General features: G+C 46.9%; 6 protein-coding genes across 11 annotated transcripts; 3 read left to right on the top strand and 3 right to left on the bottom strand.

Moving 5' to 3' along the window:
* The first annotated feature begins 310 nt into the window (after positions 1-310).
* On the top strand, positions 311-20001 carry SDC4 (syndecan 4). The gene is made up of 5 exons (XM_036825866.1): positions 311-407; positions 13287-13425; positions 14554-14600; positions 15428-15626; positions 17933-20001. The coding sequence occupies exons 1-5, from the start codon at positions 339-341 to the stop codon at positions 18082-18084; spliced, it is 606 nt and encodes a 201-aa protein (XP_036681761.1). The 5' UTR covers positions 311-338; the 3' UTR covers positions 18085-20001.
* Positions 20002-24938: 4937 nt separating this feature from the next.
* RBPJL (recombination signal binding protein for immunoglobulin kappa J region like) lies at positions 24939-33030 on the bottom strand. 5 transcript variants are annotated; one of them, XR_005016661.1, is made up of 9 exons: positions 32878-33030; positions 32434-32608; positions 29967-30104; positions 29440-29549; positions 29007-29159; positions 28104-28259; positions 27858-27961; positions 25779-27746; positions 25446-25523 (listed from the first exon to the last, which is right to left on the bottom strand). XR_005016661.1 is itself a non-coding variant. In XM_036827662.1 (8 exons), exons 1-8 carry the CDS (start codon positions 32950-32952, stop codon positions 25382-25384), a joined length of 1053 nt encoding a protein of 350 aa, XP_036683557.1. In that variant the 5' UTR covers positions 32953-33030; the 3' UTR covers positions 24939-25381. The 5 variants fall into 5 exon arrangements, 4 of the variants coding, with proteins under 4 accessions (XP_036683557.1, XP_036683555.1, XP_036683556.1 ...); XM_036827662.1 differs by lacking the exon at positions 25779-27746 and having other exon boundaries at positions 24939-25523; XM_036827660.1 differs by having other exon boundaries at positions 25459-27746.
* Positions 33031-35580: 2550 nt separating this feature from the next.
* On the top strand, positions 35581-47700 carry MATN4 (matrilin 4). 2 transcript variants are annotated; one of them, XM_036827657.1, is made up of 11 exons: positions 35581-35913; positions 38343-38425; positions 39154-39723; positions 40456-40578; positions 42385-42507; positions 42597-42719; positions 42813-42935; positions 44565-44978; positions 45079-45231; positions 47186-47293; positions 47374-47700. In XM_036827657.1, the coding sequence occupies exons 1-11, from the start codon at positions 35765-35767 to the stop codon at positions 47430-47432; spliced, it is 2028 nt and encodes a 675-aa protein (XP_036683552.1). In that variant the 5' UTR covers positions 35581-35764; the 3' UTR covers positions 47433-47700. The 2 variants fall into 2 exon arrangements, with proteins under 2 accessions (XP_036683552.1, XP_036683553.1); XM_036827658.1 differs by having other exon boundaries at positions 35829-35913; positions 38312-38425.
* A 19132-nt stretch (positions 47701-66832) lies between these two features.
* On the top strand, positions 66833-68980 carry SLPI (secretory leukocyte peptidase inhibitor). The gene is made up of 4 exons (XM_036826522.1): positions 66833-66941; positions 67622-67780; positions 68031-68180; positions 68767-68980. Exons 1-4 carry the CDS (start codon positions 66860-66862, stop codon positions 68769-68771), a joined length of 396 nt encoding a protein of 131 aa, XP_036682417.1. The 5' UTR covers positions 66833-66859; the 3' UTR covers positions 68772-68980.
* A 21609-nt stretch (positions 68981-90589) lies between these two features.
* On the bottom strand, positions 90590-93408 carry LOC118882001 (antileukoproteinase-like). The gene is made up of 3 exons (XM_036827472.1): positions 93253-93408; positions 92158-92322; positions 90590-90840 (listed from the first exon to the last, which is right to left on the bottom strand). The coding sequence occupies exons 1-3, from the start codon at positions 93335-93337 to the stop codon at positions 90821-90823; spliced, it is 270 nt and encodes an 89-aa protein (XP_036683367.1). The 5' UTR covers positions 93338-93408; the 3' UTR covers positions 90590-90820.
* A 19912-nt stretch (positions 93409-113320) lies between these two features.
* LOC118881696 (WAP four-disulfide core domain protein 15A-like) lies at positions 113321-114658 on the bottom strand. Its single transcript, XM_036826835.1, is given in 4 exon segments — positions 113321-113705; positions 114279-114408; positions 114410-114438; positions 114577-114658. Coding segments are annotated over 3 exon segments (240 nt in total). The 3' UTR covers positions 113321-113705; position 114279.
* Positions 114659-118148: the final 3490 nt, after the last annotated feature.

The raw sequence follows: 118148 nt of genomic DNA on the forward strand, positions 1-118148 counted from the left end.
TGGGCCTCAGTTTCCCCAGCTGCCCAGCTGTAAAATGGGGTTAAGCACAGTGATCTCCGGTCACCTGCCTAGCAGGGGATCGGGGATCCGGGTTACTGGAGGCCAGGGATTCGGGTGGACTGCGCGGCCCGGTCCACGGGGCGGGTCCCTCGGGTTTCCAGCTGGGCCGGCGGGCGTAGCGCCCCGGAGGCCCAGCTTTCACTGGGGAATTCCGGGCGGGGTGCCGGCGACGGGGGCGGGCCGGGGCGGGGCCGGGGCGGGACCGATCACCGCCTATAAGAGGGAACGCGCGCCAGCCCTGGCCACCAGCCTTCGCGCTCTCTCCGGACAGTGGTACGATGGCCCCCGCCCGCCTGCTCGCGCTACTGTGGCCCCTCGTGGGCGCCGTTGCCGTCGCCGCCGAGTCGGTGGGTCCTGGGAGATCCCCGGGGGGGGCGGACTGGTGCCTCCTTTGTTCCTGGGATCCTGCGATGCGGGGGCAATGGGGAGGGGGATGCGCCGCCCCCAGCTAGACGCAGAGGCCAGGGACACTTTGTTGGAAACTTGGCTCCAGGGTCCCAGGGAGGCTCCGGGGAGAGGGGGATGGGTGGCCCCCACGCGCGCCGTGCGCCCCCAGCCTGTTGCGCTTCCCGCCTCCCTCTGGCCTCAGCCCCGCCGCGGGCTCAAGGCTCGGACGTGACTAAGCTGGTGTCACCTCGTTTCCCCTCACCCTCTCGCCCCTTCCCTGGTGATCCTGGGGCAGGCTGGGAGCCCTGACGCCCCTTCTCGCCCTCTAGAATCCGAGATGGCCTGGGAGTGAAGGGGGCTGCCTGTACTAGGAATGGGGAGGGGGTTAGGGTTCTGCAGGGCCTTGTTTCACACACCGGGGCAAGGAGTGAGCCCTGACCTCAGTTCTGGCCGCAGTCCTGCCGCTGGCCTGTGGCTCCGGGCAAGGCCCTGCCCCTTCTGAGTCTCGATTTTCCCATCGGCACAAAGCGTGTGGGAGACCGGGACAGGAGGTGACCAGTGCTTCTTTAGGGTCGCTACAAAGTTGGGACTCTGATTTTTCAAGGGCGGACTGGAGGGGACGGTTTAGGCTCAGCACTTCGCCAGGAGTCAAGCCTCTGCTCTCCGCCAGAAGAGCGTTTAGCGCTGGGGAAACCTAAAGCTCCCACTTTGGGGTGGGGTGAAGGGGGGCTGGGGGAAGAGAAGGTCTCAGTGAGCCCCCAGGAGCCTCCTTCTCACCGCTTACTGGTCCCTGCTGTAGTTTACAAAGCCTGGGGCCCACCAGAAGCTCCATTCGTCCCAGCAGCCAGCTGGGAAGGAGTGAGCCAATCACATCTGGGAAGTTGGGGTGCAGGAATTGCTGAGAGGCAATCTGACCCCCGCCCGCCAAAAAAGCCTGGGCTTTGTGCTTCCTTGGTGCGCTTAAACCTCGGTTTTGGGGAGAGCAAGTCCAGTGACGTTTAATCATTAATGTCAATCTTTATGGGGCTCCTATTCCTCTGGGATTACTTAGGGGAGCTCGTTTCTGCCTGGCAGGCTTCATCTGAGGTATGGGTGAGACCCTGAGCTATACCCACCCCCGACCCCAGCCCCGCTTCCTCCCCGCCCCCACGTACAACTGCAGCCCTGAGTGATGACAGCAAACATTTAGTGCTTATGGTACTGTTCTAATAGCTTTCTAATAGCTATTGTAATGGCTCTATCGACTAGTTTAATTTAGCCCTTCTGTTTACTGTTTTAAACTGGTCCTGAGGCTACAGAGGTCGACTAACCTGCCCAAGGTCAGACCGCTGATAAGAGGCTGAGTCAGATGCAAATGAAGCAGACAGGCTTCCAGGTCCCTTTTTTTTTTTTTAATTTTTTTTTTTTTAACTTTGGGTTTATTTATTTATTTATTTATTTATTTTTTATGGCTGTGTTGGGTCTTTGTTTCTGTCTGAGGGCTTTCTCTAGTTGTGGCAAGTGGGGGCCACTCTTCATCGCGGTGCGCGGGCCCCTCATTATCGCGGCCTCTCTTGTTGCGGAGCACAGGCTCCAGACGCGCAGGCTCAGTAATTGTGGCTCACGGGCCCAGTTGCTCCGCGGCATGTGGGATCTTCCCAGACCAGGGCTCGAACCCGTATTCTCTGCATTGGCAGGCAGATTCTCAACCACTGCGCCACCAGGGAAGCCCCCAGGTCCCTTTTTTTTCTCTTTCGCATGTATCTTGACGTGTAGTCTGATGCTACTCTGAGGGGCTGCTGTGATGTCTCATCCCTGGGTCACTCTTTAGAATCCATAAAAGATTTGGGGTGGGCCGGCCACAAGGAATTCTGGAGTAGAAGGAAACCGAGGCCCAGAGTGAGGTGATGGCTTCCCCAAGCTAAGAAGGGCAACCTTGCCAAAAGGTGAGTGGCTGAGTTAGGACTCGAACCCAAGCCTGCTGCTCCCCGCGCAGTGCTCTAAACTAGGTCCCTGAAGGATGTGTTGGCGTCACAGTTGTGGAGGCATCCGAAGGAATGGCATGGCATTGTCCCATCGGCCTGGGTGGTGTGGGGAAAAGGGGAAAGAGCCCGGTGGTTGAGAGGTAACATGCCAGTCTTGGTTCAGGGGCTGCCAAGACTGCAGGTGCTTGGGGGGGACGGGGGAGGAGCAGGCAGCTGTGCCTGGGGGCAGTCAGAAGGATGTGGTTTGGGGGAGGGTAGGTGGTGACCCATCAGCTGGAGAAGTGAGCCCTAGGCAGCTGCTTCCTGAGAGAGGTGTCCGTCTCTCTCATCCTGACCTCAGTGCTCCCTTCCTGGCTAATGTTACGAGATCTTCCACCTTGAACTGGGTCACAGGGCTTCCCCCCTTTCCCCCGCACCCTGCTCCCAGCACTTTCCCTCCCAAGGTTGTGGCCGGAAAAATCAGACCTAGTCACAGTTGGATTAGACCACAGAGATGATCTGGTCGACCCTTTTCTTTTTGCAGGTGGAGAAAATTGAGGCCCAGAGAGAAGGGTTTTGGTAATAACAGTTGTCGTTTATGGAGTGCTTTCCATATACCAGGTCTGGTGCATTTTATTCTCATAAAAACCCTAGCATGTGGGGATTATATTATGCCCACTTTACAGATGAGGTAAAATGGTACCATCTTGGGGTAGCAGAGAGCTCCCAGGCCATCAGAATCTCTGTCCTGTAGTCCCCCTCCAATAATGCTATTGGGGCCACTCCCCAGATTTTAGGTTTAAGCCAAAGGCCTGTCCTCCCCGTGGGTAGTGCCCTCCTTTCTGCCCCCTCAGTGCCACAGGTTTTGGGAAGGGAACCCAGGCTGAGCCAGACTCTTCTCTGTTCGGTGGGGCTTGCCGTCCCAAACCAGTTCTTCCTGCCCAGCTGGAAGCATTCCCCTGATCTGCCTTCCTGCCACTCCCTCCCTGGCCTATTAAAGGCAGCCTTGTTTTGGGAGCTGGACCCCCGCCCCGTGGTATTGCTGCCCAGGGGCACAGACGTGGCACCAGGCCCAGTCAGTTCTGGGGAAGTGTCCCCCACGCACCCCGTGTACTTTAGCTAAGAGATGTTTCTGGTCTTCTTGAGAATTCTCTCCTTGATTGCACAGAAGTAGCGGTGGGGACGGAAGCCCAGGGGGTCTAGGACCCTTGAGTGGCCAGAGAGAGCTCTTTGGAATTCCTAGAAGCCCAGAGAGCTACCAAAGGAAAATATTTGGGCCATGCTTTGGAGGGCTCTGTGAGGTTGGGTCCCTTTCTCTCTCTGGGTTGACATCCCCCATCTGTAAAATGGAGTTTGAACTCAATAGAGAGCCCCTTCCAGCTCGGATATTCTATTAATAATTAAGTAACTACTCTTTGAAAGGGTTGTGGAAACCATAAAGACATCTAAGGCATTCCCTCCCTTGAAGAAACTTATGGTTCATGAGGGCATTAACATACCCCATCAAATTCTGAGCCCTTCCTCCTCCACCCCTCTTCCACCCCGACACACCCAGGCCTGGAACTCTGCTCTATTCACTTTCAGTGAAATACCTGGCCGGTAGTTAGTACTCAGGAAATGTTTGTATGAATGAACAAATAAATGTATGCATGTAACTTCATTCTAAAAGGTGCAATGAGGTTATTTATTACTAACATGATTGCCTCCCGGTGATACTGTGAGGTAGGTATTATTATCTCCATTTTTACAGGAAAGTGACACTCAGAGGACTGTAAGGGCTTGCCAGGGTCAGAACCAGGTCTGTCAGGTAACACAAGGTGTCTGATTTGCAGGTCCTCGGAGAACATTCCAGATGAGGAAGTTGGCTGGGTTTGATAGTAGATGCCTTGGGTCCTCCTTCTGAATCGCTGGGTGACCTTGAGCAAACATGCCCTCTGGGTCTCAGTGTCCCCAACTCTGAAATGAGAAGGTTGGACCAAAGCCCTCTAAAGGGTCCTTTCTGGCGGGGGGAGAGGAGCTTTCTTGGCATCCTTGGTTAAGAGCCTACGCAAGAAGCAACACTGGGGAGGCGGGTGGTGGAGACATTCAGATCCTGCCATCCCCAGCTCCTGGAAACAGGGCTTTTCCAAGTACTTGGAGTGCTGAGCTGGCCTGAATGAGGGGGCGGGAAGCCTGGCCTGGCTCTCCCGCCCCAGGTCCCTCTTGGGAGGAATTGGCTCCTAGCTGTCCTCAGCCTCCTAGACTGGTGGGTGTGATTTCCAAGTGATGACCTAAAATTGGGGGAAGGGGCTGGACAGGGCTCTGTGAGTCACTGGAGGAGAGTGGTAGCTGGCCTGCCTGAGTCACCCATCTCCTTTCAACCTCTTGGCTAATAGGATGGCTCTGCAGTGGGCATGTTGGCATGGGCTCCAGAGTTTTATCTTGTCCTTTGGGGGCCTATTAGGGATAGTCAACTAGTGTCCAGGGCCTTGAAGGGACATACAGGAAATACTAGTACTAGGCCCCAGACCTTCCCAGTGCCTTGCCTGTGTGTGGCCTTTGACGGAATAGAGTTCAGCCAGTCCTCAAAACTGACCTCTGCAACTGACTTGTGGTTGCCAAGGGGGAAAGGGGGTTGGGAAGGGATGGAGTGGGAGTTTGGGGTTAGCAGAAGCAAACTATTACACATAGAATGGATAAACAACAAGGTCCTACTCTATAGCACAGGGAACTATAGTCAATATCCTCTGATAAACCATAATGGAAAAGAGTATAAAAAAGATTGTATATATATGTATAACTGAATCACTTTGCTGTACAGCAGAAATTAACACAACATTGTAAATCAACTGTACTTCAATTAAAAAAAAAGATTACTTAGAGCAAAAGAGAAAAAAATAATTGACCTCTGCAGTGCAGGTAGCGCTTTTTCCCCCCCTCCCTTAAAGCAAAACTGAGGCTGCAATTGGTCTGAGTTTACAGAGCAAAGCTGGTACAGTCCAGATTTGATCCCAGGATTCTGATTTTTCTGACGCTCTCTCTTGCTTCTTGGGATTGGAACATTGATTTGGATTTAGGCAGACCTGACTCCAGAGATGCGAAGCCCCCCTCTTACTAGCTCCATGGCTTGGGACAGGCCACTGGACCGCTCCAAGCCTCTGCTTTCTGGTCTATAAGAAGATGGGGATTGTGGGGAGGCTTGTAGGAGATGACAAGGCCTCAAGTGAAGCTCTTAAGATCCCGCCTGGTAGGCAGGAGGCCTTCTTAGTGAAGGTTCCCAGCTTCGCCCAGGCTGCCTTGATGCCAGGTGGTCCTTTCCTTTTGAGGATCCCACCCTCAGCGGCCCCAGGAGAGCTCTCTCCCCTCCCCCCAACAGCTGCAAGGTGGGAAGGGAGGAGTCTAGGGTAGGGCTGACAGAGCCCAAATCTCCTATTTGTTTGTCTTAGAAGTTTGTTAATTATCGGATGGGTTGATATTTAAACAAGAACCAGTTCCCGGCAGCCCCACCCCTCCTGCGGGGGATCGGTAGGAATCCCCCTGCTGAGCAATTTTCAGCCTGGAGAGAGACAGGGCAGGGGAATCGGACAGCCAGGACACTGCCCAGGCCTCAGGGGTTGGCCTCCCATGCTGGAGGAGCCTTGTGCAGTAGGGGGAGGGCCGGTGTTTCCAGTCCAGAGGCCGAGGGAATTGCAAAAAAAACGCCCTGGGCTCTGGGGGAGGGAGTGTGATGGTGGACAGAAAAGGTACAGTGTTCTGGAATGCCAGTTTTCAGATGTTTTCATCGTGTGATGCCTGGGGAGAGAGGAGAAGGCTTGTGTCAACAGTTGGGGCCTGATTTAACCCCAAGAGTTCAAGCAACCTGACTTGGGCGGGTTTGTTATTAACTCACTGGTGATCTCTGGGCATGGTCCCCTCTGGCCCTGTCCCCGGGAGGCTGGGTGACTGGAAAATGGGTACGTTTCACAGTCAGAAAAACCTGAGTTCCCGTCTCAGCTCTGCTGCTCAGCCAGGGACGCGCAGTTAGTTCATAAGTCATTTGGCCGGTGTGAGCCCCAGCGTCCTCTATAAAACACCTGTGTCACTCCGGGGTCGTCATCAGTGTTTGGCAAACTTGTGAAGTTCTGGTTTAAGTTTAGTTTATTATTAGTGGCTAGACAAGGGTTCTTAACCTGGCCAGAGGTTGGCGTGGGGAGGTTGCTGTCTGTGTGCGCGCTGAGAAACGTAAACCAGCAGTTATGATTCTTGGGGTTCAGAACTTTTTATCCCTCTCACAGGGCTCCAGGAGTCCCCAAAAAGCTCACTGTGATCTTAACAGCTCTTTCCAGCTTCAGCCTTCTGTGGTCCCCCCCTACCCACCCCTGTGACTCCCTAACTCCCACCCCACCCCCCAGGCCCTCCTACTCAGCCCCCTCCCCCCTGCTTTACTCTGCATCCCCCCTCCCCCTCCTTCAGGCTTGGAGCTCGGCTGCCCCAGTTTTCTCTGGCACAGTAGCAGAGGCTGCTAGTCAGGTGACACCTGGGGTAATGGAAAGGGGAGGCAGGGAGAGGCTGGTATGTGTGGAAACAGTGACTTGGTGGGGCCCGGCTGGTCGTGGCCAGGCCTGCGGGGACTGGCTGTACTGTCCAACCTCGGGGCATGGGGGCAGTGGTGACCAACGGCTGGGACACTCCTTGCCCTGGGGAAGCCCGGCCAAGAGACGTCTGTGGGACAGACTGACCCGATCTGGAGCTGTGGCTTCCCCGAGCGGCGGGGGAGGCTGGGAAGGGGCAGGAAGCCAGCACCCAGGGCTGATCTAATCGGCCGAGACAAGGCTATATCAACTCTGCTCTAGAGAACACGGGAGGCTTGTTTATACCCCGCCCTCAGATCCAGCAGGGACCTCGGATCCGCTGCCTAGATTACCAGCCCAGCTTCAATGCACCTCTGTCTCTGCGGCCCTGAGGGAACCAGCCCCCTCCCGGCTGTCTCCACCGGTAATCGGTAATCGGAGCAGTCCCCAGCTTTGTTACCAGGCCTCCAGACAGAGGAAGGCTTGTCTCTTTGAGAATCGCCTTTCAGAGGTGGGGAAACCGAGGCCCAGAGAGAGAATCTCCCACCATCATCCGGGGTGTTAGTGACAAGGATGCCGCATCAGCTTCGGCCAGGGGGATGTCCAGAGGCTCCAGAAGCTCCCCCCACCCTTCCCCTTCCAGCCTCTATTACTAGCTGGCACCCCTGGGTCCTGGAGCTGCCCTGGATGGGCAGGGGGGAATTGGTGAAAAGCTGCTGGCAATGCCAGGCCTGGCTTCTCTCCTGAGCGATTGTGTTCCTAGTAACCCGACCTTGGAGTGGGCAGGGCCGACATTCGAACCCCCATCTCCAGACCTGGCTTAACCCTTCCCATACCAGCACACCAGGTCCTGGATTGGTGTGGGGTTTCTTCTGGCCTTCTAGATATTTTTTTCATCCCCAAGGCAGGTCAGGAAATACTCTGGGGATACAGGTCCCCAAGTAGAGTTTCAAGTGTCTCCGGTCACTGCCGTTTGCTCTTTTTGGAAAAATGCAGTTGGTCTCTCCTCTGCCTCTATCTGCTTAGGACATGTGCTCCGAGCTGTGTGACCTTGCGCAGATCTCTGCCCATCTCTGGGCCTTTCTCTCTTCTATCAGGGGGCCTGATTGGTTGTTGAAGAGTCTCTGGTCTCGGAAGCAAAATAAATACAAGTTATAGGGTATGTCCCTGCGCAGTTTGCAAAGCACCTCCCCACCCACCAACCACTTTTCTAGCAATGCAACTGCTTCTACAACTTTTCTCAGGTCTCTCTGACCCTTTGAGCACTAAAATCCCCTTAGCCAGAAGGAAGGCAGATGGGGATTAATAATAGCTGCTACTCATTGAGCACCTGCTGTGTACCAGGCTACGTGCTGGGTCCCTTGCACACCCCAATGCGTTTCACTTAATTCTCATCCTTCAGCAAGGTGCTACTAGCCCTGGTTACAAAAAGAGGAAACTGAGGCTTTAAGATGTGAAATCAATGCCCAGGCTCGTATAGGTAGGGAGTGATAGGACTGTGGTTTGCTGGTGAAACTGCCTTTACAGGTCACCACTCTGGTGGTGGATCCTTCCATTTCTGCCAACATGTAGAGTCCTGATTGTGGTACCCAGGTTTTGCTCATTCTAGGGGGCATCTGACCCTTCAGAAGGAGGATGGGGGAGGACCATGCCTGTATCAATGGCTGCTTCTGGGGATCTCCTGCCAGGACCACTGTGCTGGGTTCAGCCGTTAGGGCCCAGGGCACTCAGCGTCCCCGCTTCCCCCAAAATTTGGCTTGCCTAATTGACCTTCTGGTCTCACCCCCGAAAGAAGGGTCGAGTGTGTCCCTGACCCCTGGGGGTGGCTTCCTCCCCTGTGGAAGGGCCAGGTGGGGGAAGACTCGCCTCTCTTTTCCTCCCACCAGTTCACAGTTAAGTAAGCTCTGACCCTGAACTTCTCCCCGGTGTCCCAGCCAAGTTTCTGTTCTTTTGTTTAAGCAATATCACTTTTACCTTTGTTTACTCCCTGACCAGGGGAAGGGGTGCCCTGGAGCCCTGGCCTGGAAGTTGTATGCTCTGCGCTGTGGCACTGGGGTGGAGAGGTAAATTGTGGGTGGCAGTGAGAAGTCTGGTTGTGGCTAAGATATGGTCTTGAGAAAGATCTAGGTTTGAATCCCAGCTCTGTCGCTTTCTAGCTCTGTGACTTTACATGAATGACTGAACTGAAGCTCTCTTTCCGACAACATGGGTAGAGCACCTTACAAGGCTGTTGTGCGAATAAAAAGAGCTCATACGGAGAAGAACCCAGCGTGGTGCCCAGCATGTCGTGGATACTAGTGCCTGGCCCCATGATTTTCCTGGGTGACTGAAGCTGTAGGACTTTGCAGTAGGGTTGGTGACTTTTCCTAGCTTCATGCCAATCGCCTAAGGACTGGATGTGGGTTATATCTGGAGTGACAGCTGCTGCCCGTGGATTTGCTGAGACCTTTAGGGGCAGCCCAGACCCTAGAAGTGGGAAAGGAAGACAAGTCCAGCCCAGGAGCCCAGAGACCTAGATTCTCTTTTTTTTTTTTGAATTTTTGAATTTTTATTTACTTTTTATACAGCAGGTTCTTACTAGTTATCCGTTTTATACATATTAGTGTATATATGTCAGTCCCAATCTCCCAATTCATCCCACCACCACCACCCCCCGCCACTTTCCCCCCTTGGTGTCCATACGTTTGTTCTCTACATCTGTGTCTCTATTTCTGCCCTAGGTTCTTTTTTTTCTTTTAGGGACCTAGGTTCTAAGTCCAGTTCTGCTTGGGCGACCTTGGCAAAGGCCCTTATCTTTTAATCTGGGTAATAAAATGAGATGGTTGGGCCTCAGACACCTTCTGTAGGTAGGCATTAGTCTTTACAGCACAAAATAGCACCTACCCCTCTTCTTTTCTATGGAGAGTCTGGGGAAGCATCCAGCATCTCTAAACCTCCAGGCAGCAACCCCAGGTGCCCACCAGGGTCTGCTTATTCAGCTGCTGATTTCTGTTGTGTGTCTATGAGTAGGACAAAGATATAGAGAGACCTGAGGGCCCAGAGAGGGTGCCTGTGCGTGCACACACGTGTGAACACACGCTCCCCGGGCAGGGATGGGGTGAGCCAGAAGCAGGGTGGAGCCCCTCTCTGGTCAGGGCTCGGCCTGGCTGCTGGGTGGCCTGGTTCTTCAAAGCCACCTCAGACTGAATGGGCCTTGTCTGAAAAGAGGGTGGGGGAAGGGAGGGCTGTTGGCATCCCCCCATCCACACACACACACACAAAGGGATACTTGCCCACAATCCCAGGGAGCCTGGTTGAGTCTTGCTGACCTAGTCTTAGGAATTCTGCCCACTTGGGAATTTCCCTCTTGTCAGGGGTCTTGGGCAGAGAAGGGACCACTTCTGGAGTTGGAGAGGATTTAATTTCCTGTGTCCTCCATCAGTACGCCTCACAGAGCTCCTCCTAAGCCCTTTAACTTGCTGTAGGAGGGCACCTGGGCTCATCTAATGCAGCCTTTAGGGATCCCTGCCCATTTATTTGTTTGTTTGTTTATGGCGCACCACACGCCATGCAGGTTCCTTTAGGGATCCCTGTCCGCTTATTTATTTATTTATTTATGGCGCACCATGCGGCATGCAGGTTCTTACTTCCGCTACCAGGGATCGAACCCGTGCCCCCTGCAGTGGAAGCTCGGAGTCCTAACCACTGGACTGCCAGGGAATTCCCAATCCCTGTCCTTTTAGAGCCGAGATAGGTATCTGATGGGATCTAATCCTGGCTAATTCTGGCCATTCCTGACCTTAAGAAAAGTCATTTATGCTCTCAAGGAACCTGGTATAAAAATGAAGGGTTAGGGATGACCCGGTGACCCCCAAGATGGCTGAACTGGGAATCAATCTGGTTTTCAGCCTGGGTTTTGCTGCAGACTTGGTCTTCGTTTCCTGATGTGAAACAGAGCCGCTACCAACCAATGAGTGTGCTGATCCCGTGCGTTGTTTTGAAACACTCCTCAGCACTTTCACCCACTAAAAGAAAGGCAGGATTCATAAATAACCAGTCGTGGCTCCTGGGAATGAGAAGGTAGGGGAAGGTCTCAGCCTGAAACAGCACAGTGTTGGGACCCCAGCCCCCATCTTGAGGACTTTGAGCTCTGACTGGTCTCCAAGCCAAATAAGCAAGTGGCCAAAGTACCTTCTTTCCCTCCTGGGCTGGGTTTGACCTCCGCTTGACAGGGCTCCCTCCTAACCGAGGTAGGTAGGCATTCTGTGTACACATGTGTTCATGCACGTGTTTGTCCGTATGTGGCTAAAGGCTCAGGTGACCCATGCCTGGGTTCTGGTCCAGTGTGGGCACTTTCTTGCCTGGGTGATCTTGGGCAAGTGACTAATTTTCTGAGCATCTCCCCGCCCCCTGCCTCTTAATACTTCTGTGAATAAGGGCTATGAGGAGGAGCTCATTCACGCTAAGTGCTTAGTCTGGTAAGCCGCCGGGGTCCTGCTGTTTCTGATTCTGGGCCCCAGGGGAATTTGCAGCAGGCGATGGGGGTAGAGCACAGGGACCCCACCCTAGGTACAGGCAGCTTGCGCAACCACGGAGGAGCCTTCCTCCAGTACTGCCAAACTGAAGCCACAGGCATGGGGCTGTGCGGGGGCTGGAATTCCAGCGCCGGCAACCCCACAGCTCCTGATTCCCGAGTCATGAAGTCATCCCTCACCAGGGCTTAACCCCTTCTGGCTCCCCACCCCCACGTGTACCAAGCGTTCAGCAGAGATTCTCGCCTTGGCGGTGGGAGGGGGTTGCCTGCCCACTGCCTTCCTCCTGACCTGACCCTGCTCCCTTCCGGGAATCCAGCTGCCCTTGACAGGGTGGAAGGGGACCTGATATGATAGTCCAGTTCCGCCCACCTCTCCCCGGAAGCCTGGGCCTCTCCCACAGATGGTAACCTTGTCTTAGGAACGGATGTTCCTTCTCAGGCACCCCCCTGTGTCACTGGCAAGTCTCCGCTGGGTGAAGGACAGCTTGGGGCAGTCAGAAGCAGAGCCCTGGCCTCTTTCCTCTCTGAGCTATGTAGCTAACTCACTGTGTGACCTTGGGCAAGTCACTGCTGTGTCGGGGCTCATCTTGCAAATTCTGTGAAATGGGAGGACAGGACCTCCCTGGTCTCCAGCTGGTGTTCCCCAGTTCTGAGGAGACCTTCCACCTCCTGCAGTTAGGGGGCTGGGGAAAGGAGAATGTCTTGGGCAGGGGTGTGTACTGAACGTATTCGAAACCCTGACTCTTCTGGGAAATAGTAGGCACTTTAATATTTGAATTCATTAGTGAAAGAATGAACTTTGCCCAGGGCTGCTGTTCTGTGGGCAGAGGAAGGCTTAGCCCAGAAGCTAGGGGGAAGGGTGGTGCACATCCCAAATATTTCCAGACTCTCTTGAAGGAGCTTTGTTTTCCACTCAGCTGAACTTGAGGGGATGGGAGCAGGGTAGCTGATATTCTGTAGGATCTGGGGAAAGTTCTTCGCCTTCCTGGATCTTTCATACTTTCCTTTTTGAAAGCTTCCCGGTGGGGATGGACCTAAGATTCTGCTGTGAACAGCTAGGGCCCCAATAGGTGGCAGCTGAGTGATACATATGGGTCCTGGAGTGGATGGTCCGTGAGCGCAGCGGCAGGGCTTACTTAGCACACCGCAGAATGACTCTGTGGGAGATGTTTGGAAGGCTGAACACACGACTGTGCTCATGTACTCTTGAGTCTCTAGCTCCAGGCAGAGCCCTGACCCGAAGCTGTCCGGGGGTGTGGGTGAGCCAGCCCTGCCTGTCCCAGCCCAGTCCGACTCAGCTGGGAAAGTTGTCCTGGACAGGGCGAGAGCAGCACCAGTGGCCCTCTCCCTGCCGTGGGTGAATCAGCTGTGATAGCCTCATAGCGCCCTGGAGTGCGGATGGGGAACACTGGCTCTGAAGGCAGGCAGCTCTATGTGGAGTCCTCACTTCTCCATCTGCTACTCCAGTCACCAAGAGAAAATGATCTAATGTCTTTGATACCCAGCTTCCTCAGTTATAAAATGGAGTTAAAGACTGGCCTTTAGAGTTATTAAGAACAGAGCCTGGCATATAGCAAGTGCTCAGTACAGGGCACCTCAGATATTTATATTCTGATTATGACCACCTTTATTATTTTTATTAGCCCAGAATGGGAATGGGATTTGTCTAAGGTCACACAGCAAGTTAGGGGCCAGGAGGGGGCCAGGACCCAGGTCTCCAGGCTCTGGCCTGATCTTCTTCCAGCACCCCACCTCACCTTCCTGAACGCCCACTTCACTGCCTCTCCGGGGTTCAGGGGCTGCTAGAGAGCACTGGGGGGCGACTGGCTGATGTGTCTCCTGTTTTCCCCCTAGATCCGAGAAACTGAGGTCATCGACCCTCGAGACCTCCTAGAAGGCCGACACTTTTCCGGAGACTTACCGGACGACGAGGATGTTGGGGTACCTGAGCAGGAGCCCCATGACTTTGAGCTGTCTGGCTCTGGAGATCTGGGTACGGAGGGTGTGGTGGGCAGGCCGGGGCCCAGGGCTGGAGGGACCCCATCCTCTTCCTCCCACAAGGGTGACCCCTCCTTGAAGCTTGGATTTTCCTATCGTGCCCCTCCCCCTAAAAAGGGGGGAAACAAAAGTTGCCGGATCAACCCATCCCTGAGACCCTCTCTGGGCAAATTGTTGCTTTGAGTTCAATTTTAGTTCTAAGTTTTCTTTGCGCCAGCCCGAAGCTGTCCACCTTCGGACAGGGTTGGGTGGGGTGGGCGTGGGGAGGAGGACTGTTGAGTGTTTTTCTTCCTTTGAAAAGGAAAGGGAGCAGCTCAGAAGCCTGGGGGCAAGGTGACGAGAGGTGTGGGTGGGAACCGAGAACAAACCCCCTGCTTCAGAGGGGGTGGGAGTAGTGAAGGGGCCCCGGCTGCTTGGGGCGGGACCCAGGGGCCGGTATCTCTCCTGGTCTTCTGTGACTTCCTGGCTCTGGCTGCCGGGCTAGACAGAACTGCAAGAAGCATCCCTCCTATGTGTGAGGTGCTGTAATAATTTGAAGTTTGAGCTTTGGAGACACGTAGTCCCGAGTTCAAACTGCCACTCGGTGACCTCTAAGCCTTGGTTTCCTCATCTGTAAGATGGGAGTAGAAATGACAGTGCATTGCTGTCTGCGTTGTGAAGTTGGGACTGAGTGAAAGCCCTCGGCATTTACCACACACTCAGGAAATACATGGATATTGCAATTTCTAATATTTACTATTGCAATCTAGATTCTTCTCAAATGAATCCCCTGGAGATCTTGTTAAAATACAGATTTTGATTTAGTGGACCCTGAAATTCTGCATTTCTAACCAGCTACCGGGTGATGCTGTTGGTCCTGGGATCTATATGGAGCAAGAGTCTGGAGCTGACAAAAAAATCTGCCCAGCTACCAGCTCAACATTCCTGTGAAAGAGCCAGGGAGGCAGGTCTCAGGAGCCCCATTTTACAGATGAGATGACTGCGGCTGGGGTGGGAATGATCACTTGCTGGACACTGAACATTTGGGGGGCTGATTGTGAATTCGAACTCCCACCAGCCCTGCCTGGGTCATTGACCTGGGGGTAACCAACCTCACACTCACACGGCCTTTCTGTCCTTACAGATGACTCGGAGGACACCCCGATCTTCCCGGAAGTGATCCATCCCTTGGTAAGCAGCTACACACTTTTGCTTTTCCTGCTCTTAGTACCTCTTGAGGGGAGCAGACAGAGTAAGTGGGGGTCTGACCTCACTCTGCAAGAAGGCTGCTATCTGTGGCCCTGGACTCTTGGGACAGGCACAACTGTGAGTCATGGGCAGGCCATCCTCTCCGCAGGGGTAATCACTAAGTGATAAACACTTAGATGTGTTTCCAGCCTCTTTTTTGGTGTGCGTTTCTAGGTATTTCCCAACATTAATATCGAATTATACATACAGTTCTACATACTTCGTTTTTCACTTAAAGTGATCACGAGTATTTCCCCACGTAATTAAATGTTTTTCCTATCCTATTCATTTTTATGGCCTGCGTAATCAGAGTTCACCCAGTTTCCCTTATTGATGGAAAAGAGGTTTATGATTTTTTGATATCCTTCGATGACAACACTACAGCAAGCCTCTTTTACACAAATCTCTGATTAGCCCCTTAGGACAGAGTCCCAGAGGCAAAATTGCTGCCTTAATGGAGAAGCTATTTCTGCAGTTTTGCCAAACCACCCTCCAGAATAGAATAGTAATAGTCTATTACTCTAGAATATTCTAGAACACCTGCTTCCCTGTGCCCTTGGTCACATTATTCATTACCCTTTTGGGATAGATTTACTAGAAAAGTTGATAGCATAATTGTTGAGAGGTTGTTGCTGATTTCTAGGACCACGTGGTTTGGCCAGCGAGATGCAGAAGCAGATTCCTCACCTGGCTGAATGTCCCTGTCCCCTGCCCTGGGTCCCTCCCCAAACCACGCTGAGTGTTGGTCTCTTTTCCTTCCCTCTATCCAGGTGCCTCTAGATAACCACATCCCTGAGAAGACAGGGCTTGGGAGCTGGGTCCCCACCGAACCCGAGGAACTGGAGGAGAATGAGGTCATCCCCAAGAGGATGTCACCCTTTGATGGGGACGAGGATGTATCCAACAAGGTGTCCATGTCCAGCACAGCCCAGGGCAGCAACATCTTTGAGAGGACAGAGGTTCTGGCAGGTAAGGTCCCATGTGTCCCACAAGATACCCCGAAGAGGGGGGAGGGCTTCAGGTGGGGGCAGAATAGAGCTGCAGGCAAGGATGCGTCTAGCCTATTAGGCAACTTGGTACCCCTTCCTCAGAACCCCTGGGTGCCCTGGGGCCTTGAAGGATGACGCTTCCCCTCTGACTCTGTGTGCAGCCTGTGGAGTGAGGGCTGCTGTCGAAACTAGAGGGGCCCTTAGAGACCTTTTAGTCTTTGTAAGTTTCAAACTATTTGGTGGAAGTTCAGAGGTAAAGCCTGCCCCATCTTTCTTCACCCACAGAGTTTCACTTTTAGCTGGTGGATGTGGGATAAGCATAAGGTTCTGGCTTTTACCAACTAAGCGTTCTACTGCTTTTAAAGAAAAACATAAAAACCACTGATCTAGTCCAAACAACTGTTTCTTATACATAGAGAGACTCAGACCCAGAGAAAGCAAACCGCTGGCTTTGGGTCACATAGCAAGAGAGAACCGGGTCATCTCTTAATACTTCCAGTGGAGAATTACACAAGTGTGAGATCTTCACTTGAAAAGTTATATTGTTGAGCTAGCTGAGGTGGGACCCTCCATTCCAGTAGCTTTTAAACAGCACCTGGGAGTTTATCAAGTGCTTGTCATGTGCCATGTGATTCATGCACCTGCCTCATTGAGTCCTCGTATCCGACGTATGGTTATCCAGATAACGGATATAACATATCCATATAATCCATATAACAACCATGTCCGACAGGTATGGTTTTCTATACTCTTACAGATAAGGAAACTGAAGCCTAGTCACTTGTCCAAAGGCACGAGACCAGACGGTGGTAGACCTGGCATTGGAACCTAGGACCACAGGCACTTCTGAGTCTGTCCTTGAGCCTTGACCTTGTGGGGAATCCCAGCACAGACCAAGGGTCTAACAGAGGAGTCATCAGAGGGAAAGACGATAGAAACGGGAAGGGGGTTGATACCTGATAGTCCACGTCCTTTTTCTGGTATTTCCTGGGGGTACTTTGCTGCTGCTTTTTCATGATTTTAGTCAAGAAAGAGCCTGATTTGGTTCTCTGCCACTCTGTCCCCATTCTGTGCATGGATTTGGAGTGTGTGCAGGGGCAGAAAACTAATCTTCTTAGGTTAAGACTGAATTAGGGGACTCAATCTGCTACAGAAAGGATTCTGGGAGATATCCCTGCCCGCTCAACAAACAGGAGTGAGCCCTCCGGGAAGCCTGGTGTCATACAGAGAACATAATGTTCCCCTGAAAAGCCCACATCTGCCTGACACTAACCAGGTGCCCTCGGCCAATGCTCCTCTCTGAGCCAAACTGTGTCATTTATTAAGCACCTACTGTTGTGCCAGAATGATTCGGGGTGCTAGGGACACAGATATAAACCATGAAGGTTCATCATTAATGAGTATTGAGCATATGCTATGCACTGTTCTGAGCTCTCTAAGTGGATTAATTTATTTAATCCTGGGGACAAACCTATGAGGAAGGTACTATTGTGTCCATTTTGCAATGAGAGAGATGAAGGAATTTTATTATTTAGATCCTGCAGCCAGTTAAGTGGCAGAGATGGGAATGGAACGTAGGCCTTAAGCACTGAGTTCGCACGTAGGGACATAAACCACATGTATAATTTTTTTTTTGGCCGCACTGCGCGGCATGTGGGATCATAGTTCCCGTACCAGGGATCAAACCCGTGCCCCCTGCAGTGGAAGCGCGAAGTCTTAACCATTGGACCGCCAGGGAAGTCCCAAACCACATATATAATTACCTATAACGTAGGAGTGTGGACACATTCGCATGTGGTAACTGTGTATGGTAGCGTATACCTGCGTGTGTACAGAATGTATATACCAGTCTATAGAAATGTAGACCTGCACAGGGATGCATGCACAGGGGGTCAGCTAGAGAGCTCGCTGTGCTAAGGACCGTGGGGTAAGTAGGTTTAAGGGGGATTTCCACAGCCTGCAGTTTCTCTTCTTCCTGGCTCAGGGCTGAGCTGGGAGTTGGCCTGGTGTTGAGAAAGAACCTGGCTTTGGACTCAAGCAGATGTGGGTTGGAATGGTGCCTTTGTCGCTCTGGTTCTGTGGTTTTTTCGGTGACTTACAGTGACCCCCTTCTCATTAATGAGGTTGTGAGAATCAAATTCAGTAAGGCATCAGCAGAGCACACCCAGGGGAGTGATGACGAGGATGTCTAGTGTAGGAGAACCGACCAGGCGGAAGTGGCCAGTGTACCCGAGGTCGCGACGGGCAACCAGCTCTCACCTCACCGCTCCCCTCTCTCCTCTCCAGCTCTGATTGTGGGCGGTGGCGTGGGCATCCTCTTTGCCATTTTCCTGGTCCTGCTGCTGGTGTACCGCATGAAGAAGAAGGATGAGGGCAGCTACGACCTGGGCAAGAAACCTATCTACAAAAAAGCCCCCACCAACGAGTTCTACGCCTGAAGCTTCCTCCCGAGCACCTGCTTGGACTTTACGGGGGAGGGCCGCTGAAGGATTTTGAAGGGTGGACATTAGGGGAGGGGGAGGGCAACCCAGTCCTGATCTATCAGCATCTCCAGCTCCGATTAGGGTTTCAGTGTCAGAAGAGACATCATCTGCTACTGTTCCTGCCTGCCTCTTCTTGATTCTCTGGGCCTCCATTGTCCCAGCAGAAAAACAGGGTTAAACTTGGCCTTTCTCAAGGCCAAGTCTGGGATTGGATCGTTTCTTCATCTTCCGGTTTAGAATCGAGGCCCAGCTGAGAGCCTGTACTGAACAGGCCTCATCCAGAGCCTTTCTAAGCTATTGTGTGAATCCTGCTGGAGGTCGGCCCCCACCCCCGGCCTTCTTCCCTCCCTCCCTTCCTTCCACAGCCTGACCCCTCTGCCAGGAGCTGGGAGAAGGAACCAGAACCATCTATCTGCACCTGGAGATGTGTCCCTCAAAGGGCACCTGCAACCACACTATGGGAGTCTGTGGTACACCCTGGGCCATTCTAGGCTCTTCCAAGCGACTTTTGGAAATCAACCTTTTTTATTTGGGGAGGGTGGGGAAAAGAGCTGAAAGTTCATTGTGAAATGGACTTGTAGAATATTCATAAGTCTATTTTTAGTGGGATTTTTTTTTAATGGTTCATTCCTTTGTACAGAGCCTCTCTCTACCTGGGCAAGAGTACACAGAAACCGAGGCATTCTCCTCCCTCTTGCACCTTTCCACAGTACCTGCTAAGTTTGTATTTAATGTTTTTTTGTTTTTGTTACTCGAAAATGAGAGAAGAGTCGGAGATATAATTTTTATTAATTTTTTTTTTTTTTTTTTACTATTTATAGCTTCAGACAGGGCCTCTCCTTTCCTCTTGCCTCTCTTTTTCTTTAAATCCCCTCCCCATGTTTTTGTTTTTTTAATTCTTCATACTTCCCTGCTCATGACCTTGGCCCTTTCTAAAGCTGCTTCCTCTAAGAAGCTTTTGCTGAAATATAGTTTTCTAGCAGATCCCAAAACATAACTTAGGGGATGGTGGGATATTTGTGTCTCTTTTTCATGTAATATATTATTCTTCTTCCTTGGTTCTAGCAAAATAGATAAATATATTTTTTCAGGAAATAGCGTGATATGATATTCCCATGTGAAGTTGGCTGGGTGGTTGAGTGCGTGAATTTTTGTGTGGCTGAGTGGATTTTTGCCTCTTTCTCTGGTCCCGTTCCTCGGTGCCTTCTCCTGATTGGGCTGGAAACCTTCTCTCTAGCTTTTGCTTTGAGCCTAGCTAGGGTTCCTTCATTTGCTGTCTCCTAATTTAAGAGAAAATTGGAGAGCAGTGCTATCCAATATGGCAGCCACTAACCACATAGAAATCAATTAAAAGTGCACCAAGTTAAACGTTCGTGCCTCAGTTATAGTAACCACATTTCAAGTGCTCAGCAGCCACATGTGGCTGGTGGCTGGTGTACCAAACATGTAGGCAGAGCCCACTGGCATCTGTTGGACAGCACAGCTTGAGAACTAAACTGGTTTAACAAGTCACAGCCCCAGTTTTGCTGGGATGACCTTTGTCTCCTAGGCAAAGGGGGATGGGGGAGGACTGATCAGGCTCTGGCTCTGGGCCCTGTTTTCTGTGACCCTTCCTCTCCAGAGAGGAGAGGCCTAGTGGCTTAGCCAGGGCAGGCCACATCTCCTGACCCCATTGGCTGGGGTTGGGGGGGGGCGGGAATTACCCTTGCTTCCCTCGCCTTTCATCACCATAACCCCAGGGTCCCAGCTGGCTGGGTCCTCTTCCTCCCCTGGTGTCCTTTTCCTCTGGCCATGTTGGGAGTGAGCACCTCACACTGTTGTCTGTTACTGAGTTTTTGATAAAAAGATAATAAAACCTCGTACTTTCTAGATCGCCTGCCTCTATCATTTTTAAGTTCATCAGTCGTCATCCTTTCCCTTGATCTCAGTGGAGCCTGAGATAATTGCTGCCAGACACCAGAGGCAGAGATGTAAGACGCCGGAAAGGAGGGAGGAAAGTCAGAACGTGCACACTGGCCTGTGGGCCATGTCTTGCCTACCTCGGACTTTTGTTTAGGAGGCACCGTGTTTAAAAAACAAACACAGAAATCCTTGAATTAGTTGCCAACTATGGAAGTGAGGATGTTTCCCATAAAAATCCAGACTGATTCCCTACTTCTCTTCGGGGGAAAAAAATCAAGATTTGGCAACTCTGAGGCTGCATGGCCACCACTGGGAGTTGCTGATGGGCAGGTGCCCCTTTAGATGCAGGTTCTCTGCTTTGCCACGGTCTGTCCACCTGCTTGGCCTCTGGGCATCGAAGCTGGTGGGCTCTGGTCAGATAGCGTTGATGCCTCTCGATCCTCATAGCAACCCTCTGAGGTGGGTAAGATCCTTTCTTTTTCAAAATTTAATTTAATTTATCTATTTATTTATTGTGGCTGTGCTGGGTCTTGGTTGTGTCACGCGGGATCTTCGTTGCGGCATGCGGACTTCTTAGCTGTGGCATGCAGACTCTTAGTTGCGGCACGCATGCAGGATCTAGTTCCCTGACTAGGGATGGAACCCGGGTCCCCTGCATTGAGAGCGCAGAGCCTTACCCGCTGGACCACCAGGGAAGTCCCAGTCCCTCCCATCTGTTCGATCTGCATTATCCAATCCAGTGGCCACTAGTTACATGTGAGTATTTAAATTAAAATTAATTAAAATTCAAAAAATTAAAATTCAGTTCCTTAGTGGCACTAGCCACATGTCAAGTACTCAATAGCCACATGTGGCTGATGGCTACTCTGTTGGATAGAACAGATATAGAACATATTGACTGTGGTAGGGCTAGGTTGAATGGTGTAAGATTAGGTCAGGATCCCAGGATTTGGATTTCAGCTTCATTAGCTGTTACTTTGGGCTCCAATGGGCTCCAGGGAGGTAGGTCAGAACTTGGTCCATAGGAAGTGTTCCATAAGTGGCACTTTATTCTCATCATAAACACATCTTTTGGGTGAGGTATTAGTTCCAGAAGGCCCTGTATCTTTTATTGCCGTGTAAAATTACCCCCAAACTTAGGGATTTATCACAATGTAAATATCTCACATAGTTTCCATGGGCAGGAGTTAGCTAGGTGGTTCTGGAGTCTCATGGGATTGTAGTCAAAATGTTGGCCAGAGCTGCAGTCATCTGAAAGCTTGACTGGGCTGGAGGATCCACTTCCAAGATGGCGCATGTACATGGCAAGTTGGTGCTGGCTGTTGGCAGGAGTCCTCAGTTCCTTGCCATGCGGACCCCCATGGGGCTGATTTGAGCGTCCTCATGACACAGCAGCTGGCTCTTCCCAAAGAGTGATCTAAGAGAGACAGGTGGAAGCTATAATACCTTTTATGGCCGAACCTCAGAAGTCACACACTGTCTTTTCTACTAAATCCCATTGATCAAAGGGGTCAGCCCTATTCATTGTGAGAGGGGACTACAGAAGGGCAGGAATACCAGGAGGCGAGACTCATCAGAAGCCATCTTAAAGGCTGGTTCTTATAGCACCACTGCTGGTCAACTCTGGACAGGGGTTAATTTATGTGGAATGCTAACTCTGAGTGGAGCTTGGTATAATATTATTTCTGAGAATTGGGCAGGGGATGCAAAGTGGTTTTGGACAATATTGGGCCAGTTTTATTCATGATCCTGCCAATCTTCTGAAGCAGCAGAAGCACTGACCCCTGTATGGGGCAGTTCCTTCCTGGGGTGGAGGGAGGCCTACAGGCCAAATAGATTTCCCCCTTGCCAATAATTTGCTATGTGGTTTTGGGGAGTGGGATGGTCAGAATTCCAAGATGGCGCCCAAGATTTCTGCCCCCTGGAGTACACAACCTGTCTATTCCCTCCCCTTGAGTATGGGCAGGACCTCTAATTATGATGGATGTCACCCCCATGGTAAGGGCACATTGGGTAGCACAGGTGAAAGGATTTTGCAGATGTCATTAAGGTCCTGAATTAGTTGGTTTTTGAGTTAGTAAAAGGGGAGATTATCCTGGGTGGGCCAGGCTTAATCAGTTGAAGATATGTATAAGAGGGTCTGGGACCTTCCTGATGAGAGTGATGCCCTCCTGTTGGCCCTGAAGAAGCAAGCTGCCGTTGAGTTCTGCACCTACAAGGACGTGGATTTTGCCAACAACCATGTGAGCTTGGAAGAGGGCCCTGTGCCTCGGAGAGACTGCAGCCCTGGCTGACACCTTGATGACAGCCTTGGGAGCCCCTCATCAGAAGACCCAGCCAAGCTGTGTGTGGACTCCTGACCCGTGGAAACTGTGGGACAGTAAGCCATGTTGTTTCAACCTGCAATGTTTGTGGTAATTAGTTACGGAACATGGAACATGAATGCAGGAAGGTCACTTGCCTCCTCTGGACCATCAAATTCCTCATCTGTACGTTGGAGGAAAATTGCAGTGTTTGGATCGTCTCTACAAGTGCCTCTGGAGTAACAATGGCAGCAACTAGCCTATATAAAGTGGTAAACTCTGGGCCACTGTTGAACGTACTTTCCATGTATTATCTTATTCTTCATGACATCTTACGAAACCAATCCTATTTTCCCCATTTACAGACGCGGAAGCTGAGGCACAGAGAGGTTAAGTGCCTTGAACTAGACAAACTCACCCACCTAGTACATACAGCTTGGCTGTCGTCTGAAATGTCACTGTTAGCTCTGCATTCCTTCATTTTAAGGTGACTTCTCTGAAAATACATACGAGTCACTAGTGTGAGGAGAAGGCAATGTATGTATATACATATAGTGTACATATATACAGATCTTTCTCGACTTACACAATGGGGCTATGTCCCGATAAACCCATCGTAAGTTGAAAATATTTTAAGTTGAAAATATCATAAGTTGAAAATGCATTTAATCCACCTAACCTACCAAACATCCTAGCTTAGCCTAGCCCAACTTAAATGCACTCAGAACACTTCTATTAGCCTACAGTTGGGCAAAATCATCTAACACAAAGTCTATTTTATAATAAAGTGTTGAATCTCTCATGTAATTTATTGATACTGTACTGAAAGTGAGAAACAGAATGGTTGTCAGTGTATCAGCTATTCACCCTCACGATCACGTGGCTGACTGGGAACGGAGGTTCATTGCCGCTGCCCAGCATCAGGAGAGAAAATCTGACTGCATCTCGCCAGCCCGGAAAAAGATCCAAATTCAAAGTACGGTTTCTACTGAATGCGTATTGCTTTTGCACCGTCGCAAAGTGAAAAGATCGTAATTTGAACCATGGTAAGTTGGGGACCATCTGTATACGTCTATACCAGGACACAACCAGCCGAGCCCAGGATACTCCCACCCTGGATGAGGGGCTCTTGGTGTACTTCCGGACCCCAGCCAGGGTCGGGAGGAGGGTGCTTAGAACCAGATGGGGGCTTGGGGATGAGCTTGGCAGAGTGGGGCCCACTTCAGTGCCCTATAACCAGAGTGAGTCCATAGAGAACTTGGTCACAAGGCTCTGCCTTACCCCCCCGCCCCCATCCCAGAACTTCACCTGCCCCTCCCGTCCCCCCAGGAGGCGAACAGCCAGCCGTAACAGGTGTTTACCACTTAAGCACGGAAATCATTATTGTAGCACCGCTGCCCGGCCTGCCTTTGTCCCTTGGAGTCTGGAACAGAGCCAGGTCTGCCTGGGGGGCCTTTTTGGGTGAATATGGTCAGGGCTGATGTTGCAAAACTTAGTATATATCATCTGACTGGTTTCGTTCCCCTTAAAGCTAATTCTTCTCTCCCTTGCCATCTTCACGGTCTGTGCCCACAGCTGTCAGAATCCTCCTCAGGGAGTAGGGGTCTGAGAATTGTACCCACACTGGTTATAATGACTTTCTACTTGAGGAAACAACTGAAAAGAAACAGAACAGAGAGAGAAACTCAAAGGTCAATGCTTAAACCGGAAGATTAGCTTTTTCCCAGTGGGGTCTCAGGCAGCATGAGAGCTGGTAAATTGGGAGATTTTTGGAATGGAGATTTTGACCTTATTCATAGTGAGAGTACACTATGTGCCCTACCCCATCCCCCCACCCCCCGCCCCTTGTAACATACACATTCTACCTACACGTAGCAGGGAATTAAGAGTATTAAAGAGTATTAAGTAGAAAGTTAAAAGAATCTCAGAGCCCCAGACTTAGCATTAAAAGTATAGGATTTGGCTTCCCTGGTGGCGCAGTGGTTGAGAACCCGCCTGCCAATGCAGGAGACACGGGTTCGAGCCCTGGTCTGGGAAGATCCCACATGCCGTGGAGCGACTGGGCCCGTGAGCCACAATTACTGAGCCTGCGCGTCTGGGGCCTGTGCTCCGCAACAAGAGAGGCCGCGATAGTGAGAGGCCCGCGCACCGCGATGAAGAGTGGCCCCCGCTTGCTGCAACTAGAGAAAGCCCTCGCACAGAAATGAAGACCCAACACAGCCAAAAATAAATAACAAAAATTAAAAAAAAAAAAAGTATAGGATTCAAATCAGGTGCTGCCATCAAGCTGCTCTCAGTTTCATGGACTTTCTCTCTCAGAGCCTCAGTTTCCCCATGTGTAAAATGAGGAGGAAATATGGACCACAGCAATGACTCTCAACCCTGTGGGGTTCTAATCCTGAGAGCATGGAAGAGTTAAGATTATCTTTAAGGACCCTAACAGTTCTTCAAACTATAAATGAAAACTCAATTCTTGAGGGGAGAACAGTGCCATCTGCTGGTTTCACTTTGCACGTGCAAAATCCAAATACCTGCCAATGCAATGCCATGCAATTTGGTATTTATTGAGTGCCGACTCAGTGTTCAAGGCGTTGTAGTGCACCTCCTAAGACACACCAGAATGAGCTCTTTTCCACATGAAGGTCACAGTCTAGAGGGGACAATTGACGCATATATAAAGCCCTTTGATCCAAGGTGGGCAGTACATGGTCCCAGTGGGATTCTATGGGAAAAAGGTGGAAAGCCTGGGGCCAGGGCCAGCTTCGTGGGCTTGTGACCTTGGCAGTCACACAAGGCCCTGTGCTTAGCAGGGCCATGCCTTGATTTCATGCTGTGCTATCGCTGTCTTGAAATTCTTAATAATTTTTGAACAAGGGGCCATATATTTTCATTTTGCCCTGGGCCCTACAAATTACGTAGTCAGTCTTGCCTTGCGGAAATCTTGAAGAAGTTACTCTGTAGGCTGAGTTTGGAGAACAGGGCAGCAGTGGAGTAGAGGAAGAAACCTATTCTAGCAAAGGGACGGGGAGAGGGAGGGGAGTTTGATGTTAGATGGATTCAGGCTCATGGCAGGGAAGACCTCCAAGGACAGTCCAGCAGCTGGAACTCAGAAGACAGGCCAGGGTTGGAGCTCTGAGGCCACAGACTTTCAGATGGGTGCGTAGGTGGAACCAAGGGTCCTGGGGTGCCCTAAGGGGAGTGCAAAAAAAGACAGAGCTGCATGGCTGGGCCTGGGCTTTCAGGCCAACTAGGTCCTTGGCTTCTGGGACTTCTGCCTTGTGGAGTGGTAGAGGAAGTTCTTGAGGGCAGGGCTGGAAAGGCCCTTGAGCCCTAACTCCCCGTGTGATGTGCTATGAAACTCCTCTTAGCCTCTTTACAAGTGGCTTCCTGCTTCAACATCATCACGGGGCAGTGAGCTCAAACTCTCCTAGGGCAGGCACTCACATCGAGGACATTTCCTATCAATTTGCTCTTTGCGTTCCTCAGCCAGGATCCACTCTCAGGGGCCATGACAGGCTTTGAACAAGCTTCTCTTTTCCCATCATCATGGGTTTCAGCTTGCTGATGACAGAGGACAGAACTTAGCCAAGACTTTGGGGAGCCTAAGAGCAAAAGCCCATTTCGCCCCCCTGGGAAATATCAGCTTCTCCTTTTTCACGGGGGTTTCCATGTTCTCGGGGAAGAGTGTCACAGGAAATGAACTTAGAGCTCAAAGGAAGACCCAGAAGGGTGAGAGCTCTCAACCCACATTTCAGACCAGTTCTCCCCATTCAGCACCCCCAGGGGCTGGTACAAGTAGCTGGCACCTCTGAGATCTGCCTCATTGTTCCAAAAGCCCGAGCCAGGACCCTCCCTGTAGAGAGTGGACTTGGCAGAGGGTGGGAAGGCTGGGCAGGGATGAATTTTGATTCAGTCCCTGGGCTCCAAGCAAAGAAGCTACTTTCTTGGCTGGCTTATCGCCCAGTCGATCCCGGGAGTTCTGCCTGGAGTGGTCCTCGGAAAGTTTTGTTCTGTGTCCTGTGGTTGCCCCTGGGCCTGGGGTGCAACTTTGCTTGAGGTGGAGGGATAGTTAGTAGGGTAACTTATCCCCAGAGGCAAAAGGTGGTCCCCAGGGCAGGGACAGGGACTCAGGGATGCTGGCTGCTTCTGAATCCCCATTCCTCCTCCAGAAAGCGTCACAAATCTATCTGCTCCATCGCACGTGTGGTCCTTTCCTCTGTGTGTATGGGGGGCGAAGTACACTGGGGCACCTCCCTCTGTGTGGAGGTGGGTCATACAGATCAGACTCTGCCTTGGATAGGAGTTGATGCTGGCACAGCAGAGCAATCTCTGACCCTCAGGACTGCATTTTACTGGGCCTGTGAGAGAAATGCCTGGGTAGACAGTTAAGATGGCAAGACCTGACCACCACACCAGGGACCTAACCAGCCACCAAAGTTGTGGACCAGAGACCAAACAGCCCGCATGGGTGCTGTGCCCGGCTCCAGCCATAGGAAGAATATGGAGGGTTAGGGCTTTGTATTGCAGGGTGAAACCCAGTACTCCAGGGCAGGGCCCTCGTGCTCCAGAAGGGACTCAGTGCTATGAGTGGGATCCAGGGTTCCACATTAAGACCTGGTGCATCAGGGCAAGCAGGCCATGCCTCAGGAGCCCATTGCCCCTTGCCCGGATGTGTGAAACTATGGATTTCCTCTTCTAGGGGAGACACAGCTGCCAGGAGGGGAAATGCTCTAGGCTTGGAATTTCACACACTCTTCAGAGTGTGTGAAACTGTATGCAAGACACATAGAGAGATGGAGAAGGACAAAGATGGAGGGCTAGGGATGCACAACTAAGAGAGATTTACAAAGTTACTGAGGGAGAGAGAGTGTGTGATTGATTTAGAGAGTGAACCAGAAACAAAGACAGGGAAAGCCACACTCCTGACTGGACACAAAGGGAGCGTCACTCAGGTCGTGTCTTCCTAGCTGGAAAAGGACGAGCGAGTGACCCGTGTTAGACCCACAGGGCCGGGTTTCTAGGCAAGAGGCTTCTGCTGCTCGGGCTGCAGCCTTCACTTCCGCAGCACAGGGCAGAGGGCAGGGCCCAGGACCCAGAAAACCGGCCGGGGGTCAGGCCCAGCGTCCAGGCCGCGCCTACTACGTCTGGATGAAGAGGTGGAAGTTGGTGCGTGTAAACTCGTGATGGATGCTCTCCAGGAGCGCATCGGCGTCAGCGGCGGGCGCGGAGGCGCCCGGGGGCCCGGACCGCACGCTGTACTCGGGGGTGTAGGTGAAGGAGAAGGCGCTGGGGTAGAAGAGGCCGTCGGCGCGCACGAGGCTCACGGGCACCGTGATGGGTGTGCGCAGCCAGCGCCAGTCGCTGCCGAAGGCGGCTACGTCTGGTACCACGCACACTAGGGACCGCGGGCTCCTGGGGGTGGGGCATCGAGGTCAGGGCTGCAGTGATACTGATGGCACGCATCCCTCCACCCCTAACCTGCTCCGTTCCCTGGGACCCATGGGATTCCCCCCCTCCTCATACCTGTACATGGTTTCGGCCTCCACTTCCCCGAACCAAACCTTGAGCCCCGCGTGGAGGTTTTCACCGTGGAGCTCCAGGGTTGCCACATCGCCCCCGCCACTCAGCTGGGGGAGGGTGAGACCAGGGGGTGTGGGAGAAGCGGTGGCCGAGAGCCCGCAGCCCTCCCTCCCCTGCACTCCCACCCTCCAGCGCAGGCGGTATCCACGCCCGGCAGCGCCCGCCAGCGCCCCCCAGCGGCCGATTCACCTCGAGGGTGCTGATGAGGGGCACCGGAGTGACAGGCTCCCGGGTACACGCCAGGCTGGTGCTGAAGGAGAATTCCACTGACTCGGTGCCGATGATGGTCCAGCAAGAGCTGTCGTTGAGCAGCGCCTTGTTCGCCTCCTTGGGGCAGGGGGAGGCCTGGGGGGAGATCCGAGGGGATGGGGCAGAAGCCGCGGCTGGCGGCTGGCAGCACGTCCATCCAGCTCAGTGCAGAGGCTTCCGCGCTCCTAGCGTTCCGGTCCTCGGCTCTGCGGTTTACCTGCCATGCGAGCTTGGACAAAACCCTTAAGTTCTCTCTTTGGAGTTAAATCAGCTCGCTGGACTAGCTGGTTTCTAAAGGTGTATTTGCTTAGAATTCTAGAATATTCCATTTTTTTAAACATTGTGCAATTCTGTGCCCTAACATTCCAAAATTTTAAGATTCTTTGGGAGGGATTATTGCTCAATAATAATGTTATTTTCTACATGTTATGGTTTTCTCTCTTATGATAATATAATAGTTTATTTATATTTATAGTAATATATTATTACTATAATAATAATAGTAATTTTCCACAATTCTGTCTTAACATTCTACGATTCTAATAGTCTTTGCTCAATAATACTCAATACTATTACTTATTATTATTTTAATTTACATTCTACAATTTTATATCACAACATTCTATGACTTTAATATCCTTTGGGAAGTATTGCTCAATACCATTATCACTATTTTTTCTACATTCTCTGATTCTGTCCTGATAGTCTACGATTCTAACATTCCACGGGAGGCAGTATTGCTCAGTAAGTAGCAGCCATGATGATGATGGTGACCTTACATTCTACGTTCTCCGCACTCTGACTTTCTGGGACGCCTTGGTGCTGATATTCTCTGCTTCTCACCTGAAACTGCACCACCTTCTCTGTGGCGAGACATAAGTAGGTGCCACCCCCTCCTGGAGGACCACCTGGAAACTGGAATGCACACTTGTGCAGCTGGGAGATGGGCTCATCCACGTCGAGGAGTGCACACTGTTTAGCTACTTTGCGGATGATCTACAGCAAAAGGGTGGGAGGAAGCGTGGCAGCAAGTTGCCTGGGTGCCCACAGGCTTCCCTTCCCTCTTTCTGCTACTTCGATAGCCAGGCAGGACACTGGCATATTCCCCCCACGCCAGCGCTTGACCTCCATCCAGCCCCACAAAGCACTGAGTATCCCAAGTGAGGATAGGTGTCATCATGCTTTGGGCTCTCACTCTCCAGCGCTGCACTTGTGGGTCACACCTTCTGTGTGGATCTGGGGGGAACCCCTGCAGCTGTGCCCTCCCTTCCCATACCATCGGAGGTAGTGTGATGCCCGTGATCGTGCAGATCAGCTGCACCAGGGAGCCGTAGTGGACGTAGCCCTCTCGAGGCGGGAAGTCTCCCTGGGAACAGTGTTCATCAGCTGGGAGTAAAAAGAAGGAGGGAAGGAAGGAGGGATTCAGGGGTCCCAAGCTTCTGCCCCAAATTCCACCCTTCTTGCCTCTGGCTCCACCTCACATTGCACATGGGTCTTATGGGCAAGGTTGGCACACAGGAAGGCAGCTAAGGCTGAAGATTCTCAGCCTGGAGATGTCATTTGTGGCCATCCTTGCGAATGTCTGCCCCCTGGGGTGGGGGCTGAGTTGAGGGAAGGGGCTGGACACTGGAGTCTGAATAGCTTGGATCAGTCACCAACTCACTGGGACCTTTGGCAAGTCTTTTTGTGTTTCTGAGCCTCGGTTCCATGGGGCAAATTTTACTTTCCTTGAGGAGTTGTGATGAAGATTTAAAAAGGGAATGCATGTGAAGTGCCCAGCCCCAGGCCTGCTGGTGGGATTACCCAGGTGGAGAGTGAAGGCAGCCCACTGGCGTGCACTGGCCACGAAGTCCCCATCCTCCACAGAGAGGTAGCGCGTGGAGACCGTCTGGGAGCGCAGGCGGTTGAAGAGGGAGACCTTTGAGCCCGAGGATATGCACACTGTGAGGGGAGGTGGAATCAGTGCCCCTGCCTGGCTTGGTCCCTTGGACTTGCCAGGTAAGTTCCCATCCTCTGTCCCCTGAGCCAGTCTGGCTCAAATTCTCAGACACACTGGGCATTCATATGTCACCGCTATTTGTCTAGCACCTGCTGTAATCCTACTTCTGTACCTTTGTCTGGTTCTTTTTGCTGCCTGGGCATCCTTCAGTTCAATAAACAGAATTTTATCAAGTAGTTACTAAGTGCCTACTTGGTGGCTGGCACTGTGCTGGGTACTGGGTGCCAAAGGGTGAATTAGACCCAGTTTTGCTCTAGAGGAGTTCACAGTCTCAGAGGGGAGACAGGGAATAAATATAAATTTTCAATATGATATAGTGAGGGCTGGCTGGGTTAAGGAGGGCTTCCTGGAGGAGGTTATACTCTCAGCTGGGAAGCATGAAGTAGGTAGGAGTTGCTCAGGGGGGCTGCATAAGCAAAGGCTGCGTGGTGTGAAACACCAGTATATTTCTAGGGCTTGACATTGATCTCTTCCAGCCTTTTAACACAGACTCAGAGCAGCCACTTTGTTTTCTAATTGGATTTTGACCACCTGGGGAGAAAGCACTGGGTCATCGCCCTCTCTCCCTTGACAGTACTAGGCATACTGTTGGTGCGCAATGTATACTTAACCCAAGTTCCTATCCATTGCATAATGATGATAGCTAAAGCTTACTGTGTTTCAGGTACTGTTTTAAATGCTTAAAATGTGTTAGCCCTTTGGCTTCTCTTAACAACCCTCTGAGGTAGAAAATATTATCTCTATTCAAGAGAACAACTCCCTCTAGATCACACAGCTAGCCAGTGGCAGAGCCAGGATTGAAACCCAGGCCACCTGGCTCCAGAATCTGCACTCAAAACCATCACACTGGGGCTTCCCTGATGGCGCAGTGGTTGCGAATCTGCCTGCTAATGCAGGGGACACGGGTTCGAGTCCTGGTCTGGGAAGATCCCACATGCCGCGGAGCAACTGGGCCCGTGAGCCACAACTACTGAGCCTGCGCGTCTGGAGCTTGTGCTCCGCAACAAGAGAGGCCGCGACAGTGAGAGGCCCGCGCACCGCGATGAAGAGTGGCCCCCGCTCGCCGCAACTAGAGAAAGCCTTCACACAGAAACGAAGACCCAGCACAGCCCTAAATAAATAAATAAATAAATAATGCATTCAAGCTTTAAAAAAAAAAAAAAAACCATCACACTATACCACTTTACCCCTCCCTGGCCCTTTCCTGACACCAAGGGCCAGCCAGAGCACTGCCTGGATCTGAGACATTCTTCAAGGTTTTTAACAGACAGTAAGTAAGGTGTAGGGGTGGGAGCTGGGCTTCACAGTCACATTGACTCAAGTTCAAACCCTGGGTAGGCCACTTTCTAGCTGGGCAAACTTAGGCAAGTCACCTGTAAGGTGACAGGCCCAAATATTTCTTTTCCTCCTTCCTTCCTTCCTTCCTTCCTCCCTCCCTCTCTCTCTTTCTTTCTTTCTTCCTTTCTTTTCTGGCCACGCTGCATGGCATGTGGGATCTTAGTTCCCTGATCAGAGATTGTACCCGCGTGCCCTGCAGTGGAAGTGCCGAGTTTTAACCACTGGACCGTCAGGGAAGTCCCAGGCCCAGATATTTCTTAAATGAATGGATGAATGTTTCAAACCTCATTTTCGTCATCTGCGACTCACCTAACAAGGTTGAGCGTCAAACAGGGTGTTGTATGTATATACCTGCCAAGAAAGTCCCCCATCCCCTACTTCTCCCTTCCATCTTCCAGCGAGGGTAGCAGTGATGTTGTCATTGTCATTCAGGCTTTGTTTCCTCATATTTTCAAAGCCATCAGCCCTGGGACTTGTCACTTGGCAGCCAGGGCAGTACTTATCTCAAACTGTCTCTTTGATCAGCTATGTGTGTCTCTCTCCTCTGCCAGGCTGTCCGTTCCTCCAGAACAGACACTTGCATATACATCAGGCACCGAATAAATATTTTTAACTGAATTTCCCCTGCCCTTTCATTATCACTTTTAATCTGTCTTTAGCTCAGCACCTGCTGGCCATTTTGGGGAACCCCAAGCTCAAGTCGGCCTCTGTCCCCTTTCCTCTGCTCTTGCCTCTCCAACTTTTCCCATTCCCCAACCTAAGCCACACCTACTCACCCAGACCCCGCCCCCTTCCGACTCAGACTCCACCTCTCCCACCCTGACCCCACCCCTACAATCCAGGCATCTCCCCCTCCCCCCTCCCAAACCTAGCAGCTTCCAGACCTGGGGCACCTCCCCGTCCCGCCCAGCGGCCAGGCTCCACCCCGCTCACGGTCGGTGTTTTTCAGCGACTGCTTCTTCTGCGAGGGCTTGGAGATGACCTTGATAAGGCGGCTGTGGAAAGTGCCCAGCTCCCGCCCCCCTCGGAGCACTAGCCGCAGCACCAGCCGGAAGTGCTTCCTCTTGTCTGCGTCCGAGATGTACAGGGTCTTGGCGCAACCGAATTCCTACAGGGTTGGCGGAGATGGGATCGTCTCACCCCAGCCCTAAGTCCCTGGATGAACTGACTTTCCCCCGTTATCTGACGTCCGCCCCGTCGGACGTGACATGAAGCTGCACGTCCAAGCTCTTGGGCTCACCCTCAAGGCAGAATCCCGTTCTCTCAGCATCCCCACCTATCTTTTGGCTTCTGCAGGGGAGTAAAGGAGCCCCCCTGCACCAAAGAGAGAGGCAAGGATGGGAGCAAGAATCGAACCCCCTTCCCATGCGCTCTCACCCTGGAGTCCGGCTGCTCTTCGAAATTCAGCTTCTGCGTCTCGGCGGCGCTGCCGGACGCGCCGTCCAGTCCCATGTAACCGCAGACGACGGGCCCGGTCTCCCCTGCCTGGTGGGCTGGAAAGGGACGCGAGCGGGCTCTGGGACTCAAGTGTCAGGCAAGCTTAGTTCTCGCCGCCAGAGGGCGCGTTGAGACTGCGACTGAGAACCGCCCCGCTCCCGAGCCCTACTGAGGGTCGCCTTACAGAGGGAGGCGCCCGGCATCCCTGGAGTCCGCCCTCACCTTGGCCCTGCACTGGCTTCACCCTCCATCCGGGACCTGCGAGGTAGACACAGGGCGGGGGGCAGAAGAACCTGCGGAGACATGTAAACGCTGGACTCGTGTATCCATCTCCACTTGACTGTCCTGTAGGCGTCTCAAAGGTAGCAAAGACCCGACAGAATCCTTGATTCCCGCCCCCCCCCCCACACACACCTTTCTCACCGCTCTCCCCAGGCTTCTCCATGACTGTGAACCCCATTAAAACCCGAATCTTTCTTTCTTTCACATTCCTCATTCAATCCATCGGTAAGTCCTATCCACTACCTTTAAAACATATCCAGAATCCACTGACTTCTCACCACCTCCACCTTAGTCCCTACTGCCATCACTTTTTGCCTGGACCTCTGCATCAGCCTTCCAACTGGTCTCTCTGCTTCCACTCCTACCCCCTTCAACCTGTTTTTCACACAGCAGCCAGAATGTGTTTGTTTTAAAATTTTTTTAGAGTATGTTACTCATCTTCTTAAAATCCTCCAGTGGTTTAAATTCAAAGTCCTCACATGCTCTGGCCCCTGCTTACCTCTCCAGCTTTACTTCCTGCAATGCCCACCTCCTTCTCTAATCCCAGCCACTCTGACTTCTTTTGTCCTGGAACAGGCCAAGCTAGTACTGTGTCAAGGTCTTTGTGTTTTCTGTTCCTTCTAATTGGAACACGCTTCCCCGCGATCTTCTCATGTCTGGCTCCATTTTCACATTCAAGTCTTAGTTCAGATGTCACCTTCTTAAAAGGCCTTTCTACCACCTTGACCTTGCTAGCTAAAGTACATCCCCGCTCCTCAGTTTCTATCGTCTTACCTTGCTCTATTTCCCTTCTAGCTCTCATCACAATCTGGAAGCCTCTTGTTTACTGATTTGTGAGGAGTTTATTGTCTGTCTCTCCCACACTAGAGTGAAGATGCCAGGAGGGCAGGGACCATAGCTGTCTTGTTCAACTGTATGCCCGGTGCCCAGCAGTACCAGAGAGCCTGACACATGATAAGCACTCAGTAGGTCGTTGTGGAATGAAAGAATGAACGAATGGGTGAATGAGTGAGTGAATGGGGACTAGAGATTCACAGGGAGGTTCTGCTATAAACCAAAGTCAGGGCTGATGGTGGCTGAAGGAAAAGGCCCCTGATTGGCCAATAGCTGAGCCCTGAGTCCTCTCCAGGTTCTAAAAGACACTAAAAAGGGAGGGGCACATAGGGCAGAATGTCGGGTCGCAGGGACCTTGGAGGGCCACTGAAGGACCTACCGCTTCTCATTTCCGTATGATTTCTGGGCCACCTTGGCGTGCAGGATCCACACGGTCTGCTCGCACTGTTGCTGTAGGCACTGGCGCACACCTTCCCTCAGGACCGCAGCGGGCTCTGGGGATGACCTGGGAGTGGGGACAGGCCGGCTGCCCGCAGCAGGGAGCGTCAAGGGGCGAGGTGGCATAGCGCCCGAAGGGGGCAGGTGGAATGCAATGAATGGGAGGAAGGGACCGTTCTAGGTCTGCCCACTCGGGGTCAAAGAGAAGAAGCCTTAGGCAAGGGAGGGGACTTGGGTGCAAGCTGTGGGCTAAATATTTGGGTTGCGTGGTGCTCACTGAGGTCTGCCTGGAGCCCACCCGGGACCACCCAGGTGCCATTCCGCAGGTCTGGCTCCACGCCCATTGCAGCCTGGAGCATTGGGGAGAGGCCTCAGAGGCACAAAGGCCCTGCTTGTGCCCGTCTTGTGACGGAGGCAGAGTTTGTGAGGGCGCCTGGCTTCCCTGCACACTGGGGGGACCCACCCCGGTGCAGTCTTGATGGGGGGGAGCTTTTGCTGGACCCCTGGACCAGAGTGCTCTCTTGCCTACCTGCAGATGCCTGGAAAAATAGACGGCCCCCCAAACTGTGTGCCCAGGATCCTGGGGGAATATTTTCGTCTTTTCCGGATTAAAGCAACACTCTCAACCACCTTTCTCCCAAGAGAAGGCGCCTGTTGCTGTCTTAGCTTTCCTTCTCATGATTTCAGGGCCTCCATCGGCCCTGTGGAGTGGGCCAGTAAGAGCCTAGGGGTCTGGTGGCGTCTCCGCCTGGGAGTTTTGATGAGGGTGATGGGCCCAAGACCTAAGTAATTGCAGAGACCGTGGAAAGGCGTCGGTGATGGCAGAATTTGAGGGACCACCAGGTGGGGCCTGGGAAGAGCAATGAACCCTGAGGCTGCCCTTCTGAACCCTTTACCCTCTTCGCAGGATCAGAGTGCGGGGCCTCTCCCCACCTCTGGAGGGGGCGGCGGGGGACAAGAGCCTGGCCGCGCCCTCGGTAGCGGAGCCAAGCAGCCGGCGGCCGAGCCAGGCCCCGCTCCGCCCCTTGGGGCTCTCCCCGGGGAAGGGCCTCGGCGGCTTCCAAAGCATTCCAGCTGCGGAGAGCGTAGCCGCCCAGCCTCCAACTGTAGCCCGATTCCGGCCCCGCAGCAGGCGTCTGCAGCTCAGGGGTGGCGGAGCAGGGGGCGCCGCGCTGGCCCCGCCCCAGCCCTCGGAGGAAGGGGGGTCGCTCCCCACCAGTGGGAGGGGTCGCGGCCCGCGTTCCCCCTCCCCACCTGCCAGCCCCCGGGTTAAATGCGGCCGCCGCCTCCGCTCGCTCCAGCTGCCTGGCCATCCGCATCTTGGGCACGCTGCCCGCGCCGTTACCTGGTCCAACTGCCCGGGAGGCTCCGCCCGTCGGCTCCGCTCTGCGGCCGCGCCTCCGAGCTGTCCGGCAGGCTCAGGTGAGTCAGAGGGCCTGGGTGCGCTGAGGGGTCTGCGGGGAGCAGGCATCCAGCCAGACCTGGCGACCGTATTTAAGCGCGGCTGCACCGCCTACGATGCCCCCGTCCGACCTGCCGTGCCCTTTCCCACCTATGTAGGGTCCTTTCCAAATTGAGACCCCACCAGCACGGCCGCCAAAATGCAGAGGGGGGACTTTTTCCCTGACCTCCTCCCTCCAGGAACCTCCCCCGCCCCGGGTCCCCCCCCCCCCCACCGCCGCTCCCCGGAACGTCCTCAAAGTGTTTATTCTTCAGCCAACTCTTGAGGAATTATTCGCAGACCTCTCCTCCCTCAAGAGTCCACTTTTCCCACCCTAAGGGCATTTCTTCTTAAAGCAATGATTAACCGCCTCAGAGGCGCTCCGGGTTCTAGTGTCAGCCTTATCACCTTGCCACGTTGCTGTGTGACCGGGGCAAGACATTACCCTCTCTGGTCCTGGTTCCTTCCTCTGTAGAATGAGGGGTTGGAAAGGTGATGAACTTTGAGGCAAGCGCTATTTCGACTTTCTAGGGTTGGGTGGAGGTGGGGTGCAAGGCGAGATGTTGGCTCAGGCCAAGAGCAGGATAAGGGGAAACTTAATCAAGGTTTTGGGGCTCAGAGGCTTCTGCAGGTAGGAACGGATGGGAGGCAGCGAAGGCCCCTTGTGCCTTTACCCTCATACTCCCCAGGGGTGCTCGCCTGCCTAGACTGTGGCCCAAGCTGGAGAAGGCATTCCACACCCTCCCACCTCCAGCTGGCACATCTGGTTTAGTCACCCTCCCACGACGGGTCCTGTCAGAGGGATTTTTGTTCCTCTACCAGGCCTGAAAGGCGAAGACGGTGAGGATCCAGGACGGGAAGGGCGCCTGTCGCTCTCTCCAGGCACCCGACCTTGCTCAGAATAGGACCATTCACGGAATTGGGGAGGGGGGCGGGGCTGCGGTTGGATTAGGGGCAGCTGGCCACCTCTGCCAAGAAACAGAAACAGAAAAATGGCTAACACAGCTTCAGCAGGGGGTGCGGGGGTGGGGGGGGATAGGGACCCCAGGGAGCGAATGGAAGGAAAAGAGGTGACGCCTAGGGGCCAGGTTGCCAGACAGCTCAGAAGGGAGGAGGGGAGCCAGGAGTCCTAGGTTCCTTTGCAGCTCGGCGGGCCACCTTCTTGGGCCTCACTTTTCCCATCTGTACAATGGGAGTCCTTCATGATTCTCAAGGGGCGTCGCCAAGGGCCGCGGGAGAGTGAGCGCTCACCTGCCCCCACAGGGTCCATGGCTGCGCTCCGAGGCCCGGGCCGGCTCGCGTCCGGGGCGCATCCAATGCCACTGTCCCCGGAACCCTGCGCACTTCTGCTCTTTGGCCCTAGCGCCGGATATATTTTGCCCGGGCCTTATCTCCAAGGCCCTGGGGCTCCCAGCCCCCTATTTGCTTTGGGCAGGGGCACCTGCTGGGCAGATGTGGGCTTCCCACGGCCACCTAGCCAACACAGACAGACGCGCGAAGGCGCCCCCTGGCGGTCTCTCCTGAGAGCTGGCGGGAAGGGGCGGCGCCAAGTCGCGACTTCATCTGCGTGGAGGGTTTAGGCCAACGCGATGCAGGCCTGCATTGGGGCGGTGCCTGTTTGGCTGTGGGGTGGGTGGGGGGGTGGGCGGGAGGACAGTCACACAGAGGCGCCTTGTGTGCAGAGAGGAGGGGGCGCGGTGGGGAATGGTTTCCCTCTGCAAAGGTTCACGCGGGCTGGTTCTCGGAACCCCCCAGGCGTAGGATTACATCCTGGTACAGCCACTTTCTTGCCGCGCGACTTTGGGTACTAGCGCTGAAGTTTTCTGAGCCTGTTTCCTCATCTTTGCAATGGGAACAACAACAGCCTTAGACCCATAGAATTGTCGAGAGGGTTCAAAGAATGCCACGATGCGTGAAAAACGTTTAACATCGTGGCTGGCATTAAGGAAAGGCTTTTCCTTTTTATTTTATTTTATTTTTAATATTTATTTATATATTTAGCTGTACCGGGTCTTAGTTGTGGCATTCAGGATCTAGTTCCCTGACCAGGGATCAGACCCGGGCTCCCTGAATTGGGAGCGCGGAGTCTTACCCAGTGGACCACCAGGGAAGTCCCAAGGCTTTTCCTTTTTAAATTCTGTATCTTTTAAATCTACTTTCTATTTATTTACTATTCTGCAGTTCTGCAAAGCGGAATTCCTTGTGTTTCCAGCAATCTCACCGTGATGAAATTTTCTTATTACGAAAAATTTCAACATACGCAAAACTAGAGAGATTAGTAAAATAAACCCATGACCCTCCTCCCCCTCAAAATGCCCATCACCTAGAATAAGAGCTCTGTAAATTCTATTGCTTTGCTATTTTCCTTCCTCCCTTCAGGCTCTGATACCTCTGTTCTCTGTTCCCCGAGGGCAATGAGGGGGCTTCTATGTTCGCTGCTGCCCATGTTGCTACTCCTTCTCCAGCCCTGGGAAACCCAGCTCCAGTTCGCAGGTGAGCCAGAGCCCAGCCCTCAGAAGCAGGGGGAGGGGAGCAAAAGCAGGTTCTCCATCTGCAGCCAACTGCCTGCTGGGGAGAGAAAAACAAGAGCTTTGGAACCATAGGGGTTGGGTTCGAGTTCACAGCTTCAACTCTCTGGGCCTCAGTTTTCCCATCTGTAGGATGTGGCTTGGAGGTACCCAAGCTGGGCTCATGCAGAACTGTCCAGTTGGCGTTTAATTTTTAAAAGTTAATTGAAAAAAACCAGGAGATTTCACATAAAAACCCCAATTTCGGACTTCTCTTGAAAAGACCAAAGATCTGACAACATGGGGTCCTCACGGCTGCAAGGCAACGTTTGTCTGGAGCTGCCCACTTTATGAGCTATACGGGCTCTCTGGGTCCTCCGTCCTAACCCAACACATTCACTCATTTATTTATGTTGCCTGCCTAGCTCCTGTAGGCATTTGAATTTGCGACGTCCCCTCGCCCTCCTCCCAAATGGATAACACCTCCTCAGTATAGCCCTCAGAGCTGTAGGATAGAGATTTGGTGCAGTCTCCCAGCCCAGGACCTCCTCAAATGCTGGGTGAGTGGATGGAGCTAACCTGCATTTGCTAGGTTAAGACTGTGCTGGGCGCTGTTACACCGGGAGAGCACCATTCCGCCCTGGGTTTCTGTGGGGTTCTCCCAGGAGGTGAGGCTTGGCTAACCTAGGAAAGTCCTCCCTGATCTCCTCGCAGGTCCCAGGTGCCGTACTGGGCCCCTGGATTTGGTGTTCGTGATTGACAGCTCGCGCAGTGTGCGCCCCTTCGAGTTCCAGACGATGCGGCAGTTCCTGGTGGGCCTCCTCCGCAGCTTGGACGTGGGGCCCAACGCCACGCGCGTCGGCGTGATCCAGTATTCGAGTCAAGTGCAGAGCGTCTTCCCACTCGGAACCTTCTCACGCCGCGAGGATATGGAGCGCGCCATCCGCGCTCTAGTGCCACTGGCGCAGGGCACCATGACCGGGCTGGCAATCCAGTACACCATGAACGTGGCCTTCAGTGTGGCCGAGGGCGCGCGCCCGCCGGAGGCGCGCGTGCCTCGCGTCGCTGTCATCGTGACCGACGGGCGGCCCCAGGATCGCGTGGCCGAAGTGGCGGCGCAGGCGCGCGCCCGCGGCATCGAGATCTACGCCGTGGGGGTTCAGCGCGCAGACGTGGCCTCCCTGCGCGCCATGGCGTCTCCCCCGCTGGACGAGCACGTCTTCCTCGTCGAGTCCTTCGACCGTATCCAGGAGTTTGGCCTTCAGTTCCAGCGCCGGCTGTGTCGTGAGTGAGGGGAACGCTGGAGCGAGACTCGAACTCTCCAACCGCTCCGATTCCCATTCCCACCACAGTGAATCCCATCCCCCTCCCGGCTGGCCCCGCCCACGCCGTCTTTAGCCCCGCCCAACAGGCCGTGGAGTTGCCCTGGCCTACCGCGGGTTGTGTGGAATTCCAGCTCTGCCCATTTTTGCTCAAGGCTTCGCCCACAAGGAGCAACGTTTCGCGTGCCCGCGTACCTTGATGGGCTGCTGTGGTTTACCACAGGCTTAACGTCTAACTCCAAAACCGCCTCTCTACACAAGAAGCACCACCCCTCAAGGCTGAGAGCCGTAGCCCACTCCGGAGTCAAGCCCCGCCCACTTGGGGATGACCCCTCCCATTCTCGTTTTAGCTCCTCCCATAATGCTGCAAGATCTGTTCTCTTCACACCTTGAGTTATGCCGCTTACCTTGATTTAGCATCTCTCTTCTTCCTCTACTTTACACTTTGTAGTCCTCCCTTATCCCACTGACACCTCTGGCCCGGTGCTCCGGTCTTCCGAGCCTATTCGCAGGGGCCACTGAGGCCCTATACTTTCCCTAAGCCCTTCCACCTGGATTGGCCCCTCTCAAACGAGCCATATTCCATCTAAAGACATCCTTGAGCATGGGGTCTGCTCTGACCGCACTCAGCTCTCTCCTGTTGGAGGGTTCTCCCCATCTGTCCCCTGCTGATTCTACTCTTGTATGTCCTCAGGAAAGGACCTGTGTGCTGAGGGGGGACACGGCTGCCAGCACCAATGTGTCAGCTCCCCCGGCACGTTCCACTGTGCCTGCAACCCCGGCTACCGGCTAGCAGCAGATGACAAGAGCTGTTTGGGTGAGAGCTACCCCCACCCTTCAGTCTCACGGCTCCTGAGCCTTCTGTGGCTCCCCATTGGCCTAGCATCAGTACAATGAGTCTGGAAGGGCCTTTGGAGGTCAAAGTCCAGCTCCCTCACTTTACAGGTCTAGGAAAGGGAAGGTGTCGCTTGGGGTCACACAAGTCCTTGGTGGGACCAGGGCTAGAAATCTTGACCTCACAGAGGTCATACAGTTAATACAGTTAAGTGTATTTTCTGTAGCCTTCTCTCCCCCCTCTTTCAGGCTCATCTCCCACCTGGCTCCAAAACAGCTCCCAAACTTGTGTAATTTCACAGGCATATCCTTACTGTTTCTGTTACTTGACAGAGTTGGGGTCTCCATACATCCCCTTCATTCCCCACCCCCATATACGCTGCTCATTCCTGCTTCTGCATCTCAGTTCTTTCCGGGCTGCTCACCTGGGCTGCTCTTGCCACTCCTCTTTGCACCTGCAGATCTCTCAAGGCCTGGTTCTTCATTTTTGCTTTCTGAAAAGCTATGACACACACTGCCTTGCTTATACAGTTGGGGTTTTCCCCCCTGTGTATATATGTCCAATCCTTTGATCATAACGGCAGCTGCCATTTACTGTATGCCAGGTTAGCATCAGACATTAAGCTAGGAGTGTTACATGCATCATCTCTCAACCTCACAACATTCTGGAAAAAGAGGTCCTGTGTTTCCAATAACCCAGGTGTCAGCTGGGGTCTTCTTGTTTCTGGGGCTTAGAAAAGGCTGGCGTGAAGCCCCATTTGATGACCTGTGAACATTCAAAACCCTTCCCAAGATCTCTGGGAATTCCCCAAGTGCTTACATTCTGTGGTCACCTCTAGCTCTGAGCTTCTGCTGAATTCAATTTATGGGTCCTCGTGCAGTTTCTCAATCCACGCATGCTGTTCTTGTCCTGTGCATGTAAATCAGCCTCTTCCTTGGTTGACACACTTGTGCACACAAGGGCATGTGTGTGTATATGTTAAGTCGTGCATACATCTATTTTACTAAAGATGGGGGGTGGACAGAGGTGTGACTTACATCTAAGTGAAGTCAAACATACACACAGAAAAAGAAACACCCATTATGTATAATTGAACATTAGGCACCCTTGATCCTGAAAATCCTCAGTCACCCCACTATAGGGGATTTTCCATTGGCAAACTCAACCCACAGTAACTCATCTCCACACCATCTCTCTTGTTCTTTTTTTCCTCTCTCCACTCCCCATCTCTTTTCTAGGAACCCCACATTCTCACACTTTTATGCAGGGCATCTCATCTCTCTCCAGCCCCTATTCCCCAGCTCAGCTCTAGGCCATATTTGCACATCGAAACCATGAAGATACTCAGCGGGGCAATAGTTCACCCTCCTCAGAAGGCAGTTGTAAATAGCAATTGTTCTCTTCCATTATATCCCCATTTTGCAGATGGGGAAATAGAGGCTCAGACAGGTAAAGTGGCAGAGCCTCACTAACTCTGGTCCTCCTCTGTGAGTTAGTGAACATCTTGAGGGCAGGGGTCCTGTCTTCTACAACTGTGGATTCCCATTCTTATGCGTGGCTCAGTCATGGGCCCACTGGGATACATCTGGGGCTTGAATTGGGAGGGCCGCTTGGCTCAGTAGGAAGGGGGCCTTTGCTTGGAGAAATTGCAGATGCCTGGGTACCAGTCAGGATTTTGGGGGGTTGGGGTCCAGGCATAGGTATTTTTAGAAAGCTCCCCGGGTGGTTGTGCTGTCAGGGCTGAGAAGGGCAGCCCCAGGGCATAGCCTGACCTCACCTCTTCCTCAGCCCTCGACCTGTGCACTGAAGGGACCCATGGCTGTGAGCATCACTGCGTCAGCTCCCCGGGCTTCTATTTCTGCCGCTGCCGAGCTGGCTTTGTACTCCAGCAGGACCAGAGGAGCTGCAGGGGTGAGCGAACCCCCCGATTAGCACCTGGACCAAGGTCTCTGATGGCTCCAGTCAGAAGTGACATCTTGCTGTCTCTTCCTTCCCACCAGCCATTGACCACTGCAGCTTTGGGAACCACAGCTGCCAGCATGAGTGTGTTAGCACCTTTGGTGGGCCACGGTGCCGCTGCAGAGGGGGCTACAACTTGCTGCCCGACGGCAGGAGCTGTCAGGGTGAGGAGGGGTCTCCTGCATTTGTGCAGAGGGACGAGGGATCTTAGCTGGTGGAGTCCACCCTAACTCGTTCTGTCTTGTCTCTCCTTTAAGCCCAGGACCTTTGCAATGGCGTAGACCATGGGTGCGAGTTCCAGTGCGTGAGTGAGGGCTTCTCCTACCGCTGCCTGTGCCCTGAGCGGTGGCAGCTCCAGGCAGATGGCAAGAGCTGCAGCCGTGAGTTATGGGTGGGAGGGGGTTCTGTCTGCCTCTGACCCACTGCCCACATTCTGAGTATCCTTGACTCTGTCCTGTCCTTGCTGTGGCCCAAGAATGTGGTATGAGTGTGTGTGTGTGTGCTGGTGATCGTGGAGTTGGAGGGTGTGCCATGCCCTGCCTCCATGTCTTTCTCCTCAATCTTCTACCCTGCTGCCAAGGTTAATTTCAAAAATACATATTTGATCACATTTCTCCCTTGCTCGAAAGCCTTCTGTGGCTCACCAGTGCTTACAAACTAAAGATCAAATGCCTTACCCCTGAGTTTTTCAAATGGCGGGTGTAACCACAGTGGATACACAAATAGTGGGTGTAACCACAGTGGATACACAAATGCTGGGTGTAACCACAGTAGATAACAAAATCAAATTAGTGGGTTAAAAACTAGAATTTGTTTTAAAAAAGAGAGAAAATAGAGTTTACTGCATGGATGTAGAAAGAGTAAGTATTGTTTCACGAAACTTAATTTTAATTATATGTGAGTATAAGTGAATCATGATGTATTGTTACATTATTATTATTAATTATTATTATTATTTTTTTACTGTGGGTTGTGGTCAAATTTTGGAAACCACCGCCTTAGGTCATTATAATCTAGCTTGAGCCAACCCCATCAGCCTGTCTCCTGCCAAACTTGAACATTTGAGCCATACTGGCCTGCCCATTCCCAAACGTGTCCAGGGCTCCCGGCTTCCATGCCTCTACACACATTGCCCCCAACATCTAGAATGTCCCTTCCTGCCTTGGAGAACTCCTACTCATCCCTGAAGATCAAATCACATGTCACCACCTCCATGCAGCCTTCCTCGCTAACTCCAGGAAGAATGAGTTACTCCTGCCTTGCTCCCTGCAAGCCCCTCTATTCAAGCACTTTCCTTGATGGTAGCAAATGGCATGTCTCACTGCTCTGCTCTATCCTGATATCCTATGGATCAGGATAATGTTTCATTTATTGGCGAACCTCCTTCAGGGCCTAGCAAGGTCCCTGTCTCAGAACAGGGGAGGCGATCTTGTAGAGTGATTAGGAGCTTGGGTTTTGGGGTCAGACAGACCTGGCTTCAAATCCTGGCTCAGCCACTACTAGTGGTGGAATCCAGAGCAAATAAATGACTTTATCCTTCAGAATCTCAGATTCTTAGAAAATGGGGATAATACCCAAGGTTATTGGGAGAATTGAGAAAAAATATATAAAGCACCTAGCCCAGTGCCTGGTACATGGTAAGCTGTCAAGTAGTAATGTTTTTGTTTTTATTTATTATTGTTAGTAGTGGTAAAGTGTTTAGAATTCTGTCCGATACATAGTAGATGATCAATAAATGGTAGCTATTGTGGTGATGATGATGATTAAAAAGATGCTTTTAGCAGATTGCCTGGCTTGTGCTAAGCACTTGATAAATGGCAAAGATTATAATGATGCCGCTGATGATAATAATAATAATTATTATTTAGCACAGTGCCTGGCATGGGAAGGACTTCACACATAGTATCTGTTATATAATAAATGTTTGCGAGGGAATGAATGAGCAGGTGGCCGCTGTCAGCCAAGGATCTGATCTCTTAACCCCAGCTCTTCTCCTCGGGTGGGTGTAGGGTGCCGGGAAGGCCACGTGGACCTGGTTCTGCTCGTCGATGGCTCCAAGAGCGTGCGTCCGCAGAACTTCGAGCTGGTGAAGCGCTTCGTGAACCAGATCGTGGACTTCCTGGACGTGTCCCCAGAAGGCACGCGCGTGGGGCTGGTGCAGTTCTCCAGCCGCGTGCGCACCGAGTTCCCACTGGGCCGCTACGGCACGGCGGCCGAGGTGAAGCAGGCGGTCCTGGCTGTGGAGTATATGGAGCGCGGCACCATGACCGGGCTTGCGCTGCGCCACATGGTGGAGCACAGCTTTTCAGAGGCGCAGGGCGCGCGGCCCCGGGCGCTCAACGTGCCCCGCGTGGGCCTGGTCTTCACCGACGGCCGCTCCCAGGATGATGTCTCAGTGTGGGCGGCGCGCGCCAAGGAGGAAGGTGGGCTTGGCGCGGGCCGCGCTGGATTGAGGTTGGGTTGGATGCGGGGAGGCGGCTTTCCTGAGGCCTAGAGTGCCCCGTGAGTCCCTCGACCCTGCAGGCATCGTCATGTACGCCGTGGGCGTAGGCAAAGCGGTGGAGGAGGAGCTGCGAGAGATCGCCTCGGAGCCAGCCGAGCTGCACGTGTCCTACTCCCCCGACTTCAGTACCATGACGCACCTGTTGGAGAACCTCAAAGGCAGCATCTGCCCGGGTGAGCACATCGGTCTCCGGACCCCTCCCTTTCCCTCACTGCCCACCCTCCGAGATCTCCCGGTCCTATTCGTTCCCTCCCCCCTTCGTTGAGTGACAGCCAGGGGATGGGCTCGCTGCACAGAGCCTCGTTACTCAAAGTGTTGTCCGTGGACGGGCGGCAGGGCTGTCACCTAGTGGTTTGTTAAAACTACAGCATTTCCAGCGCTCTCCATACCTACCGAATACAGTTTTGCACTTTGACGAGACCCTCAGGGAATTAGTATTATGTTAAAGTGCAAGAAGCACTGGACTAAACTACCTGTTCCCCAAATTAGTGGGCGTTCAGAATAATTTGGGGGGAATTTTTTCAAAGGCACACCCAACTCAGCACTTGTAAGGGGAGCCACATCATAAGCCCTTTACCTGGTTGGAATTCAACTTTACAGACCTGGCAAAGTGGCAGGACTGGGTGTGTTTCAGGTACACAAAGATGTGTATTAAGTATATATATTTAATATATATTTATTTCCTTGATTTCCCCATCTGCAAAGTTAGGAGCCTTTCTGGAACTGTTGTCAATATCATTGATAAACATGACATACAGACTAAGATATAACTTTTAAATCATAACAGCAACTCTGTACTGAAGGCCAAGTGCCAGGCATTGTACTGTAATATTAAAAATGGCACACATTTACAGAATTCAGTGAATCTAAGATACCACCCGTTGTAAGATTCATTATTTTCTATACTGCTAAGAAAAAAAGGATGCCAAATTTAATTGTAAGGCAACTATTTTGATTTCAGAGATGTTGAAATGTATGAGGAAATAGACTTGGATCAGTGGGTCTTTTTAAAAAATATTTATTTATTTTATTTTTGATTTTTGGCTGCGTGGGGCTCATGGGATCTTTTGTTGCAGCACACAAGCTCTGTAGTTGTGGCACACGGGCTTAGTCTCCCCGCTGCCCTGCGACATGTGGGATCTTAGTTCCCCCACCAGGGTTCTAACCCCATGTCCCCTGCATTGGGAGGGGGATTCTTAACCACTGGACCACCAGGGAAGTCCCCTGGATCAGTGGTTCTTAAACATTAGTGTGCATCAGACTCACCTGGAGGGTTTGTTAAAACACAAATTGTTGGCTCCAACCCCAGCGTTTCTGATTCAGTAGGTCTGGGGTGGAATCTGATCATTTGCATTTCTAATAACTTCCTAGGCGATGCTGCTGGTCCAGGGACCACACTTGGAGAACCATTGGCCTAGTTGAAATACCCTATAAAGTGTTTCCTTGCGTCAGGAAATGCTCTAGATCTGCACCCTCCAATGAGGTAGCCACTAGCTACATACGCCCATTTAAATTAAGTTACATTAAATTAAATAATTTAGTTCCTCAGGTGCACTAGCCACATTTCAAGTGTTAAATAACCACCTGTGTCTTGTGCCTACCACACTGGACAAGGCAGATGCAGAACATTTCCATCACTACATAAAGTTTCATTTGGACAGTGCTGCTGTGGACTCTTGCTACTCAAAGTGTGGTCCACAGACCAGCAGCATCAACATCACTTGGGAGTTTATTAGAAATGCAGTGTCTCAGCCCCTTCCCTGTTAAGAACAAGAATCTATATTTTAACAAGATCTGGTGATTCCAATGAGCATCAAGGTTTGAGAAACCTTCTAAGATGTGTACACACATACACACACGAAAATCACTGAATTCTGAGCACCGCCGGACGAATAGGTGTTCTCATTGTATCCATTTTTACAGATAAGGAAACTAAGGCTTAGAAAGGTTGAGGGGGTTTTCCAATATCTCACAGCTACCTAGCTGGTACTCATCCCAGGTCTGTCTGAATCCCAAACCCGAACACTCAGCCGTAGGCCGGGTGGAGGGATATCGGAGAGCCTCAGCCAGGGCTGGTTGGTCCTCCTCCAGCTTCTCACTCCCCCACTCTCTGTGCCCGGCTGCCAGAGGAGGGCATGAGCGCGGGGACAGAGCTTCGGAGCCCCTGCGAGTGCGAAAGTCTTGTGGAGTTCCAGGGCCGCACGCTGGAGGCGCTCGAGAGTCTGTCGCAGAATCATATCCTTTGGGTCCCGGGGCACGGGCTGGAGGGGAGAAGGGACCCCCCGCGACCCCCGGCGGCTTCCTTAACCGCTCACTGGCCCAGCTGACGGCGCGCCTGGAGGATCTGGAGAACCAACTGGCCACCCAGAAGTGAGGGCCGCGGGTGGCCCGGACCCGGGCAAAAGGGGCGGCCCCGCGGACTGGGCCCCCCTCGTGCGCCGTCCGGGCGCTGGGGCCGGGCAGAACCTGGGTGTCCCAGGCTTGGGCTGTTGGGGAGGAGGCGCTGGCGGGCTCCCAGCGCTGCGCTCGAGCTGGCCTCGCCTGGACCAGAAGCCGGACTGCGGGGGATCGTGGGAGGGGATGTGGGGGACACGTGCTGCGCTCAGTTCTTTGTAGGATTTCTTTTTTTGTTTTCTTTTTCTTACAAAAAAAAAGAAAAGAAAAAATCTGGTTTCCACGGGGTCGGTGTGCGTGTCTTGCTGTGCCGCCAGGCGGAGGGGAGGCCAGACGGAGCGCGCTCCGGCGGCGCCCGGGCGGCGTCTCCTCGGAGAAAGGCGCATTGTGCGGGGGTCGGGCCGGGGGGCAGGGGATCTGGAGCTGCTTCCCCCCGCTTGTTTATTCAGCTGAGAACAGATGGCTCCTTATGCAGGCTGCGGGAAGGGAGGGGGCTCCACGGGTACCCTTGGGGTCTGGGCAATTCTGCGCCCCTCCATCCCCCAGCGGATCGGACACCTCGCTTTCTGGCCGTGCCCATCTCCTGGTGTCCCCGAGTCTGGCTCAAAAACTGTTCGAACTGGGCGGGGCGGGGGCGGGGGTGTTGGTGAGGAGCGGGAGGCAGTAATCGAATCCCCTAAAGGGACGGGAGCGGGGAGGATAGGTGAGTTTCGCCTGGATTTTATCTCCCTGCACTAGATAGGAAAAGGAGGGGGTGTCAGCCAGGACCTCTGGCCCAGAGTAGCCTTCCCAGTCTGTGCTTTACCTCCAAAAAAACAAAATAAAAACGAACCCTCTTTAGGTAAAGAGCACAAACCGGTACAATTTCCCAAGTGCAAAGATGAAAATGCTTCCAGTCCTAGAGTGATTATGGGCAAATTACTCTGGGTTTGTTTCCTTATGTGTAAAATGGGGATTGAAATCGTTATGCCCAAGGGTGATGGTGAGAATGGAGGAAATTATTCTAAGGCATCTGACCTTGTGCCTGGTACTACGTATTAGGCTCTCAGTTAATGGCAGCTTTTAACTATTAATAGCTAACATGTTTAGTCTTGGGCATTATTCAAAGTGATTTGCAGGTATTTTCATTTTATCCTCACAACCTTGTGAGGTAGGAATTATTGCCTTTATCATTCCCTTTTACAGACAAGGAAACTGAGTCAAAGAGAGGTTAAGTTTCCCAGAGTCACATGACAAGTAAGAAGCTGAACCAGGGCTTCCCTGGTGGCGCAGTGGTTAGGAATCCGCCTGCCAATGCAGGGGACACGGGTTCGAGCCCTGGTCCGGGAAGATTCCACGTGCCGCGGAGCAACTAAGCCCGTGCGCCACAACTACTGAGCCTGTGCTCTAGAGCCATGAGCCACAACTGATGAGCCTGTGTGCCACAACTACTGAAGCCCGTGCACCTAGAGCCTGTGCTCCACAACAAGAGAAGCCACCACAATGAGAAGCCTGCACACCACAATGAAGAGTAGCCCCCGCTCGCCGCAGCTAGAGAAAGCCCGCGTGCAGCAACAAAGACCCAATGCAGCCATAAATAAATAAAACAAATAAAAATGATTAAGAAAAAAGAAGCTGAACCAGTGTGTTTTCATTTCCTGTGGCTGCTGTAACATCACCACAAATTTAGTGGCTTAAAAAACACACAAATAGTTTTTGAGGTTAGCAGTCTAAAGGGGGTTGGCAAGGCTGCATTCCTTCTGGAGACAATTGTTTCCTTGCCCTTTCCAGCTTCTAGAGACTACCCGAATTCCTCTCATCACCTCAACCTCTGCTTCTGGCATCATACCGCCTTCTCTGACTCTGACCTTCCTGTCTCTGTAAGGACCCTTGTGATTATACTGGGCTGACCCAGATAATCCATGATAATCTCCCCATCTCAAGCTCTTCATCACATCTGCAAACGCTCTTTGCCATGTAAAGTAACATATTCACAGGTTCCAGAGGTTAGGATGTGGACATCTTTGGCGGGGGGGTTGTGCATTATTCTGCTTACCACACAGGGCTTGAAGCCAGGAGGACAGAGCTCAGAGCAGGCACTGTTAAGCATGCATATCCCTGGCTCACTGGAGGAGGGAGAAAGATGATTGAGAAAAGCCCCCGAGCTGGGGGAGCCCAGGGCTGGAGGGGGTGAAGTCCACCTGACTATAACGGTAGGGGAAAGAGGACCCTTCAGGTGAAGGGATGGAGCAAAGGGTGGGTAAGGAGGGAGAAATCACAGAGGAGGTGACTTCCAGCCAAGCCTTAACCTACAGGGTGACAGGATGATTGAGGTCTCACCTGGACCTGAGGGTCAGATGAGCAAAAGTGCCCGTCCAACCCCTTTGTTTTACGGCCGGGAAACCAGGCCTAGAGGGCAGAGTTGTCTGCCCAAGATCACAGTGAGAGAACCGTAGCTGGATCAGGCAGTAGCCTGAGGGGAGGAGGTCTGATTGTAACAGGGACCTCAACGATGAGGGTGGCACAGGGGAGGCCTCCTGCTTCCCTCCTCCCTGGCGCTGGCCAGGACTGTCTTTTGTGGGGTTTCTTTTCTCGCCTGCTCTTCTCCTGCAATCTCCACAGTAGCCACTGGATGGCGCCTGGAGCTCTGATTTGGAGTTGGGTCCCAGAGCCCTTACAGGCCTTGGCGGCTGGCACTTGTGCTGAGCCAGGCCTGCCCTTCTCCGAAAGACCTTCCTCCCCCTTCACACCCCTCTCCCCACTCTGGCGGACCCTACCACCCAAGCCTAGAAGCTGCTTCATTTCCTAGGCAATAACCACACACTCCTGGATTTGAAGACCAGCCTGCTATTTACTAACTGTGTGTAGGTGTTGATAAGGGCTGGTTCCCTTGTCCATTTCCTGATTCTCTTTTGGGGAGGTTGCAGGAGCCAGAGCTCCTTTATCCACTCTTTGGAAGCTAGAATGTGGGCATGATGGCACAGTGCAGCTGTTAAGAGCACAGACATGGGAGCCAGACTGCTTATCCGAATCCCAGCTCTACCATGAGCTGTGTGACCTTAGGCAAGTTTCTGAATTTCTCTGTGCTTCTGTCAAAGGAGACCCAGTTTTCTCATCTGTATATAATGGAGATGACAATATTCCCTATGCCACTCGGTTTTTGTGAGGATTGAATGAGATAATCCATTTTATATGCTTAGAACTCTGCTTGGTACATAGTATGTACGAAATGTAAAAAACAAAAAAGCACAGCTGAGGTTTAATAAATTCTATGCTTTCTCCTTGGGCTATGAATCTTGAGGCAACAAGGCAAAAGTTCAGGGACAGTTGGGAAGTCATTCAAGACAGTGCAGTGATAGTACAGTAAGTCCGCTACATATAAACCTTCAAGTTGTGAACTTTCAAAGAGGCAAACGTGTGTTCGCATGTCCAATCACGTAAGTTAGTTCACATGTCTGGCGTACATTGTCACATGCATGCATCCCGTACAAGTGGTTGTGCTTTTGTGTACTTTATTGTACAGTACTGTACAGTAGCCCAGGATGTCCGGAAGCAAGTGTAAAAGCAGCAGTGTTGTAGCTGGTACTGCTAAGAAGTGCCAAGTGATAATGATGGAAACAAAAGTGAAAATAATTGAGAGAGTGGAGCGACAAGAGGAAGAAGAAGTAACTGAAGAATTCCAGAAATTCACAACACAGGAAGCGGAAAGGGAATTTTCTTTATTTGAGGAGGCACTGTTAGTTTTTGAGTCACAGGACCCAAACGTAGAATGGTACACGAAGTTTACAGCAGCCATTCAGAATGCCATCCAGTACTACCGTGTCATCTATGAAGAGAAAGAAAGAGCTACCACCCAGATATCACTGGATCATTTTTTCAAGACGGTAGATAGAATTGAATCCAGCAAGGAAGCAGAACCTCTGCCATCAGCGTCAGGTGAGAGTGAAATTGCAGCTTGCCCTCCATCTCCTATTGCTGACGATTCTTCACCTCTACCATCTCCCACCTCTTCTCCCTCCTCCAGTCAGTAACTTTTCTTGCCTGTTCACTCGATGCCAGCCCCTGTATGCCAGCTGTTGTACTGTACTACTGTACTTTTCAAGGTACTGTACTGTAAGATTAAAAATGTTTTCTTTATTTTTGTGTTTGTTTTTTATGTATTATTTGTGTGAAAAGTATTATAAACCTATTACAGTACAGTACTATACAACCGATCGTGTTAGTTGGGTACCTAGGCTAACTTTGTCGGACTTACGAACAAATTGGACTTAGGAACGCACTCTCAGAACGGAACTTGTTCGTATGTATGGACTTACTGTATTGAGAGTCCGTTGATGGAACCCTAACCAGATGATTCTCGCTGGTGACCTTGGCTGATTTTCTTGGTTTCTGACTTTTATTTCCACGAACTACCTGATATCCTGGCAAGGCTTCCAAGTTGCGCAATTTCAAAAGTCTTGGTGGGAGAGAGGCATATACTCAGAACACAATGTGAATGGTGCCCCCTAGCGTGGTGAAATGGTCCTCTTGTTAGCCTTCCAATAGAGCCCTTTCTGCTTAGTGAGCCAGGCTTGGTGTGTCTGTTGCTTGCACCCAAGACCTCTGGCCATGCCCTGCTTCATTCTTTGTAAGGGCTGCATAGTATTCCATTCTATGTATGTGTCATATTTCATTTCAGCACCCCTTATTGGAGGATATCTGGGTAATTTACAGCTCTTTGACATTCCACAGACAGACACAATGACATGCTTCTTAGAGCCTATTTTCCAGCCCTTATAACCTCATCTCTGACTCTCCCTACCCCCACAGGCACACAGTTGGGTGGGGAGTGGCCTCATCCACAGGCTCACATGGTGGCTGTGATCCTCTGCCTGTTTGATCAAGGCAGGATTGGCCAAACGTTTAGAACAGCAGGGAGCTCAGTGGGCCAGGAAGTGAGTGGCAGATGATTCTGGGAAGGCAGGTGTGTTTGGGCAGCCAGCCTGGGCCCCTCATGCCCAGACCCCTCCCCTCCCCGTGTTGGTCTTCATCATCTCAGTTCAGCATGGGAGGAAACATCTGCACAGTCTCTGATGCCTTGAGGGACCAGTGACTTCTGTGTGCCCCTCCCAGGGGCATCTGCACTTTAAAAGAAGCCTGGAAAGAAGGGAGTAAAGCTCACCCAAAGGGCACACTGTTCACGGTGGGATTTCAGGCAGCCAGGGTCACATACCTGAACAGAGACCATCCTATGTTCCAGGGATGGTGATGGGCTCTTTATCCTATACGATCCCATGTAATTCTTATGGCAACACTGTGAGGTTGGTATCACCAGTTCCATTTCACTGAAAAGGCAACTGAGGCCAGAGAGGGGAAGAGATGTTCCCAAAGCCATTCTGGGAGCAGACCTATGTCCAGGGCTCTTTCCACTTTATCAGTAATGGGGAGAATGTTTGGAGTGAAATTGGGAAGCTTTCCCTTGACTTAGTACCATCAGCCAAAAGGCAGAGGTCTGGGAGGAGAGAGGAGACTGGGGGAAGGGCTGGGGTGAGTGCTTTCAATCAAGTCAGCTGCTTTCCAGAAGCTTGCAAGTTCATGGCATTGATTGGAAGCCAACAGGCCAGAAGCTGACTAAGTTACAGGTTGTACTGGCAGGGCAAGTCCAACGTTGGCCAACAGTTGGGTTTCCCATGCCTGAAAGTAATCCTCAGGCTCTACTGTACCTACAGGAGTAGCTGGTTAGAAGCATAGTGATGGAGATAACCTGTGGCCTTGTGCTCCCCTGTTGTGATGCAAGCCTAGATGTATCCAGAGGCCAGTATGTGATGCTCAAACCCCCACACAACTGCAAGGGTGTGTATTTCCCATGTATCCCCATTGTGAAAGATCAAAGGAGGCTGACCTCACACAAAACCCATTTGTGAGCACAGCCTCTGTTGCCCTGGGCCATGGATAAGAGATCACCTGCCCGTTCACCCTTAGGGAGAGCATCTACCTGGCATTTCTAACTTCAACACCTTCTTGCATCCTTTAACAATTTTGTGCGAGGGAGCTGTGGTGCAAGACTTCAAATTAGGATTCAATATGATGTGTTGCCTTGACATATGGTAAAAATAGGAGGAGACCTAGAATGTCCTAACCTCAGGGTCCCCTCTCCACTCTGCTCCCATTGATAAGATCTTCTAGCTAAACAACCCCCTTATCAAGGGCCAGGCGCAGTTCCTGCTTACCCCTGAGTAACGCCTTTCAGTTCCCTGCTAGCTCGTGGAATTATTTCAACAAGCCAATCACATCCTCATATGGGAACCAGGGAACACCCCGCCCTCTTGATACTACTAACCCTGCCTCCCACGACCCTTGGTTGCTCACTCTGTTCCCAAGTGCAACCTCACGTGGTCCTGTGTGGTGTGTGGTGTTCTCCCTCGAGCTGAGAACCGATAAACTGCTGTTGATCTCATCCAGTCAGTGCTGGGGATCATGTGTTTGGCTGTCCTTATACCCTAGGGTAGGAATCACTCCCTCACCAATGGGGTCTCCCTGAGAAGTGCTTTTACCCCAGTTACTTTTGATCAGGGTCCTGGAAGTGAGGGCTGCTTGAGGATGGAGAGCAGGAGGTCACATCCTAAAGAGTCTTGGGTTTGAACTTCAGCTCTGCCATCGACTGGCTGATTGACTACAGGCAAGCCCTGTATCTCTCTCATCCTCGATATTGGTTAATGGTCAGTTGCAAAACCAGGAGTCACTCTAGCTAGCCTAAGCAGAAAACTATTTATTATCATGAATTTGTATCCTATAAAATCGCTTGAAGGGCTGGAGAAGGAGGCTGTAAATTGAGGTTCTGGGATAAATTCCTCCCCACCCCCCAACACATCCTGAGTCATGTTGCCTTGGCCACAGTTCAGGAATGCTGTTCTGCCATGGTCTGTGCCCTGCGTTTTCCTTCCTTCCAGACTAAGTTCTGGTTGGACACTTTAGAGAGTGAACCTGATTGGTGAAACTCAAATCACATCCAGAACCACAGTTCTGGGAGTGGGGCGGAGTGTTGGTCTCAGAATTGTAGCTTTTAACTTTCCAGCCTCTGGTCTATATAGAGATACAGGAAAGAGGTTGAAATAGATGTTAGTAAGTCAATCCATAGATTCTGCTACAGCCTCTGCTCTCCATCTCTGAAATGGTTTGGTGGGATCCTCCCTGTTTGCTGGGATCTCTGGGTGGGTTGGAAACGGATGAGGGGTTGCTGCCTAGAGTCAAACCCAAACTTGTACCATAGTCAGAGGCTCTCATATAAGTGATTTCAACCCTATAGACCCTGATGCCTTTTTTTTAAGTCATATCCCCTTTACTAACCCGAAATGAAATTAATATCTAATATAACTTTGCTACACATGCAATATCAAAAACAAGTTAATATGGTGTCCTAACTGTAATTATAGGAATGAAGTAAAAGCAAAGGAAAAGTTATAGTAAAGTGATATGTACCCCAATATTTAAATGTTCCATCAGGGCTACTGTAATGATGTAATCAAGCTATTCATAAGGAATATACACTGAAGTCTTCATGTATAAAGGAGTGTGATGTATACAACTTACTCTCAATGGTCAGAATAAACCATTATTTTCACACACACATGGAAGAAAGAGAAGGATAAACGTGGCAAAATATTAACATTTAGTGTATCTGGGTGAAAGGAATATGATGATAATTCTTTGTACTATTCTTCCAATTTTTTCTATACGCTTGACATTATTTCAAAGTGACAAGTATAATAACATGTTAGGATGTTGAATTTCTCAGTGTGCTAAAAAACCTTGTAAATAGATAGGGTACATCCCAGGAGTTTAAGGGTAGTTCAAGAACCAGAAATTATCAATGTGATTAAGTAAATTAAAAGTTTAAAGAAAAAAATTCAAATGAATCTTTAAATTGATTCATAAAAATCATTCCATATTGTTCTATGTTCATTCATGATAAAAATACACACTATACTAGGAACAAAAGAGAATATTCTTCACCTGATGAAGGGTATTTACAAATACCTACAGGAAGTATTATACTCAGTGGTGAAACTCTAGAAGCAGCGTCCTTAAAGTCGGTACAAGGCCAGACTGCCCTCTATCACCACTCTGATTCAATACCAAATTAGTGATCGTAGGCCAATGCAATAAAACTGGACATAAAAATAAAGAGGAATAGGGGTGGGAAAAGAAGAGATAGAATGGTTAATGCTTACAGATAATATGAATGTCTTCAGATGAAATTCAAGAGAGTCATGGGTAAACTATTAAAATTTATGAGAAAATATATTGAGTTTGCAATAACAAAAGTCAATATACAGGGCTTTCCTGGTGGTGCAGTGGTTAAGAATCCACCTGCCAATGCAGGGGACACGGGTTCGAGCCCTGGTCCGGGAAGATCCCACATGCCGCAGAGCAACTAAGCCCGTGCGCCGCAACTACTGAGCCTGCGCTCTAGAGTCGGGAGCCACAACTACTGAGCCCACGTGCCACAACTACTGAAGCCCGCACGCCTAGAGCCCATGCTCCGCAACAAGAGAAGCCACAGCAATGAGAAGCCCGCTCACCGCAACGACGAGTAACCCCTGCTCGCTGCAACTAGAGAAAGCCCACGCGCAGCAACAAAGACCCAAAGCAGGCAAAAATAAAATAAATAAAGTTATTTTAAAAAGTCAATATGCAAAAAACCAATTGCATGCTTACACACCAAAAACTATCAAATAAAGAGAGAAAAAGCTCCTATTCACAATAGTCATGAATTTTATTACTACCTAAAAATAAACCAAGGAAAAGTTTGCAAGAATTACATGAAAAAATTAAAATTTATTATATGACTTGAAGAGGACTTGAATAGAGTGATGCTCATTTTTTATATTTGTGAAGACTTAATATGGTAAATAATTTGGTTCCACTCAGTAATTTATAGCTTTGATGTAATTGTAATAAAAATCTCAACAGATTTTTTTGAGGACCTTGAGAAATTGATCCTAAAATTTATGTAGTAGAGGAAAAGTGCAAGAATAGCCAAAACAATTCTGAATAAGTAAAACAGAAAAGACTTGTGCTGCAAAGCACCAAGGTATGTAAAACGTAGATGTTAATGAAAAGAGTACCAAGGAAGACTGGTTTGAGAATAAACAAATTGAGTAATAATAGAACACAGAAACACATCCATCTATATACAAAAACTTGGTACAAAATAGGTGTGGTTTTATAAATTAATAAGGGATCAATGATACGGGGGAACAATTGGCATTCCATATTAGGAAAAAATGGAAACAAGATCCCTAATTCAAACCATTCACAATAAATAAATTCCAGATGGATTAATGACTTGAATGTGGAAGACAAAACTTGTAAAAATATTTAAACAAAATGGAAGGGATTGTGTAAGGATAGTTTGACGCAAAAAGTACAATCCATAGAGGGACAGATGGGTAAAACTGACTCTCTCAAAATAAAAATATACATCCTTTTTTTTTTTTTTTGGCCACGCCACACGGCTTTCGGGATCTTAGTTCCCCCATCAAGGATTGAACCCAGGCCACGGCAGTGAAAGTGCCGAGTCCTAACCACTGGACCACCAGGGATTTCCCTATCCTTTTTAAAAGATGACACCAAAAACAAAGTTTATGCTAACTGATATTTCTCTCTGGAGCTCATTTATCATCTGCACATCTGGCACATGAATTGCACAAACTATAGATGTGACCCTCACAGGGGTTCTCACCTCTGACCCCAGCTTTGGACTCATGGTACCTCTTGGCTGCTTTCCATGTCTGGGCAAGTAACGTCAGTTCTTAGGCAGTCCCTGATCAACCTCAGCCAAAGTATTCCCTCTTCCTCTCACCTTGTATGGCAGGCCAAATTGGATGACTATAGTACCTACTTAATATATTGCTATGAGGTTTAAGGGTGAGAAATCACGCAAAGTATTCAGCACTGTGCCTGGAACATAACAAATGCTCAGTAATTATTAGCTGTAATTATGTAAAGGAACACTTATTAAGTGGGAGAGTCAGGATTTGAAACCAGGTCAGTGTAATTCCAAAGTCTGTGATCTTTTAATGACATGTTTTCTCACTCAAAGAAATCATAGTCTTGTGTGGAAACAAATCAATAGGCAAAGAAGTAGGTAAAGCGAGTCCCAGAGAAGAGCATCTAACATAAAGGATGTCAGAGACCCCCTACTCTCCCTTCCCCCAGCACCAGTGGATGGCAAGGCAGATGGTATTTGTGAGTGAAAGAGAGAGAGCCAATCAGAGGCATGACCGTGAGTCTTACAGCCAAGAACCAGAGATGAGGTATGGTGGCCTTCCTTAAGAAGGAAGAGCCACCAGTCTTTCTCCTGGTGCCTCTTCCTACCCTCGATCTTAAGAGGCCATCTTGTGAGCGTAGCCAAGACGGGCCTTGAGAGTAGGAGAGGCTACCAGCAGTGCCCTCAGTCTGTGTTGGGCTGTTCAGTCATGGCAATACCAGTTCTAGATGAGAACTTCACCTCCTAGTTTAACCCTCTCATTGTACAGATGGGGAAATTGAGGTTCAGAGAGCTGCAGTGTTCTGACAAAGGTCACACAGCGAGTCAGTGACAGAGGCTCTAGAATACAGAAGTAGATTACATAGACAGTCAATTGGACTAAGAGCTTTCGAGATATAATAAATAATCTGAGTTAGCAGAAGACTTGATAACTTTCTGTGAGCTCCGAGGTATGTGTGTGTGCGTACATGCGTGCTCACACGCATGTGTGTGTGTATGAGAGAGAGACTATTTTGAAATAATAATAATAATAATAATAATACTTATAATGGCTACCATTTTTAAGTGTCTACTATATCCCAGGCCTTGGGCCAGATGCGCATTTACTCCCCATGACAATTATAAGAAGAAAACTGTTAATGGTGCCTGCTTTACAGAAACTGACACTAGAAGGTCTTCTGACTTGCCCAAGGCAACAGATAGTAAATTGTGGTACCAAGATTTGAATCCAGATTAGGTTAACACTAACATTCATACATTTATCTACCACACTGTGCTGCATCTATGTGTTCCATTAACTTTTGTATCCCCAGGGCCTGGCATAGTGCCTGGTTCGTAGTAGACACTCAATACATTTTTTTTTGAGCAAGTGAATGAATAAGTGTCCCTAAGACTATTGGATATAGGGCGAGATGATAGAGGCTGGATGGAGAAGATGCAGTCAGAATCCAGGATCCAGATCAAATCAAGAGGGGGATGGGGCTTCCCTGGTGGCGCAGTGGTTAAGAATCTGCCTGCCAATGCAGGGGACACAGGTTCGAGCCCTAGTCTGGGAAGATCCCACATGCCGCAGAGCAACTAAGCCCGTGTGCCACAACTGCTGAAGCCTGCGCGCCTAGAGCCTGTGCTCCGTAACAAGAGAAGCCACCGCAGTGAGAAGCCCGTGCACCACATCGAAGAGTAGTCCCCCACTCGCGACAACTTGAGAAAGCCTGCGCAGAGCAACGAAGACTCAATGCGGCCAAAAAATAAGTAAATAAATAAATAAAATAAATTTATTAAAAAACAAAAAAAGAGAGTGATGGCCAAATAGAACAGGCTCCTGGGATAAGTTGGGAGTGACTAGATTCAGAGAAGTCACATCTCACATGTGGTAACTAATTTATTGTGTGACTTTGGATGGGTTCCCTCCCTTTGGGACTCTGTTTTCTCCTCTGTGAAACAGATTGGCCTAAATCTATTCTGAAGTACCTTTCAGTGCAAACGTTATATGATTTTAAGATGAGGACCAATGGTAATCAGGTTACAGATGATAGATATCTGGTACTGTCCCATCCTCTATGCTCGCTGATCACTGCTCAAGTACAGTGCTTTCCTGTGAGTTCTTCTCAAAGTCAGGATTCATTACCAATTTCTCAGTGACAGAGAACTCAACTCTTTTAAGATTGTATCCATCGACAGAGCTATTATTCAGAAGCAGATACTTAGGTAATTCCAAACTCCAAACCTCATGGAGGTGTATGCATGAGTGTATCAGAGAAGGACCGGGGAAGGGTAGCTCAGCAGGAAAGGAATGAGAGTGCCTCTCACCCCACACTCCCAGGTGGTTATAGTGAGAAGAAGGAATTGAAGTCAAGTTCATAGACACTCCAGTCACCTCCAAAAAATGGCAGAAACCAGAATAGAGATATCAGTTTCCATTTCCTATGTGAAAATTATAAGGCACACACTAGGTTAGTTAATCATGCTAATTTCCTTCCTTTCCTTCCTCCGCCAATATATAACTTGTGTGTCTTCTTTTTGTAGGGATTGGCCCTTAGTGAGCTGTCTGATTGGAGAGTATCTTAAAAATAAATTAACATGAAAGCACCATGATTGATAATTTGATTCTCATTCACAGAAGGAAAAACAACACCAAACAAGACAGCTATTGTTAGGTGCTTGTTGTTGGCTCAGACTAGCTCTCTTTTGATATCTTTAAAAATAAACAATGAGGCCAAATGCTCAGGACATGAAGATACCTAACAATCAATCAAAGGGTTGTTCTGCTTAATTTACTAAAAGGGTAGCAGAAAATACACATCATTTAGCTTTACCAGATATATATATATTTATATATATATATATATATATATAAAATAGAAATATATACATATATATACACATATGTGTGTGTGTGTATATATATATATATATATATATATATATATATAATAGAAATCCTGGAAATAAAAACTGATTGTTGAAATTAAAAAACTCGTTAAACAAAATGGAGTCCAGACTGGGTGCAGTTGAAAGAAAAATTAGTGAATTGGAAGATAGTACTGAGGGATTCACCCAGAACACAGCACAGAGAGATGTAGAGAAAAATACAGGAGAAAGGGAAGACAAGGGGACTATAAATAGAGGATCTAATAAGTAGCCAATGAAAGTTCTAGAAGGGGAATGGAGAGAATGGTAGAGAAGCAATATTCAAAGAGATAAAAAGAAGAAAGTGTTCAAAACTAAGACATACATATTCAGATTAAAGGTGTACATTTAAGGTTGAGCAGAGTAAATAAAAGACAAACATGACAAGATTTCCAACTATGGTTATTAGCTTATGCTTTTATTTGAAGCAAATGGATAAGGATTTAACTAAACAAGAAACCTAAGTCTCTCCAACAGTGGTCACTGATTGCTCACATCAATATGGATGTCCTGCTGCATTCTCATGAAGTGAATTCCTGAAAAGGGGTATATCCCCCTCCCCGCAAAGGGCATCCTCTGCAATATTTCTCTGAGATATGGCCACGGGAAACAATGGGCAAGGGTGAGGCTCCCAGGGAGCAGAATGGATCAGCCAGGTTCACTGAACAAGGAAGCCACTCCATCACCAGGTAGGAAGTCCCCACCTCCTTGTCTTATAGGATATACAAAATGTTCTGTAGACCAGTGACCGCCTGTATGTTGCTTTACATGTTTCTCTTTTGAAAATAGGAGGGTTTTTTTTTTTTTTTTTTTTTTTTTCATTTTTTTTTTTTTTTCTTTAAACATCTTTATTGAAGTATAATTGCCTTACAATAGTGTGTTAGCTTCTGCTTTATAACAAAGTGAATCAGTTATACATATACAATAGGTTCCTATTTCTCTTCCCTCTTGCATCTAGGAGGGTTTTTTTAAATTGCAGTTATTCTGTTCTCATTCTACTATTTTATGTTGGGTGCATGAGCGGTTGTTAAACTTACTAAACTTACTTAATCCGTAGTATATAAAGAGCCTTATCTGGACTTAACTGAGAGAACTGCTTTCATTTAGATTCCAGAACTAGATGAATGTAGTACCGGAAGCAACATTTTGTTATCTTCCTTCATGAGAGAGGTGGAGTGCACTTTATCTAAGTGTTGGTGGTTTGGAAAGAGTTTGAATAAGTTTAAAAATTCAGCTTTTCTTTTTCCTGTTTTCTTCCACGGGGAGTATGACTCACAATTTCTCAATGTCCAACACTCAATTTTCTTTTTGTTTTACCAGACGGTGAAGCATTTCCTCATGACCAACCACAGTCTCTGTTTCATTAACCTCATGGTAAATGGATGTCTTCTTTTAGGGGGACACTCAGCCTTTGAAGGAATAAATTGCATAAACCTGATCTATCCATGAACCACCTCTTAGATAAGTATCGATAGGAAGATATGAGATCTACCATGTTGGTTATTTCCTCCAGCTACTTCCTCAGTGGATGGATATTTTTCACGTTTGCCTAGATTCTGCTTTACCTGGTAGCTTCCCACTGGTTCACATTTGAGCCAAAAGAATAGTACACCTTTCCCCGTTTCATAGGAATATGATCAGTGGCTGGGGGAGAAATTCAAACTTTGAATTGTAAATTCAAACTTTCTTGGGTGGGGAAACACTAAGTAGGAAGTGGGTAGGCCATCTGTTTCTCTCTAAGGTGTGGGGACACCTGGCTGCCACACCTGTCACCCATGGGTCTCCAGACGTGAGTGAAATGCCCTGACCCTCCCTGGTTTCCTTCTCTTTCTGTCTACTCTTCCTGTCCCAGATCAGTGGCATTCTTCCCTGCTACCCTCACCACCACGTCTGGCTACTTCTCCAGGCCTCCTGGCTTCTGCATCTCCAATCCCCTTCTGTCATTATTGAATATTTTGTATGTTTCATGGGAGAGAATACTTCAAGTTAAGTTATAAAGACAACTGCACCAATCAGAACATGGGCTGAGCTCCTGGGCTGTGTTTATGGCCTAAGAGGAAGCTGGGCGACATGGTACCTTAGAGTCACAATTATCATCATGGGACAGATGGAGGAACTGAGGCACAGAGAAGGGCAGTGGCTGCCTCATACATATAGAGATGAGCCATGAGAACCTGGTCTCCTGACTTATAGATTCTGAAAGGGTTTTTTTTTTGTTTGGTTTTGGTTTTGATTTGTTTTTGTTTTTGTTTTTTTGTATTGTTTTGTTTTGTTTTGTTTGAGACAGAGAAACAGTGAATTTTAGCTAAGGGCAAAGATGCCATCTACTATCAGTGTGGGGAGATGGAAACATATCTCCCTTAGATCTGGGCAACTGGGGCTCCTGCCCTGGGCCTTACACCTCAGGGCTCTGTGCTTTGGAGTCCCTTCCTCAAAATCATCTGTTTTCCCTCTGCTGCCTGGGGCCGGTCAGAGGCAGCCGTGCCATCGGGGTGGAGCACCTCCAGCCTGGACTAGGACATGCCTGGGTCCTGGTCCTCCTTTCTCCCTTTTGGGGCTCTTTCCCACCCTCTACTTATCCCCTCATTTCTGGCATCCATGGCAGTCACCGTACTGGGCTGTAGCTCTGCAACACCAAGGGGCTCTTCCAATGGATTTTTTGGGGGGCGTGCCGTGCCACATGGCATGCGATCTTAGTTCCCATTTAATCACATCTAATAAATACCTTCACAGCAACATCTAGACTGGTGTTTGGCCAAACAACAGGGTACTAGAGCCTAGCCAGGTTGACACATAAAATTAATTATCACAAAGGTCTATATTACTTTAATACAAACAAAATAGAGCCACGACACTCAGAGTAGTAACAGAGCTGCCACCATTTCTTGGGCTGGGAGATGTGAAAAACTTATCACATCTCACAATAAAGAACATGAAGGGACTTCCCTGGCAGTCCAGTGGTTAAGACTCTGCACTTCCACTGCAGGGGGCACGGGTTCGATCCCTGGTCAGGGAACTAAGATCCCGCATGCTGTACAGTGCAGCCAAACCACCACCACCCCCCTGCAAAACAAAAAACAAAAAACAAAAAATACAAAACATGAAGACTGGTTTCTGGACCAACAGAGGAAGACATGATGCCTGGATATTAAGAATCTTCACATGTTCTGTTTGGATGGTAAGTAAATATGATGGCACCTCTTCTCTGCAATTATTTCAAATCTTCATAGATAAATCATGATAACTCACACGGGCCTGTGAATTTTGTAATATATTTTAAAATCAAATTGTTTATATAGACAGAGGCCCCCCACACCCTAAGAGCAATTCTGTCCTGAAGGCTCAGTCAGACATTTAATGGGGCTGGGCAAGAAGGGTCCAGACCCAAGGACCCAAGGACCTGACAGTCCCCTGTGTGCCTAATGTCCAGTGTACCCAACTGTCATAAGAAAATGTCCACCATGCTGAGTGGACTGGACACCGTGCTGAGTGCTTGCCAATTACTCTTTACAACAACCATGTGACATAGGAGAAACCAATAGTCCCATCTTACAGCTGAGGAGACTGAGGCTCAGAGAAGGTCAGTGATTTTCTTCCAAGCCAGGTATCTCACACCTTAAATTTAGGTTCTTTTTTTTTTTAATTTATTTTATTGAAGTGTAGGTTTTTTACAATGTTTTTTAAAAATTTATTTTATTGAAGTATAGTTGATTTACAGCGTTGTGAAGTTTAGGTTCTTACGACCACACGGTATTGACTTTGTGTATCTTCTTGATTGTAGCCTGAGGGCCTAGCACAATATCTGGCATGCAATAATAATTCATTAAATAATTTTTGTGTGAATGAACTGAATGAATGAATGAGCCTATAGTATTTGCAGAAGGCAACGGATGGTGTGTGAGGTGGGCTTAGTGAATCAATCTTGGGTTAAGATTGGGCTAGGAGAGGGGAGTATCCACCCATTACCATTATCAAGTGGGTTCTGGGGAGCAGCACAGGAGTAACTAGTTTTAGAGAAGCTTGATCTGGTGTTGTGTAATTCACTCATTATGCAGCTTTGGGCTTGTACCTTCTTCTGAGGGCCTCACTCTCCTGCTTCCAGAGGGAGGTTGGGTCTGGATCAGGAGTCAGCAAACATATTCTGCAAAGGACCAGAGAATAAATATTTTAGGCTTTGTCTAAAGCCTTGGGTCTCTGCCCCAACTATGCAGCTCTCCCACTGTAGTGAGAAAGTAGCCTCAGACAATACGTAAATAAATGAGCGGCTATGTTCCAGTAAACTGTCATTTAGAAAAATAGGCAGCTGTCTGGATTTGGTCGCCAGGCTGTAGTTTGCTGACCCCTGGTCTAGATGACCTCTCAGATCCCTTTTAATCTTAACAGTCTATGATTTTTTTTTTTTTTTTTTCCGCATCATGCAGCTTGTGGGTTCTTAGTTCCCTGAGCAGGGATTGAACCCAGGGCCCCGGTAGTGAGAGTGCTGGGTCCTAACCACTGTACCGCCAGGGAAGTCCCAACATTTAAATATTTAAATATTTAGAACCAAACATATAAAGGACAGAAATGATCATACAATGTCATTACCCCCTATGGTGTCCATGGCAGACATTGCTAATTGATCACAGGACTCTTCCGATGAGAAAGGAGTTGGCTTTTATAATCAATCACGTGTGGAGAACTCTAGCTGGAGCATTCTCTCTCTCAATCTTTATGAAGCAAATATTTAGAAAACTGCAGATACTCTCTTGAATGTGGCATTGAGGAAAATAGGAAGAAACAGAGAGTGGGAAGTCTGGCCGATTCTTCCACTCTCATTCCTGAGTGAGAGGAATCAAATTGTCCCCAGCGTGGTGTAAGTGAGAACCAAAATCCTGAACCTAAGCCAAGCTGCTTGACCCAACAGTGATATTACCCAGTGGTGGAATTCAGACTTGCCGTCTCACTCTTACTTGCCCTACTGAGTGTGCCAGCCAGGAGTGAAAGCCCCTGGCATATAGTAGTTCTCCAGTGCATGCCGATTTTCTTCTTTTACTTTTCCCACCAAAATTTAAATCGTTGAATGACTTCTGCATAGAGGGATCAGCTGCCTGTCTAGTTGGAGGATACTTTACAAATTAGTTCATTTGGATCTTGACAATGCATGACTCTTTTGTGTCTATTTGAATTTCCACAACCCCCCCCCCCCCCCCCCCCCCCCCCCCCCCCCGCTTTGAAGAGTGAATGGGGAACTTCTAAGCATCAGGAAGTTACATGATATTGAGGCAAGAGTTTGGGCTTTGCGGTTAGACAAATTAGACTCGGCTTTTAGAGATAATGATCACTCTCTTGATAATTAGAAGCAATCTATATAGACTGGGTAGCACACAGAATAGGTTTACCAAATGGCAGCCATCATTTTTTATCACGTGAAATCTGTAGGGGATTTGGGGGTAGGAAACGTTCCTCTAACATCTCATATTACACACTATAACTAAATATTGATTACAGTGACTGGTGAGCTGCTTTGCTCCTTTATCTCAGATTCACTTCTCTTTAGTCGTAAGGGAAACAATTCACTTATTCTTTTCAGAGTCCTTTCACACTGATAACCTCACAGCCCTCTGAGAAGGCTGATCTGTTAGGATCATCCCATTTCACAGTTGGGAAAACTGAGCTCCAAAGAGATTTGTTGAGGGCAGAGCTCTTTCTTCTGCACCTTTTATGTGACAAGTCTTTATGAGCACCTTCCATGTAGCAGGCATGGAATATGCACTGGAGATACAACAGTGTAAATACTGGAGGGAGATCAATATCTGTTGGTTGAGGGATATGCTCTTGGACTCTTTAACCAACAGAAATTGATAAGAGGCCAGACGAGAAATTCAAGCAAGGCTTTATTGGGATAGGGAGCTGCAGCACCAGGGAGAGAAAACAAGTAACAGTTTCCCTTGCTCACTTGCTGGGGAGGTGGCGAGGTGGTCCCTTAAATTGGGTGAAGGTAGGGGCGGGTCCAGGGGGCTGGACTGGAGGTGTGGCTTGGGTGGTCTGCCCACCCCCTCGGTGGTGCTGTGTGCAGGGGTCATGCACAGTACCCTGCTTTTGCTCCTACACCTCAGAAGTGGCAGTTGGGTTTTTGGACCTTTTGTATCTTGTTGTTCATAATTTGCCCCAAGTGCTCATGCAAGCAGTTATTTTTAGTCCCTTATAGATTCTTTGTATTCTGTTGCTTGAGGAGAGGAGGAGACTTTTCTCCAGGTGCAAGCACTGCAGCAAACGGTCCCAGTCTGTCTCAATGTCATCTGAAATTTGAGAAGGAAATTGCACTGAGCAATCAGTAGAGAGTTTCACAGTTCCCTGGGAGTCCAGGAGTGGGAGAACTAGGGGTGCATTGCCCAACGTCTCAGCTCAGAATCCAGGTCTAAATAGCATTTTTGCCTTTGACCTTTTACCCCCCATCTCCACTAACAAGGCTAAGGAGCCTGGGGCCCCTACGATGCTCAGGGTTCAGACGGACACCTGAAATGGTTTCCTTATCAGCCTGGCGACATCTCCCAGGCCAGCCTCTCCTATTTCTTCCCTGGCCCTTACTCTGTTGGCCTAACAGTCTTGCTCGGGACAGGAATGAGCCACTGTCTCTCTGGTGTCAAGCTTCCTGGTCTCTGGCCGAGCTTCCTGCTTATGCCATTGAAGCTGGGAGGGGCCGAGGAAATGCTTGTGAGACCACACCCACTAGGGAAGGTATAAACGGGGAGGCTGGCTGGGCCAGCAGAGCTGCTCCTGCCCTCACCATGACCTTCAGTGGCCTCTTCCCCTTCGTGCTTCTTGCCCTGGGAACGCTGGCACCTTGGTCTGTGGAAGGTGCTGGAAATGGTGAGTTGGTGTCACCCGGGTATGATCTCGGCTGCAGGGTCAGAGATGGGGGCTCATAGTGGTGTGGGGATGGCCCCTTCTCTAGACTGTAATCTCTCAGCTTAGTTTCAGGAGACGTCCCTGGGGGTGTGTTCATGTCCATCTGGGCTCCAAGGTCTCTGTGCAAGCTTCTGAGCATCTGGAAATTCTTCGTTTACTCAGCCATCTGTCAGCCCAGGTCTCACTCCCTTTCTGTCCTATTCCCCTCTCTCTCTTTCTCTCTGCCTCATTTCCCGGTCAGTGGCTCTCCAATCATCAGTCTGACTCTTGCTGGTTCTTTCCATTAATCTCTGTTTTCCTGTCTTTGGCTCTAGCTCTTCACCTGCTCTGTCGGTTCTATTTATCTCTGTTTATTTCCCTCCATCCCCATCATGCTCAGCCTGCCTCTCTGCCTGTGTGTAGCCTTGCTTCTCCCTGGGGAAAGAAACCGTGGCTGGGAACCCTATGCATTTCTCCTGACCATGTGTGTGATTTTATCAAGCCTGTCACTCTTCATGGAGGTCAGACAGGGACTTCACTTTGGACTTTGTGGATGGTCACCTGAGTGAGGGTCACTACTAGAAAGCGGCGCTTTGTCCAGGAGCCGTGATGGCTACTTAACACCCAGCCTCCTCCCAAACTCTTGAACTTCTCCTCCAAAGCTTTGAAAGCTGGAGCCTGCCCTCCTAGAAAACCTGCCCAGTGCCTTAGATATGAGAAACCCAAGTGCAACAGTGACTGGCAGTGTCTAGAGAAGAAGAAATGTTGCCCTGATACCTGCGGAATCAAATGCCTGGATCCTGTCAACATCTTGAACACAGGTGAGGAGGTGGGAGAGCCACCCAGCCACGCAGCACTGCACAACTGGCCACCTGCATTGACTGGGGGCCCAATGTCAGAAGAGAGCCAGATCCTACCTTCAGGGGGTATCCCGGCCTCAGGAAGGATGTGGTGGTCATGGGGATGGGAGGCTCAGGCTGGGGCAGGGCCTGGGGCAGGGGCTGGGGTCCAGAAGCAGGGGGGTGGTGTGGAAGGTACAAGGTTTCTAACCCATGACTCTACTCTCACCAGTTGAGGAGAAGCCTGGGAAGTGTCCAGTGGTCTACGGCCAATGTCTGATGCTTAACCCCCCCAGTTACTGTGAGACAGACGGCCAGTGCGTGGGTAAATTAAAGTGCTGCAGGGGCATGTGTGGGAAAGTCTGCATTTCCCCTGTGAAAGGTAAGGAGGGGCTGGGGCAGGCTGACCTCCTTCCCTCCAGCTCTCTCAGTCTCAACCCTCTGGAGTTCCAGGCATATAAACAGGGAGACTCCTGATCCCAACCCCAAGCAAAGCCTCTGCCTGACTCCCTTGTCTTTCAAGAGCCCTGTTCCCCAGGCCTCAGGGCAAGGATTTCCATAGGATGACTCATGGCTCTGATTCTATCCCAGCCCTTCTGAATAAGGGCCCCACGGCAAGTGACTCAGAGTCTCAGTTTCCTTATCTGTAAAATGGACATAATGAACTTGACAGTGCATTGTCAAAAGCCCTGTGCACTAAGTATGTATTACTAAGGTTATTTCCAAGATGTTGTCTAGGGTCAAAGTCCAAAAGATCAGTGGATTTTGAGGATAATCTTGCTCAGTGCTCCGACTTTAGAGTTTTCTAGTAAAATAGAGACTTGAAATCAGCCTCCTGATACCAAGACTCATACAACTATATCAGCACCTTGCTATTTTCTCTATCTCAAGGGGTTTCTTGGGGAGAGAATGTGGAGATGACTTGGTTGGTTCCTATATTGAAGCCCTGATCTCATTTTCTCTCACAGCCTGATTCCTGCCACTTGGAAGTGGCTCTGGATTCCTACTCTGTGTGGTCTGAGAATTCCCTTCTACTCCAACGCTTGGATCTCTGGGGCACTCCGTGGTGAAGCCTTGGTCCTATCACCAATATCTTCTTTGCAGAAAGGCTTGGCACCCAGTAGGCTGCCAGCAAATGCCTGTTGATTGGTCAATAAATAAATGAGCATATTTCTCCCTGTACATCCTGCTTCTGTGGTTCACTGGGGAATATCTGTTGGGTGGGAGATGAGGAGGGAATGTCTGAATAAGAGGCCTCCCTCTTACAGATATGGAGTGGAAGGAAGAAGCTTAGGGGCTGGACAGACCAGAATTTACATCATGAGTCTGAAAAGCCTTGGCTCTGTGGTTTGGGACAAATGACTTTATCTCCTACATCTTAATCTCTTGACCTGCAAAGTGATGATAAAAATCAACTTCTCACAGTGTTTGGTGTTTGGAGCATTGGGGTATCCAATGCAAAATGAAGAGCAATGTTACGGGGCCATAGCAGCTTCTCAGAAAATGGTGGATACTTTCCTTCTGTGGTGATCTTGAGCCTCTTTCATTTCTCCTCTCTCCCAAGACACTATTTCTTCTATCTTAAAATAAGTGTTGAACAGAACAACGTGTACCCGATTGTCAGTCCCAAGGGAGGACTCCAAACACATCTGTCTGTCCATTGTATATTGGTATCAGAGTCTCCAAGGAAAGCACAGCATAGTCGAGCACTGGATGAAACAATGCTTCACTTACACAAGACGCTTCCACAGCGGGCTTCGATTTCCCATGGCTAGGGAGTCTCTCCTGGCAGCTGATGCCGGGCAACTTACGTGTAGGCACTCCTCTCATGACACGGTAGAAGGACCCCATCCCTTCCCCGCTGAGGACAGATACAGCAGTGGGGTTAACCAGATGCCAGAGGGCACACACACAAAACAAAGGAGCATGCGTTGAGCTTAAAACAGGGAAAGATATTTCCACTCATGACAATAAGCCCGGCACAGGTTGTATGGGCTCCTTATGTCTTGGTAAATAAGTATTCCAGGTCCAAGGTCCATTCTTTTGCAGTGGGGGATACATGCATGAGACTGCCTTTCCCAACACTAGGAGTATTGCCATGGTAGGTCATGTTGATGACATGTTCTTGGCCAGAACCACAGGAGAGTGATATTGTTCTTGACTCAGTGGAGTGGAAAGAGTAGCAAGAACCGGAATTCTGAGAGCTAGAGCCAAGTAGGGAACTTTGCTCCACGTTTTTCTGTGCTCTATGGATTCTAAAGGAAACAGAGAACTTAATTAATGATTAAAAAAAATTAGATTAATGATTAACTTAATTAGATTAATGATTTAAAAAAAGACAAAATAAAATTCAATCCTGGACTTCCCTGGTGGCGCAGTGGTTAAGAATCCGCCTGCCAATGCAGGGGATACGGGTTCGTGCCCCGGTCCGGGAAGATCCCACATGCCGCGGAGCGGCTAGGCCCGTGAGCCACAACTACTGAGCCTGCGCGTCTGGAGCCTGTGCTCCGCAACGGGAGAGGCCGCGACAGTGAGAGGCCCGCGCCCCGCGATGAAGAGTGGCCCCCGCTCGCCGCAACTGGAGAGAGCCCTCGCACAGAAACGAAGACCCAACACAGCCATAAATAAATAAATAAATAAAATAAAAAATTCAATCCTTTCCTGGAAAATGTCACTGGTCTAAGAAAATATTCCATACTATTTCAACCTAATCTTTAAAAAAAGGATTAGATTAATTAGATTAATGATTAACTTCATTAGATTAATGATTAAAAAAAAGACAAAATAAAATTCAATCCTTTCTTGGAAAATGTCACTGGTCTAAGAAAATATTCCAAACTATTTCAACCAATATTCCAAGAGTAACAACTGGATGTATTAAGTTAACCATTTCAGAGGTGAGGGAAAAGGGGAAGAGCCATTTAATTCATTTTATGAGCCATTCAATTCATTTTAATTTCATTCATTTTAGCCACCCTCCAAGTTGACTCCCAATGATCCTCATCGCTTGGTGTTCACACCCTTGCACGGTCCCCTCCCACCTTTTTGCAAAGTTGATCTGTGTGACCAATAAAATATTTCAGAGTGACAGATCTTTATGTCCTTATGAAATTAGATCATTAAAAGAGATTAGCTTCCATTTGGGGAGGTTGTGCTCTCCCCGATCATTCGCTCAAGCAGAACTCAGCTGCCACGTTGTGAGGACACTCAGCCTTTTGGGGAGCGGCCCCCAGGGTGAGGAGCTAATGCCTCTGGCCAATGGCCTGTGTTGAGCTGAGGCCCTCCAACGATCACGTGAGAGACCTGGAAGTAGATTTTTCAGTCTCAGTCTAGTCTTGTCCTGGCAAACAGCTTGATTATAACCTGTGAGAGACCCCAGGCCAGAACCACCAGGCCAAGCTGTTCCTGGATTTTTTTTTTTTTTCTGTTACCAAATACTTCATTGTTATCATCGTTTATCTACAATCTTAAATAAGGTGGGAGATGACAATGCTCGTTAATGTTAATGTTGGTGGTGGAATAACACTTCATCAATTACACATCAAGTTTTACACACTAAAAACTACCCAGTTTGGGGGAACTTTCCTGGCGGTCCAGTGGTTAAGACTCCGCGCTCCCACTGCAGGGGGGCACAGGTTCGACCCCTGGTCAGGGAATTAAGATCTTGCATGCCAAAAAATAGAAAAAATAAAAACCACTCAGTTTTATTAATTAACATATCGTAAGTTCACACAGAATCTAAATGAAGCCTTCCCAAATCCACTCTATAATCCTCAATCAAAATACAAGTTACAAGCATTCAGACTTTTTTGTTCTTCTGATATAATGATCTGAGAAATGTGATTTCTATGGTTTACAAAATGGAAGGTAATTATTTATTGTTTACAAAATGCACGGATGTACATTAATTATATGACCTTTCAGGGAAGAGTTTCACATAGTTTTCTTGGGTATTTATGAAGATTTCTATATTTCAACCATGTCAACATATATTCATGACTTCTATCTATTTCTATTATGAAGACACATCAGAATCTCAATGAACGGTAACCCTCAGACTGTGAGATGATGTTTACGGTTTTAAGATGCTAAGTTTTGGTACAATTTGTTACATAGCCATAAATAACAAATTTGCTGAGGTTAGTAAAAATTTGATACTACAGCCAAATATTCTGGCCTGTAGAAGAAAAAATAATTATGTACCAATTTTGTCTTCTCTGAGCAAAGTTGGGAACATCTTAAATAGAATGTTAAACATTAGAATTCATGAGGGTTTAAAAAGCTCTCCTAAAAGTGAAATGTGAATTCTTTATTAAAATTAAGAATGGAAATGAAAGGATAGAAATTAATCCATAAGAAAAGAAAAGAAAAAACACCTATCTGAAACTTTGTAGCAAAACCTACATTAAGTTGAATTTTCAGAGGTATTGTCATTAAAGTCATAAACAGAATAAGAGTCACCACTATTTTTCAGCAGTGTATGAGATATACAAAACTATGCAATGAGATAAAGGAATAAAATATGTAAGAATGAAAAGAAAGATTATTGTCATTATTTGCAGACAGTATCATTTCTTACATAACAATTTAAGACATTCAATACAGTGAATGAAATAAGTTTCATCAGAGTTGCTGGGTATAAGGTCTATACAAAATTCTATAGCATTTCTCCACATTACCCATAATCAGTCAGAAATAATAAAAGTAGACATAAATAATCAAAGAAACAAACCCTACAATATATCTAGGAACAAACCTAAAAATTATGCCAGAGGGACTTCCCTGGTGGTCTAGTGGGTAAGACTCTGCGCTCCCAATGCAGGGAGCACGGGTTCGATCCCTGGTCGGGGGACTAGATCCCGCATGCATGCCGCAACCTAGAGGCCGATATGCCACAACTAAAAGATCCCACATGCTGAAACTAAGACCTGGCGCAGCATAAATAAATAAATATTAAAAAAAATTTTTTTTAATTTAAAAATATAAAAATTGTGCCAGAACTTTCTGGATTTATAAAAAAAAAGAATTTTATTGAAGGTCTGAAAGAAGAACTGAATAAATGGAGAAATAATGTTTATGTTTGGAAAGACTCAGTAAGGTAAAGATTGCAACTCTTTAAAGAATCATTTATAAATTCAATATAACTGCAATAAAATCCCCAACGTTATTTTTTAAAACAACTTGGCAAAGTGATCCTACAGTTCATATATTAGTATAAAGGTTGCAGAAGAATCAAGAACATTTTTTAAAAGTACAAGAATGGAGACTAGCCAGACCACATATCAAAATATTATTAATTATATTATTTTTACATTATAATAATAAATGTAGTATGATGTTGGTACAGGAATAAACAAATAGTCTAATGGAATAGAATAGAATGTCTAAACGGAAATCTGTGTATTTGTGGAAATTTGTTATATAATTTTCTTTTTTTTTTTTTTTTGTAGTATCTTTGTCTGGTTTTGGTATCAGGGTGATGGTGGCCTCATAGAATGAGTTTGGGAGTGTTCCTTCCTCTGCAATTTTTTGGAAGAGTTTGAGAAGGATGGGTGTTAGCTCTTCTCTAAATGTTTGATAGAATTCACCTGTGAAGCCATCTGGTCCTGGACTTTTGTTTGTTGGAAGATTTTTAATCACAGTTTCAATTTCATTACTTGTGATTGGTCTGTTCATATTTTCTGCTTCTTCCTGGGTCAGTCTTGGAAGGTTATACCTTTCTAATAATTTGTCCATTTCTTCCAGGTTGTCCATTTTATTGGCATAGAGTTGCTTGTAGTAGTCTCTTAGGATGCTTTGTATTTCTGTGGTGTCTGTTGTAACTTCTCCTTTTTCATTTCTAATTTTATTGATTTGAGTCCTCTCCCTCTTTTTCTTGATGAGTCTGGCTAATGGCTTATCAATTTTGTTTATCTTCTCAAAGAACCAGCTTTTAGTTTTATTGATCTTTGCTATTGTTTTCTTTGTTTCTATTTCATTTATTTCCGCTCTGATCTTTATGATTTCTTTCCTTCTGCTAACTTTGGGTTTTGTTTGTTCTTCTTTCTCTAGTTCCTTTAGGTGTCAGGTTAGATTGTTTACTTGAGATTTTTCTTGTTTCTTTAGGTAGGCTTGTATAGCTATAAACTTCCCTCTTAGAACTGCTTTTGCTGCATCCCATAGGTTTTGGATCGTCGTGTTTTCATTGTCATTTGTCTCTAGGTATTTTTTGATTTCCTCTTTGATTTCTTCAGTGATCTCTTGGTTATTTAGTAACGTACTGTTTAGCCTCCATGTGTTTGTGTTTTTTATGTTTTTTTCCCTGGAATTCATTTCTAATCTCATAGCGTTGTGGTCAGAAAAGATGCTTGATATGATTTCAATTTTCTTAAATTTACTGAGGCTTGATTTGTGACCCAAGATATGATCTATCCTGGAGAATGTTCCGTGAGCACTTGAGAAGAAAGTGTAATCTGCTGTTTTTGGATGGAATGTCCTATAAATATCAATTAAATCTATCTGGTCTATTGGGTCGTTTAAAGCTTCTGTTTCCTTATTTATTTTCATTTTGGATGATCTGTCCATTGGTATAAGTGAGCTGTTGAAGTCCCCCACTATTATTGTGTTACTGTTGATTTCCTCTTTTATAGCTGTTAGCAGTTGCCTTATGTATTGAGGTGCTCCTGTGCTGGGTGCATATATATTTATAATTGTTATATCTTCTTCTTGGATTGATCCCTTGATCATTATGTAGTGTCCTTCCTTGTCTCTTGTAACATTCTTTATTTTAAAGTCTATTTTATCTGATATGAGTATAGCTACTCCAGCTTTCTTTTGATTTCCATTTGCATGGAATATCTTTTTCCATCTCCTCACTTTCAGTCTGTATGTGTCCCTAGGTCTGAAGTGGGTCTCTTGTAGACAGCATATTTGTGTGTCTTGTTTTTGTATCCATTCAGCAAGCCTGTGTCTTTCGGTTGGAGCATTTAACCCATTCACGTTTAAGGTAATTATCGATATGTATGTTCCTATGTCCATTTTCTTAATTGTTTTGGGTTTGTTTTTGTAGGTCCTTTTCTTCTCTTGTGTTTCCCACTTAGAGAAGTTCCTTTAGCATTTGTTGTAGAGCTGGTTTGGTGGTGCTGAATTCTCTTAGCTTTTGCTTGTCTGTAAAGCTTTTGATTTCTCCATCGAATCTAAATGAGATCCTTGCTGGGTAGAGAGTAATCTTGGTTGTAGGTTCTTCCCTTTCATCACTTTAAGTATATCATGCCACTCCCTTCTGGCTTGTAGAGTTTCTGCTGAGAAATCAGCTGTTAACCTTATGGGAGTTCCCTTGTATGTTATTTGTCGTTTTTCCCTTGCTGCTTTCAATAATTTTTCTTTGTCTTTAATTTTTGCCAATCTGATTACTATGTGTCTCAGCGTGTTTCTCCTTGGGTTTATCCTGTATGGGACTCGCTGCGCTTCCTGGACTTGGGTGGCTATTTCCTTTCCCATGTTAGGGAAGTTTTCGACTATAATCTCTTCAAATATTTTCTCTGGTCCTTTCTCTCTCTCTTCTCCTTCTGGGACCCCTATAATGCGAATGTTGTTGCGTTTAATGTTGTCCCAGAGGTCTCTTAGGCTGTCTCCATTTCTTTTCATTCTTTTTTCTTTAGTCTGTTCCGCAGCAGTGAATTCCACCATTCTGTCTTCCAGGTCACTTATCCGTTCTTCTGCCTCAGTTATTCTGCTATTGATTCCTTCTAGTGTAGTTTTCATTTCAGTTATTGTATTTTTCATCTCTGTTTGTTTGTTCTTTAATTCTTCTAGGTCTTTGTTAAACATTTCTTGCATCTTCTCGATCTTTGCCTCCATTCTTATTCCGAGGTCCTGTATCATCTTCACCATCATTATTCTGAATTCTTTTTCTGGAAGGTTGCCTATCTCCACTTCATTTAGTTGTTTTTCTGGGGTTTTATCTTGTTCCTTCATCTGGTACATAGCCCTCTGCCTTTTCATCTTGTCTGTCTTTCTGTGAATGTGGTTTTTGTTCCACAGGCTGCAGGATTATAGTTTTTCTTGCTTCTGCCATCTGCCCTCTGGTGGATGAGGCTATCTAAGAGGCTTGTGCAAGTTTCCTGATGGGAGGGACTGGTGGTGGGTAGAGCTGGCTGTTGCTCTGGTTGGCAGAGCTCAATAAAACTTTAATCCACTTGACTGTTGATGGATGGGGCTGGGTTCCCTCCCTGTTGGTTGGTTTGCCTGAGGCAACCCAACACTGGAGCCTACCTGGGCTCTTTGGTGGGGCTAATAACAGACTCTGGGAGGGCTCATGCCAAGGAGTACTTCCCAGAACTTCCGCTGCCAGCGTCCCCGTCCCCACAGTGAAACAGAGCCACCCCCTGCCTCTGCAGGAGACCCTCCAACACTAGCAGGTAGGTCTGGTCCAGTCTCCCCTGGGGTCACTGCTCCTTCCCCTGGGTCCCGATGCGCACACTATTTTGTGTGCACCCTCCAAGAGTGGGGTCTCTGTTTCCCCCAGTCCCGTCGAAGTCCCGCAATCAATTCCCACTAGGCTTCAAAGTCTGATTCTCTATGAATTCCTCCTCCTGTTGCCGGACCCCCAGGTTGAGAAGCCCAAGGTGGGACTCAGAACCTTCACTCCAGTGGGTGGACTTCTGTGGCATAAGTGTTCGCCAGTCTGTGAGTCACCCACCCACCAGTTATGGGATTTGATTTTACTCTGATTGCGCCCCTCCTACTGTCTCATTGTGGCTTCCTTTGTCTTTGGATGCAGGGTATCCTTTTTGGTGAGTTCCAGTGTCTTCCTGTCAATGACCGTCCAGCAGCTAGTTGTGATTCTGGTGTTCTCACAAGAGGGAGTGAGAGCACGTCCTTCTACTCCGCCATCTTGGTTCCTCCCCAAATTTGTTATATAAAAAGGAGGAATTTTTACAACTGGATAGGGCAAAGCTCAAACTAGTAATGAAAGCAATTGGTTTTTTTTTTAAAGTTCACACTGACAACTTTTATTGAGTTTAATAGTAATTTTTAACATAGAGTGTCAGGGTTCTACCCTAAGAGAAACAGAACTGGTAGGACCAGTAAGATATATATATATCACAAATGTATTCATAGCAATGTATATATGTGTGTATTTATTTATTTATGTTTATCATGAGGAATTAGCTCACACAGTTATGGAGGCTGAGAAATCCCATAATCTGCCGTATGTAAACTGAAGACCCAAGAAAGTCAGTGGTATAATGCAGTTCAAGTCCAAAGACCTAAGAACCTAAGAGCTGGGACTTCCCTGGTGGTCCAGTGGTAAAGACTCTGCACTTCCACTGCAGGGGGCACAGGTTTGATCCCTGGTTGGGGAACTAAGATCCTACATGCCTCATGGCACAGCCAGAAAAAAAACCCTAAGAGCTGATGGTGTAAATTTTAGTCCAAAGGCAGGAGATAATGAGGTGAGATGTCCCAGCTCATGCAGAGAAGCAGGAGAAAAGGTGCAAATTCCTCCTCCCTTCACCTTTTGTTCTACTGGGCCCTCAACAGATTGGATGAGGCCCACCACACTGGGGAGAGAAATTCACTTTACTGAGTCCACAGATTCAAATGCTAATTTCATCTGGACACATCCTCACAGGCAACCTAGAAATAATGTTTAACTTGAGCATTTCATGGCCAGTCAAGTTGACACATAAAATAAACCATTACAAGTCAACTCGGCACCTATGTGGATCTCTTTAAACCATACTTAATCTTCAAGTAAAGACAATGACAGGGTCATAATTCTGCCAGACAGGGTACAATTATCCTGTATACAAACCAAAACACGTTAATTCCTTCCTCAGAAGAGGAAGTAAAGCTCTAGAGTGATGTTTACTCTCCTCCTTCGTATCCGGTAACAAATTCTATGACGTAAAATTAACGATACATAAATACTATGATATAAAGTCAATACATCTTATGTTACATGATAAGGTAATGAGAGAGGAAAGAAAATAAACATGCATACACATGTATTCATAGCAAAATAAGGAGGCAATGTCATGACTATTACAGCCCTCATTTCTGTAACTGGTCACATGGTTGTAGCTGATATTTATAACTACCTTCTTCCACTGCCCATTCTATATTCCTTTGTCTTCAGCAAGCACTTCAGCTGGTCATGGTTCTTTACCTGATGGGGTGACCCAAACTTTCATTCCTGAAGGCTCTGGGCCATTAGCGGCCTTGCCTGGATTGGGTCATTGTTTTCTGATGACTTAATTACAGAGTATGATAATATTACCAGGTCCCTACGGGATCTCCTGTGTTCCAGACATACTCTTCCTTATCTCCGGTGTGGAGTAGTAGTCCAATTTCCCCTTGGTAGTCATGATCAGTCACCCCAGCCAACACTATCACTCTCTTCTTTGACTGTTGATTCAGAGGCATGAGGTATCCAAAGTGGTAGGATGGTAGTTTTAACTTCCAGTTCAATGGAATCATTGTTGTGTCTCCTGGTGGAAACATTTCTCCCTCCAGAACTAACCCCTCTAGGCCAAGAGTGCACAAAGTCAAGGGGACAAGTAGCCAAAAATTTGCTAGTGGCTCCCTAGGGATCATAGTGGGTGGTGCCCCTCCTATCTCTACCTCTTGATTTCGGAACCCATGAATCCTGGTTATGGGAGAAACAGCGTCATATATTGGACACTGATTGAAAGCACAGACAGCCTTCTGAAAAACCTTGTCCCAGCCCTGCAAAGTATTGTCACACAGCTGGCACTCTGCCTGAGTCTTTGAAAGGCCATTCCACTGTTCTATCAAGCCAGCTGCTTCGGGATGGTGAGGAACAGTGTAAGAGCAGTGAATTCCATGAGCATGGACCCATTGCCACACTTCTTTTGCTGCGAAGTGAGTTCCTTGATCAGAGCAGTGTTGTAAGGAATACCATGACAGGTGGATAAGGCATCCTATAAGTACATGTTTGGTAGTTTTGGCAGAAACATTGCATACAGGGAAGGCAAATTCATATCCAGAGTGTCTATTCCCCTTCCATGAGGCAAGTGGTCCAATGTAACCAACCTGCCACCAGGTAGCTGGCTGATTCCCCAGGGAATGGCTCTATATTGGGCATGAATGTTGGTCTCTGATGCTGGTAGATCAGGCACTCAGCAGTAAACAGTGAATTATATTTCTATATCCCAGAAAGAAACAATTAAAGATGAAACTTGTTATAGTAGCATAAAAAATCAAATAGCTATAAATAAAATTCAGAAAAGATGTGTAGAATCTTTATGTAGTAAATGGTAAAACTTTTTGAGAGAAATTAAAGACTATCTAAATAGAAAGAGAGATATAGCATATTCATAGATTGCAAACCCTAATATTGTAAAGATGTATTTTCTCCCTAGATTTATTTATAGATTCAATGCCACCCTGGATGAAAATCCCAATAGGTTGTTGTTGCTTTGTTTATTTGCATGTGTAGGTATCTTGCAGAAGCTATATAAAAATTTATTTGGAAAAAAAATTTATTTGGTAAAGCAAAGAGACAAGAATAGCACGGACATAAATGAAGAAGAATATAAGAATAAGACAGAAAGGGGCTTCCCTGGTGGCACAGTGGTTAAGAATATGCTGACAATGTAGGGGACACGGGTTCGAGCCCTGGTCTCGGAAGATCCCACATGCCGCAGAGCAACTAAGCCCGTGCACCACAACTACTGAGCCTGAGCTCTAGAGCCCACGAGCCACAACTACTGAGCCTGCGCACCACAACTACTGAAGCCCGTGCGCTTAGAGCCCGTGCTCCGCAGCAAGAGAAGCCACCGCAATGAGAAGCCCGCGCACCGCAACGAAGAGCAGCCCCCACTCGCCGCAACTAGAGAAAGCTCGTGCGCAGCCAAAAATAAATAAATTAAATAAATTTTAAAAAAACATTAAAAAAAAGAATAAGGCAGAAAAACTTATGCTACAAATTATAAAGTTTTATTATAAAGTTAGAGTAAATAAAGTGTTGCGATATTGGCCAAGGATAGATTCATAGACCTTTAGCGTATGAGCATTGAATGAGAAGACAGAAAGAGCTCAGTAACGTGAACAGGGCAGGTTTAATATGAAAATGATTAGTGGTTACAAGGGATTAACTAAAAAGGAAAGAAAGAAAACCCTAGGGCTGAGGGAGAGTAGTCAGGGAAAGAACAAAATGCAGGAGAGTGAATCCTCTCCAAGGTTAGGATTTAGACTCATTGGAGAGGATGTGGTGGCAGCCCCCTGGTTGGCAGAGAAGTTGGCTGGGTCATCCCAAGCCAGAGCTGGTCCACAGTCCGAGGGGTGCTGGAGGAAAGCTCTGGGAAGCTGCCTGCTTGGGGTGCTGTTGGACTAACTGGGAAACCGTGACCAGGAAGCAAGCTGGGGGCACCTGCAGGGCTCACACTTAGGAAGCCTGCCGGGTGGTCCTGGGAACCCTTCTTGGAGCTGGCTGTGCGTTCCACTGAATGCGCCTGCTGGGTGAGCTCCAATGGTGGGTACCACACACCAGCGCAGCAGCACCAGAGCAAGAAAAAGGAAAGCACATCAGAATCAGGAAGAGGAGCCCCTTCCTCCTCCAGTGTCCGTCCTGCACCCACTACTGATAAAGATTAACATCACGTTGGCCAGCAAGGGAGAATGTTCCCATATTACGAGCCAGCAATGGAAGATGGATTTGGAGCTGAGAGGCAATAAATTGAAAACTCACTCAAGTAGACTAGAAAAAAGAGCCCCCAGACAGTCCCCTACACATGCAGGAATTTGATTTATGTCACAGGTTGTCTGGCAAACCAGTAGGGGAAGAGAGTGTTTTCAATAAATGGCACTGGGACAAATAGCCACATCCCTATCCCTATTTTTAGAAAAGAAGAAGAAAGAAGAGAAACTTGATCACTATATCTCATCACATGCAAAACCGGTTCCAAATGGGTTGTAGACAGTACAACAGGCAAAACCATAAAGATTTTAGAATGTAATACAGGATAGTATTTTCATGACCTCAGTGCAGAGAAAGATTTTTTAAAGAGGACACAAAAATACTAACTATAAAGAAGATTGATGAGTTTGACTACAATAAAATTTAAAATTCTGTGCTCAACATCATTAATCATTGGAGAAATGCAAATGAAAACTACAATGAGATATCATCTCACACCGGTCAGAATGGCCATCATCAAAAAATCTACAAACAATAAATGTTGGAGAAGGTGTGGAGAAAAGGGAACCCTCTTGCGCTGTTGGTGGGAATGTAAACTGATACAGCCACTATGGAGAACAGTATGGAGATTCCTTAAAAAACTAAAAATAGAACTACCATACGACCCAGCAATCCCACTACTGGGCATATACCCTGAGAAAACCATAATTCAAAAAGAGTCATGTACCACAATATTCATTGCAGCTCTATTTACAATAGCCAGGACATGGAAACCACCTAAGTGTCCATTGACAGATGAATGGATAAAGAAGATGTGGCACATATATACAATGGAATATTACTCAGCCATAAAAAGAAACGAAATTGAGTTATTTGTAATGAGGTGGATGAACCTAGAGTCTGTCATACAGAGTGAAGTAAGTCAGAAAGAGAAAAACAAATACCGTATGCTAACACATATACATGGAATCTAAAAAACAACAACAAAAAAATGGTCATGAAGAACCTAGGGGCAAGATGGGAATAAAGACGCAGACCTACTAGAGAATGGACTTGAGGATACGGGGAGGGGGAAGGGTAAGCTGGGACGAAGTGAGAGAGTGGCATGGACATATATACACTACCAAACGTAAAATAGATAGCTAGTGGGAAGCAGCCGCATAGCACAGGGAGATCAGCTCGGTGCTTTGTGACCACCTAGGGGGTGGGATAGGGAGGGTGGGATAGGGAGGGAGACGCAAGAGGGAAGAGATATGGGGATATATGTATATGTATAACTGATTCACTTTGTTATAAAGCAGAAACTAACACACCATTGTAAAGCAATTATACTCCAATAAAGATGTTAAAAAAAAACCCAAGCAGCCAAAATAAATTAAATAAATAAATAAATTTATTAAAAAAAAAGCACATGCACATACATGTTCTTATCGGCACTATTTATAGTAGCCAGTGCAAATGTCCATCGGTGGGTGAATAGACAAAATGTTGTGTATCCTTATGATGGAATATTGTTCAGCCATAAAAAGGAGTAAAATACTGATACATGCTCTGACATGGATAAAGAAGCCAGACACAAAAGGTCATGTATGGTATGACTGCATTTATATGAAATATCCAGAATAGCTAAATCCAGAGATGGAACACAGACTGGAGGTGGCCAGGGGCTGGGGGTGGGGGAATTACTGCTTAATGGTAAGGGGGTTTCCTTTGGAGTGATGGAAATGTTTGGGAACTAGATAGAGGTGGCAGTTACATAACACTGTGAATGTAGTAAATGATACTGAATTGTTCACTTTAAATGATTGGCTGAAAAAAATAAATAAGGCTCTTTCTTGTCACTCCCTCCCCCCCCAAAAAAAATTAAAATTCTGTTTAACAAAAGATACTGTTAGGAAAAGGAAAAGGTGAACTACTAGTTCACCGGATACTCCCTGCTTTTCTGACCCTGGGGAAGCTGGGGCAGATGAAGGAGATTGCTGCTACCTAAGGGGAAGTGAAGGCTTCCAGGTATCAAAGAGGTCTAGATTGGACAGTTTAGGAGGACTCCAAGCCCCCATTTCATGGGAGCAGCACTTACTTCAGGGACAGAATGTCCAGACTGTCCTGTCCTGTCCTTTTCTGTCCCACCCCACCCTAGCACTGCCCTAGCACTCCCAGAGCCTAACTTTTCTTAGGTTGTGGACAGATGCCAATAGATCAAATTTTTCCCATGAAATGTGGGTCCATGCCCTTGGAGATCCGACTCCTATTACCTAGTGTATTTCTGGGAAATTGCAAATTCATGTGCATATGTGGGTTTTCACTTATGCCTGCATGTGTGTTTCTATGTGCCTGTTGTGTCTTTGTGGCACACCTGCTTGCTACTCAGGGCATGGTCCACAGACCAGCAGTGGTGGCGTACCAGAGAGCTGGAGAAATACAGCATCTCTGGCCCCACCTAAGACCTACTGAATCAGAATATGCATTTTATGATTCTCGTGCACAGTCAAGTTTGACAGGTCTGGCAAACCTGTTTGTAGCTGCCCAGGAGAGCTTATACTTTGTTTAGGAGAGAGGGTCAGTACTCATAGGATGGGTGCATTGGATTGCAGATCTGTATGTTTACAAGCACACCTGTGCGTGTCTTTACATGTGTGATGAGGGGAGTATTTCCTGAGGGCCGACTATATTCCAGGCACCCTGTAAATTCTTAACACAATCATTTGTATCCTCTGTCTCGTTTGGTTTTGTTGAAGGCCTTGGGAGAAGCAGAGAGTAGGGATGATTTGTGCTGAAAGCCTTAAAAATATCCAAATGCTTTGACTCAATACATTCCACCTCTAGGCATCTGACCCAGCAGAGAAATCTGAATTAAAGAAAAAATGATTCATGCACAAGGACTTACATATACACATAATCTCTAAAAGAAACCAAGAACTGGAAATGACTGGTTTGTCCAGTGGAGTTACAGAAATGATGACAAAGCCTTGAAGTGGATAACAATGTAGTCATTAGCTGAGTTCAGCAAAACACTTGTTTCCTGAGTGGCCTTTCCCAGCCAAGTGCATGTTGTACCTGAGGTTGATAGAGCTGACGCCCCTGCTCTCACGAAGGTCAAGATATTGATGCAGTTTGTATGACATCGGGAAATTGTGTTATAACGCAAACCAGAAAAGAGGATATGAAATTACATATACAGTGTAATTACAGTCAAGGGAAAAACGCACTTGAATCAGAAAGAACAAGCCACACCTTCCCTCTAGGCAAAGCGTGGGGAGGAGGCAAGAGGCCCGCCTGAGACCTCGGGCGCGCCTGGACACGTGGTCCTGTGAAAACCTTGGCTTGTCTTCTGTATAAAGTGTTTCTTATTCCCCATAGATTGCAAGAGCCACAGTTCAAAAGGAACAAAAGGGCTGCTTTGTGAAATAACGTCAATACTTGGCTGGGAGGATGGCTTTGCAAATTACGGGCAGTTTCGGAAAATGTTTCTCTTTGTGTAGATTTAGACTGTACATGATCTGAGAATTGTTTATCCTTCAGTCTGTCTCTCATCTTATCCACCCAATATTCACCTGACCTGCGGACAAATAAAGAAAATTATCTGCAATTCACAGCAGGTGTACTAACCATGTTGTGTCAATGCCCCCTCTGGATTATTTTGGGAAACATGGAATGCCAAAGACCTCACCAGACCATCCTGCTGTATTCTTCCCTTACCTCCAGCAAGGGTTATTCCAGACTAAGGACCCCAGGCTCAGGGAAATACAGTCCAGCCCATGCATCACCTTGCATCAGGGGGAGGAGGCCAAGCCCCGAAAGGAGATAAACTCCTAGGTTACACACATGCTGAAGAAGCAGTGATAGGGGTTTTTTTTCTACTTCTCCAATTTTTTGACAATGATCACTTTTAAAAAATGAAACTCTTATCAATGAGTTTAAAAATATTTGAGTCCAGAAATTCCTTGTTTCTCCAGTTCTTCTTTTAAAGACTTAACGTTTTTAGACCAGTTTCAGGTTCACAGCAAAATTAACAAGGTAGAGAGATTTCCCATACACCCCCTGCCACGACATATGCATAGTCTCCCCTATTACCAACATCCCTCACCAGAGTGGTGCACCTGTTACAGTCAATGAACCTACACTGACACATCATAATCACCCAAAGTCCATCATTTACAGTAGGGTTCCCTCCTGGTGTCGTACATTCTATGGGTTTGGACAAATGTATAAAGACATATATCCATCATTATAATATCATACAGAGTATTCACTGCCCTAAAAATCCTCTGTGCTCTGCCTATTCATCTCCCCCTTCCCAATCTCTGGCAACCACTGATCTTTTTACTGTCTCTGTAGTTTTGCCTTTTCCAGAATGTCATATAGCTGGAATGACACAGCATTTAGCCTTTTCAGATTGGCTTCTTTCATTTAGTAATTCATATGTGTTTAAGTTTCCTCCATGTCTTTCCATGGCTTGATACCTTATTTCTTTTTAGAGCCAAATAATATTCCATTGTCTGGATGCACCACAATTTATTTATCCATTCGCTTACTGAAGAACATTTTGGTTGCGTGCAAGTTTTGGCAATTATGAATAAAGCTGTTATACACATCTGTGTGCAGTTTTTTGTGTAGACATATGTTTCCTACTCCTTTGGGTAAATGCCAAGGAGCATGATTGCTGGATTGTGTGGTAAGTGTATGTTTAGTTTTGTGAGAAACTACCAAATTGTCTTCCAAAGTGGCTGTACAATTTTGCATTCCCACCAGTGATGTATGGGAGTTCCTGTTGCTCCACATCCTTGTCAGCATTTGGTGTTGTCAGTTTTCCAGATTTTGTTCATTCTAGTAGGTGTGTAGTGGTATCTCACTGTTTTTCCTAGTTGCATTTCCCTGATGACCTGCGAGGTGGAGCATCTTTTTATGTGCTTATTTGCCATCTGTCTTCTTTGGTGAGGTGTCTGTTAAGGTCTTTGGCCCATTTTTATTTTATTTTTTTTTGAATTTAAATTTATGTATTTATTTTTGGCTGCTTTGGGTCTTTGTTGCTGCGTGCGGGCTTTCTCTAGTTACTGCGAGCAGGGGCTACTCTTCCTTGCGGTACACAGGCTTCTCATTGTGGTGGCTTCTCTTGTTGCGGAGCACAGGCTCTAGGCTCGCGGGCTTCAGTAGTTGTGGTGCACGGGCTTAGTTGCCCTGAGGCATGTGAGATCGTCCCAGACCAGGGCTCGAACTCATGTCCCCTGCACTGGCAGGCGAATTCTTAACCACTGTGCCACCAGGGAAGTCCGGCACATTTTTTTTTTAATTTATTTATTTATTTATTTATTTATTTTTGGCTGTGTTGGGTCTTCGTTTCTGTGCAAGGGCTTTCTCCAGTTGCGGCGAGCGGGGGCCACTCTTCATCGCGGTGCTCAGGCCTCTCACTGTCGCGGCCTCTCTTGTTGCGGAGCACAGGCTCCAGACGCGCAGGCTCAGTAGTTGTGGCTCACGGGCGTCGCTGCTCCGCGGCATGTGGGATCTTCCCAGACCAGGGCTCGAACCCGTGTCCCCTGCATTGGCAGGCGGATTCCCAACCACTGCGCCACCAGGGAAGCCCCGGCACATTTTTAAAGTGAGTTGCGTGTTTATTTTCTTATTGTTGAGTTTTAAGAGTCTTTTGTTTATTTTGGATAACAGTCCTTTATCATGAGTGTCTTTTTGCAAACATTTGTTCCCAGCCTGTGGCTTGTCTTCTCATTCTCATAACATTGTCTTTTGCAGAGCAGTTTTTCATATTAATAATTTTTTTTGGCAATGATTATCTTGTATAATCTTCCTTAGGTCACATTTCCTGGGAAACGGCCTTAGGGGCAGATGTTTATGTGTAGGAGGTTTTCTGGGGAGTATTCTGAGAAGCAACACCTGCGAGAAGTAAGAGGAACACAGCTGGGGAGAAGAAGAAGTGGAATTGTGATTCATTGCAGCAAAGGCTCAGCCAGTCCCCTGGGGAGCTCTGGAGCTGGGAGGGTCCTTCAGAGGTGCCCCTAATCAAACTATGGAGCCGAGCCTTTGTACCCCAACATCAGCCAGTCTGTGGATACAGGTTGCCCCTGGGAATGGGGTGTAACCTTGGTTGAAACAGCTCACTATGGCCCAGGGAAATTCCCAGGGAGGGACTCAGCTCTCAGTGTCAGCACCCCAGCAACTGATGGCATGAGTGCCTTCATCCTAAAGGGATCTGACAGCCCACTACAGTATCCACTGTGTAATCTGAAAAAAAGTAAACTCGAAATAAAGAAAAAGAATATGGGGCTTGGAGATAAAGATATTGAGATCTACCAGTGACTTACTCTATGATCTTGGGCACATCTTTTCTTTGGGCCCATCTTTTCTTTGGGCCTAAGTTTTCCCATCTGTACACTGAGACGGTGTTATTAGACTCATTGGGACCCTCATAAGTCACAATCACCAGGTAAGGAGGTGCCCTGGAAGCTGACCACAACAGCTGGAGGAGATGAGGCTGAAAGATAAAGAGGGGAACCTGTAGACACAGAGAGTTCATCAAACTCAACGACGTGGCCCATCCCACTGGGGCTTTCCCTCAAAGGTGCTTCTATGAATCATTAATTTGTAAAACAGCAGAACAAAGTGGAATCTTAAAGATCAACTGGATCATCCGTTTATTATACAAAGGAGTCAAGGAACATGGCCAATGTCACAGAATGAGTCAGCAGCAAAATTGGGAATCAACCTCTATTCCCGAAACCTGCTCAAGTGGTTTCTCAACACCCACGTTGCCTGTTCTTTGAGAGACTGAGTCAAGGCTTGTTTTGGTTCGAAGTAAGAGATACCCCCTCAAGCTAACTTCCCTGAAAGAAGAGCTATTTGAAGAGTCAGGATGAAAGAAAATCCCCCCATCCCCCAATCTTCTTAAAAAGGAAGAAACCAAGGGACTAGGAAGAAGCGATTTGAGCACAGAACTCCGTCAGTCAGTGAAGGATGGGTTCAAAACTTACCAAGAGGATTGGAAGGGCAGACGCTCTTTTAAAACAATAAGGCAGAATTCGCTCAGCCGCGGGCTCCGGAGCTGAGCCGAGCGCCTGGCGGCCGCCCAGGCCCCACGACCCTCGGCAGCCGCCCATGCCCGCCGCGCCCTGGGCCCGCGGCCCTCTACAGCGCTGCGCTGCGCCGCCGGGCCCGGCGGGGGCGGGGCCGGGGCCGGGGCCGGGGCTGGGCTGGCGAGGCCGGGCCGGGCCGCAGGGCGGCCGCGGGGATGCGGGGCTGGCGGAGGAACCTCGCGCTCTGCCTGCAGCGGCTGCCGGTCGAAGAATATCAGCACTGTGAAGGCTTGGTTCTGTTTGTGGCTGTACCTCCCAGCCTGACATACAGAAGGCACTTAATGAAACATTTGTTGAGGGACTTCCCTGGTGATGCAGTGGTTAGGAATCCGCCTACCAATGATAGGGGACATGGGTTCGAGCCCTGGTCCAGGAGGATCCCACATGCCGCAGAGCAACTAAGCCCATGCGCCACAACTACTGAAGCCCGTGCGCCTAGAGCCCGTGCAACAAGAGAAGCCCCCGCAGTGAGGAGCCTGCACACCACAACGAAGAGTAGCCCCCGCTCGACACAACTAGAGAAACCTGCGCGCAGCAACGAAGACCCAACGCAGCCAAAAATAAATAAATAAATAAAATAATTTTTTCAAAAACCAAAAAAAAAAACAAAAAACAATAAGGCAGAATTAATGGACCACGTGCGATAAGATTGGATTCCTCCATATAGACCTTGGGAGGGTCTCAGAGAAAAATTAACTTTGTCGTCCAAATATTTGATTTTAGATAAGCTAGTTGACAATAAGTTCTAGCCAGAGTGGAAGACTGCTGGGAGACCTTACTATTCACAAGAGCTTTTTGATTCTTCTCATTCTCAGCACCATGTCTCAGTTCCTTCCCCGTACCAGGGATGGCTGAGCCCGGGGTTCCTCCCTTTCAATTTCTACAGAGACCAAAGCCTCTAACTTCTTTAGGAGATGCCCAAGATATGGGCATAGACCTGGGAGTCTAATTGTTCTTTGTACAGATATTAAAACAGCACACCCCCGTTGAAACAATCTCCCTCTCTTTCCCACTCTTAATTTCAGAGCCTTTTAAACATTCTGCAGGGCTTCCCATAAATATCTCCTGCTGCAAACCATTAGCTTTCACCTTTCTCCAATTTAAGAATTTGATTTCCAGTTCTATATTGTAGCCAGTGGGTACAAATGATTTCTAGTTTCACCCGAGATGGTTTTTGAGTTTTCGTTTTCTGCTCTCCATGTTGTTGGGTGTGGCTTTTGGAAGAAAAAAAAGAGAAAGGTTTTTTTGTTTGTTTGTTTTGGTTTTTTTGAGAAAGATTTGTTTTATCCTAGAAGTACCTAGAGTGGGGACATTATATATTCATTTTGTTTTCAAGTATTGAATCCATTTTTTATTAATTAATTTTTTATTAGAGAATAGTTGATTTACAATGTTGTGTTAGTTTCTGCTGTACAGCAGTCAGTTATATCAATACATACACATATATTCACTCTTTTTTAGATTCTATTCCCATATAGGTCTTTACAGAGTATTGAATAGAGTTCCCTGTGCTATACAGTAGGTCCTTATTAGTTATCTATTTTATATACAGTAGTGTGTATATGTCAGTCCCAACCTCCCAACTTATCCCTCCCCCGCCCTTTCCCCCTTGGTAACCGTAAGTTTGTTTCCTACATCTGTGACTCAATTTCTGTTTTGTAAATAAGTTTGTTTGCACCCTTTTCTTAGATTCCACATATAAGCGATATCATATGATATTTGTCTTTGTCTGACTTACTTCACTCAGTATGACAATCTCTAGGTCCATCCATGTTGCTGCAAATGGCATTATTTCGTTCAAGCATTAAATCTTGAAGATAAATCATCACTTTCCATAGTCAGCACTACCAGTCCCATTTTTAATTCCTCTTCTATGAAGGAAGGCATCATCCTGCATTTGGTGCGTATTCTTTGGTATATACCCATAACCAGCTTGATATTTTATGTGTAATTTTAAAATGTATATGAATACTTCATACTACACATTTACAATAAGTTTTCTGTGATATGTCTCCATGGTGATTCATATAAATTTATTTTCATTTTTCTATAGCATAGCAAGCATATCAAAGTACGAAAATTTAACCATTTCACAAATGAGAGCCATCTTGACTGGTCTCGATTTCTGACTCTTTGGAACAATCTTATACTAAACATCCTAATACATGTATTAGGTTCCCATTGGCAGGTATTTTGTCTTTCCTATGTCTCTGGAAGGAAAATTGCTAAATGATAGCTTATGTGAATTTTCAGTTTTATTAGGCATAACCAAATCACTCTTCTAAGTGGTTGTACCAATTTACACTTCCATCAGCAAACTATTAAGAGTCTCTGAGTGTTTATATTGTAGACTTTTAATTCTTGCCATTCTGACCAATGAAAAATGGTGTTTGGTTGTTTTAATTGGCTTTTTCCTTGTAACTAGTGAGGATGAACCTCTTTATATGTCTATATACCATCCGTTATAATAATAATCTCTTATTTGATTGTCCATTCTATTCATAGTTCATTTATTCTAAGAGGTAGGTTGTTTTTCTTACTTATTTGTAAAAATTCTTCACGTATTTTTCATTCTATTTATTTGTCTGTGATAATCATTCCAAATATTTACTTCTAAGCTATCATTTATCTTTCAACTCTTGTGTTTGTCAGTTTTGATACTGATGTCATCAAATTTAACCAGTCATTTTCTTAACTCCTTGTGCCTTGCTTACCCTGAGGTAAGTCTAGCATTTATTGAACCCCTAGTATGTGACAATCACTGAGCTATTCCTTTCACATGTTATCACCTCTAATCCTCATAATTTTATGAAATTGGCATTGTAGTCATCATTTCCATGTTATAGATGACAAAACTAAGGCTCAGTGGAACAGTCATTGCCCAAAATTACAGAGCCAGTAACCTATGGATGCAGGATTTAAACCCATATCTGCTTAGATCCAAAACACTTTCTTTTTTCTACTTTATAGGTTTTGGGAGAAATCCCGCACATGCAGATATTTTATTCTTCATCTCACACCTCATATCCTAGACCAGACTCAATGAGTCAAGGAAGATAGAAATGCAGAGAAAACCTGGGACATTTATTTATTTACTAATCAGCAGACATTTCCTGTCGTGTGCCAAGCTTCACGTTGGATGCTGGGGATACATAGATAAAACAGGCGAAATCTTGGCCCCCAAGGAGGTATTGGTCACAAAACCACATCTTCACCAAGGTGCTCTCATTTTTTTCCAGGCTTGGGGGGAAAAGGAAATCCCCAGACCACACAGACCAGGAAGTGGTAATCTTTTCAAACTGCCCCGGATGAATCTGTGGAAAGAAAATAAAGCAGAGCCTCAGCGCAGGAACAATTTAAGTGACCCTTATATCCTTCCTACCAAGAGGGTCCTTCTGCCACCAGGCCCTAAGTCCTTTGGGATACGTAAAGAGAGAGCATGGTGCTGGGATAGTCGAAACAGTGCCAGTCTTTGATCTAGGAATCAAGAAAAGAATCCAGGCTTTTCACTGGCTCTCTGCTGCAGTCTTCCCTCTGGTAAAATCAGGGCATTGGGCCAGATCTACATCTATGCATCTTACTAGACTTTCCTTTGGTTCCAGATAACCCAGCCAATCGAAGCCATAACCATAGCAACACTCTCTCAATGCACACAGCACTTTAAGTCTTAAAAAGCACTTTTACATTTAGTATCTCAGTAGATATAATTGTGTCCATTTTACAGATGGGGAAACTGAGGCTAAGAAAGATACAGTCAGTTGCTCATAGTCACACAGTCAGTCAGAGGCAGAGATGATATTAAAAGATAGAACCTTTGCCCCTTGTAACATGCTCCTTCCTCCTGGCTTATTCCAAGAAGCCTTCCTTCCCAAGACCCAGCATTACCTGTCACAGGCGGCCCCTGCCACTTCTTGTCTAAGGAACTCTAAGGGGTGAAGGATGTTGAAGGGCAGAGGATCTGCTTGGGGGAGGGGGCAGTATTGGGAGACCTCAAACATCCTCCTTCACAAGCAAGGGCACCAGGAGGTTGAGACCATATTAGGATACAGGGGGGTGTGGATCTTGCGAGGTCTTCTCCTTATCTTTAACTGGCTGTACACATGAATTCCTACACAGCCCCCTGCAACACTGGAGACCCTTCGGGCAGTGGCTGTCATTCAGGCAGTCGTTTATGGGGTCTCTTACACTGGCCAGTAACCACTGGACACTTCCCAGGAGTGAACTTAACTGGTAAAAACAAAGTCACAACTCAGAGGCTTCACTCCTTAGCACATCACCCAAACTCCCAACCCCATCTCCACCCTGTGCGTGGAAATCAGTTCTTCCCCAACCTCAGGACCAAAACTGAGGCTGGTGTATATCCTAAAGGAGACTCCTTCCCACCAAGGGGACCCTAACCAGTGTTGTATGTGTCTGACAGACAGACTGATTCATTATATGATTGGCCAGCTAGCTGACTGGCTCACGAACTGACCCACTGTCTCCCTGAGAATACAGAGCTGGGGGTGGAGGATCCCTGGCTCGGTCCCAGCCTCCATCCCAGTTCAGAGGAGCGCTCTCTACTTCCTCAGGATGCGTATCCTCAAGTTCAAATCTCCTTGGTCCCGGTTTCCAGGACTCTACTTCCTCACCTGGATTTGACATGTATATAGGATCCATGCATTTGCGGCCACAATAGTCGTAGCAACATTTTTGCCTTCTCGGACACTGCCAGTCATTCTGGCATTCAGAGGGTGCACATCTAAGGGACTTCACAGAACGGTCGAAGAAGGGGCAGGTTCCAGGTTTATATGAGCCTGAAAGGTAAGAACAAAGGAGGAAGAAGAAGCTGATGCTGAGTCATGACCACAATCCTGGAGAAGGAATCAGCTTCCCAGGAGAGGAGAGAAAACCTAACCTAGGTGGCTGACCCCAAAGGAATAAAGGGAACTGTTAGGATTCCAGTTTCAAGGCAGGTGTGGGGCAGTGCCTAGCTCAGCCAACCACTCAGCCAAGAGGGAGTCAATGGCACAAGAAAGAAGGTATAGATGGTGGTGTGTTACTAGATGCTTTAAGAGGGAGACTTTGTAGAGTTTGCCAATTTCCATGGTGTAAATATTCCCATCATGGCTAATTTCAAGCTACCAATGTGACATCAACTAGCTCGCAAAAGTCTTGAAGATTTCACAATCAGCCATTGCAGGTCAGTATAGGCCAGCTCCAGTAAATGCTGACTAGAGCTTATGGTCAGGTATCCCTTGCCCAGGTTTGCCTGGGAGGGAGGCAGCACGGGACAGTGATAACAGGAGAGGCCACTCATCAGAGATTAAATAAAAGAGAACAGATCTACTGAGAAGAAGATAGAGAAAGAGAGAGTGACTGTTAAAATAAGAAACATTAAGAGAAAAAGAGACCAATTTGGAAAATTAAAAATGATAGTGACCAAAATCATGTGACAGAGAAAAAAAACCCAAACAAAACAGTAAAGAAGGAGCTATAGAGAAAGAAAAATAAGAAATACAGGGGCTGGGGTAAACAAGTCCATCTGGTGGAAGGTAAATTTCTGGATGTGCAGTAACTCCCTTAGTTGAAGTCCTCAGAGAGATGCTTGAAATTAGGGGCAATAGGCCCGACCATTGGAACAGTGGCTTCAAGGTCAGCCCGCAGGCTAAAAGGAAGAGGCTATTCCCACTCTGAGCTCTCACTGACTCAGGCACCTGGGTATGGCCTGAGAGAGTCCAACTCACCTCTGAAACCACCTTCCACAGCCCAGGGCATCAGGAATCCAAAGGCAAATATCACCAGGAAGACGGTAAGGCTGCTGGGCTTCATCCTGAGGGCAGGTGGAGCTGTGGTGGCCCGTGCTGGCTTCACCCTTTATACCCGCTCCTATGCGTGTGGTCCCGCCAGAATTGCCCCGAGCCTTCCCAGCTGCTATTTCATAAGCCCGACATTCAGGTGAGGACAGTGACCACGTCATCCCCAGTGTTGCTGGCTCTTTTCTGCCCTTAGGCAAGAGCGTGAGGCCTCGGAAGGGAAATGTAGGACTTGGAGGGGGAGGTGTCACCAGGCTGCTCAGGAAGCCATTCAGGAACAAGCTAGAGGACCTGAACCACCCACCTTTAGGGTGGAGTAGGGGAGGGGGCAAAGAGGGCAGAACAGAGCATTACAAAGGAGATTCGTAGGGTCTTCCCTGGTGGTGCAGTTGTTAAGAATCCACCTGCCAATGCAGGGGACACGGGTTCGAGCCCTGGTCCGGGAAGATCCCACATGCTGCAGAGCAACTAAGCCTGTGCGCCACAGCTACTGAAGCCCACGTGCCTAGAGCCCGTGCTCTGCAACAAGAGAAGCCACCGCAATGAGAAGCCCAAGCACTGCAATGAAGAGTAACCCCCGCTCGCCACAACTAGAGAAAGCCCACGCAGCAACAAAGACCCAACGCAGCCAAAGATAAAATAAATAAATTAAAAAAAAAAAAAAGGAGTTTCTTAAAAACCTGAAGCAATCAGCTAGCTGGGGCCTGTCTAAGTGCCCTGACTTTCCCACGCTCTGGGACTCTTAGGCGTTGCCACATTTGTTGCCAGATTACCCAGCGTCACTCTCTTCCCTGAATGGCAGGTGACACTTTCTCTTGCTTTCTCCTGACGCTTTCTCTTGCTTTCTCCTGTTTTGATGTAATACCTGCAGTGCCAGTCACACACAGAATCCTTGCTGAATGACAGGTGAAGAGGGGACAGCAAGCAAAACCTCTGGGCCTCAGCCTTCCCAGCTGTGAAGGGGGAATAATAGTAAGTGACTAGATCACAGAGGGGGACTTGAGTTGAAAAGGGTGGAAGGACATTGAAGGGTGAACACACTACCCCTTAGCACTGTGGTTGGAAGTGAAATTGATGTGAAGCCAATCACATTTAAGCCACATTTCCTGAGATAAACCAACAGGGCTCTTCTCAGCAGTCAGCTGAATAGTAAGTTAAAAAAGGAGTGTCAGTTAACATGCTCAAAAAATTTTCCCACACCCTAGAATTACCCCCACTGCTTTTTCATGATTATAATGGACATTTATTGGACATTGGCTACATGGCGAGAAATTCATATGGGACAATTCTAAACAGCAAAAGAAAGCCTATTAAGATGAAACCAAGGAAAAAATGCATGAAATACAGAAAATAGAATGTAGGAGAGGAAAAGAAGAGAGCCCCCATGATGATGGTGACAGAAGATGCCAGCATGACAGCTGAGTGCCAGAAATACAAACAGAACAAACTAGAGGTTACCAGTGGGGAGAAGGGAGGGGGGAGGGGCAATATAAGGGTAGGGGACTAAGAGGTACAAACTATTGTGCATAAAATAAGCTACAGGGATATACTGTACAACCTGGGGAATATAGCCAATATTTTACAATAACTATAAATGAAGTATAACCTTAAAAATTGTGAATCACTATATTATACACCTGTAAATTATATAATATTGTACATCAACGCTACTTCAACAACAAAAAAATATTTTTAAGAAATTTAAGGAGAAAAAATAAAAGCATTACAAATTTGCTATTTAAAAAAGAAAAAAAAGGGACTTCCCTGGTGGCGCAGTGGTTGAGAGTCCGCCTGCCAATGCAGGGGACACAGGTTCGAGCCCTGGTCTGGGAGGATCCCACATGCCGCGGAGTGGTTGGGCCTGTGCGCCACAATTACTGGAGCCCGCGTGCCACATCTACTGGGGCCCGCGAGCCTGGAGCCCATGCTCCGCAGCGGGAGGGGCCCACGTGCTGCGGTGAGGGTTGGTCCCTGCTTGCTGCAACTGGAGGGGGCCCGCGCACAGCAACGAAGACCCAGTGCAGCCAAAAATAAATAAATAAATAAGAAAAAAAATACAGAGCTACCAGCCCAGATTGGAGGGGGTTAGAGGGCTCCAGTAAATTCATCTTCTGGAAGGTGAAATTAATAGAACATCTATGAATATGATATAAATACACACACATATGAATACATGGAGGGGCGATTTGGGCGATTTGTGGTTGAATAGGCAATACGTACATAGAAAACCAAGCAAACGCAAAACCAGACAATTTTTTCACATCAGAGAAAATTCAAAAGCTGTGCCAGAAGGGAAAAGTAGTTTGGTTTACTACATAGTTCAACTGTAACAAGTGTTTACATAGTCGTAATACTGTAAACAGTAGTGCTGATCAAATCACAATTATCATATAACATTGATGGGAGGGAGGGGAGTGGAAGTGCTGGAGGTGTAGGGAGCAAAGAGGTGGACAAAAATCTTGTTTTCAGTCATGGGAAGTCAATGGATTATATCTAAAACTGAAAAGTCGAGACGTAACATTATTATTACAACGATGAATATTACTTAGAGACAGGGAGACAAGTGTCAAGATGATAAACTAAAAGCGGTCTCCTCTAGGGGGAGGGTGGTGGTAAGCAGCCTCTATGCTTCACAACATGCTTTGTAAACTACGTGACTCTTTAGTCTATCTGCATGTATAACTTTGACAAAAATGAAAAGTATTTAAAAAGAGAGCCTGTTAACTCACATAGCTCCCCATGAAGATGTACAATCACCCAGGTAAAGCACTAAGCATTATTCTTCTCACAATAGGGTTCTTTTATATGAAAGACTCTCTGAATTGGGAGCCCTTGGTGGCCTGTCTTTTCACTTACTTAACAGTGTTTTCTCAAAGAGCAGAAGTTTTTAATTTTGATGACAGCCCACTCAATATTTTCTTCATCATGCTTTTGGTGTTATATCTGAGAAATTATTGCATAACCCAAGGTCGCAAAGATTTTCTCCTTATGTTTTCTTCTGCAGGGTTTATAGTTTTACTTTTTGCATTTATGTCTATGATCCATTTTGAGTTAGTTTTTGCAAATGATGTGGAAGTATGGATCAAGATTCATATTTTTGTATAGGGAAGTCCAATTGTTCTGGCATCATTTGTTAAAAAGACTATTATTTCTCCAATGAATTCCCTTTGCACTTCTGTCAACAGTCAATTGGCTACGTATGCGTGAATCTATTTCTGCACTGTCTATTGATCTCTGTGTGTATCCTTTTGTCAATACCACAATGTCTTCATTACTGTAGTGCTGTGGACTGAATGTTTGTGTTCCCTCAAAATTCCTGTGTTGAAGCCCTAACCCCCAATGTTGTGGTATCAGGAATTGGGGCCTTTGGGAGGTGATGAGGTCATGAGGGTAGAGCCCTTATGGTGCATTTATAAGAAGAGATATGAGAGAGATGATCCTTCTCCCTCTGGCAGGATACAGCAAGAAGGTGGCCATCTACAAACCAGGAAGAGGAATCTCACCAGACACCAAATCTGCTGGTGCCTTGAGTTTGGACTTCCCAGACTCCAGAACAGTGAGAGATAAGTTTCTGTTCTTTAATCCAGCCAGTTTATGTAGTTTTTTTATAGCAGTCTGAGTGGATTAAGACATGTAGCTTTACAGTAAATTTTTCTTTTCTTTTTTTTTTTAACATTTTTTAGCAATAAAGTATTCTTTAATTAAGGTCTTGATTTCAGCCAAAAATTTTGGCTATTGTTGATGATTAGATTTTATAGCTAACCCTTCTGTGCCCTGTCCATAGTCCCAGGGCACTCTCCACTCCAGTACATGCCAGTGGCATCTACTATAATCCTGCGATACTCTGCCTGAGGGGTTTCAGGGAGCAGCAGTCAGCAAATGACAGATTGGAGTTGGAGGATAAATACCTCCTCTTTCTCACCCAGGGTGGGAAATTCTAAGGCAGGTTCTATAAAATCTTCCAGAGTTTTCCAACAGGATGAGCCCCAGTTGCCCACAGCAGTAAACTTCTCAGCACTGCACACTTTTTGGCTTCCATCCATTCCCCATCTCACAAACCCATTCTCTGAAAAATGCTTCTGGATCACTTCCCAAGTAAATTATTTGTCCTCAAATTATTGCCTCAGGGTCTGCTTCCAGGAGAACTCAACCAAAGATATATCCCAGCATCTAGCTCAGTAACAGGCATGTGTAGACTGCAATTGTCGTCAGAAGGAGGATGATTTCTATACAGTTCGGGAACCTGACATATGGTATGTGTTGAATGAATGAAACAATAAATGATCCATTGAGTGAACCCATGAAGGAAGCGCTATTAGCTACGCTCCAATCCCTCCCTCCCAGTTCATGCTAGTCCTTGGGGACAGTCATCTGTGTCCAGATTTTTACAGTGTTCCTTGCACACATTTGGAAAAGGTTCTCTGAAATATTCCAACAATCTCTAAGGGGAATGGAGGACCACTTCGCCATGAGGCTGGCTACTTGAGATAGTGGTCTCATGCCAACAAGTTGGTGGTGGGCAGCAGGGCTGAAACCTGCCAAATTGGGCCAAAAGATAGAGATTGGGAAACATGGTGAAAACAAGGGAGGATCACATCAACCACACCCTCTCTCTACCCGTCATCTAATGGATGACAACTGTGGCCATCAGATCTCCTCCCATCAGAAATGAGCTTCACAGGTGAATTTCTTCCTGCAGGGGTTTTTCCCTCTCCAGCTCTTCCCAGATGTATCTTTTGAAATTTACATAAGGTTGGAATGCCCTCTCAAACATCCCCACAATTCTGTTGAGTCTGTGGATATAAACTTGTACAATGTTATGCCATTGAGACTTCACAATTGTTTGTTAATGCAGCACGAAGTACATGATTTTGTGTGTGCTTGGATATGTATTTGGTCTCATATAATCATGTATGCAAACTGAAATAAGATATCCATTTTCAGATATCAGATTGACAAGAGTTTTAAAGTCTGACAATATATTATTAAGCTGTGGGGAAACAGAGACATATATTGCTGGCAGAAGGGAAAATCGGTTCATCCACTTGGCAGAATTGCTTGTTTTTTTCTACAAGAACAACCTAGCCTTGCCAAAAGGAAAAACCTAAAAAAGCAATTTGAATTCTAAGTATTGTCAGGGAGGAAGAAATTTTTCTCTACCCTTTCTAGGTTCTTCCGTCTAGTCTATGAATTAAATTGACATGAGGCAGATTAACAGGTGAAAATCAAACAAAAGCTTAATAACACATATACATGGGAAAGACCCAGGAAAACTGAGTAACTCGCCAGAATGACTGAAGCCCTCACCTTAAATACCATCTTCAGCTAAAGACAAAGGAGGAAGGATGTTGGGGACAGTAGTTTGGAACTTCAAAGAGGAGGAAGGCAATTCATATGGAGATGGAAAAGCAAATGTTTGGTAAACAAATGTTTGCTGGGCCATACAGAAATAATGGACACATAGAGGAATTTTAAAAAACAGACTTTACTAGGTTCCTTCCTGTCTACACACCTAGTTCATACTACAGTTTTCTCTGGTGATAGCTCCCTTCCTGGAACAGGTCCTCTATCTACATTTCTTTTATTTCTTTTTAAATTTTTATTTATTTACTTATTTAATTGAAGTATAGTTGATTTACAATGTTGTGTCAGTTTTGAGTGTGCATCAAAGTAATGATTTAGTTATGCATGTATCTATGTCTATTCTTTTTCAGATTCTTTTCCCTTATAGGCTATTACAAAATATTGAGTATAGTTCCCTGTGCTATACAGTAGGTCCTTGTTGGTTATCTATTTTATATATAGTAGTGTGCAAATGTTAATTCCAAACTCCTAATTTATCCCTCCCCCTCTTTTCCCTTTGGTAACCATAAGTTTGTTTTCTATGTCTGTGGATCTATTCCTGTTTTGTATATACGTTCATTTGTATCATTTTTTTAAAGATGTGGTATATATATATATATATATATATATATATATATATATATATATATATATATATATATATATATATAATGGAATACTACTCAGCTATTAAAAATAATGAAATAATGCCATTTGCAGCAACATGGATGGACCTAGAGATTATCATACTAAGTGAAGTAAAGCCAGACAAAGACAAATATCATATGATATTGCTTATATGTGGAATCTAAAAAAAAAATGATATCTACATGTCTTTTAGGCAATTAGAGGGAAGGTCAAAGGTTCTTCCTGAGTCTTTTGGGTCTTAAAAATAATCAGCCTAAATTAATCCTCATGCCAAAGAGGCACAATTTGTGGTGGCAAATTTTGCTTGCCTACAGTACATATAGCTTAGGGGAAGAGCATGCCCACTGGTACTAGGATTCATGCTATAGGAGAGAGGCTCTATGTTAACACCCACTCCCAGCTACCAGGGCAGACTCTATGAATCACAGATGCTGGGTATGTAGAGAGAACCATGTGCTTTTATCCATTCTCTGATCAAAACACATTTTCTGTGCTCAGCTCTTTTTTGGGTGCCAGGGATACACAAAAGACCGGCACAAAGGAAGTATTCATGGTAGAACAAAGGCTTCAGTTTGGAACGCCCGGTATTACAGGTTTCGTAGGGGTGGACTCCCTGGATCACTCATACCAGGAATCCTCAGCTTTACCACATGGGCAATAATCCGTCTGCAGAAAGAACATTCGATCAGAGCTTCCACCGTGGGACAGCCACCTTACCTCCAGATCCTCCACCTTAAGGGGGACCTCTGGCCGTCAAGTTCCAAGACCACTTGGGGCAGGAAAGAAGAGGCACGAGGTGGCAAAATGAAAGGATCCCTGGTCTTGGGGTCAATCCTAGCTATTCACTGACTCAGGATTCTCATGAGGAAAGTCAGGACACTGGCTGGAGGAGTCTTGAGGGGCCCCCAACTCTGGTGGTGCTGCTGGGCTTTAATCACCCAGAACCCAGAGGAGGAAATCAGCACCCACAGCGCTTTATGGATGACAAAGCCTTGTGTAGGATATCATACTGATGAATGTGATCATGTCCATTTTGCAGAGGGAAAAACTGAGGTTCAAAGAGATCCAGTCATCCTCCATAATCATACTGTAAACAAAAAGCAGTTTTTATTCCAATTCAAGGTTCCTGTGCCCTGGACCACAGCTGCCTGCTTCTTTTCCAGTCCAAGATGACCTTCCTTCCAGGGCCTTCGGAGGGGTCTGGGAGAAAGCACCGTGCCAGGTAACCCTGTGGGAAACCTTGCCTGGGGCAAGGGTGGTGTTAATTGCAGGTAGGCCTTCCAAAGGCTCTGCCAGAAATAACTAGGCAGGCAGCCCCTCCCCATAGGTCTTTGTTACCGGAATGCTGAGGCCAGCTGGATCGAAGGACTTTGATCTGAGCTTGGACTTCCTCCTTACCCTCTATTGGGTAAACACATTGCTTGCCTACACACGACCTTGCAACATTTAGAAACACTTCTGCACTGGCTGTTGTTGACATTCATCTCAGCAGGAGGACCTACCGCAGTTGCTTTGCACCACAAGACACCTTCCAACCTTCTCCTTAACTGACAGAGCAGGGCTGCAGGGCTGCAGTCTGGAAGCTACCTCCTGACCCATCAAAGCTACTCTCTCTTCCAGGGCTCATACCAAAAATGTCTGGGATGGGAGCACTGCCCCAGGTGACTGGCTGCGTTGAACACCGTTGGTGCCGTGACCAGGTTCCTTCAATACCTTTGATTGTCTCTGTATGGCTATGACCCAGATTAGTGTTTTGCTGCTAAGGACTCACTCTGAGACTTTGCCCAGAGGAAGAACCAAAAATGCCTGGGACTTTATGTGATCTTTCCTCAGCTCCTAGGCAATGTCTGACCAGGATGGGAGTACAAAATCCCTGTTTTTAATGCTTCAGAGATCCCTGTGGGATCAGGCTGAGGCTGGGACTTCCTCTGAAATCATGCCATTGCTTGGCTTCTTCCCCTCATCCCCTTACAAGTTTCTCCTGGGTGCTCTTGAGCCCTTGGCTTAAATTTGCTTCTAGGAGAACACACCTGAGATGTTGACTCTGTGGGGGCTCTTGTTGAAGGACTGGGAGTGGGGATGATACTGAAGGACAGGGAAGCCTAGCAGAGGGAAAAGAGCAGAGAGCCCCTTCCTGTGGGTCTGGACCAAGTGGAAGATGGACCGGGGACGTTGCAATAAGCCTGGATCTCCTCTTTAGCTTTCATGAAGGAACACACATGTTCCCACACCTGCCCTTGTGGCCCTCGAGGTTATTACCCTGGCACTAACTGTCCTTCTTACATTGGTGAAGCAGATAGAGTCCCTGCCCTTGCCAGACACTCCTGGGCATTTCCCAGGCTCCGCCTCAACTGGACAAGGCAGAGGTGCAGTTTACAGGAGGTCCTGGTCCCCTCATGCTGCAAAACCCCAGCCCTGGGTCTGTGCTTTAACAAAGAATTCAACCCTTTCCACACCTCAGACCCCAAATGGAGGTCCACACACCTCCTGAAAGAGCAACTGATTCCTCCAGGGTCCCTGCAAGCAGTGCTGGTAGCTGGTGGCATGTGGCACTGACAGACAGATTGTCTAAATGACTGACTGGGTCACCAACTGACTAACCCCCAACTGAAGTGGACACCTAGATCCAGTGGGAACTACTTTTTCTGGGCAGGACCTTCTCTTTGGAATCTGAGATGTCTATAGAATTCCCAAGTGATGCAACAGAGGCCAGGGCGGTGTCTCTTCTCCCTGGGCACTGCCCATCATATGGCATCACTGGGGAGGAAACTGCAGACGGATTATTGCCCGTGTAGTGAAGCTGAGGATTCCTGGTATGAGTGATCCAGGGAGTCCATTGTCACATCTCCTAATTTTTCTTCAGTTGTCAAATCTCTCTCTGCCCCCCTTTTACAAGGATACTTGTGATGACATTTAGGTTCATCCAGATTATACAGGATAATCTTCCCATATCAATAATCAATATCCTTAATTTGACCACATCTGCAAAGTTCCTTTTGCCATATAAGGGAACATTCACAGCTTCCATGGATTAGGATGTGAGCACCTTTGGGAGCCATTATTCAGCCCATTAGTCATTTCCATTTTGTTTTCTATGAGGCGCCTCTCCAGGAGTGTTCCATTCTTTTGCTCCAGTTTTGGGATTTTCTTTGCCATGATCCTGGCAATTATTATCTTGGCTCCTTTCCTGTATTATTCCTGGATTTCATCTCTCTCTCTCTCTCTCTCTCTCTTTGTTGTTACATCCTGCATTTTATTGGAGCACATTCTCCAGTCGATTCCTGAGGAATGGTACATAGGAAGAAAATATTTTGAGACTTTGCACTTTGGGAAACATCTGTATTTTACCTTCACACTTGGTTGATATTTTGGCTTAGAATAAGATTATAAATAATTTCACTCAAAATTTTGAGAATATTGCTTTTGTTCTGATTTCCAGTGTTCGTACTGAGAAGTCAAATGCCATCCTGATTCCCCATCCTTTGAATGTGATGTGACTCTCTCTTTCTCACCCATCTCATAGCTTATAGAATCTTCTCTTTATCCTTGATGTTCTGTTTCACAATGATTAGCCTTAATGTAGGTGGTTTTTGTTTTGTTTTGTTTTGTTTTATGTTTGTGAACTGGGTACTCACTAAGCATTTCAATTCTGGGATGTTTTATAATTTCTTTAATAATTTTACCGCCACCATTTTTGTGATTCCTTTTCAGAAAATTTCATTAGCCAGATTTGATCTTAATGATTGATTCTCTAAATTTCTTATTTTTCCATCTTATTTCCATCTCGCTAACTTGTAATTCTAGTCTCTGAATGGTTTCCTCGTATTTATTTTCCCCCACTCTTTTTAGAGTTTTTAACTTCATCTGTCATTATTCTTATTCTTTGATTGTCCTTTTTAAAAACTATCATTCATGTTGCAGCAGTATCTCTTCTCCTCTGTTCCCTGCACAACCTCTGGTTCCTCTGGTCCTTTGTAACTCAATGTTTTTATCTCTTTTGTGTTAGAAGTGTTGTCAATTGCATCGTAAACTTTAGCATCTGCCCTACTTAACAGCCTGTACCAAAATTTTGATTGGAAGCTTTGTATGCATGGCAGAGGTTCATCAAATGGTAAGCTTCACTATAGGAAAACGGGATCACAAGTCAGTTTTTAAAGTTTAGAAGCTCCTGTCTCCTGCAGGGGCGTTAGAGGTATAGCAAGGATAGTAAGGGTCAGGGAGAGTGATGTCCTAGGAGATTAACTGCCCCATACACAGACAATCAAAAAAATCCAATTTGACTTCCTGCCTAAAACTAAGTTCCCCTAATTCCTGAGTCTTTTCAGATTCTGTAGGAAGACTTAGCTTTCTTCCCATTGTTGTCTCCCTGTATAGAATGTAAGGTTTGACCTTCTTCCTATTGGTGAAGTTAATTCCTATTCTTCTCTCCACATTGCTTTTTAAACATCAGGTGCCAAGAACTGAATTAATCATAATCCTTAGTTTGTGACCCACTATCATAGGTTCCGTGCATGCTCAAATATAAAAATACACCACAGATTAAAGATACAAGAAATATACTACACACAGTAAATGTAATATTATAACAGAGCCAAGATCGAATATGTTTATCATAAAAATAAATGTAAATGGATCAAGCTCATCTATTAGAAAAGCATTTTTAGATTGCCTCACAAAACAAAACCTAACTTCATACTGTATAAGAGATATCTTTTAAAAAGTGATTTAGAAAGTCTACAAATAAAGGGATAGGTAAAGATATAACAGATGGAGGTGGATGTTGTGATCTCAATATCAGACAGGGTAAAATTCAGGAATAAAAGGATTATTTGAAATAAAGAAGACACATGCTAGCAGACACAATTAACAAAGAAGAATATCCGTTGTTAATATCCATGCAAGAAATAAAACAAGCACCTTAATAAAACAGAAACCATTGCAAGTGCAAGAAGAAGTAGAAACACTCTAAAAATAAGAATTCAAATATACACTCACATCAAGACAGTAAAGATACAGAAGTTCTAAACAACATAATTAATTAAGTAATCTTATAGATATACATTGCATTTTGAACACTGGTAACAGAAACTATACCTGCTTCTCAAGCACCTGTGAACCTGAATAAAGGAAACCTCATTTTACATGGAGTCAGGAGGCCAGAAGGGGGAAGCCCTCACACACTCCCACTAGAGGTCAATTATACACCTCAACAGGAAGAGATGGTTGATTCCTAGCAAGAAGGTGTCTCTATTTTATTACCCCAGCAAGAGGAAAGTAGATTTCTCCTTGCCCAACAAGCCCAGCCAGTGGGAACCCTCACAACTCAGCCAATGGGAAGCCATCACACCCTGAACTCTAGCTTTCTTCCAAAGGACTTTCCTTCAAAGCACCCATACTTAACTTCCTCTTTTTTCTCTATAAAGTAACGTTCCTCTCCTTTGTTTGCTGGACTTGCCTGTGGTTTTTGCTATAGCATGCTTGTCCTGAATTGCAGTTCTCTGCTATTCTTGAATTCATTCATTTTACTGGTAAAATAACTGACTGCTTCCAACACACAGAACATTCATAAATATTTACTATGTTCTAGGTCACAGAGAAATCTCCCAGGCTTCCCTGGTGGTGCAGTGGTTAAGAATCCACCTGCCAATGCAGGGGACACAGGTTCGAGCCCTGGTCCGGGAAGATGGCACATACCGCGGAGCAACTAAACCCATGTGCCACAACTACTGAACCTGTGCGCTAGAGCCCACATGCCACAACTACTGAAGCCCGCATGCCTAGAGCCCGTGCTCCACAACAAGAGAAGCCACCGCAATGAGAAGCCCGCACACTGCAACGAAGAGTAGCCCCTGCTCACCGCAACTAGAGAAAGCCTCTGTGCAGCAACAAAGATCCAACGCAGCCAAAAATAAATAAAATAAATAAATTTTTTAAGAAAAGAAAGAATCTCTTGTAAGTTTCATAAAGTAGAAACAATACAAACAATATTCTCTAGTAGTAATGCAATGTCATGAGAGAGTAATAATAATTTTTAAAAAATTTCTTCCTAGAAATTTAGAAACTCTCTATAAATCAACTGTTGGGTCAAAGACAAGATACGAATTTCTAACAATTACTGATAGTGAAAATGCTGTGTATTAGAATCTAAGTGATGAGTTAAGCAGTAATCAGAGGAAAATTCATAGTTTTAAAGATGAATAGCAAAAAAATTGAAAGGGTGAAAATAAATGAATTAAACATCAAGCTCAAAAGCTTAAAAGGAACACAAAAGTAAACCAAAGTGAAACAAATCTAAAACACTGATAAAGAAAGAGCAGAAAATAATGTTAGAAATCCCCAAAGTGTAGTAGAGCTAATAAAATACTATCTTCAGAAAAAGAAATCCATAAAAATAAATAAATGACCAGCTAATCTAATCAATAAGTAAGAAAACACAAATACACAAAATAAGAAATGGCAAGGGAAAATAATTATCAAACAAAAAATTTCTAGAATCATGAGAGATTTATTTGCACAGAATTATGCAAGTAGATATATAATTTTAGATGAAATAAATAATTTCCTAGGAAAGTATCATTTACCAAATTTTACCCCAATAGACATAGAAGGTGAAAACAGACCAATTTCTATACAAGAAATAGACAGTATTGAAAAACTATTCCATCTGTTTCGACAAAGGCTGCTCTACAAGCCTTCAAAGACACATAATTCCAATATTGTTTAAATGATTCCAAAGTGTAGAAAAAATAATTTTCCAATTCTTTTTATGAAGTAGCTATAAACTTGACACCCAAACTTGGCAAAAATTACATAAAAAAGAAAACTATAGATTAACTTCACTAATGAATATTAACTCAAAAATCCAAAATTAAATTTAGTAAGCAGAATACAAAATATATTTTAAAAAATAATTCATCATGACCAAATAAATACAAGATGGTTAAATATTAGGAATTCTTTAATATGATTTATTATATAAATATATCTAAGGAGAAAAAAATGATAGAATTTATTCTCATAGATGTTGAAAAGAACTGCAGAAAAGTAAACATTCATTTATTTTTAAAAACCATATGCGCGGGCTTCCCTGGTGGCGCAGTGGTTGAGAATCTGCCTGCCAATGCAGGGGACACGGGTTCGAGCCCTGGTCTGGGAAGATCCCACATGCCGCGGAGCAACTGAGCCCGTGAGCCACAACTACTGAGCCTGCGCTTCTGGAGCCTGTGCTCCGCAACCAGAGAGGCCGCGATAGTGAGAGGCCTGCACACCGCGATGAAGAGTGGTCCCCGCTTGCCGCAACTGCAGAAAGCCCTCGCACAGAAACGAAGACCCAACACAGCCATAAATAAATAAATAAAATTAAAAAAAAAAACCATATGCGCATTTGATAAACTAAAAAATGCACTAACACCTTTTTTTTTTTTAATTAATTAATTTATTTATTTATGGCTGTGTTGGGTCTTCGTTTCCGTGCGAGGGCTTTCTCCAGTTGCGGCAAGCGGGGGGCCACTCTTCATCGCGGTGCGCGGGCCTCTCACTATCGCGGCCTCTCTTGCTGCGGAGCACAGGCTCCAGACGCGCAGGCTCAGTAGTTGTGGCTCACGGGCCTAGTTGCTCCGCGGCATGTGGGATCCTCCCAGACCAGGGCTCGAACCCGTGTCCCCTGCATTGGCAGGCAGATTCTCAACCACTGCGCCACCAGGGAAGCCCCTAACACCTTCTTAATAGAGAATCTCAAAGGCTTTTCCATTAAGATTAAGAAGAAGATGAGGATGTCCACTAACTTCACTACTATTTCATATTGTATTGGAAGAAATAGCCAATGTATTGCACAGGATTTTAAAAATTAGAAATAAAATTATCATTGTAGATAACATGATCACGTGTCTATAAAAGCCAAGAGATTCCATGTCAAATCTAATGTGTATAAATGATAAAATCATTTAATAATATTTTATATTAGCATCAAAAATCATTGATGTTCTTACACATAAACAAGAAGTTAGAAGATTTAGTGTAAGAGAACATCCCATTTACAATACAACAAAAAACTTAAACACTAGAAATAAATGCCATGGGAAATTATCAAAATTTTAAAATATTTCTCAAAGACTCAAAAGTATACTTAAATGGGAAGACATCCCTTGTCGTTGGATGGAGTGATTACAGCATAATAAAAATGTCAAATTTCTTCATTAATATAATGTCAATAAAGTACCAATAATTTTTGAGGAGTTGATTCTAAACTTCATATAAAAGTAGGAAACCCCTAAAAAAGAAAACCATCAAAAAGACTAGTCTTACCATATGTTAGAAGACACTATAATGTCCCTATAGTTAAAGCACTGTGGTATCGGTATGTGAATAGAAAACTACACATTGAAACTATACTGTTTCCTGCCTGCCAGACTGGCAAAAATTCAAAAGCTTGACAACAAACTCCATCAACAAGGCTATGAAGAAATAGTCTTTCTCAGACATAGCTGGTAAGAATCCAAAATAGTGCAGTTCCTGGGGATGGGAACTGAGCAATGTTTAACAAAATTACATGTTTTTATCCTTTCAACAGTCTAACTTCTAGGAATCTACCCTGAAAACATATGTCAATGATCACGCTAACATAATTTGTAACGTCATTCGTAATGGCAAAGGATTGCTTATCTGTGCAGGACAAGGAAATGGGATGAATAAACTGTGATATATCCACACAATAGAATATTTGGGCACTATAGAATGAGGACGTTCTCTAAGAGCTGAGATGGAGTAATTGTCAGTTATATTGTTTAGTGACAGCGATGTATAAAGTAAGATATCCTTCATGTAAGAAACAAATCTAAATAAGAATATATATATATATATATATATATATATATATATATATATATAAAATGAAAATATAAGAAAGATAAACCAGAAAGGAATAAAATTGTTACCTATAAGGGTTGGGTGGAAGTGGAGTGAAGGATAGGGATGGGAAAAGACTTCTATGACTGTATCTTTTTATGTAATTTTGATTTTCCCTCCAGCTTTATTGAGGTATAATTGACATAAAACATTGTGTAAGTTTAAGGTGTACAATGTGATAATTTGATGCTCTTATATACTGTAAAATGCTTACCACAATAAGGTTAGTTAGCACATTCTTTATCTCACATAATTACCATTTTATTGTAATTTTACCACTTTATTACAGTGAGAACCTTAAAGCTCTACTTTCGTAGCAACTTTCAAGTGTACAATACAGTTTTGTTAACTGTAATCACCATGCTGTACATCGATCCCTGAAAATTACTCATCTTTTGGGGGTAACTTATTCATCTTCTGATGGGAAGTTTGTACTCTTTGACCATCGCCCATTTCCCCTACCACTCAGCCTCTGGCAACCACCATTCTAAGCTCTGTTTCTGTGAGTTCGATGTTTTTAGATCCCATGTTTAAGTGAGATATTTGTCTTTCTTTGTCTGACTTATTTTACTTAGCATAATGCCCTCTAGGTCCATCCATGTTGTTACACATGGCAAAATTTCCTTCTTTCTTTTTTTATGGCTGCACAATATTCCATCATGTATGTGTACCACTTCTTCTTCATGCATTCATCTGTCAGTGAATATTTAGGTTGTTTTCGTGTCTTGGCTACTGTGAATGTTGCTGCAATGAACATGGGAGTACAGATATATTTTCTAGATAGTGATCTTACCTCCTTTGGATATATACCCAGAAGTGAGATTGCTGGATCATATGGTAGTTCTGTTTTTAATTTTTTGAAGAACCTCCATATTGTTTTTCATAGTGACTGCGCCAATTTACATTGGTGCCAACAGTTCATGAGGGTTCCCTTACTCAACAACACTTGTTATTTCTTGTCTTTTTGATTATGGCCATTCTAACAGATGTGAGGCAATATCTCATTGTGGTTTTGATTTGCATTTCCATGATGATTAGTGATGTTGAGTTCCTTTTCATGTACTTGACATTTGTATGTCTTCTTTGGAAAAAAGACTATTCAAGTCCTCTGTCCATTTTTTAATTGGATGGTTTGTTTTTATTTTTGCTATTGATTATATGAATTCTTTATAGATTTTGGATATTAGCCCCCTTATCAGATATACGATGTGAAAAAATTTTCTTCCATCCCATAAGTTACCTTTCCATTTTGTCGATTGTTGATTTTGCTGTGCAGCTTTTTAGTTTGATGTAGTTCCACTTATTGATTTTTGCTTTGGTTTCTCTGATTTCAGTGTTGTAGCCAAAAAATCATTGCCAAGACTAATGTCAAAGAGTGTTTCTCTATGTTTTTTCCTAGTAGTTTAATGATTTCAGGTCTTATGTGTAAGTCCTAACTCCATTTCAAACTAATTTCTGTGAGTGGTGTAGATAGTGGTTCAATTTCTTTCTTTTGCGTGTGGATATCCAGTTTTCCCAGCGCCATTTACTGAAAAGACTATCCTCTCCCCACTGAGCATTCCTGGCTCCCCTGTCAAACATTAATGGACCATATATGTGAGGGTCCATTTCTCAGCTTTCATTCAACTGTGTCAGAGAGGTACTGTCACCCGCCCGAGGCAATACGTCAGTCAGAGGCAAAGCTAACATTCAGACCTAGGTCTCATGAGCCCTGAGCCAGGGCTGCTTCTCCAAGCTTCTCCAGGTCCTCTCCCTCCTGGGGCCTAGGTGAGAGGTCAGGCATAGAAGCACTGCTAATGTGGTCCTCTGAGGTTTTGTGCCCGGAAGACAGCGGGAGATGGTGTTGAAGGGCAGAGGTTCTGCTGAGGCAGCCCCCCTGCCACAGAGGGCAGAGCTCCAGGGGACTTAGGCCACATTGAGGGAGCGTGATGGCAGGTGGGTCAGAGATCTGAGCCTGACCGTCTTCTTGCTTCCTTAGGGACAATAGACCACTTCCTATACGTGCCCTTGTAGCACTGCAGGCTGTGGCAAGGCCGAGCATCATTTTTGCAAGAGTTTGGAGGGTTGGGCATCTTCCAAGTGCCTTTCACCACTGAACACTTCCCAGGCTTCACTTGAGCTGGAGAGAGCAGGTCCAGAGCTTGAGACCCTCCTGCTGTCCAGAACAAGAGCCTGCCCAGCCTTACCTTGCTCCATGGAAGCCAGCTGCCCCCAGTCCCCAAACTGAGGCCTAAGCATCTCATGAAGGCAGGCCCTATTCCTTTAATCCAGTGCGCCCCCTGCTGGACTGACTGGTGGCTGATCTCCAGTCAGGCTGACGGTTGGTTCCACTATCTGATCAAGCGACCAATAAGATTTACAAAGTTGGCAGTGGCAAAGACCCGGCTAGCCCTTGTCCCCAGCCAGATCGAGAGGGAGCCCCCATCAGCATCCCAAGACCCTCTAGAGGGTCTGTGTCTCAGTCTTTGCGCCTTCCTTGCAGATACAACCCTCTCATAGGTTTAGAACATCTGTAGGATTCCTGCCCTTCATGCAACCTGCGAGGGCAGCATTTCTTCTTCTCCGAACACTGCTGGTCCTCCTGGCACAGCGGGGGCTGATAGACTTTGGCCCCAGTAGGGGGTTATGGCGGGTGCAGGACAGGTTTCAGCTTTCTCTTCCTCAAGAGAAACAACACAGACAAGGAAGGAGGTGGATTTGACAAGGGCCCAAGAGACCATCTTCCCAGGAGGGTGAAAGGAGTCCCCAGAAACCAAAGGAAGGCTGTAGGGGAGCATTCATGACCCAGAGTTGGGCAAGGGGTGGGTGCTAAGGACAGCCTGACAAGGGGCCATGAGACATCGCTGGCTCATGAGGGGATGTGCAGCTTTCCCATTCAGGTGTTCCTGCCCAGAGAAAGATACAGACACATGGAACAAAGGATGACAGAAAGAGGAGAAAATAAAGCATACATGTGAAAACATTTGACAAAAATCGAGAGAGAGAGAAGGACAGGCAGACAGAGAAAGAGAGAGAGACAGCAAGATAGTAATGAACCAGAAATGAAAAGAAAGGCAGACAGATACAGAGGGTAAATGAGATGAAGAGCAAGAAAACAAAGGAGATGCGGAGAATGAGAGGGAGACGGAGTATAAGAGAGAGACAAGGAGGTGGAGAGACAGACACACAGACAGAATGTGGCAGACAGAGCTGTTTAGCCAAAGGGCCATTTCAGGTGGTCCAGACATACTCCCAGAAGAAGTCCTCACAGAGAACTTGGTCCCTATTTGTCAGGGTTTTCTTTCCTGGGATGCCCAATGGAAGGACTGGAGTGAGCCCCACCCGAGGAAAGAAAGAGGAGCTCACCCCCAAGCTAGCCAGATGCCCCTCCTTCTCTTCCCTTTCTGAGAGACATGGGACTCCTGGTAGGTGACTTTAGTTCAAGCACTCTCTTTCAGCCAGGCCGACACTTTCTTAATATTGCACTATATTCCGAGACTCTTCCTCCTAAACCCTCCGTCCTTCCCTCCTCCGTCACTAGGAGTCAGCCCTGCATCTGGTCTGATGGCCGTCCTCATCTCCTTGTCACCCATTTACGTCTCACAGGCCTTTTCCCCCGATACACTCTTGGTGATCTAATCTTATTCTGACATCTGCCTTCCAGAGGACCCAAGCTCACCCACTCACCTATTTGTTTTGGTTTGAATTGTTCAGGCAATGAAGGGAAAGGAAGCAGAGAGGCAGAAGAAGATTAGGAAAGGAAAGAACATATTTAGGGTTTTTTTTTACAGATATTACTATCAAATGAAGAGGGTAATTGGAGTCCATTAGAAACCATTAAAAAGAGTGAGGTCCCCATTTTATTTATTTATTTATTTTCCCATTCTATTTAAAGGACAATATTCATTATACATCAAAAATTTTATCACTTGCATGATGAAAAATATATGTCAACTTAAAACATTCTAGGGCTTCCCTGGTGGCGCAGTGGTTAAGAATCCGCCTGCCAATGCAGGGGACACGGGTTCGTGCCCCGGTCCGGGAAGATCCCACATGCCGCGGAGCGGCTAGGTCCGTGAGCCACAACTACTGAGCCTGCGCGTCTGGAGCCTGTGCTCCGCAACGGGAGAGGCCGCGACAGTGAGAGGCCCGCGCACCGCGATGAAGAGTGGCCCCCGCTTGCCGCAACTGGAGAAAGCCCTCGCACAGAAACGAAGACCCAACACAGCCAAAAATAAATAAATAAATACATTTATTTTTAAAAAAAAAAACACATTCTAGGAAATAAGCAGTTCTTCAAAAATGTAAGGTGCATGTGTCAAAGAAAAACACATTTTTTTGAAGACCACTCTCCAAGACCTGAAATTCCTGTGTGATCCCGAATCAAGACAGAACCACATAGCAGAAAGTGAGGGGGGCTTCCCTGGTGGCGCAGTGGTTGAGAATCTGCCTGCTAATGCAGGGGACACGGGTTCGAGCCCTGGTCTGGGAAGATCCCACATGCCACGGAGCGGCTGGGCCCGTGAGCCACAACTACTGAGCCTGCGCGTCTGGAGCCTGTGCCCCGCAACGGGAGGGGCCGCGATAGTGAAAGGCCCGCGCACCGCGATGAAGAGCGGTCCCCGCACCGCGACGAAGAGTGGCCCCCACTTGCCGCAACTAGAGAAAGCCCTCGCACGAACCGAAGACCCAGCACAGCCAAAAATAAATAAATAAATAAAAATAAAAGTAGCTATAAAATAAAAAAAAAAAAAAAAAGTGAGGAAATGCATGACTAGATAACACTTCATTATTAGGTAAGTTAAGGGTCTTAAACCCCAAACTAAGATTCAAGGTTGCTAAGCAGGGCCTCAGACAGGATTTCCTTTTCCTGATTTATGATGGCCTAAATTTTAGACCCTAAAGTAGCCTAGAACTAAGGCCATGTCCTGCTCCATTTCCAACCCCAAAGTCCCGAACCTATTCCTAGATCATACTACTCCCACAAGTGGAAAGGCCAACAGCAGCGGAACCAGAGACAATGTAGCAAAGAGACTTGCCCTTCAGCCTCAGGATAAGACTGTACATCTTTCATAGCATCCAAACACAGAAACCATGACAATGGTTTAATGGAATTTAATGAACAGAGAATTTAATGAACAGAGAATCTGAGTGTCAGGAGACATTAAAAACCTATCAGAAAAACAGAAGTGCAGGAACTGGTCAAGACTAAATGTGAAACAGTAACCCCATTCTTTCTTACAAACCCTAAAGGGTCCCCCACCAAAGGCTGAAGACAGAGAAAGGGGGCGGGGGAGAGGAGAGAGACTCAGGAGTCATAGATTTTCATGTAGTTTTAAATACATAACACTTTATTTCTTTGTGTCATTTTCATATGAAGAAGCATTTAACTCTTGATAAAAGGAAGTCTTGGGAATGAGGTAAGCAGGGAAGAACTGGAGCTCAGTTATCCAAGTCTGAGACTGGGCTCCCCAGCATATTCTCAAGCCTGGTTAAGGAGGGGTTTCTACCTGGGGAGACAAAAGAGAAACAGATACAGGAAGATGTAAACCGTGGGGGGAACACAGATTGAGTCCCAAGACCACTGTGGTCTGAATCCTGCCAGGTACTCTCCTCCCAAGGGTACTAAGATGTGCTTCCGAGGAATCAGGGTTCAGGAATTCTAGGTGAGCCATGCTAAAGAATTATAATCTCAGAATCCCTTACCTCACCGTTTAAATGTGAAGAGGAAAGTGCTTCCTTATTATGTGCTGTTAGAAAAAACAATGGCCATGGAAAATGGTCATGATAAAAATTCACTAACAGTTGAGATGCTTAGAGATAATCTTATCCAAACCTCCTCATCAATTCACAGAAGAATGAGGCCCATGACACGAAAAAAATTGTATTTTCTGAGGAAGGAGGTCTGCTGGGCCTCTCTCTTTACTGTCCTTGAGGCAGGGTTCAGGGCAGATCTCAATTCAAAAGCTCTTTCGTCAATGATTTCTAAGGGCACTGAGAGTCCTCCACTCCCTCTGGGACACCTGGTTCTTCTGGAACGTTTCAGGGGCAAAGTGAAGCGGGGTAGACGTGGGGCTTCTCACCTCAGTCCAAAGTCGGCCACGGCTCCGTACACTGACATCTGCAGTTGTAGACACAACACCTCTTGGACCCACTGCAACCTCTATCGCGCCGGCACAGAGGTAAGAGGATGAAAGGGCACGAAAGAAAAAAAATCTGGGCAATAGCCGGGTTTCCTGATAGCTGGGGGGGAAAACGCCAGAGGGTGAGGTGCGGACGCCAGGGCATCAGCGCCAGCTTGTCCCATGGATTCCTCGGAGGAGGAAGCGTCCCCCCTACCCCCGCCCAACCACACCTAGAACCGCCACGCCCTCCATGCACCCTTGCGGAATCCAGGCTGTGCCAAGTGGAGAAAGAGCAGGAGGAAGACCACAGTGGGCGCCGGGAGGCCGCTCAGCTTCATGACGCGAGAAAAGCGTGTGGGTGAACGTGGAGGCTAGATCTCGGTTGATATCGACGCTGGCAGGCAACCGCCAGCAGGGGGAGCTGTAGTTCCCAGGGCCCAGTGTCAAAAGCGCCTGAATTTGACCAGGAGATATCAGCTCTCTCAGCCCTGAAAAAGGCACTGTAATAACCTCTGGGGCATAACTTGTGAAAACCCGCAAGTCCTCACTCTTCTTCAGGGAGTGGCAGGGCTGGCCTGGCCCTTAATAATTCTTGCTTTATGCAGTGGCTTCGGAAGCAATAGGAGGGAATTGTCTTTGCCAGAGCATTTATCAGGTCTGACAAACTCCCCCCTTCTCACTTTGTATCCAGGACAATTTAACCCCAACCCTCCCAACAGATTTCAGAAATGGGTACATTTGAAGACTTTACTTTGAACAAATTAACTTTTGGAACCCACCCAGGTACAAAGACAAGGCAAGATAGTAAGCTATTAGCAAAATAATATGGAGAATATCGTGCATTGGGCACTGCGTAAGTTTAAGTGGTCTAATGAATGTTTTCTACTTTGATGCTGCCTTGATGTCTCCATTACTTTGTATAAACTTTGTTTGTTACTAAGGTCAAAAGTCTAACTTGAGGTCATTTCGGAATGTGAACCCCAGGCCAAATAACCCTTCTAACTCTTTCTGCACTGCTGTAAAAGTGTGTGTTGTTCCCACTTGCTTGGTGACAAAGAGAGTATCTATCTTAAGCAGTGGCGAGAAACAGATCTATAGATGCACATAGGGGAGCTGGTACCCGGGGGGAGGCAGAGAGATGCTGAGGAAAAAGATGGCTCCCTAGCATAGTAACTCTGTCCGCCAACTTCTCACCTGCCTTTCTCTCTCTCTCTCTTTCTCTCTCTCTCTTTCTTTCCTTCTTTAAAGAAGATTTTATTAGAGATATTTGCTGCAAATTTAGGCATTTTACAAAAAGAACAACAGATCTCATTCAATTGGTTTTCCACAGCACTGCACATGCCCTTTTAAAAAATTTAGAGTTGAGCTCCAAATGAAAGTTCTTTTTTTATTGAGGTAAATTTGTTATATAGCAAACTTTAAATTTTTGGCATTATATAAATTATAATTTGATATTTGTGTACACTACAAAGGGATCACCAGCATAAGTCTAGTTACCGTTCATCACTATACAATTGATCCCCTTCACCCTCCCCGCAACCAGCTTCCCATCTGGTAACCACTGATCTGTTCTCTCCATCTATGCGTTTGTTCTTGTTTTGTTTGTTTGTTCATTTGTTTTATTATTTAGATTCCACATATTAGTGAAATCATATGGTATTTGTCATTCTCTGTCTGATTTATTTCACTTAGCGTAATACACTCTAGGTCCATCCATGTTGTCACAAATGCAAGATTTCATTCTCCCACGTCCTTATCAAGGATTATATCTCCCCAGGAGGTATAAGCTGCCAATATATCTCAAACTCCCCCGGCCCCCAGCTCTACGTTTCAGGACCTAAATTCCAGCTGAGTGTGGCCAAGAGATAGGGAGCTCCATTCTTCTACCCCAACTCCACTTGTAGGGTTGAGGCTCTACCCCACAGACTGAAGGTCAAGAATGCTGAGGCCACAGCAGCCCTTGGAATGGCTCATTCATAGGGTGGAGTTTTCATGCCAGGAAATAAATGTCTGTAAGACCAGAGGCTTCTGCCCATGCACAGAACGCTGTGTGTAAAACAGGGGTTCACCTCCAGAGAAGTGAACCACTATCTCCATCACAGCGCCATAGACATAGCTCAGAGATTTTGCCCAGGTTAAGAGGCAGTCTTTAACAACAGAAAGCTCTAAAGCTCTCCCCAAAGGAACCGACTTTTTTTGGAACAGAGTGTGGGAAAGTTCAAGCTGGAAGGCACTCTTAAAAACAATGGAGAGCCAAAAATAAATAAATTAATTAATTAAAAAAACAACAACAAACAATGGAGAGGGGCTTCCCTGGTGGCGCAGTGGTTAAGAGTCCACCTGCCAATGCAGGGGACGTGGGTTTGAGCCCTGGTCCAGGAATATCCACATGCCGTGGAGCAACTAAGCCAGTGGCCACAACTACTGAGCCTGTGCTCTAGAGCCCGCAAGCCACAAGTACTGAGCCCATGCGCCACAACTATTGAAGCCCGCGCGCCTAGAGCCCGTGCTCCGCAACAAGAGAAGCCACCGCATTGAGAAGCCCACACACCACAACGAAAAGTAGCCCCCGCTCGTAACTAAAGCCCGCATGCAGCAACGAAGACCCAACACAGCCAAAAATAAACAAATAAAATAAATAAATTTATTTAAAAAATTAAAAAACATTGGAGATTTTGGTGGTAAGCAATTAGGAGGAAGCTGCCGCTCCATGAGAGCAAAAAACTCAACTACAGACTAACTAGTTTACCTTTAAGTCAGATTTGAAGGTAACTCCCAGAGAGATTCACAGAAAAATAAAACTAAGAAGAACCTCCTAGGTGCAGCAAAATGGATGGACCTAGAGATTATGATACTAAGTGAAGTAAGTCGGAGAGAGAAAGACAGATACCATATGATATCACTTATATGTGCAATCTAAAATATGGCACAAATGAACTTATTTACAAAACAGAACCAGACTCACAGATATAGAGCACAGACTTGTGGTTGCCAAGGGGGCGGGGGGTGGGGGAGGGATGGATTGGGAGTTTGGGATTAGCAGATGCAAACTATTATATATAGGATGGATAAACAAGTTCCTATTGTGTAGTACAGGGAACTATATTCAATATCCTGTGATAAACCATAATGGAATAGAATATGAAAAAGAATGTGTGTGTGTGTGTATATATATATATATATATATATATATATATACATAAAACTGAATCACTTTGCTCTACAGCAGAAATTAACACAACATTGTAAGTCAACTATACTTCAATAAAATAAATTTAAAAAAAAAAGAACCTCCTGTGGTCAGAGCAAACCTCAAAGACAAACCTCAAAACCTACCTCTGCAAAGGGGCCCAAATAATTGGAAAAGACTGTGTAGCAATTTATGCTACAGGGAATTTTTGGAAAAAAATAGAGCCATTCGCCTGCAATTTAGTGGAGCCTAAAAACTGAGTGTCATGCTGACAGTCACATAACTTAACCGGAAGATCAGGAAAGACGGCTGAGGAGACTGTCTGATGATAACTTTCCTAAAGTAACAATTACGGGTTGGTACGTGGGAAAGGACTTAAGCTTGTTGGAAATTTTCCAGCGTTTGAGTATGTTTAGTGCTTCGAGAGATCCAATGTTCTGGGGTAATGGGATTAGGATAGATCAGTGGTTCTCAATCAGGATGATTTTGCGCCACTGAGGACATTGGGCAGTGCCTGGGGATATTTTGCCATAACCTGAGGGGATGATCCTTCTAGTATGTAGAGCTCAGGAATGCTGCCACACATCCTACAATCCACAGGAAAGCCCTGATCCCCACAAGTGGTAATAGTGTCAAAG

This window comes from Balaenoptera musculus, chromosome 15 (assembly GCF_009873245.2).
Source record: "Balaenoptera musculus isolate JJ_BM4_2016_0621 chromosome 15, mBalMus1.pri.v3, whole genome shotgun sequence".
Classification (NCBI taxonomy): Eukaryota; Metazoa; Chordata; class Mammalia; order Artiodactyla; family Balaenopteridae; genus Balaenoptera; species Balaenoptera musculus.

Bases quoted from the DNA above. Each gene is read 5' to 3' on its own strand.
- SDC4 (XM_036825866.1), top strand. From the start codon at position 339: ATGGCCCCCGCCCGCCTGCTCGCGCTACTGTGGCCCCTCGTGGGCGCC. The intron at 13,426-14,553 runs GTACGGAGGGTG...CTGTCCTTACAG, and splicing joins GTCTGGCTCTGGAGATCTGG to ATGACTCGGAGGACACCCCG. The intron at 14,601-15,427 runs GTAAGCAGCTAC...CCCTCTATCCAG, and splicing joins CGGAAGTGATCCATCCCTTG to GTGCCTCTAGATAACCACAT.
- SLPI (XM_036826522.1), top strand. From the start codon at position 66,860: ATGACCTTCAGTGGCCTCTTCCCCTTCGTGCTTCTTGCCCTGGGAACG. The intron at 66,942-67,621 runs GTGAGTTGGTGT...TCTCCTCCAAAG, and splicing joins TGTGGAAGGTGCTGGAAATG to CTTTGAAAGCTGGAGCCTGC. The intron at 67,781-68,030 runs GTGAGGAGGTGG...TACTCTCACCAG, and splicing joins TGTCAACATCTTGAACACAG to TTGAGGAGAAGCCTGGGAAG.
- RBPJL (XM_036827660.1), bottom strand. From the start codon at position 32,952: ATGGGACTGGACGGCGCGTCCGGCAGCGCCGCCGAGACGCAGAAGCTG. The intron at 29,160-29,439 runs GTATGGGAAGGG...CTTTTGCTGTAG, and splicing joins GCATCACACTACCTCCGATG to ATCATCCGCAAAGTAGCTAA. The intron at 27,962-28,103 runs GTGAATCGGCCG...ACCCTCCCCCAG, and splicing joins CCCTCATCAGCACCCTCGAG to CTGAGTGGCGGGGGCGATGT.
- LOC118882001 (XM_036827472.1), bottom strand. From the start codon at position 93,337: ATGAAGCCCAGCAGCCTTACCGTCTTCCTGGTGATATTTGCCTTTGGA. The intron at 92,323-93,252 runs GTGAGTTGGACT...CTTACCTTTCAG, and splicing joins TGTGGAAGGTGGTTTCAGAG to GCTCATATAAACCTGGAACC. The intron at 90,841-92,157 runs GTGAGGAAGTAG...TTCTTTCCACAG, and splicing joins TATATACATGTCAAATCCAG to ATTCATCCGGGGCAGTTTGA.
- MATN4 (XM_036827657.1), top strand. From the start codon at position 35,765: ATGCGGCCGCCGCCTCCGCTCGCTCCAGCTGCCTGGCCATCCGCATCT. The intron at 42,508-42,596 runs GTGAGCGAACCC...CCTTCCCACCAG, and splicing joins GGACCAGAGGAGCTGCAGGG to CCATTGACCACTGCAGCTTT. The intron at 47,294-47,373 runs ATATCCTTTGGG...TTAACCGCTCAC, and splicing joins CGAGAGTCTGTCGCAGAATC to TGGCCCAGCTGACGGCGCGC.